The sequence below is a fragment of the Camellia sinensis genome, chromosome 4, assembly GCF_055761805.1.
Source record: "Camellia sinensis isolate YWXY chromosome 4, ASM5576180v1, whole genome shotgun sequence".
Classification (NCBI taxonomy): domain Eukaryota; kingdom Viridiplantae; phylum Streptophyta; class Magnoliopsida; order Ericales; family Theaceae; genus Camellia; species Camellia sinensis.
The window spans coordinates 2923103-3067281 of record NC_138964.1 but is presented as its reverse complement, the minus strand read 5'-3'; positions in this window follow the sequence as shown (position 1 = coordinate 3067281).

The window sequence follows — 144179 nt, the reverse complement described above, 5'->3', positions numbered from 1 at the left end:
TTACATACCATTTCTTGCGCATTACGGTTCGAACACTCGAACACCTATGCGGATTCTCCTGCACAGTGGCAGATATGTAAATACGGGGTTTCGGTACCATTTCTTGCGCATTACGGTTCGAACACTCGAACACCTATACGGATTCTCTTGCACAGTGGCAGATATGTAAATACGGGGTTTCCGTACCATTTCTTGCGCATTACGGTTCGAACACTCGAACACCTATACGGATTCTCCTGCCCAGTGGCAGATATGTAAATACGGGGTTTCCGTACCATTTCTTGCGCATTACGGTTCGAACACTCGAACACCTATACGGATTCTCCTGCACAGTGGCAGATATGTAAATACGGGGTTTACATACCATTTCTTGCGCATTACGGTTCGAACACTCGAACACCTATGCGGATTCTCCTGCAGAGTGGCAGATATGTAAATACGGGGTTTCGGTACCATTTCTTGCGCGTTACGGTTCGAACACTCGAACACCTATACGGATTCTCCTGCACAGTGGCAGATATGTAAATACGGGGTTTCCGTACCATTTCTTGCGCATTACGGTTCGAACACTCGAACACCTATACGGATTCTCCTGCACAGTGGCAGATATGTAAATACGGGGTTTACGTACCATTTCTTGCGCATTACGGTTCGAACACTCGAACACCTATGCGGATTCTCCTGCACAGTGGCAGATATGTAAATACGGGGTTTCCGTACCATTTCTTGCGCATTACGGTTCGAACACTCGAACACCTATACGGATTCTCCTGCACAGTGGCAGATATGTAAATACGGGGTTTCGGTACCATTTCTTGCGCATTACGGTTCGAACACTCGAACACCTATACGGATTCTCCTGCACAGTGGCAGATATGTAAATACGGGGTTTCGGTACCATTTCTTGCGCATTACGGTTCGAACACTCGAACACCTATACGGATTCTCCTAAACAGTGGCAGATATGTAAATACGGGGTTTCGGTACCATTTCTTGCGCATTACGGTTCGAACACTCGAACACCTATACGGATTCTCCTGCACAGTGGCAGATATGTAAATACGGGGTTTACATACCATTTCTTGCGCATTACGGTTCGAACACTCGAACACCTATGCGGATTCTCCTGCACAGTGGCAGATATGTAAATACGGGGTTTCGGTACCATTTCTTGCGCATTACGGTTCGAACACTCGAACACCTATACGGATTCTCTTGCACAGTGGCAGATATGTAAATACGGGGTTTCCGTACCATTTCTTGCGCATTACGGTTCGAACACTCGAACACCTATACGGATTCTCCTGCCCAGTGGCAGATATGTAAATACGGGATTTCCGTACCATTTCTTGCGCATTACGGTTCGAACACTCGAACACCTATACGGATTCTCCTGCACAGTGGCAGATATGTAAATACGGGGTTTACATACCATTTCTTGCGCATTACGGTTCGAACACTCGAACACCTATGCGGATTCTCCTGCAGAGTGGCAGATATGTAAATACGGGGTTTCGGTACCATTTCTTGCGCGTTACGGTTCGAACACTCGAACACCTATACGGATTCTCCTGCACAGTGGCAGATATGTAAATACGGGGTTTCCGTACCATTTCTTGCGCATTACGGTTCGAACACTCGAACACCTATACGGATTCTCCTGCACAGTGGCAGATATGTAAATACGGGGTTTACGTACCATTTCTTGCGCATTACGGTTCGAACACTCGAACACCTATGCGGATTCTCCTGCACAGTGGCAGATATGTAAATACGGGGTTTCCGTACCATTTCTTGCGCATTACGGTTCGAACACTCGAACACCTATACGGATTCTCCTGCACAGTGGCAGATATGTAAATACGGGGTTTCGGTACCATTTCTTGCGCATTACGGTTCGAACACTCGAACACCTATACGGATTCTCCTAAACAGTGGCAGATATGTAAATACGGGGTTTCGGTACCATTTCTTGCGCATTACGGTTCGAACACTCGAACACCTATACGGATTCTCCTGCACAGTGGCAGATATGTAAATACGGGGTTTCCGTACCATCTCTTGCGCATTACGGTTCGAACACTCGAACACCTATACGGATTCTCCTGCACAGTGGCAGATATGTAAATACGGGGTTTCCGTACCATTTCTTGCGCATTACGGTTCGAACACTCGAACACCTATACGGATTCTCCTGCACAGTGGCAGATATGTAAATACGGGGTTTACGTACCATTTCTTGCGCATTACGGTTCGAACACTCGAACACCTATGCGGATTCTCCTGCACAGTGGCAGATATGTAAATACGGGGTTTCCGTACCATTTCTTGCGCATTACGGTTCGAACACTCGAACACCTATACGGATTCTCCTGCACAGTGGCAGATATGTAAATACGAGGTTTACATACCATTTCTTGCGCAATACGGTTCGAACACTCAAACACCTATGCGGATTCTCCTGCACAGTGGCAGATATGTAAATACGGGGTTTTTGTACCATTTCTTGCGCATTACGGTTCGAACACTCGAACACCTATACGGATTCTCCTGCACAGTGGCAGATATGTAAATATGGGGTTTCGGTACCATTTCTTGCGCATTACGGTTCGAACACTCGAACACCTATACGGATTCTCCTAAACAGTGGCAGATATGTAAATACGGGGTTTCGGTACCATTTCTTGCGCATTACGGTTCGAACACTCGAACACCTATGCGGATTCTTCTGCACAGTGGCAGATATGTAAATACGGGGTTTAAATACCATTTCTTGCGCATTACGGTTCGAACACTCGAACACCTATGCGGATTCTCCTGCACAGTGGCAGATATGTAAATACGGGGTTTACATACCATTTCTTGCGCAATACGGTTCGAACACTCGAACACCTATGCGGATTCTCCTACACAGTGGCAGATATGTAAATACGGGGTTTACATACCATTTCTTGCGCATTACGGTTCGAACACTCGAACACCTATGCGGATTCTCCTGCACAGTGGCAGATATGTAAATACGGGGTTTCCGTACCATTTCTTGCGCATTACGGTTCGAACAGTCGAACACCTATACGGATTCTCCTGCACAGTGACAGATATGTAAATACGGGGTTTACATGCCATTTCTTGCGCAATACGGTTCGAACACTCGAACACCTATGCGGATTCTCCTGCACAGTGGCAGATATGTAAATACGGGGTTTCGGTACCATTTCTTGCGCATTACGGTTCGAACACTCGAACACCTATACGGATTCTCCTGCACAGTGGCAGATATGTAAATACGGGGTTTCGGTACCATTTCTTGCGCATTACGGTTCGAACACTCGAACACCTATACGGATTCTCCTAAACAGTGGCAGATATGTAAATACGGGGTTTCGGTACCATTTCTTGCGCATTACGGTTCGAACACTCGAACACCTATACGGATTCTCCTGCACAGTGGCAGATATGTAAATACGGGGTTTACATACCATTTCTTGCGCATTACGGTTCGAACACTCGAACACCTATGCGGATTCTCCTGCACAGTGGCAGATATGTAAATACGGGGTTTCGGTACCATTTCTTGCGCATTACGGTTCGAACACTCGAACACCTATACGGATTCTCTTGCACAGTGGCAGATGTGTAAATACGGGGTTTCCGTACCATTTCTTGCGCATTACGGTTCGAACACTCGAACACCTATACGGATTCTCCTGCACAGTGGCAGATATGTAAATACGGGGTTTCCGTACCATTTCTTGCGCATTACGGTTCGAACACTCGAACACCTATACGGATTCTCCTGCACAGTGGCAGATATGTAAATACGGGGTTTACATACCATTTCTTGCGCATTACGGTTCGAACACTCGAACACCTATGCGGATTCTCCTGCACAGTGGCAGATATGTAAATACGGGGTTTCGGTACCATTTCTTGCGCGTTACGGTTCGAACACTCGAACACCTATACGGATTCTCCTGCACAGTGGCAGATATGTAAATACGGGGTTTCCGTACCATTTCTTGCGCATTACGGTTCGAACACTCGAACACCTATACGGATTCTCCTGCACAGTGGCAGATATGTAAATACGGGGTTTACGTACCATTTCTTGCGCATTACGGTTCGAACACTCGAACACCTATGCGGATTCTCTTGCACAGTGGCAGATATGTAAATACGGGGTTTCCGTACCATTTCTTGCGCATTACGGTTCGAACACTCGAACACCTATACGGATTCTCCTGCACAGTGGCAGATATGTAAATACGGGGTTTACATACCATTTCTTGCGCAATACGGTTCGAACACTCGAACACCTATGCGGATTCTCCTGCACAGTGGCAGATATGTAAATACGGGGTTTGGGTACCATTTCTTGCGCATTACGGTTCGAACACTCGAACACCTATACGGATTCTCCTGCACAGTGGCAGATATGTAAATACGGGGTTTCGGTACCATTTCTTGCGCATTACGGTTCGAACACTCGAACACCTATACGGATTCTCCTAAACAGTGGCAGATAAGTAAGTACGGGGTTTCGGTACCATTTCTTGCGCATTACGGTTCGAACACTCGAACACCTATACGGATTCTCCTGCACAGTGGCATATATGTAAATACGGGGTTTCGGTACCATTTCTTGCGCATTACGGTTCGAACACTCGAACACCTATGCGGATTCTCCTACACAGTGGCAGATATGTAAATACGGGGTTTACATACCATTTCTTGCGCATTACGGTTCGAACACTCGAACACCTATGCGGATTCTCCTGCACAGTGGCAGATATGTAAATACGGGGTTTCCGTACCATTTCTTGCGCATTACGGTTCGAACAGTCGAACACCTATACGGATTCTCCTGCACAGTGACAGATATGTAAATACGGGGTTTACATGCCATTTCTTGCGCAATACGGTTCGAACACTCGAACACCTATGCGGATTCTCCTGCACAGTGGCAGATATGTAAATACGGGGTTTCGGTACCATTTCTTGCGCATTACGGTTCGAACACTCGAACACCTATACGGATTCTCCTGCACAGTGGCAGATATGTAAATACGGGGTTTCGGTACCATTTCTTGCGCATTACGGTTCGAACACTCGAACACCTATACGGATTCTCCTAAACAGTGGCAGATATGTAAATACGGGGTTTCGGTACCATTTCTTGCGCATTACGGTTCGAACACTCGAACACCTATACGGATTCTCCTGCACAGTGGCAGATATGTAAATACGGGGTTTACATACCATTTCTTGCGCATTACGGTTCGAACACTCGAACACCTATGCGGATTCTCCTGCACAGTGGCAGATATGTAAATACGGGGTTTCGGTACCATTTCTTGCGCATTACGGTTCGAACACTCGAACACCTATACGGATTCTCTTGCACAGTGGCAGATGTGTAAATACGGGGTTTCCGTACCATTTCTTGCGCATTACGGTTCGAACACTCGAACACCTATACGGATTCTCCTGCACAGTGGCAGATATGTAAATACGGGGTTTCCGTACCATTTCTTGCGCATTACGGTTCGAACACTCGAACACCTATACGGATTCTCCTGCACAGTGGCAGATATGTAAATACGGGGTTTACATACCATTTCTTGCGCATTACGGTTCGAACACTCGAACACCTATGCGGATTCTCCTGCACAGTGGCAGATATGTAAATACGGGGTTTCGGTACCATTTCTTGCGCGTTACGGTTCGAACACTCGAACACCTATACGGATTCTCCTGCACAGTGGCAGATATGTAAATACGGGGTTTCCGTACCATTTCTTGCGCATTACGGTTCGAACACTCGAACACCTATACGGATTCTCCTGCACAGTGGCAGATATGTAAATACGGGGTTTACGTACCATTTCTTGCGCATTACGGTTCGAACACTCGAACACCTATGCGGATTCTCTTGCACAGTGGCAGATATGTAAATACGGGGTTTCCGTACCATTTCTTGCGCATTACGGTTCGAACACTCGAACACCTATACGGATTCTCCTGCACAGTGGCAGATATGTAAATACGGGGTTTACATACCATTTCTTGCGCAATACGGTTCGAACACTCGAACACCTATGCGGATTCTCCTGCACAGTGGCAGATATGTAAATACGGGGTTTGGGTACCATTTCTTGCGCATTACGGTTCGAACACTCGAACACCTATACGGATTCTCCTGCACAGTGGCAGATATGTAAATACGGGGTTTCGGTACCATTTCTTGCGCATTACGGTTCGAACACTCGAACACCTATACGGATTCTCCTAAACAGTGGCAGATAAGTAAGTACGGGGTTTCGGTACCATTTCTTGCGCATTACGGTTCGAACACTCGAACACCTATACGGATTCTCCTGCACAGTGGCATATATGTAAATACGGGGTTTCGGTACCATTTCTTGCGCATTACGGTTCGAACACTCGAACACCTATGCGGATTCTCCTACACAGTGGCAGATATGTAAATACGGGGTTTACATACCATTTCTTGCGCATTACGGTTCGAACACTCGAACACCTATGCGGATTCTCCTGCACAGTGGCAGATATGTAAATACGGGGTTTCCGTACCATTTCTTGCGCATTACGGTTCGAACAGTCGAACACCTATACGGATTCTCCTGCACAGTGACAGATATGTAAATACGGGGTTTACATGCCATTTCTTGCGCAATACGGTTCGAACACTCGAACACCTATGCGGATTCTCCTGCACAGTGGCAGATATGTAAATACGGGGTTTCGGTACCATTTCTTGCGCATTACGGTTCGAACACTCGAACACCTATACGGATTCTCCTGCACAGTGGCAGATATGTAAATACGGGGTTTCGGTACCATTTCTTGCGCATTACGGTTCGAACACTCGAACACCTATACGGATTCTCCTAAACAGTGGCAGATATGTAAATACGGGGTTTCGGTACCATTTCTTGCGCATTACGGTTCGAACACTCGAACACCTATACGGATTCTCCTGCACAGTGGCAGATATGTAAATACGGGGTTTACATACCATTTCTTGCGCATTACGGTTCGAACACTCGAACACCTATGCGGATTCTCCTGCACAGTGGCAGATATGTAAATACGGGGTTTCGGTACCATTTCTTGCGCATTACGGTTCGAACACTCGAACACCTATACGGATTCTCTTGCACAGTGGCAGATGTGTAAATACGGGGTTTCCGTACCATTTCTTGCGCATTACGGTTCGAACACTCGAACACCTATACGGATTCTCCTGCACAGTGGCAGATATGTAAATACGGGGTTTCCGTACCATTTCTTGCGCATTACGGTTCGAACACTCGAACACCTATACGGATTCTCCTGCACAGTGGCAGATATGTAAATACGGGGTTTACATACCATTTCTTGCGCATTACGGTTCGAACACTCGAACACCTATGCGGATTCTCCTGCACAGTGGCAGATATGTAAATACGGGGTTTCGGTACCATTTCTTGCGCGTTACGGTTCGAACACTCGAACACCTATACGGATTCTCCTGCACAGTGGCAGATATGTAAATACGGGGTTTCCGTACCATTTCTTGCGCATTACGGTTCGAACCCTCGAACACCTATACGGATTCTCCTGCACAGTGGCAGATATGTAAATACGGGGTTTACGTACCATTTCTTGCGCATTACGGTTCGAACACTCGAACACCTATGCGGATTCTCCTGCACAGTGGCAGATATGTAAATACGGGGTTTCCGTACCATTTCTTGCGCATTACGGTTCGAACACTCGAACACCTATACGGATTCTCCTGCACAGTGGCAGATATGTAAATACGGGGTTTACATACCATTTCTTGCGCAATACGGTTCGAACACTCGAACACCTATGCGGATTCTCCTGCACAGTGGCAGATATGTAAATACGGGGTTTGGGTACCATTTCTTGCGCATTACGGTTCGAACACTCGAACACCTATACGGATTCTCCTGCACAGTGGCAGATATGTAAATACGGGGTTTCGGTACCATTTCTTGCGCATTACGGTTCGAACACTCGAACACCTATACGGATTCTCCTAAACAGTGGCAGATATGTAAGTACGGGGTTTCGGTACCATTTCTTGCGCATTACGGTTCGAACACTCGAACACCTATACGGATTCTCCTGCACAGTGGCAGATATGTAAATACGGGGTTTCGGTACCATTTCTTGCGCATTACGGTTCGAACACTCGAACACCTATACGGATTCTCCTAAACAGTGGCAGATATGTAAATACGGGGTTTCGGTACCATTTCTTGCGCATTACGGTTCGAACACTCGAACACCTATACGGATTCTCCTGCACAGTGGCAGATATGTAAATACGGGGTTTCCGTACCATTTCTTGCGCATTACGGTTCGAACACTCGAACACCTATACGGATTCTCCTGCACAGTGGCAGATATGTAAATACGGGGTTTCCGTACCATTTCTTGCGCATTACGGTTCGAACACTCGAACACCTATACGGATTCTCCTGCACAGTGGCAGATATGTAAATACGGGGTTTACGTACCATTTCTTGCGCATTACGGTTCGAACACTCGAACACCTATGCGGATTCTCCTGCACAGTGGCAGATATGTAAATACGGGGTTTCCGTACCATTTCTTGCGCATTACGGTTCGAACACTCGAACACCTATACGGATTCTCCTGCACAGTGGCAGATATGTAAATACGGGGTTTACATACCATTTCTTGCGCAATACGGTTCGAACACTCAAACACCTATGCGGATTCTCCTGCACAGTGGCAGATATGTAAATACGGGGTTTTTGTACCATTTCTTGCGCATTACGGTTCGAACACTCGAACACCTATACGGATTCTCCTAAACAGTGGCAGATATGTAAATACGGGGTTTCGGTACCATTTCTTGCGCATTACGGTTCGAACACTCGAACACCTATGCGGATTCTACTGCACAGTGGCAGATATGTAAATACGGGGTTTAAATACCATTTCTTGCGCATTACGGTTCGAACACTCGAACACCTATGCGGATTCTCCTGCACAGTGGCAGATATGTAAATACGGGGTTTACATACCATTTCTTGCGCAATACGGTTCGAACACTCGAACACCTATGCGGATTCTCCTACACAGTGGCAGATATGTAAATACGGGGTTTACATACCATTTCTTGCGCATTACGGTTCGAACACTCGAACACCTATGCGGATTCTCCTGCACAGTGGCAGATATGTAAATACGGGGTTTCCGTACCATTTCTTGCGCATTACGGTTCGAACAGTCGAACACCTATACGGATTCTCCTGCACAGTGACAGATATGTAAATACGGGGTTTACATGCCATTTCTTGCGCAATACGGTTCGAACACTCGAACACCTATGCGGATTCTCCTGCACAGTGGCAGATATGTAAATACGGGGTTTCGGTACCATTTCTTGCGCATTACGGTTCGAACACTCGAACACCTATACGGATTCTCCTGCACAGTGGCAGATATGTAAATACGGGGTTTCGGTACCATTTCTTGCGCATTACGGTTCGAACACTCGAACACCTATACGGATTCTCCTAAACAGTGGCAGATATGTAAATACGGGGTTTCGGTACCATTTCTTGCGCATTACGGTTCGAACACTCGAACACCTATACGGATTCTCCTGCACAGTGGCAGATATGTAAATACGGGGTTTACATACCATTTCTTGCGCATTACGGTTCGAACACTCGAACACCTATGCGGATTCTCCTGCACAGTGGCAGATATGTAAATACGGGGTTTCGGTACCATTTCTTGCGCATTACGGTTCGAACACTCGAACACCTATACGGATTCTCTTGCACAGTGGCAGATGTGTAAATACGGGGTTTCCGTACCATTTCTTGCGCATTACGGTTCGAACACTCGAACACCTATACGGATTCTCCTGCACAGTGGCAGATATGTAAATACGGGGTTTCCGTACCATTTCTTGCGCATTACGGTTCGAACACTCGAACACCTATACGGATTCTCCTGCACAGTGGCAGATATGTAAATACGGGGTTTACATACCATTTCTTGCGCATTACGGTTCGAACACTCGAACACCTATGCGGATTCTCCTGCACAGTGGCAGATATGTAAATACGGGGTTTCGGTACCATTTCTTGCGCGTTACGGTTCGAACACTCGAACACCTATACGGATTCTCCTGCACAGTGGCAGATATGTAAATACGGGGTTTCCGTACCATTTCTTGCGCATTACGGTTCGAACACTCGAACACCTATACGGATTCTCCTGCACAGTGGCAGATATGTAAATACGGGGTTTACGTACCATTTCTTGCGCATTACGGTTCGAACACTCGAACACCTATGCGGATTCTCCTGCACAGTGGCAGATATGTAAATACGGGGTTTCCGTACCATTTCTTGCGCATTACGGTTCGAACACTCGAACACCTATACGGATTCTCCTGCACAGTGGCAGATATGTAAATACGGGATTTACATACCATTTCTTGCGCAATACGGTTCGAACACTCGAACACCTATGCGGATTCTCCTGCACAGTGGCAGATATGTAAATACGGGGTTTGGGTACCATTTCTTGCGCATTACGGTTCGAACACTCGAACACCTATACGGATTCTCCTGCACAGTGGCAGATATGTAAATACGGGGTTTCGGTACCATTTCTTGCGCATTACGGTTCGAACACTCGAACACCTATACGGATTCTCCTAAACAGTGGCAGATATGTAAGTACGGGGTTTCGGTACCATTTCTTGCGCATTACGGTTCGAACACTCGAACACCTATACGGATTCTCCTGCACAGTGGCAGATATGTAAATACGGGGTTTCGGTACCATTTCTTGCGCATTACGGTTCGAACACTCGAACACCTATACGGATTCTCCTAAACAGTGGCAGATATGTAAATACGGGGTTTCGGTACCATTTCTTGCGCATTACGGTTCGAACACTCGAACACCTATACGGATTCTCCTGCACAGTGGCAGATATGTAAATACGGGGTTTCCGTACCATTTCTTGCGCATTACGGTTCGAACACTCGAACACCTATACGGATTCTCCTGCACAGTGGCAGATATGTAAATACGGGGTTTCCGTACCATTTCTTGCGCATTACGGTTCGAACACTCGAACACCTATACGGATTCTCCTGCACAGTGGCAGATATGTAAATACGGGGTTTACGTACCATTTCTTGCGCATTACGGTTCGAACACTCGAACACCTATGCGGATTCTCCTGCACAGTGGCAGATATGTAAATACGGGGTTTCCGTACCATTTCTTGCGCATTACGGTTCGAACACTCGAACACCTATACGGATTCTCCTGCACAGTGGCAGATATGTAAATACGGGGTTTACATACCATTTCTTGCGCAATACGGTTCGAACACTCAAACACCTATGCGGATTCTCCTGCACAGTGGCAGATATGTAAATACGTGGTTTTTGTACCATTTCTTGCGCATTACGGTTCGAACACTCGAACACCTATACGGATTCTCCTGCACAGTGGCAGATATGTAAATATGGGGTTTCGGTACCATTTCTTGCGCATTACGGTTCGAACACTCGAACACCTATACGGATTCTCCTAAACAGTGGCAGATATGTAAATACGGGGTTTCGGTACCATTTCTTGCGCATTACGGTTCGAACACTCGAACACCTATGCGGATTCTACTGCACAGTGGCAGATATGTAAATACGGGGTTTACATACCATTTCATGCGCAATACGGTTCGAACACTCGAACACCTATGCGGATTCTCCTACACAGTGGCAGATATGTAAATACGGGGTTTACATACCATTTCTTGCGCATTACGGTTCGAACACTCGAACACCTATGCGGATTCTCCTGCACAGTGACAGATATGTAAATACGGGGTTTACATGCCATTTCTTGCGCAATACGGTTCGAACACTCGAACACCTATGCGGATTCTCCTGCACAGTGGCAGATATGTAAATACGGGGTTTCGGTACCATTTCTTGCGCATTACGGTTCGAACACTCGAACACCTATACGGATTCTCCTGCACAGTGGCAGATATGTAAATACGGGGTTTCGGTACCATTTCTTGCGCATTACGGTTCGAACACTCGAACACCTATACGGATTCTCCTAAACAGTGGCAGATATGTAAATACGGGGTTTCGGTACCATTTCTTGCGCATTACGGTTCGAACACTCGAACACCTATACGGATTCTCCTGCACAGTGGCAGATATGTAAATACGGGGTTTACATACCATTTCTTGCGCATTACGGTTCGAACACTCGAACACCTATGCGGATTCTCCTGCACAGTGGCAGATATGTAAATACGGGGTTTCGGTACCATTTCTTGCGCATTACGGTTCGAACACTCGAACACCTATACGGATTCTCTTGCACAGTGGCAGATGTGTAAATACGGGGTTTCCGTACCATTTCTTGCGCATTACGGTTCGAACACTCGAACACCTATACGGATTCTCCTGCACAGTGGCAGATATGTAAATACGGGGTTTCCGTACCATTTCTTGCGCATTACGGTTCGAACACTCGAACACCTATACGGATTCTCCTGCACAGTGGCAGATATGTAAATACGGGGTTTACATACCATTTCTTGCGCATTACGGTTCGAACACTCGAACACCTATGCGGATTCTCCTGCACAGTGGCAGATATGTAAATACGGGGTTTCGGTACCATTTCTTGCGCGTTACGGTTCGAACACTCGAACACCTATACGGATTCTCCTGCACAGTGGCAGATATGTAAATACGGGGTTTCCGTACCATTTCTTGCGCATTACGGTTCGAACACTCGAACACCTATACGGATTCTCCTGCACAGTGGCAGATATGTAAATACGGGGTTTACGTACCATTTCTTGCGCATTACGGTTCGAACACTCGAACACCTATGCGGATTCTCCTGCACAGTGGCAGATATGTAAATACGGGGTTTCCGTACCATTTCTTGCGCATTACGGTTCGAACACTCGAACACCTATACGGATTCTCCTGCACAGTGGCAGATATGTAAATTCGGGGTTTACATACCATTTCTTGCGCAATACGGTTCGAACACTCGAACACCTATGCGGATTCTCCTGCACAGTGGCAGATATGTAAATACGGGGTTTGGGTACCATTTCTTGCGCATTACGGTTCGAACACTCGAACACCTATACGGATTCTCCTGCACAGTGGCAGATATGTAAATACGGGGTTTCGGTACCATTTCTTGCGCATTACGGTTCGAACACTCGAACACCTATACGGATTCTCCTAAACAGTGGCAGATATGTAAGTACGGGGTTTCGGTACCATTTCTTGCGCATTACGGTTCGAACACTCGAACACCTATACGGATTCTCCTGCACAGTGGCAGATATGTAAATACGGGGTTTCGGTACCATTTCTTGCGCATTACGGTTCGAACACTCGAACACCTATACGGATTCTCCTAAACAGTGGCAGATATGTAAATACGGGGTTTCGGTACCATTTCTTGCGCATTACGGTTCGAACACTCGAACACCTATACGGATTCTCCTGCACAGTGGCAGATATGTAAATACGGGGTTTCCGTACCATTTCTTGCGCATTACGGTTCGAACACTCGAACACCTATACGGATTCTCCTGCACAGTGGCAGATATGTAAATACGGGGTTTCCGTACCATTTCTTGCGCATTACGGTTCGAACACTCGAACACCTATACGGATTCTCCTGCACAGTGGCAGATATGTAAATACGGGGTTTACATACCATTTCTTGCGCATTACGGTTCGAACACTCGAACACCTATGCGGATTCTCCTGCACAGTGGCAGATATGTAAATACGGGGTTTCCGTACCATTTCTTGCGCATTACGGTTCGAACACTCGAACACCTATACGGATTCTCCTGCACAGTGGCAGATATGTAAATACGGGGTTTACATACCATTTCTTGCGCAATACGGTTCGAACACTCAAACACCTATGCGGATTCTCCTGCACAGTGGCAGATATGTAAATACGGGGTTTCGGTACCATTTCTTGCGCATTACGGTTCGAACACTCGAACACCTATACGGATTCTCCTGCACAGTGGCAGATATGTAAATATGGGGTTTCGGTACCATTTCTTGTGCATTACGGTTCGAACACTCGAACACCTATACGGATTCTCCTAAACAGTGGCAGATATGTAAATACGGGGTTTCGGTACCATTTCTTGCGCATTACGGTTCGAACACTCGAACACCTATGCGGATTCTACTGCACGGTGGCAGATATATAAATACGGGGTTTACAAACCATTTCTTGCGCATTACGGTTCGAACACTCGAACACCTCTGCGGATTCTCCTGCACAGTGGCAGATATGTAAATACGGGGTTTACATACCATTTCTTGCGCAATACGGTTCGAACTCTCGAACACCTATGCGGATTCTCCTACACAGTGGCAGATATGTAAATACGGGGTTTACATACCATTTCTTGCGCATTACGGTTCGAACACTCGAACACCTATGCGGATTCTCCTGCACAGTGGCAGATATGTAAATACGGGGTTTCCGTACCATTTCTTGCGCATTACGGTTCGAACACTCGAACACCTATACGGATTCTCCTGCACAGTGGCAGATATGTAAATACGGGGTTTCGGTACCATTTCTTGCGCATTACGGTTCGAACACTCGAACACCTGTACGGATTCTACTGCACAGTGGCAGATATGTAAATACGGGGTTTAAATACCATTTCTTGCGCATTACGGTTCGAACACTCGAACACCTATGCGGATTCTCCTGCACAGTGGCAGATATGTAAATACGGGGTTTACATACCATTTCTTGCGCAATACGGTTCGAACACTCGAACACCTATGCGGATTCTCCTATACAGTGGCAGATATGTAAATACGGGGTTTACATACCATTTCTTGCGCATTACGGTTCGAACACTCGAACACCTATGCGGATTCTCCTGCACAGTGGCAGATATGTAAATACGGGGTTTCCGTACCATTTCTTGCGCATTACGGTTCGAACACTCGAACACCTATACGGATTCTCCTGCACAGTGGCAGATATGTAAATACGGGGTTTACATACCATTTCTTGCGCAATACGGTTCGAACACTCGAACACCTATGCGGATTCTCCTGCACAGTGGCAGATATGTAAATACGGGGTTTCGGTACCATTTCTTGCGCATTACGGTTCGAACACTCGAACACCTATACGGATTCTCCTGCACAGTGGCAGATATGTAAATACGGGGTTTCGGTACCATTTCTTGCGCATTACGGTTCGAACACTCGAACACCTATACGGATTCTACTCCACAGTGGCAGATATGTAAATACGGGGTTTAAATACCATTTCTTGCGCATTACGGTTCGAACACTCGAACACCTATGCGGATTCTCCTGCACAGTGGCAGATATGTAAATACGGGGTTTACATACCATTTCTTGCGCAATACGGTTCGAACACTCGAACACCTATGCGGATTCTCCTACACAGTGGCAGATATGTAAATACGGGGTTTACATACCATTTCTTGCGCATTACGGTTCGAACACTCGAACACCTATGCGGATTCTCCTGCACAGTGGCAGATATGTAAATACGGGGTTTACATACCATTTCTTGCGCAATACGGTTCGAACACTCAAACACCTATGCGGATTCTCCTGCACAGTGGCAGATATGTAAATACGGGGTTTCGGTACCATTTCTTGCGCATTACGGTTCGAACACTCGAACACCTATACGGATTCTCCTGCACAGTGGCAGATATGTAAATATGGGGTTTCGGTACCATTTCTTGCGCATTACGGTTCGAACACTCGAACACCTATACGGATTCTCCTAAACAGTGGCAGATATGTAAATACGGGGTTTCGGTACCATTTCTTGCGCATTACGGTTCGAACACTCGAACACCTATGCGGATTCTACTGCACAGTGGCAGATATGTAAATACGGGGTTTAAATACCATTTCTTGCGCATTACGGTTCGAACACTCGAACACCTATGCGGATTCTCCTGCACAGTGGCAGATATGTAAATACGGGGTTTACATACCATTTCTTGCGCAATACGGTTCGAACACTCGAACACCTATGCGGATTCTCCTACACAGTGGCAGATATGTAAATACGGGGTTTACATACCATTTCTTGCGCATTACGGTTCGAACACTCGAACACCTATGCGGATTCTCCTGCACAGTGGCAGATATGTAAATACGGGGTTTCCGTACCATTTCTTGCGCATTACGGTTCGAACACTCGAACACCTATACGGATTCTCCTGCACAGTGGCAGATATGTAAATACGGGGTTTACATACCATTTCTTGCGCAATACGGTTCGAACACTCGAACACCTATGCGGATTCTCCTGCACAGTGGCAGATATGTAAATACGGGGTTTCGGTACCATTTCTTGCGCATTACGGTTCGAACACTCGAACACCTATACGGATTCTCCTGCACAGTGGCAGATATGTAAATACGGGGTTTCGGTACCATTTCTTGCGCATTACGGTTCGAACACTCGAACACCTATACGGATTCTCCTAAACAGTGGCAGATATGTAAATACGGGGTTTCGGTACCATTTCTTGCGCATTACGGTTCGAACACTCGAACACCTATACGGATTCTCCTGCACAGTGGCAGATATGTAAATACGGGGTTTACATACCATTTCTTGCGCATTACGGTTCGAACACTCGAACACCTATGCGGATTCTCCTGCACAGTGGCAGATATGTAAATACGGGGTTTCGGTACCATTTCTTGCGCATTACGGTTCGAACACTCGAACACCTATACGGATTCTCTTGCACAGTGGCAGATATGTAAATACGGGGTTTCCGTACCATTTCTTGCGCATTACGGTTCGAACACTCGAACACCTATACGGATTCTCCTGCACAGTGGCAGATATGTAAATACGGGGTTTCCGTACCATTTCTTGCGCATTACGGTTCGAACACTCGAACACCTATACGGATTCTCCTGCACAGTGGCAGATATGTAAATACGGGGTTTACATACCATTTCTTGCGCATTACGGTTCGAACACTCGAACACCTATGCGGATTCTCCTGCACAGTGGCAGATATGTAAATACGGGGTTTCCGTACCATTTCTTGCGCATTACGGTTCGAACACTCGAACACCTATACGGATTCTCCTGCACAGTGGCAGATATGTAAATACGGGGTTTACATACCATTTCTTGCGCAATACGGTTCGAACACTCAAACACCTATGCGGATTCTCCTGCACAGTGGCAGATATGTAAATACGGGGTTTCGGTACCATTTCTTGCGCATTACGGTTCGAACAGTCGAACACCTATACGGATTCTCCTGCACAGTGGCAGATATGTAAATATGGGGTTTCGGTACCATTTCTTGCGCATTACGGTTCGAACACTCGAACACCTATACGGATTCTCCTAAACAGTGGCAGATATGTAAATACGGGGTTTCGGTACCATTTCTTGCGCATTACGGTTCGAACACTCGAACACCTATGCGGATTCTACTGCACAGTGGCAGATATGTAAATACGGGGTTTACATACCATTTCTTGCGCATTACGGTTCGAACACTCGAACACCTATGCGGATTCTCCTGCACAGTGGCAGATATGTAAATACGGGGTTTACATACCATTTCTTGCGCAATACGGTTCGAACACTCGAACACCTATGCGGATTCTCCTACACAGTGGCAGATATGTAAATACGGGGTTTACATACCATTTCTTGCGCATTACGGTTCGAACACTCGAACACCTATGCGGATTCTCCTGCACAGTGGCAGATATGTAAATACGGGGTTTCGGTACCATTTCTTGCGCATTACGGTTCGAACACTCGAACACCTATACGGATTCTCCTGCACAGTGGCAGATATGTAAATACGGGGTTTCGGTACCATTTCTTGCGCATTACGGTTCGAACACTCGAACACCTATACGGATTCTCCTAAACAGTGGCAGATATGTAAATACGGGGTTTCGGTACCATTTCTTGCGCATTACGGTTCGAACACTCGAACACCTATACGGATTCTCCTGCACAGTGGCAGATATGTAAATACGGGGTTTACATACCATTTCTTGCGCATTACGGTTCGAACACTCGAACACCTATGCGGATTCTCCTGCACAGTGGCAGATATGTAAATACGGGGTTTCGGTACCATTTCTTGCGCATTACGGTTCGAACACTCGAACACCTATACGGATTCTCGTGCACAGTGGCAGATATGTAAATACGGGGTTTCCGTACCATTTCTTGCGCATTACGGTTCGAACACTCGAACACCTATACGGATTCTCCTGCACAGTGGCAGATATGTAAATACGGGGCTTACATACCATTTCTTGCGCAATACCGTTCGAACACTCGAACACCTATGCGGATTCTCCTGCACAGTGGCAGATATGTAAATACGGGGTTTCGGTACCATTTCTTGCGCATTACGGTTCGAACACTCGAACACCTATACGGATTCTCCTGCACAGTGGCAGATATGTAAATACGGGGTTTCGGTACCATTTCTTGCGCATTACGGTTCGAACACTCGAACACCTATACGGATTCTCCTAAACAGTGGCAGATATGTAAATACGGGGTTTCGGTACCATTTCTTGCGCATTACGGTTCGAACACTCGAACACCTATACGGATTCTCCTGCACAGTGGCAGATATGTAAATACAGGGTTTACATACCATTTCTTGCGCATTACGGTTCGAACACTCGAACACCTATGCGGATTCTCCTGCACAGTGGCAGATATGTAAATACGGGGTTTCGGTACCATTTCTTGCGCATTACGGTTCGAACACTCGAACACCTATACGGATTCTCCTGCACAGTGGCAGATATGTAAATACGGGGTTTCCGTACCATTTCTTGCACATTACGGTTCGAACACTCGAACACCTATACGGATTCTCCTGCACAGTGGCAGATATGTAAATACGGGGTTTCCGTACCATTTCTTGCGCATTACGGTTCGAACACTCGAACACCTATACGGATTCTCCTGCACAGTGGCAGATATGTAAATACGGGGTTTACGTACCATTTCTTGCGCATTACGGTTCGAACACTCGAACACCTATGCGGATTCTCCTGCACAGTGGCAGATATGTAAATACGGGGTTTCCGTACCATTTCTTGCGCATTACGGTTCGAACACTCGAACACCTATACGGATTCTCCTGCACAGTGGCAGATATGTAAATACGGGGTTTACATACCATTTCTTGCGCAATACGGTTCGAACACTCAAACACCTATGCAGATTCTCCTGCACAGTGGCAGATATGTAAATACGGGGTTTCGGTACCATTTCTTGCGCATTACGGTTCGAACACTCGAACACCTACACGGATTCTCCTGCACAGTGGCAGATATGTAAATATGGGGTTTCGGTACCATTTCTTGCGCATTACGGTTCGAACACTCGAACACCTATACGGATTCTCCTAAACGGTGGCAGATATGTAAATACGGGGTTTCGGTACCATTTCTTGCGCATTACGGTTCGAACACTCGAACACCTATGCGGATTCTACTGCACAGTGGCAGATATGTAAATACGGGGTTTAAATACCATTTCTTGCGCATTACGGTTCGAACACTCGAACACCTATGCGGATTCTCCTGCACAGTGGCAGATATGTAAATACGGGGTTTACATACCATTTCTTGCGCAATACGGTTCGAACACTCGAACACCTATGCGGATTCTCCTACACAGTGGCAGATATGTAAATACGGGGTTTACATACCATTTCTTGCGCATTACGGTTCGAACACTCGAACACCTATGCGGATTCTCCTGCACAGTGGCAGATATGTAAATACGGGGTTTCCGTACCATTTCTTGCGCATTACGGTTCGAACACTCGAACACCTATACGGATTCTCCTGCACAGTGGCAGATATGTAAATACGGGGTTTCGGTACCATTTCTTGCGCATTACGGTTCGAACACTCGAACACCTATACGGATTCTACTGCACAGTGGCAGATATGTAAATACGGGGTTTAAATACCATTTCTTGCGCATTACGGTTCGAACACTCGAACACCTATGCGGATTCTCCTGCACAGTGGCAGATATGTAAATACGGGGTTTACATACCATTTCTTGCGCAATACGGTTCGAACACTCGAACACCTATGCGGATTCTCCTACACAGTGGCAGATATGTAAATACGGGGTTTATATACCATTTCTTGCGCATTACGGTTCGAACACTCGAACACCTATGCGGATTCTCCTGCACAGTGGCAGATATGTAAATACGGGGTTTCCGTACCATTTCTTGCGCATTACGGTTCGAACACTCGAACACCTATACGGATTCTCCTGCACAGTGGCAGATATGTAAATACGGGGTTTACATACCATTTCTTGCGCAATACGGTTCGAACACTCGAACACCTATGCGGATTCTCCTGCACAGTGGCAGATATGTAAATACGGGGTTTCGGTACCATTTCTTGCGCATTACGGTTCGAACACTCGAACACCTATACGGATTCTCCTGCACAGTGGCAAATATGTAAATACGGGGTTTCGGTACCATTTCTTGCGCATTACGGTTCGAACACTCGAACACCTATACGGATTCTCCTAAACAGTGGCAGATATGTAAATACGGGGTTTCGGTAGCATTTCTTGCGCATTACTGTTCGAACACTCGAACACCTATACGGATTCTCCTGCACAGTGGCAGATATGTAAATACGGGGTTTACATACCATTTCTTGCGCATTACGGTTCGAACACTCGAACACCTATGCGGATTCTCCTGCACAGTGGCAGATATGTAAATACGGGGTTTCGGTACCATTTCTTGCGCATTACGGTTCGAACACTCGAACACCTATACGGATTCTCCTGCACAGTGGCAGATATGTAAATACGGGGTTTCCGTACCATTTCTTGCGCATTACGGTTCGAACACTCGAACACCTATACGGATTCTCCTGCACAGTGGCAGATATGTAAATACGGGGTTTCCGTACCATTTCTTGCGCATTACGGTTCGAACACTCGAACACCTATACGGATTCTCCTGCACAGTGGCAGATATGTAAATACGGGGTTTACGTACCATTTCTTGCGCATTACGGTTCGAACACTCGAACACCTATGCGGATTCTCCTGCACAGTGGCAGATATGTAAATACAGGGTTTCCGTACCATTTCTTGCGCATTACGGTTCGAACACTCGAACACCTATACGGATTCTCCTGCACAGTGGCCGATATGTAAATACGGGGTTTACATACCATTTCTTGCGCAATACGGTTCGAACACTCAAACACCTATGCGGATTCTCCTGCACAGTGGCAGATATGTAAATACGGGGTTTCGGTACCATTTCTTGCGCATTACGGTTCGAACACTCGAACACCTATACGGATTCTCCTGCACAGTGGCAGATATGTAAATATGGGGTGTCGGTACCATTTCTTGCGCATTACGGTTCGAACACTCGAACACCTATACGGATTCTCCTAAACAGTGGCAGATATGTAAATACGGGGTTTCGGTACCATTTCTTGCGCATTACGGTTCGAACACTCGAACACCTATACGGATTCTACTGCACAGTGGCAGATATGTAAATACGGGGTTTAAATACCATTTCTTGCGCATTACGGTTCGAACACTCGAACACCTATGCGGATTCTCCTGCACAGTGGCAGATATGTAAATACGGGGTTTACATACCATTTCTTGCGCAATACGGTTCGAACACTCGAACACCTATGCGGATTCTCCTACACAGTGGCAGATATGTAAATACGGGGTTTATATACCATTTCTTGCGCATTACGGTTCGAACACTCGAACACCTATGCGGATTCTCCTGCACAGTGGCAGATATGTAAATACGGGGTTTCCGTACCATTTCTTGCGCATTACGGTTCGAACACTCGAACACCTATGCGGATTCTCCTACACAGTGGCAGATATGTAAATACGGGGTTTACATACCATTTCTTGCGCATTACGGTTCGAACACTCGAACACCTATGCGGATTCTCCTGCACAGTGGCAGATATGTAAATACGGGGTTTACATACCATTTCTTGCGCATTACGGTTCGAACACTCGAACACCTATGCGGATTCTCCTGCACAGTGGCAGATATGTAAATACGGGGTTTCCGTACCATTTCTTGCGCATTACGGTTCGAACACTCGAACACCTATACGGATTCTCCTGCACAGTGGCAGATATGTAAATACGGGGTTTACATACCATTTCTTGCGCAATACGGTTCGAACACTCGAACACCTATGCGGATTCTCCTGCACAGTGGCAGATATGTAAATACGGGGTTTCGGTACCATTTCTTGCGCATTACGGTTCGAACACTCGAACACCTATACGGATTCTCCTGCACAGTGACAGATATGTAAATACGGGGTTTCGGTACCATTTCTTGCGCATTACGGTTCGAACACTCGAACACCTATACGGATTCTCCTAAACAGTGGCAGATATGTAAATACGGGGTTTCGGTACCATTTCTTGCGCATTACGGTTCGAACACTCGAACACCTATACGGATTCTCCTGCACAGTGGCAGATATGTAAATACGGGGTTTACATACAATTTCTTGCGCATTACGGTTCGAACACTCGAACACCTATGCGGATTCTCCTGCACAGTGGCAAATATGTAAATACGGGGTTTCGGTACCATTTCTTGCGCATTACGGTTCGAACACTCGAACACCTATATGGATTCTCCTGCACAGTGGCAGATATGTAAATACGGGGTTTCCGTACCATTTCTTGCGCATTACGGTTCGAACACTCGAACACCTATACGGATTCTCCTGCACAGTGGCAGATATGTAAATACGGGGTTTCCGTACCATTTCTTGCGCATTACGGTTCGAACACTCGAACACCTATACGGATTCTCCTGCACAGTGGCAGATATGTAAATACGGGGTTTACGTACCATTTCTTGCGCATTACGGTTCGAACACTCGAACACCTATGCGGATTCTCCTGCACAGTGGCAGATGTGTAAATACGGGGTTTACGTACCATTTCTTGGGCATTACGGTTCGAACACTCGAACACCTATGCGGATTCTCCTGCACAGTGGCAGATATGTAAATACGGGGTTTCCGTACCATTTCTTGCGCATTACGGTTCGAACACTCGAACACCTATACGGATTCTCCGGCACAGTGGCCGATATGTAAATACGGGGTTTACATACCATTTCTTGCGCAATACGGTTCGAACACTCAAACACCTATGCGGATTCTCCTGCACAGTGGCAGATATGTAAATACGGGGTTTCGGTACCATTTCTTGCGCATTACGGTTCGAACACTCGAACACCTATACGGATTCTACTGCACAGTGGCAGATATGTAAATACGGGGTTTAAATACCATTTCTTGCGCATTACGGTTCGAACACTCGAACACCTATGCGGATTCTCCTGCACAGTGGCAGATATGTAAATACGGGGTTTACATACCATTTCTTGCGCAATACGGTTCGAACACTCGAACACCTATGCGGATTCTCCTACACAGTGGCAGATATGTAAATACGGGGTTTATATACCATTTCTTGCGCATTACGGTTCGAACACTCGAACACCTATGCGGATTCTCCTGCACAGTGGCAGATATGTAAATACGGGGTTTCCGTACCATTTCTTGCGCATTACGGTTCGAACACTCGAACACCTATGCGGATTCTCCTACACAGTGGCAGATATGTAAATACGGGGTTTACATACCATTTCTTGCGCATTACGGTTCGAACACTCGAACACCTATGCGGATTCTCCTGCACAGTGGCAGATATGTAAATACGGGGTTTACATACCATTTCTTGCGCATTACGGTTCGAACACTCGAACACCTATGCGGATTCTCCTGCACAGTGGCAGATATGTAAATACGGGGTTTCCGTACCATTTCTTGCGCATTACGGTTCGAACACTCGAACACCTATACGGATTCTCCTGCACAGTGGCAGATATGTAAATACGGGGTTTACATACCATTTCTTGCGCAATACGGTTCGAACACTCGAACACCTATGCGGATTCTCCTGCACAGTGGCAGATATGTAAATACGGGGTTTCGGTACCATTTCTTGCGCATTACGGTTCGAACACTCGAACACCTATACGGATTCTCCTGCACAGTGACAGATATGTAAATACGGGGTTTCGGTACCATTTCTTGCGCATTACGGTTCGAACACTCGAACACCTATACGGATTCTCCTAAACAGTGGCAGATATGTAAATACGGGGTTTCGGTACCATTTCTTGCGCATTACGGTTCGAACACTCGAACACCTATACGGATTCTCCTGCACAGTGGCAGATATGTAAATACGGGGTTTACATACAATTTCTTGCGCATTACGGTTCGAACACTCGAACACCTATGCGGATTCTCCTGCACAGTGGCAAATATGTAAATACGGGGTTTCGGTACCATTTCTTGCGCATTACGGTTCGAACACTCGAACACCTATATGGATTCTCCTGCACAGTGGCAGATATGTAAATACGTGGTTTCCGTACCATTTCTTGCGCATTACGGTTCGAACACTCGAACACCTATACGGATTCTCCTGCACAGTGGCAGATATGTAAATACGGGGTTTCCGTACCATTTCTTGCGCATTACGGTTCGAACACTCGAACACCTATACGGATTCTCCTGCACAGTGGCAGATATGTAAATACGGGGTTTACGTACCATTTCTTGCGCATTACGGTTCGAACACTCGAACACCTATGCGGATTCTCCTGCACAGTGGCAGATGTGTAAATACGGGGTTTACGTACCATTTCTTGGGCATTACGGTTCGAACACTCGAACACCTATGCGGATTCTCCTGCACAGTGGCAGATATGTAAATACGGGGTTTCCGTACCATTTCTTGCGCATTACGGTTCGAACACTCGAACACCTATACGGATTCTCCGGCACAGTGGCCGATATGTAAATACGGGGTTTACATACCATTTCTTGCGCAATACGGTTCGAACACTCAAACACCTATGCGGATTCTCCTGCACAGTGGCAGATATGTAAATACGGGGTTTCGGTACCATTTCTTGCGCATTACGGTTCGAACACTCGAACACCTATACGGATTCTCCTGCACAGTGGCAGATATGTAAATATGGGGTTTCGGTACCATTTCTTGCGCATTACGGTTCGAACACTCGAACACCTATACGGATTCTCCTAAACAGTGGCAGATATCTAAATACGGGGTTTCGGTACCATTTCTTGCGCATTACGGTTCGAACACTCGAACACCTATGCGGATTCTCCTGCACAGTGGCAGATATGTAAATACGGGGTTTCCGTACCATTTCTTGCGCAATACGGTTCGAACACTCGAACACCTATGCGGATTCTCCTACACAGTGGCAGATATGTAAATACGGGGTTTACATACCATTTCTTGCGCATTACGGTTCGAACACTCGAACACCTATGCGGATTCTCCTGCACAGTGGCAGATATGTAAATACGGGGTTTCCGTACCATTTCTTGCGCATTACGGTTCGAACACTCGAACACCTATATGGATTCTCCTGCACAGTGGCAGATATGTAAATACGGGGTTTCCGTACCATTTCTTGCGCATTACGGTTCGAACACTCGAACACCTATACGGATTCTCCTGCACAGTGGCAGATATGTAAATACGGGGTTTCCGTACCATTTCTTGCGCATTACGGTTCGAACACTCGAACACCTATACGGATTCTCCTGCACAGTGGCAGATATGTAAATACGGGGTTTACGTACCATTTCTTGCGCATTACGGTTCGAACACTCGAACACCTATGCGGATTCTCCTGCACAGTGGCAGATGTGTAAATACGGGGTTTACGTACCATTTCTTGGGCATTACGGTTCGAACACTCGAACACCTATGCGGATTCTCCAGCACAGTGGCAGATATGTAAATACGGGGTTTCGGTACCATTTCTTGCGCATTACGGTTCGAACACTCGAACACCTATACGGATTCTCCTGCACAGTGACAGATATGTAAATACGGGGTTTCGGTACCATTTCTTGCGCATTACGGTTCGAACACTCGAACACCTATACGGATTCTCCTAAACAGTGGCAGATATGTAAATACAGGGTTTCGGTACCATTTCTTGCGCATTACGGTTCGAACACTCGAACACCTATACGGATTCTCCTGCACAGTGGCAGATATGTAAATACGGGGTTTACATACCATTTCTTGCGCATTACGGTTCGAACACTCGAACACCTATGCGGATTCTCCTGCACAGTGGCAGATATGTAAATACGGGGTTTCGGTACCATTTCTTGCGCATTACGGTTCGAACACTCGAACACCTATACGGATTCTCCTGCACAGTGGCAGATATGTAAATACGGGGTTTCCGTACCATTTCTTGCGCATTACGGTTCGAACACTCGAACACCTATATGGATTCTCCTGCACAGTGGCAGATATGTAAATACGGGGTTTCCGTACCATTTCTTGCGCATTACGGTTCGAACACTCGAACACCTATACGGATTCTCCTGCACAGTTGCAGATATGTAAATACGGGGTTTACGTACCATTTCTTGCGCATTACGGTTCGAACACTCGAACACCTATGCGGATTCTCCTGCACAGTGGCAGATATGTAAATACGGGGTTTACGTACCATTTCTTGCGCATTACGGTTCGAACACTCGAACACCTATGCGGATTCTCCTGCACAGTGGCAGATATGTAAATACGGGGTTTCCGTACCATTTCTTGCGCATTACGGTTCGAACACTCGAACACCTATACGGATTCTCCTGCACAGTGGCCGATATGTAAATACGGGGTTTACATACCATTTCTTGCGCAATACGGTTCGAACACTCAAACACCTATGCGGATTCTCCTGCACAGTGGCAGATATGTAAATACGGGGTTTCGGTACCATTTCTTGCGCATTACGGTTCGAACACTCGAACACCTATACGGATTCTCCTGCACAGTGGCAGATATGTAAATATGGGGTTTCGGTACCATTTCTTGCGCATTACGGTTCGAACACTCGAACACCTATACGGATTCTCCTGCACAGTGGCAGATATGTAAATACGGGGTTTACATACCATTTCTTGCGCATTACGGTTCGAACACTCGAACACCTATGCGGATTCTCCTGCACAGTGGCAGATATGTAAATACGGGGTTTCGGTACCATTTCTTGCGCATTACGGTTCGAACACTCGAACACCTATACGGATTCTCCTGCACAGTGGCAGATATGTAAATACGGGGTTTCCGTACCATTTCTTGCGCATTACGGTTCGAACACTCGAACACCTATACGGATTCTCCTGCACAGTGGCAGATATGTAAATACGGGGTTTCCGTACCATTTCTTGCGCATTACGGTTCGAACACTCGAACACCTATACGGATTCTCCTGCACAGTGGCAGATATGTAAATACGGGGTTTACGTACCATTTCTTGCGCATTACGGTTCGAACACTCGAACACCTATGCGGATTCTCCTGCACAGTGGCAGATGTGTAAATACGGGGTTTACGTACCATTTCTTGCGCATTACGGTTCGAACACTCGAACACCTATGCGGATTCTCCTGCACAGTGGCAGATATGTAAATACGGGGTTTCCGTACCATTTCTTGCGCATTACGGTTCGAACACTCGAACACCTATACGGATTCTCCTGCACAGTGGCCGATATGTAAATACGGGGTTTACATACCATTTCTTGCGCAATACGGTTCGAACACTCAAACACCTATGCGGATTCTCCTGCACAGTGGCAGATATGTAAATACGGGGTTTCGGTACCATTTCTTGCGCATTACGGTTCGAACACTCGAACACCTATACGGATTCTCCTGCACAGTGGCAGATATGTAAATATGGGGTTTCGGTACCATTTCTTGCGCATTACGGTTCGAACACTCGAACACCTATACGGATTCTCCTAAACAGTGGCAGATATGTAAATACGGGGTTTCGGTACCATTTCTTGCGCATTACGGTTCGAACACTCGAACACCTATGCGGATTCTCCTGCACAGTGGCAGATATGTAAATACGGGGTTTCCGTACCATTTCTTGCGCAATACGGTTCGAACACTCGAACACCTATGCGGATTCTCCTACACAGTGGCAGATATGTAAATACGGGGTTTACATACCATTTCTTGCGCATTACGGTTCGAACACTCGAACACCTATGCGGATTCTCCTGCACAGTGGCAGATATGTAAATACGGGGTTTCCGTACCATTTCTTGCGCATTACGGTTCGAACACTCGAACACCTATACGGATTCTCCTGCACAGTGGCAGATATGTAAATACGGGGTTTACATACCATTTCTTGCGCAATACGGTTCGAACACTCGAACACCTATGCGGATTCTCCAGCACAGTGGCAGATATGTAAATACGGGGTTTCGGTACCATTTCTTGCGCATTACGGTTCGAACACTCGAACACCTATACGGATTCTCCTGCACAGTGACAGATATGTAAATACGGGGTTTCGGTACCATTTCTTGCGCATTACGGTTCGAACACTCGAACACCTATACGGATTCTCCTAAACAGTGGCAGATATGTAAATACGGGGTTTCGGTACCATTTCTTGCGCATTACGGTTCGAACACTCGAACACCTATACGGATTCTCATCCACAGTGGCAGATATGTAAATACGGGTTTACATACCATTTCTTGCGCATTACGGTTCGAACACTCGAACACCTATGCGGATTCTCCTGCACAGTGGCAGATATGTAAATACGGGGTTTCGGTACCATTTCTTGCGCATTACGGTTCGAACACTCGAACACCTATACGGATTCTCCTGCACAGTGGCAGATATGTAAATACGGGGTTTCCGTACCATTTCTTGCGCATTACGGTTCGAACACTCGAACACCTATACGGATTCTCCTGCACAGTGGCAGATATGTAAATACGGGGTTTCCGTACCATTTCTTGCGCATTACGGTTCGAACACTCGAACACCTATACGGATTCTCCTGCACAGTGGCAGATATGTAAATACGGGGTTTACGTACCATTTCTTGCGCATTACGGTTCGAACACTCGAACACCTATGCGGATTCTCCTGCACAGTGGCAGATATGTAAATACGGGGTTTACGTACCATTTCTTGCGCATTACGGTTCGAACACTCGAACACCTATGCGGATTCTCCTGCACAGTGGCAGATATGTAAATACGGGGTTTCCGTACCATTTCTTGCGCATTACGGTTCGAACACTCGAACACCTATACGGATTCTCCTGCACAGTGGCCGATATGTAAATACGGGGTTTACATACCATTTCTTGCGCAATACGGTTCGAACACTCAAACACCTATGCGGATTCTCCTGCACAGTGGCAGATATGTAAATACGGGGTTTCGGTACCATTTCTTGCGCATTACGGTTCGAACACTCGAACACCTATACGGATTCTCCTGCACAGTGGCAGATATGTAAATATGGGGTTTCGGTACCATTTCTTGCGCATTACGGTTCGAACACTCGATCACCTATACGGATTCTCCTAAACAGTGGCAGATATGTAAATACGGGGTTTCGGTACCATTTCTTGCGCATTACGGTTCGAACACTCGAACACCTATACGGATTCTACTGCACAGTGGCAGATATGTAAATACGGGGTTTCGGTACCATTTCTTGCGCATTACGGTTCGAACACTCGAACACCTATACGGATTCTACTGCACAGTGGCAGATATGTAAATACGGGGTTTAAATGCCATTTCTTGCGCATTACGGTTCGAACACTCGAACACCTATGCGGATTCTCCTGCACAGTGGCAGATATGTAAATACGGGGTTTACATACCATTTCTTGCGCAATACGGTTCGAACACTCGAACACCTATGCGGATTCTCCTACACAGTGGCAGATATGTAAATACGGGGTTTATATACCATTTCTTGCGCATTACGGTTCGAACACTCGAACACCTATGCGGATTCTCCTGCACAGTGGCAGATATGTAAATACGGGGTTTCCGTACCATTTCTTGCGCATTACGGTTCGAACACTCGAACACCTATACGGATTCTCCTGCACAGTGGCAGATATGTAAATACGGGGTTTACATACCATTTCTTGCGCAATACGGTTCGAACACTCGAACACCTATGCGGATTCTCCTGCACAGTGGCAGATATGTAAATACGGGATTTCGGTACCATTTCTTGCGCATTACGGTTCGAACACTCGAACACCTATACGGATTCTCCTGCACAGTGGCAGATATGTAAATACGGGGTTTCGGTACCATTTCTTGCGCATTACGGTTCGAACAGTCGAACACCTATACGGATTCTCCTAAACAGTGGCAGATATGTAAATACGGGGTTTCGGTACCATTTCTTGCGCATTACGGTTCGAACACTCGAACACGTATACGGATTCTCCTGCACAGTGGCAGATATGTAAATACGGGGTTTACATACCATTTCTTGCGCATTACGGTTCGAACACTCGAACACCTATACGGATTCTCCTGCACAGTGGCAGATATGTAAATACGGGGTTTCGGTACCATTTCTTGCGCATTACGGTTCGAACACTCGAACACCTATACGGATTCTCCTGCACAGTGGCAGATATGTAAATACGGGGTTTCCGTACCATTTCTTGCGCATTACGGTTCGAACACTCGAACACCTATACGGATTCTCCTGCACAGTGGCAGATATGTAAATACGGGGTTTACGTACCATTTCTTGCGCATTACGGTTCGAACACTCGAACACCTATGCGGATTCTCCTGCACAGTGGCAGATGTGTAAATACGGGGTTTACGTACCATTTCTTGCGCATTACGGTTCGAACACTCGAACACCTATGCGGATTCTCCTGCACAGTGGCAGATATGTAAATACGGGGTTTCCGTACCATTTCTTGCGCATTACGGTTCGAACACTCGAACACCTATACGGATTCTCCTGCACAGTGGCCGATATGTAAATACGGGGTTTACATACCATTTCTTGCGCAATACGGTTCGAACACTCAAACACCTATGCGGATTCTCCTGCACAGTGGCAGATATGTAAATACGGGGTTTCGGTACCATTTCTTGCGCATTACGGTTCGAACACTCGAACACCTATACGGATTCTCCTGCACAGTGGCAGATATGTAAATATGGGGTTTCGGTACCATTTCTTGCGCATTACGGTTCGAACACTCGAACACCTATACGGATTCTCCTGCACAGTGGCAGATATGTAAATACGGGGTTTACATACCATTTCTTGCGCATTACGGTTCGAACACTCGAACACCTATGCGGATTCTCCTGCACAGTGGCAGATATGTAAATACGGGGTTTCGGTACCATTTCTTGCGCATTACGGTTCGAACACTCGAACACCTATACGGATTCTCCTGCACAGTGGCAGATATGTAAATACGGGGTTTCCGTACCATTTCTTGCGCATTACGGTTCGAACACTCGAACACCTATACGGATTCTCCTGCACAGTGGCAGATATGTAAATACGGGGTTTCCGTACCATTTCTTGCGCATTACGGTTCGAACACTCGAACACCTATACGGATTCTCCTGCACAGTGGCAGATATGTAAATACGGGGTTTACGTACCATTTCTTGCGCATTACGGTTCGAACACTCGAACACCTATGCGGATTCTCCTGCACAGTGGCAGATGTGTAAATACGGGGTTTACGTACCATTTCTTGCACATTACGGTTCGAACACTCGAACACCTATGCGGATTCTCCTGCACAGTGGCAGATATGTAAATACGGGGTTTCCGTACCATTTCTTGCGCATTACGGTTCGAACACTCGAACACCTATACGGATTCTCCTGCACAGTGGCCGATATGTAAATACGGGGTTTACATACCATTTCTTGCGCAATACGGTTCGAACACTCAAACACCTATGCGGATTCTCCTGCACAGTGGCAGATATGTAAATACGGGGTTTCGGTACCATTTCTTGCGCATTACGGTTCGAACACTCGAACACCTATACGGATTCTCCTGCACAGTGGCAGATATGTAAATATGGGGTTTCGGTATCATTTCTTGCGCATTACGGTTCGAACACTCGAACACCTATACGGATTCTCCTAAACAGTGGCAGATATGTAAATACGGGGTTTCGGTACCATTTCTTGCGCATTACGGTTCGAACACTCGAACACCTATGCGGATTCTCCTGCACAGTGGCAGATATGTAAATACGGGGTTTCCGTACCATTTCTTGCGCAATACGGTTCGAACACTCGAACACCTATGCGGATTCTCCTACACAGTGGCAGATATGTAAATACGGGGTTTACATACCATTTCTTGCGCATTACGGTTCGAACACTCGAACACCTATGCGGATTCTCCTGCACAGTGGCAGATATGTAAATACGGGGTTTCCGTACCATTTCTTGCGCATTACGGTTCGAACACTCGAACACCTATACGGATTCTCCTGCACAGTGGCAGATATGTAAATACGGGGTTTACATACCATTTCTTGCGCAATACGGTTCGAACACTCGAACACCTATGCGGATTCTCCAGCACAGTGGCAGATATGTAAATACGGGGTTTCGGTACCATTTCTTGCGCATTACGGTTCGAACACTCGAACACCTATACGGATTCTCCTGCACAGTGACAGATATGTAAATACGGGGTTTCGGTACCATTTCTTGCGCATTACGGTTCGAACACTCGAACACCTATACGGATTCTCCTAAACAGTGGCAGATATGTAAATACGGGGTTTCGGTACCATTTCTTGCGCATTACGGTTCGAACACTCGAACACCTATACGGATTCTCCTCCACAGTGGCAGATATGTAAATACGGGGTTTACATACCATTTCTTGCGCATTACGGTTCGAACACTCGAACACCTATGCGGATTCTCCTGCACAGTGGCAGATATGTAAATACGGGGTTTCGGTACCATTTCTTGCGCATTACGGTTCGAACACTCGAACACCTATACGGATTCTCCTGCACAGTGGCAGATATGTAAATACGGGGTTTCCGTACCATTTCTTGCGCATTACGGTTCGAACACTCGAACACCTATACGGATTCTCCTGCACAGTGGCAGATATGTAAATACGGGGTTTCCGTACCATTTCTTGCGCATTACGGTTCGAACACTCGAACACCTATACGGATTCTCCTGCACAGTGGCAGATATGTAAATACGGGGTTTACGTACCATTTCTTGCGCATTACGGTTCGAACACTCGAACACCTATGCGGATTCTCCTGCACAGTGGCAGATATGTAAATACGGGGTTTACGTACCATTTCTTGCGCATTACGGTTCGAACACTCGAACACCTATGCGGATTCTCCTGCACAGTGGCAGATATGTAAATACGGGGTTTCCGTACCATTTCTTGCGCATTACGGTTCGAACACTCGAACACCTATACGGATTCTCCTGCACAGTGGCCGATATGTAAATACGGGGTTTACATACCATTTCTTGCGCAATACGGTTCGAACACTCAAACACCTATGCGGATTCTCCTGCACAGTGGCAGATATGTAAATACGGGGTTTCGGTACCATTTCTTGCGCATTACGGTTCGAACACTCGAACACCTATACGGATTCTCCTGCACAGTGGCAGATATGTAAATATGGGGTTTCGGTACCATTTCTTGCGCATTACGGTTCGAACACTCGAACACCTATACGGATTCTCCTAAACAGTGGCAGATATGTAAATACGGGGTTTCGGTACCATTTCTTGCGCATTACGGTTCGAACACTCGAACACCTATACGGATTCTACTGCACAGTGGCAGATATGTAAATACGGGGTTTAAATGCCATTTCTTGCGCATTACGGTTCGAACACTCGAACACCTATGCGGATTCTCCTGCACAGTGGCAGATATGTAAATACGGGGTTTACATACCATTTCTTGCGCAATACGGTTCGAACACTCGAACACCTATGCGGATTCTCCTACACAGTGGCAGATATGTAAATACGGGGTTTATATACCATTTCTTGCGCATTACGGTTCGAACACTCGAACACCTATGCGGATTCTCCTGCACAGTGGCAGATATGTAAATACGGGGTTTCCGTACCATTTCTTGCGCATTACGGTTCGAACACTCGAACACCTATACGGATTCTCCTGCACAGTGGCAGATATGTAAATACGGGGTTTACATACCATTTCTTGCGCAATACGGTTCGAACACTCGAACACCTATGCGGATTCTCCTGCACAGTGGCAGATATGTAAATACGGGATTTCGGTACCATTTCTTGCGCATTACGGTTCGAACACTCGAACACCTATACGGATTCTCCTGCACAGTGGCAGATATGTAAATACGGGGTTTCGGTACCATTTCTTGCGCATTACGGTTCGAACAGTCGAACACCTATACGGATTCTCCTAAACAGTGGCAGATATGTAAATACGGGGTTTCGGTACCATTTCTTGCGCATTACGGTTCGAACACTCGAACACGTATACGGATTCTCCTGCACAGTGGCAGATATGTAAATACGGGGTTTACATACCATTTCTTGCGCATTACGGTTCGAACACTCGAACACCTATACGGATTCTCCTGCACAGTGGCAGATATGTAAATACGGGGTTTCCGTACCATTTCTTGCGCATTACGGTTCGAACACTCGAACACCTATACGGATTCTCCTGCACAGTGGCAGATATGTAAATACGGGGTTTCCGTACCATTTCTTGCGCATTACGGTTCGAACACTCGAACACCTATACGGATTCCCCTGCACAGTGGCAGATATGTAAATACGGGGTTTACGTACCATTTCTTGCGCATTACGGTTCGAACACTCGAACACCTATGCGGATTCTCCTGCACAGTGGCAGATGTGTAAATACGGGGTTTACGTACCATTTCTTGCGCATTACGGTTCGAACACTCGAACACCTATGCGGATTCTCCTGCACAGTGGCAGATATGTAAATACGGGGTTTCCGTACCATTTCTTGCGCATTACGGTTCGAACACTCGAACACCTATACGGATTCTCCTGCACAGTGGCCGATATGTAAATACGGGGTTTACATACCATTTCTTGCGCAATACGGTTCGAACACTCAAACACCTATGCGGATTCTCCTGCACAGTGGCAGATATGTAAATACGGGGTTTCGGTACCATTTCTTGCGCATTACGGTTCGAACACTCGAACACCTATACGGATTCTCCTGCACAGTGGCAGATATGTAAATATGGGGTTTCGGTACCATTTCTTGCGCATTACGGTTCGAACACTCGAACACCTATACGGATTCTCCTAAACAGTGGCAGATATGTAAATACGGGGTTTCGGTACCATTTCTTGCGCATTACGGTTCGAACACTCGAACACCTATGCGGATTCTCCTGCACAGTGGCAGATATGTAAATACGGGGTTTCCGTACCATTTCTTGCGCAATACGGTTCGAACACTCGAACACCTATGCGGATTCTCCTACACAGTGGCAGATATGTAAATACGGGGTTTACATACCATTTCTTGCGCATTACGGTTCGAACACTCGAACACCTATGCGGATTCTCCTGCACAGTGGCAGATATGTAAATACGGGGTTTCCGTACCATTTCTTGCGCATTACGGTTCGAACACTCGAACACCTATACGGATTCTCCAGCACAGTGGCAGATATGTAAATACGGGGTTTCGGTACCATTTCTTGCGCATTACGGTTCGAACACTCGAACACCTATACGGATTCTCCTGCACAGTGACAGATATGTAAATACGGGGTTTCGGTACCATTTCTTGCGCATTACGGTTCGAACACTCGAACACCTATACGGATTCTCCTAAACAGTGGCAGATATGTAAATACGGGGTTTCGGTACCATTTCTTGCGCATTACGGTTCGAACACTCGAACACCTATACGGATTCTCCTGCACAATGGCAGATATGTAAATACGGGGTTTACATACCATTTCTTGCGCATTACGGTTCGAACACTCGAACACCTATGCGGATTCTCCTGCACAGTGGCAGATATGTAAATACGGGGTTTCGGTACCATTTCTTGCGCATTACGGTTCGAACACTCGAACACCTATACGGATTCTCCTGCACAGTGGCAGATATGTAAATACGGGGTTTCCGTACCATTTCTTGCGCATTACGGTTCGAACACTCGAACACCTATACGGATTCTCCTGCAGAGTGGCAGATATGTAAATACGGGGTTTCCGTACCATTTCTTGCGCATTACGGTTCGAACACTCGAACACCTATACGGATTCTCCTGCACAGTGGCAGATATGTAAATACGGGGTTTACGTACCATTTCTTGCGCATTACGGTTCGAACACTCGAACACCTATGCGGATTCTCCTGCACAGTGGCAGATATGTAAATACGGGGTTTACGTACCATTTCTTGCGCATTACGGTTCGAACACTCGAACACCTATGCGGATTCTCCTGCACAGTGGCAGATATGTAAATACGGGGTTTCCGTACCATTTCTTGCGCATTACGGTTCGAACACTCGAACACATATACGGATTCTCCTGCACAGTGGCAGATATGTAAATACGGGGTTTCCGTACCATTTCTTGCGCATTACGGTTCGAACACTCGAACACCTATACGGATTCTCCTGCACAGTGGCAGATATGTAAATACGGGGTTTCCGTACCATTTCTTGCGCATTACGGTTCGAACACTCGAACACCTATACGGATTCTCCTGCACAGTGGCAGATATGTAAATACGGGGTTTACGTACCATTTCTTGCGCATTACGGTTCGAACACTCGAACACCTATGCGGATTCTCCTGCACAGTGGCAGATATGTAAATACGGGGTTTACGTACCATTTCTTGCGCATTACGGTTCGAACACTCGAACACCTATACGGATTCTCCTGCACAGTGGCAGATATGTAAATACGGGGTTTCCGTACCATTTCTTGCGCATTACGGTTCGAACACTCGAACACCTATACGGATTCTCCTGCACAGTGGCAGATATGTAAATACGGGGTTTCCGTACCATTTCTTGCGCATTACGGTTCGAACACTCGAACACCTATACGGATTCTCCTGCACAGTGGCAGATATGTAAATACGGGGTTTCCGTACCATTTCTTGCGCATTACGGTTCGAACACTCGAACACCTATACGGATTCTCCTGCACAGTGGCAGATATGTAAATACGGGGTTTCGGTACCATTTCTTGCGCATTACGGTTCGAACAGTCGAACACCTATACGGATTCTCCTAAACAGTGGCAGATATGTAAATACGGGGTTTCGGTACCATTTCTTGCGCATTACGGTTCGAACACTCGAACACGTATACGGATTCTCCTGCACAGTGGCAGATATGTAAATACGGGGTTTACATACCATTTCTTGCGCATTACGGTTCGAACACTCGAACACCTATACGGATTCTCCTGCACAGTGGCAGATATGTAAATACGGGGTTTACATACCATTTCTTGCGCATTACGGTTCGAACACTCGAACACCTATGCGGATTCTCCTGCACAGTGGCAGATATGTAAATACGGGGTTTCGGTACCATTTCTTGCGCATTACGGTTCGAACACTCGAACACCTATACGGATTCTCCTGCACAGTGGCAGATATGTAAATACGGGGTTTCCGTACCATTTCTTGCGCATTACGGTTCGAACACTCGAACACCTATACGGATTCTCCTGCACAGTGGCAGATATGTAAATACGGGGTTTCCGTACCATTTCTTGCGCATTACGGTTCGAACACTCGAACACCTATACGGATTCTCCTGCACAGTGGCAGATATGTAAATACGGGGTTTACGTACCATTTCTTGCGCATTACGGTTCGAACACTCGAACACCTATGCGGATTCTCCTGCACAGTGGCAGATGTGTAAATACGGGGTTTACGTACCATTTCTTGCGCATTACGGTTCGAACACTCGAACACCTATGCGGATTCTCCTGCACAGTGGCAGATATGTAAATACGGGGTTTCCGTACCATTTCTTGCGCATTACGGTTCGAACACTCGAACACCTATACGGATTCTCCTGCACAGTGGCCGATATGTAAATACGGGGTTTACATACCATTTCTTGCGCAATACGGTTCGAACACTCAAACACCTATGCGGATTCTCCTGCACAGTGGCAGATATGTAAATACGGGGTTTCGGTACCATTTCTTGCGCATTACGGTTCGAACACTCGAACACCTATACGGATTCTCCTGCACAGTGGCAGATATGTAAATATGGGGTTTCGGTACCATTTCTTGCGCATTACGGTTCGAACACTCGAACACCTATACGGATTCTGCTAAACAGTGGCAGATATGTAAATACGGGGTTTCGGTACCATTTCTTGCGCATTACGGTTCGAACACTCGAACACCTATGCGGATTCTCCTGCACAGTGGCAGATATGTAAATACGGGGTTTCCGTACCATTTCTTGCGCAATACGGTTCGAACACTCGAACACCTATGCGGATTCTCCTACACAGTGGCAGATATGTAAATACGGGGTTTACATACCATTTCTTGCGCATTACGGTTCGAACACTCGAACACCTATGCGGATTCTCCTGCACAGTGGCAGATATGTAAATACGGGGTTTCCGTACCATTTCTTGCGCATTACGGTTCGAACACTCGAACACCTATACGGATTCTCCAGCACAGTGGCAGATATGTAAATACGGGGTTTCGGTACCATTTCTTGCGCATTACGGTTCGAACACTCGAACACCTATACGGATTCTCCTGCACAGTGACAGATATGTAAATACGGGGTTTCGGTACCATTTCTTGCGCATTACGGTTCGAACACTCGAACACCTATACGGATTCTCCTAAACAGTGGCAGATATGTAAATACGGGGTTTCGGTACCATTTCTTGCGCATTACGGTTCGAACACTCGAACACCTATACGGATTCTCCTGCACAGTGGCAGATATGTAAATACGGGGTTTACATACCATTTCTTGCGCATTACGGTTCGAACACTCGAACACCTATGCGGATTCTCCTGCACAGTGGCAGATATGTAAATACGGGGTTTCGGTACCATTTCTTGCGCATTACGGTTCGAACACTCGAACACCTATACGGATTCTCCTGCACAGTGGCAGATATGTAAATACGGGGTTTCCGTACCATTTCTTGCGCATTACGGTTCGAACACTCGAACACCTATACGGATTCTCCTGCACAGTGGCAGATATGTAAATACGGGGTTTCCGTACCATTTCTTGCGCATTACGGTTCGAACACTCGAACACCTATACGGATTCTCCTGCACAGTGGCAGATATGTAAATACGGGGTTTACGTACCATTTCTTGCGCATTACGGTTCGAACACTCGAACACCTATGCGGATTCTCCTGCACAGTGGCAGATATGTAAATACGGGGTTTACGTACCATTTCTTGCGCATTACGGTTCGAACACTCGAACACCTATGCGGATTCTCCTGCACAGTGGCAGATATGTAAATACGGGGTTTCCGTACCATTTCTTGCGCATTACGGTTCGAACACTCGAACACCTATACGGATTCTCCTGCACAGTGGCAGATATGTAAATACGGGGTTTCCGTACCATTTCTTGCGCATTACGGTTCGAACACTCGAACACCTATACGGATTCTCCTGCACAGTGGCAGATATGTAAATACGGGGTTTCCGTACCATTTCTTGCGCATTACGGTTCGAACACTCGAACACCTATACGGATTCTCCTGCACAGTGGCAGATATGTAAATACGGGGTTTACGTACCATTTCTTGCGCATTATGGTTCGAACACTCGAACACCTATGCGGATTCTCCTGCACAGTGGCAGATATGTAAATACGGGGTTTACGTACCATTTCTTGCGCATTACGGTTCGAACACTCGAACACCTATACGGATTCTCCTGCACAGTGGCAGATATGTAAATACGGGGTTTCCGTACCATTTCTTGCGCATTACGGTTCGAACACTCGAACACCTATACGGATTCTACTGCACAGTGGCAGATATGTAAATACGGGGTTTCCGTACCATTTCTTGCGCATTACGGTTCGAACACTCGAACACCTATACGGATTCTCCTGCACAGTGGCAGATATGTAAATACGGGGTTTACGTACCATTTCTTGCGCATTACGGTTCGAACACTCGAACACCTATGCGGATTCTCCTGCACAGTGGCAGATGTGTAAATACGGGGTTTACGTACCATTTCTTGCGCATTACGGTTCGAACACTCGAACACCTATGCGGATTCTCCTGCACAGTGGCAGATATGTAAATACGGGGTTTCCGTACCATTTCTTGCGCATTACGGTTCGAACACTCGAACACCTATACGGATTCTCCTGCACAGTGGCAGATATGTAAATACGGGGTTTCGGTACCATTTCTTGCGCATTACGGTTCGAACAGTCGAACACCTATACGGATTCTCCTAAACAGTGGCAGATATGTAAATACGGGGTTTCGGTACCATTTCTTGCGCATTACGGTTCGAACACTCGAACACGTATACGGATTCTCCTGCACAGTGGCAGATATGTAAATACGGGGTTTACATACCATTTCTTGCGCATTACGGTTCGAACACTCGAACACCTATACGGATTCTCCTGCACAGTGGCAGATATGTAAATACGGGGTTTACATACCATTTCTTGCGCATTACGGTTCGAACACTCGAACACCTATGCGGATTCTCCTGCACAGTGGCAGATATGTAAATACGGGGTTTCGGTACCATTTCTTGCGCATTACGGTTCGAACACTCGAACACCTATACGGATTCTCCTGCACAGTGGCAGATATGTAAATACGGGGTTTCCGTACCATTTCTTGCGCATTACGGTTCGAACACTCGAACACCTATACGGATTCTCCTGCACAGTGGCAGATATGTAAATACGGGGTTTCCGTACCATTTCTTGCGCATTACGGTTCGAACACTCGAACACCTATACGGATTCTCCTGCACAGTGGCAGATATGTAAATACGGGGTTTACGTACCATTTCTTGCGCATTACGGTTCGAACACTCGAACACCTATGCGGATTCTCCTGCACAGTGGCAGATGTGTAAATACGGGGTTTACGTACCATTTCTTGCGCATTACGGTTCGAACACTCGAACACCTATGCGGATTCTCCTGCACAGTGGCAGATATGTAAATACGGGGTTTCCGTACCATTTCTTGCGCATTACGGTTCGAACACTCGAACACCTATACGGATTCTCCTGCACAGTGGCCGATATGTAAATACGGGGTTTACATACCATTTCTTGCGCAATACGGTTCGAACACTCAAACACCTATGCGGATTCTCCTGCACAGTGGCAGATATGTAAATACGGGGTTTCGGTACCATTTCTTGCGCATTACGGTTCGAACACTCGAACACCTATACGGATTCTCCTGCACAGTGGCAGATATGTAAATATGGGGTTTCGGTACCATTTCTTGCGCATTACGGTTCGAACACTCGAACACCTATACGGATTCTGCTAAACAGTGGCAGATATGTAAATACGGGGTTTCGGTACCATTTCTTGCGCATTACGGTTCGAACACTCGAACACCTATGCGGATTCTCCTGCACAGTGGCAGATATGTAAATACGGGGTTTCCGTACCATTTCTTGCGCAATACGGTTCGAACACTCGAACACCTATGCGGATTCTCCTACACAGTGGCAGATATGTAAATACGGGGTTTACATACCATTTCTTGCGCATTACGGTTCGAACACTCGAACACCTATGCGGATTCTCCTGCACAGTGGCAGATATGTAAATACGGGGTTTCCGTACCATTTCTTGCGCATTACGGTTCGAACACTCGAACACCTATACGGATTCTCCAGCACAGTGGCAGATATGTAAATACGGGGTTTCGGTACCATTTCTTGCGCATTACGGTTCGAACACTCGAACACCTATACGGATTCTCCTGCACAGTGACAGATATGTAAATACGGGGTTTCGGTACCATTTCTTGCGCATTACGGTTCGAACACTCGAACACCTATACGGATTCTCCTAAACAGTGGCAGATATGTAAATACGGGGTTTCGGTACCATTTCTTGCGCATTACGGTTCGAACACTCGAACACCTATACGGATTCTCCTGCACAGTGGCAGATATGTAAATACGGGGTTTACATACCATTTCTTGCGCATTACGGTTCGAACACTCGAACACCTATGCGGATTCTCCTGCACAGTGGCAGATATGTAAATACGGGGTTTCGGTACCATTTCTTGCGCATTACGGTTCGAACACTCGAACACCTATACGGATTCTCCTGCACAGTGGCAGATATGTAAATACGGGGTTTCCGTACCATTTCTTGCGCATTACGGTTCGAACACTCGAACACCTATACGGATTCTCCTGCACAGTGGCAGATATGTAAATACGGGGTTTACGTACCATTTCTTGCGCATTACGGTTCGAACACTCGAACACCTATGCGGATTCTCCTGCACAGTGGCAGATATGTAAATACGGGGTTTACGTACCATTTCTTGCGCATTACGGTTCGAACACTCGAACACCTATGCGGATTCTCCTGCACAGTGGCAGATATGTAAATACGGGGTTTCCGTACCATTTCTTGCGCATTACGGTTCGAACACTCGAACACCTATACGGATTCTCCTGCACAGTGGCAGATATGTAAATACGGGGTTTCCGTACCATTTCTTGCGCATTACGGTTCGAACACTCGAACACCTATACGGATTCTCCTGCACAGTGGCAGATATGTAAATACGGGGTTTCCGTACCATTTCTTGCGCATTACGGTTCGAACACTCGAACACCTATACGGATTCTCCTGCACAGTGGCAGATATGTAAATACGGGGTTTACGTACCATTTCTTGCGCATTATGGTTCGAACACTCGAACACCTATGCGGATTCTCCTGCACAGTGGCAGATATGTAAATACGGGGTTTACGTACCATTTCTTGCGCATTACGGTTCGAACACTCGAACACCTATACGGATTCTCCTGCACAGTGGCAGATATGTAAATACGGGGTTTCCGTACCATTTCTTGCGCATTACGGTTCGAACACTCGAACACCTATACGGATTCTACTGCACAGTGGCAGATATGTAAATACGGGGTTTCCGTACCATTTCTTGCGCATTACGGTTCGAACACTCGAACACCTATACGGATTCTCCTGCACAGTGGCAGATATGTAAATACGGGGTTTACGTACCATTTCTTGCGCATTACGGTTCGAACACTCGAACACCTATGCGGATTCTCCTGCACAGTGGCAGATGTGTAAATACGGGGTTTACGTACCATTTCTTGCGCATTACGGTTCGAACACTCGAACACCTATGCGGATTCTCCTGCACAGTGGCAGATATGTAAATACGGGGTTTCCGTACCATTTCTTGCGCATTACGGTTCGAACACTCGAACACCTATACGGATTCTCCTGCACAGTGGCCGATATGTAAATACGGGGTTTACATACCATTTCTTGCGCAATACGGTTCGAACACTCAAACACCTATGCGGATTCTCCTGCACAGTGGCAGATATGTAAATACGGGGTTTCGGTACCATTTCTTGCGCATTACGGTTCGAACACTCGAACACCTATACGGATTCTCCTGCACAGTGGCAGATATGTAAATATGGGGTTTCGGTACCATTTCTTGCGCATTACGGTTCGAACACTCGAACACCTATACGGATTCTCCTAAACAGTGGCAGATATGTAAATACGGGGTTTCGGTACCATTTCTTGCGCATTACGGTTCGAACACTCGAACACCTATGCGGATTCTCCTGCACAGTGGCAGATATGTAAATACGGGGTTTCCGTACCATTTCTTGCGCAATACGGTTCGAACACTCGAACACCTATGCGGATTCTCCTACACAGTGGCAGATATGTAAATACGGGGTTTACATACCATTTCTTGCGCATTACGGTTCGAACACTCGAACACCTATGCGGATTCTCCTGCACAGTGGCAGATATGTAAATACGGGGTTTCCGTACCATTTCTTGCGCATTACGGTTCGAACACTCGAACACCTATACGGATTCTCCTGCACAGTGGCAGATATGTAAATACGGGGTTTACATACCATTTCTTGCGCAATACGGTTCGAACACTCGAACACCTATGCGGATTCTCCAGCACAGTGGCAGATATGTAAATACGGGGTTTCGGTACCATTTCTTGCGCATTACGGTTCGAACACTCGAACACCTATACGGATTCTCCTGCACAGTGACAGATATGTAAATACGGGGTTTCGGTACCATTTCTTGCGCATTACGGTTCGAACACTCGAACACCTATACGGATTCTCCTAAACAGTGGCAGATATGTAAATACGGGGTTTCGGTACCATTTCTTGCGCATTACGGTTCGAACACTCGAACACCTATACGGATTCTCCTGCACAGTGGCAGATATGTAAATACGGGGTTTACATACCATTTCTTGCGCATTACGGTTCGAACACTCGAACACCTATGCGGATTCTCCTGTACAGTGGCAGATATGTAAATACGGGGTTTCGGTACCATTTCTTGCGCATTACGGTTCGAACACTCGAACACCTATACGGATTCTCCTGCACAGTGGCAGATATGTAAATACGGGGTTTCCGTACCATTTCTTGCGCATTACGGTTCGAACACTCGAACACCTATACGGATTCTCCTGCACAGTGGCAGATATGTAAATACGGGGTTTCCGTACCATTTCTTGCGCATTACGGTTCGAACACTCGAACACCTATACGGATTCTCCTGCACAGTGGCAGATATGTAAATACGGGGTTTACGTACCATTTCTTGCGCATTACGGTTCGAACACTCGAACACCTATGCGGATTCTCCTGCACAGTGGCAGATATGTAAATACGGGGTTTACGTACCATTTCTTGCGCATTACGGTTCGAACACTCGAACACCTATGCGGATTCTCCTGCACAGTGGCAGATATGTAAATACGGGGTTTCCGTACCATTTCTTGCGCATTACGGTTCGAACACTCGAACACCTATACGGATTCTCCTGCACAGTGGCCGATATGTAAATACGGGGTTTACATACCATTTCTTGCGCAATACGGTTCGAACACTCAAACACCTATGCGGATTCTCCTGCACAGTGGCAGATATGTAAATACGGGGTTTCGGTACCATTTCTTGCGCATTACGGTTCGAACACTCGAACACCTATACGGATTCTCCTGCACAGTGGCAGATATGTAAATATGGGGTTTCGGTACCATTTCTTGCGCATTACGGTTCGAACACTCGAACACCTATACGGATTCTCCTAAACAGTGGCAGATATGTAAATACGGGGTTTCGGTACCATTTCTTGCGCATTACGGTTCGAACACTCGAACACCTATACGGATTCTACTGCACAGTGGCAGATATGTAAATACGGGGTTTAAATACCATTTCTTGCGCATTACGGTTCGAACACTCGAACACCTATGCGGATTCTCCTGTACAGTGGCAGATATGTAAATACGGGGTTTACATACCATTTCTTGCGCAATACGGTTCGAACACTCGAACACCTATGCGGATTCTCCTACACAGTGGCAGATATGTAAATACGGGGTTTATATACCATTTCTTGCGCATTACGGTTCGAACACTCGAACACCTATGCAGATTCTCCTGCACAGTGGCAGATATGTAAATACGGGGTTTCCGTACCATTTCTTGCGCATTACGGTTCGAACACTCGAACACCTATACGGATTCTCCTGCACAGTGGCAGATATGTAAATACGGGGTTTACATACCATTTCTTGCGCAATACGGTTCGAACACTCGAACACCTATGCGGATTCTACTGCACAGTGGCAGATATGTAAATACGGGATTTCGGTACCATTTCTTGCGCATTACGGTTCGAACACTCGAACACCTATACGGATTCTCCTGCACAGTGGCAGATATGTAAATACGGGGTTTCGGTACCATTTCTTGCGCATTACGGTTCGAACAGTCGAACACCTATACGGATTCTCCTAAACAGTGGCAGATATGTAAATACGGGGTTTCGGTACCATTTCTTGCGCATTACGGTTCGAACACTCGAACACGTATACGGATTCTCCTGCACAGTGGCAGATATGTAAATACGGGGTTTACATACCATTTCTTGCGCATTACGGTTCGAACACTCGAACACCTATACGGATTCTCCTGCACAGTGGCAGATATGTAAATACGGGGTTTACATACCATTTCTTGCGCATTACGGTTCGAACACTCGAACACCTATGCGGATTCTCCTGCACAGTGGCAGATATGTAAATACGGGGTTTCGGTACCATTTCTTGCGCATTACGGTTCGAACACTCGAACACCTATACGGATTCTCCTGCACAGTGGCAGATATGTAAATACGGGGTTTCCGTACCATTTCTTGCGCATTACGGTTCGAACACTCGAACACCTATACGGATTCTCCTGCACAGTGGCAGATATGTAAATACGGGGTTTCCGTACCATTTCTTGCGCATTACGGTTCGAACACTCGAACACCTATACGGATTCTCCTGCACAGTGGCAGATATGTAAATACGGGGTTTACGTACCATTTCTTGTGCATTACGGTTCGAACACTCGAACACCTATGCAGATTCTCCTGCACAGTGGCAGATATGTAAATACGGGGTTTACGTACCATTTCTTGCGCATTACGGTTCGAACACTCGAACACCTATGTGGATTCTCCTGCACAGTGGCAGATATGTAAATACGGGGTTTCCGTACCATTTCTTGCGCATTACGGTTCGAACACTCGAACACCTATACGGATTCTCCGGCACAGTGGCCGATATGTAAATACGGGGTTTACATACCATTTCTTGCGCAATACGGTTCGAACACTCAAACACCTATGCGGATTCTCCTGCACAGTGGCAGATATGTAAATACGGGGTTTCGGTACCATTTCTTGCGCATTACGGTTCGAACACTCGAACACCTATACGGATTCTCCTGCACAGTGGCAGATATGTAAATATGGGGTTTCGGTACCATTTCTTGCGCATTACGGTTCGAACACTCGAACACCTATACGGATTCTCCTAAACAGTGGCAGATATGTAAATACGGGGTTTCGGTACCATTTCTTGCGCATTACGGTTCGAACACTCGAACACCTATACGGATTCTACTGCACAGTGGCAGATATGTAAATACGGGGTTTAAATACCATTTCTTGCGCATTACGGTTCGAACACTCGAACACCTATGCGGATTCTCCTGCACAGTGGCAGATATGTAAATACGGGGTTTACATACCATTTCTTGCGCAATACGGTTCGAACACTCGAACACCTATGCGGATTCTCCTACACAGTGGCAGATATGTAAATACGGGGTTTATATACCATTTCTTGCGCATTACGGTTCGAACACTCGAACACCTATGCGGATTCTCCTGCACAGTGGCAGATATGTAAATACGGGGTTTCCGTACCATTTCTTGCGCATTACGGTTCGAACACTCGAACACCTATACGGATTCTCCTGCACAGTGGCAGATATGTAAATACGGGGTTTACATACCATTTCTTGCGCAATACGGTTCGAACACTCGAACACCAATGCGGATTCTACTGCACAGTGGCAGATATGTAAATACGGGATTTCGGTACCATTTCTTGCGCATTACGGTTCGAACACTCGAACACCTATACGGATTCTCCTGCACAGTGGCAGATATGTAAATACGGGGTTTCGGTACCATTTCTTGCGCATTACGGTTCGAACAGTCGAACACCTATACGGATTCTCCTAAACAGTGGCAGATATGTAAATACGGGGTTTCGGTACCATTTCTTGCGCATTACGGTTCGAACACTCGAACACGTATACGGATTCTCCTGCACAGTGGCAGATATGTAAATACGGGGTTTACATACCATTTCTTGCGCATTACGGTTCGAACACTCGAACACCTATACGGATTCTCCTGCACAGTGGCAGATATGTAAATACGGGGTTTCCGTACCATTTCTTGCGCATTACGGTTCGAACACTCGAACACCTATACGGATTCTCCTGCACAGTGGCAGATATGTAAATACGGGGTTTCCGTACCATTTCTTGCGCATTACGGTTCGAACACTCGAACACCTATACGGATTCTCCTGCACAGTGGCAGATATGTAAATACGGGGTTTACGTACCATTTCTTGCGCATTACGGTTCGAACACTCGAACACCTATGCAGATTCTCCTGCACAGTGGCAGATATGTAAATACGGGGTTTACGTACCATTTCTTGCGCATTACGGTTCGAACACTCGAACACCTATGCGGATTCTCCTGCACAGTGGCAGATATGTAAATACGGGGTTTCCGTACCATTTCTTGCGCATTACGGTTCGAACACTCGAACACCTATACGGATTCTCCGGCACAGTGGCCGATATGTAAATACGGGGTTTACATACCATTTCTTGCGCAATACGGTTCGAACACTCAAACACCTATGCGGATTCTCCTGCACAGTGGCAGATATGTAAATACGGGGTTTCGGTACCATTTCTTGCGCATTACGGTTCGAACACTCGAACACCTATACGGATTCTCCTGCACAGTGGCAGATATGTAAATATGGGGTTTCGGTACCATTTCTTGCGCATTACGGTTCGAACACTCGAACACCTATACGGATTCTCCTAAACAGTGGCAGATATGTAAATACGGGGTTTCGGTACCATTTCTTGCGCATTACGGTTCGAACACTCGAACACCTATACGGATTCTACTGCACAGTGGCAGATATGTAAATACGGGGTTTAAATACCATTTCTTGCGCATTACGGTTCGAACACTCGAACACCTATGCGGATTCTCCTGCACAGTGGCAGATATGTAAATACGGGGTTTACATACCATTTCTTGCGCAATACGGTTCGAACACTCGAACACCTATGCGGATTCTCCTACACAGTGGCAGATATGTAAATACGGGGTTTATATACCATTTCTTGCGCATTACGGTTCGAACACTCGAACACCTATGCGGATTCTCCTGCACAGTGGCAGATATGTAAATACGGGGTTTCCGTACCATTTCTTGCGCATTACGGTTCGAACACTCGAACACCTATACGGATTCTCCTGCACAGTGGCAGATATGTAAATACGGGGTTTACATACCATTTCTTGCGCAATACGGTTCGAACACTCGAACACCTATGCGGCTTCTCCTGCACAGTGGCAGATATGTAAATACGGGATTTCGGTACCATTTCTTGCGCATTACGGTTCGAACACTCGAACACCTATACGGATTCTCCTGCACAGTGGCAGATATGTAAATACGGGGTTTCGGTACCATTTCTTGCGCATTACGGTTCGAACAGTCGAACACCTATACGGATTCTCCTAAACAGTGGCAGATATGTAAATACGGGGTTTCGGTACCATTTCTTGCGCATTACGGTTCGAACACTCGAACACGTATACGGATTCTCCTGCACAGTGGCAGATATGTAAATACGGGGTTTACATACCATTTCTTGCGCATTACGGTTCGAACACTCGAACACCTATACGGATTCTCCTGCACAGTGGCAGATATGTAAATACGGGGTTTACATACCATTTCTTGCGCATTACGGTTCGAACACTCGAACACCTATGCGGATTCTCCTGCACAGTGGCAGATATGTAAATACGGGGTTTCGGTACCATTTCTTGCGCATTACGGTTCGAACACTCGAACACCTATACGGATTCTCCTGCACAGTGGCAGATATGTAAATACGGGGTTTCCGTACCATTTCTTGCGCATTACGGTTCGAACACTCGAACACCTATACGGATTCTCCTGCACAGTGGCAGATATGTAAATACGGGGTTTCCGTACCATTTCTTGCGCATTACGGTTCGAACACTCGAACACCTATACGGATTCTCCTGCACAGTGGCAGATATGTAAATACGGGGTTTACGTACCATTTCTTGCGCATTACGGTTCGAACACTCGAACACCTATGCGGATTCTCCTGCACAGTGGCAGATATGTAAATACGGGGTTTACGTACCATTTCTTGCGCATTACGGTTCGAACACTCGAACACCTATGCGGATTCTCCTGCACAGTGGCAGATATGTAAATACGGGGTTTCCGTACCATTTCTTGCGCATTACGGTTCGAACACTCGAACACCTATACGGATTCTCCTGCACAGTGGCCGATATGTAAATACGGGGTTTACATACCATTTCTTGCGCAATACGGTTCGAACACTCAAACACCTATGCGGATTCTCCTGCACAGTGGCAGATATGTAAATACGGGGTTTCGGTACCATTTCTTACGCATTACGGTTCGAACACTCGAACACCTATACGGATTCTCCTGCACAGTGGCAGATATGTAAATATGGGGTTTCGGTACCATTTCTTGCGCATTACGGTTCGAACACTCGAACACCTATACGGATTCTCCTAAACAGTGGCAGATATGTAAATACGGGGTTTCGGTACCATTTCTTGCGCATTACGGTTCGAACACTCGAACACCTATACGGATTCTACTGCACAGTGGCAGATATGTAAATACGGGGTTTAAATACCATTTCTTGCGCATTACGGTTCGAACACTCGAACACCTATGCGGATTCTCCTGCACAGTGGCAGATATGTAAATACGGGGTTTACATACCATTTCTTGCGCAATACGGTTCGAACACTCGAACACCTATGCGGATTCTCCTACACAGTGGCAGATATGTAAATACGGGGTTTATATACCATTTCTTGCGCATTACGGTTCGAACACTCGAACACCTAGGCGGATTCTCCTGCACAGTGGCAGATATGTAAATACGGGGTTTCCGTACCATTTCTTGCGCATTACGGTTCGAACACTCGAACACCTATACGGATTCTCCTGCACAGTGGCAGATATGTAAATACGGGGTTTACATACCATTTCTTGCGCAATACGGTTCGAACACTCGAACACCTATACGGATTCTCCTGCACAGTGGCAGATATATAAATACGGGATTTCGGTACCATTTCTTGCGCATTACGGTTCGAACACTCGAACACCTATACGGATTCTCCTGCACAGTGGCAGATATGTAAATACGGGGTTTCGGTACCATTTCTTGCGCATTACGGTTCGAACACTCGAACACCTATACGGATTCTCCTAAACTGTGGCAGATATGTAAATACGGGGTTTCGGTACCATTTCTTGCGCATTACGGTTCGAACACTCGAACACGTATACGGATTCTCCTGCACAGTGGCAGATATGTAAATACGGGGTTTACATACCATTTCTTGCGCATTACGGTTCGAACACTCGAACACCTATGCGGATTCTCCTGCACAGTGGCAGATATGTAAATACGGGGTTTCGGTACCATTTCTTGCGCATTACGGTTCGAACACTCGAACACCTATACGGATTCTCCTGCACAGTGGCAGATATGTAAATACGGGGTTTCCGTACCATTTCTTGCGCATTACGGTTCGAACACTCGAACACCTATACGGATTCTCCTGCACAGTGGCAGATATGTAAATACGGGGTTTCCGTACCATTTCTTGCGCATTACGGTTCGAACACTCGAACACCTATACGGATTCTCCTGCACAGTGGCAGATATGTAAATACGGGGTTTACGTACCATTTCTTGCGCATTACGGTTCGAACACTCGAACACCTATGCGGATTCTCCTGCACAGTGGCAGATATGTAAATACGGGGTTTCCGTACCATTTCTTGCGCATTACGGTTCGAACACTCGAACACCTATACGGATTCTCCTGCACAGTGGCAGATATGTACATACGGGGTTTACATACCATTTCTTGCGCAATACGGTTCGAACTCTCAAACACCTATGCGGATTCTCCTGCACAGTGGCAGATATGTAAATACGGGGTTTCGGTACCATTTCTTGCGCATTACGGTTCGAACACTCGAACACCTATACGGATTCTCCTGCACAGTGGCAGATATGTAAATATGGCGTTTCGGTACAATTTCTTGCGCATTACGGTTCGAACACTCGAACACCTATACGGATTCTCCTAAACAGTGGCAGATATGTAAATACGGGGTTTCGGTACCATTTCTTGCGCATTACGGTTCGAACACTCGAACACCTATACGGATTCTCCTGCACAGTGGCAGATATGTAAATACGGGGTTTCCGTACCATTTCTTGCGCATTACGGTTCGAACACTCGAACACCTATACGGATTCTCCTGCACAGTGGCAGATATGTAAATACGGGGTTTCCGTACCATTTCTTGCGCATTACGGTTCGAACACTCGAACACCTATGCGGATTCTCCTACACAGTGGCAGATATGTAAATACGGGGTTTACATACCATTTCTTGCGCATTACGGTTCGAACACTCGAACACCTATGCGGATTCTCCTGCACAGTGGCAGATATGTAAATACGGGGTTTCCGTACCATTTCTTGCGCATTACGGTTCGAACACTCGAACACCTATACGGATTCTCCTGCACAGTGGCAGATATGTAAATACGGGGTTTCCGTACCATTTCTTGCGCATTACGGTTCGAACACTCGAACACCTATACGGATTCTCCTGCACAGTGGCAGATATGTAAATACGGGGTTTCCGTACCATTTCTTGCGCATTACGGTTCGAACACTCGAACACCTATACGGATTCTCCTGCACAGTGGCAGATATGTAAATACGGGGTTTACGTACCATTTCTTGCGCATTACGGTTCGAACACTCGAACACCTATGCGGATTCTCCTGCACAGTGGCAGATATGTAAATACGGGGTTTACGTACCATTTCTTGCGCATTACGGTTCGAACACTCGAACACCTATGCGGATTCTCCTGCACAGTGGCAGATATGTAAATACGGGGTTTCCGTACCATTTCTTGCGCATTACGGTTCGAACACTCGAACACCTATACGGATTCTCCTGCACAGTGGCCGATATGTAAATACGGGGTTTACATACCATTTCTTGCGCAATACGGTTCGAACACTCAAACACCTATGCGGATTCTCCTGCACAGTGGCAGATATGTAAATACGGGGTTTCGGTACCATTTCTTGCGCATTACGGTTCGAACACTCGAACACCTATACGGATTCTCCTGCACAGTGGCAGATATGTAAATATGGGGTTTCGGTACCATTTCTTGCGCATTACGGTTCGAACACTCGAACACCTATACGGATTCTCCTAAACAGTGGCAGATATGTAAATACGGGGTTTCGGTACCATTTCTTGCGCATTACGGTTCGAACACTCGAACACCTATACGGATTCTACTGCACAGTGGCAGATATGTAAATACGGGGTTTAAATACCATTTCTTGCGCATTACGGTTCGAACACTCGAACACCTATGCGGATTCTCCTGCACAGTGGCAGATATGTAAATACGGGGTTTACATACCATTTCTTGCGCAATACGGTTCGAACACTCGAACACCTATGCGGATTCTCCTACACAGTGGCAGATATGTAAATACGGGGTTTATATACCATTTCTTGCGCATTACGGTTCGAACACTCGAACACCTATGCGGATTCTCCTGCACAGTGGCAGATATGTAAATACGGGGTTTCCGTACCATTTCTTGCGCATTACGGTTCGAACACTCGAACACCTATACGGATTCTCCTGCACAGTGGCAGATATGTAAATACGGGGTTTACATACCATTTCTTGCGCAATACGGTTCGAACACTCGAACACCTATACGGATTCTCCTGCACAGTGGCAGATATGTAAATACGGGATTTCGGTACCATTTCTTGCGCATTACGGTTCGAACACTCGAACACCTATACGGATTCTCCTGCACAGTGGCAGATATGTAAATACGGGGTTTCGGTACCATTTCTTGCGCATTACGGTTCGAACACTCGAACACGTATACGGATTCTCCTGCACAGTGGCAGATATGTAAATACGGGGTTTACATACCATTTCTTGCGCATTACGGTTCGAACACTCGAACACCTATGCGGATTCTCCTGCACAGTGGCAGATATGTAAATACGGGGTTTCGGTACCATTTCTTGCGCATTACGGTTCGAACACTCGAACACCTATACGGATTCTCCTGCACAGTGGCAGATATGTAAATACGGGGTTTCCGTACCATTTCTTGCGCATTACGGTTCGAACACTCGAACACCTATACGGATTCTCCTGCAAAGTGGCAGATATGTAAATACGGGGTTTCCGTACCATTTCTTGCGCATTACGGTTCGAACACTCGAACACCTATACGGATTCTCCTGCACAGTGGCAGATATGTAAATACGGGGTTTACGTACCATTTCTTGCGCATTACGGTTCGAACACTCGAACACCTATGCGGATTCTCCTGCACAGTGGCAGATATGTAAATACGGGGTTTCCGTACCATTTCTTGCGCATTACGGTTCGAACACTCGAACACCTATACGGATTCTCCTGCACAGTGGCAGATATGTACATACGGGGTTTACATACCATTTCTTGCACAATACGGTTCGAACACTCAAACACCTATGCGGATTCTCCTGCACAGTGGCAGATATGTAAATACGGGGTTTCGGTACCATTTCTTGCGCATTACGGTTCGAACACTCGAACACCTATACGGATTCTCCTGCACAGTGGCAGATATGTAAATATGGCGTTTCGGTACCATTTCTTGCGCATTACGGTTCGAACACTCGAACACCTATACGGATTCTCCTAAACAGTGGCAGATATGTAAATACGGGGTTTCGGTACCATTTCTTGCGCATTACGGTTCGAACACTCGAACACCTATGCGGATTCTACTGCACAGTGGCAGATATGTAAATACGGGGTTTAAATACCATTTCTTGCGCATTACGGTTCGAACACTCGAACACCTATGCGGATTCTCCTGCACAGTGGCAGATATGTAAATACGGGGTTTACATACCATTTCTTGCGCAATACGGTTCGAACACTCGAACACCTATGCGGATTCTCCTACACAGTGGCAGATATGTAAATACGGGGTTTACATACCATTTCTTGCGCATTACGGTTCGAACACTCGAACACCTATGCGGATTCTCCTGCACAGTGGCAGATATGTAAATACGGGGTTTCCGTACCATTTCTTGCGCATTACGGTTCGAACACTCGAACACCTATACGGATTCTCCTGCACAGTGGCAGATATGTAAATACGGGGTTTCCGTACCATTTCTTGCGCATTACGGTTCGAACACTCGAACACCTATACGGATTCTCCTGCACAGTGGCAGATATGTAAATACGGGGTTTCCGTACCATTTCTTGCGCATTACGGTTCGAACACTCGAACACCTATACGGATTCTCCTGCACAGTGGCAGATATGTAAATACGGGGTTTCCGTACCATTTCTTGCGCATTACGGTTCGAACACTCGAACACCTATACGGATTCTCCTGCACAGTGGCAGATATGTAAATACGGGGTTTACGTACCATTTCTTGCGCATTACGGTTCGAACACTCGAACACCTATGCGGATTCTCCTGCACAGTGGCAGATATGTAAATACGGGGTTTCCGTACCATTTCTTGCGCATTACGGTTCGAACACTCGAACACCTATACGGATTCTCCTGCACAGTGGCAGATATGTAAATACGGGGTTTACATACCATTTCTTGCGCAATACGGTTCGAACACTCAAACACCTATGCGGATTCTCCTGCACAGTGGCAGATATGTAAATACGGGGTTTCGGTACCATTTCTTGCGCATTACGGTTCGAACACTCGAACACCTATACGGATTCTCCTGCACAGTGGCAGATATGTAAATACGGGGTTTCCGTACCATTTCTTGCGCATTACGGTTCGAACACTCGAACACCTATACGGATTCTCCTAAACAGTGGCAGATATGTAAATACGGGGTTTCGGTACCATTTCTTGCGCATTACGGTTCGAACACTCGAACACCTATGCGGATTCTACTGCACAGTGGCAGATTTGTAAATACGGGGTTTCAATACCATTTCTTGCGCATTACGGTTCGAACACTCGAACACCTATGCGGATTCTCCTACACAGTGGCAGATATGTAAATACGGGGTTTACATACCATTTCTTGCGCAATACGGTTCGAACACTCGAACACCTATGCGGATTCTCCTACACAGTGGCAGATATGTAAATACGGGGTTTATATACCATTTCTTGCGCATTACGGTTCGAACACTCGAACACCTATGCGGATTCTCCTGCACAGTGGCAGATATGTAAATACGGGGTTTACATACCATTTCTTGCGCAATACGGTTCGAACACTCGAACACCTATGCGGATTCTCCTACACAGTGGCAGATATGTAAATACGGGGTTTATATACCATTTCTTGCGCATTACGGTTCGAACACTCGAACACCTATGCGGATTCTCCTGCACAGTGGCAGATATGTAAATACGGGGTTTCCGTACCATTTCTTGCGCATTACGGTTCGAACACTCGAACACCTATGCGGATTCTCCTACACAGTGGCAGATATGTAAATACGGGGTTTACATACCATTTCTTGCGCATTACGGTTCGAACACTCGAACACCTATGCGGATTCTCCTGCACAGTGGCAGATATGTAAATACGGGGTTTCCGTACCATTTCTTGCGCATTACGATTCGAACACTCGAACACCTATACGGATTCTCCTGCACAGTGGCAGATATGTAAATACGGGGTTTCGGTACCATTTCTTGCGCATTACGGTTCAAACACTCGAACACCTATACGGATTCTACTGCACAGTGGCAGATATGTAAATACGGGGTTTAAATACCATTTCTTGCGCATTACGGTTCGAACACTCGAACACCTATGCGGATTCTCCTGCACAGTGGCAGATATGTAAATACGGGGTTTCCGTACCATTTCTTGCGCAATACGGTTCGAACACTCGAACACCTATGCGGATTCTCCTACACAGTGGCAGATATGTAAATACGGGGTTTACATACCATTTCTTGCGCATTACGGTTCGAACACTCGAACACCTATGCGGATTCTCCTGCACAGTGGCAGATATGTAAATACGGGGTTTCCGTACCATTTCTTGCGCATTACGGTTCGAACACTCGAACACCTATACGGATTCTCCTGCACAGTGGCAGATATGTAAATACGGGGTTTACATACCATTTCTTGCGCAATACGGTTCGAACACTCGAACACCTATGCGGATTCTCCTGCACAGTGGCAGATATGTAAATACGGGGTTTCGGTACCATTTCTTGCGCATTACGGTTCGAACACTCGAACACCTATACGGATTCTCCTGCACAGTGACAGATATGTAAATACGGGGTTTCGGTACCATTTCTTGCGCATTACGGTTCGAACACTCGAACACCTATACGGATTCTCCTAAACAGTGGCAGATATGTAAATACGGGGTTTCGGTACCATTTCTTGCGCATTACGGTTCGAACACTCGAACACCTATACGGATTCTCCTGCACAGTGGCAGATATGTAAATACGGGGTTTACATACCATTTCTTGCGCATTACGGTTCGAACACTCGAACACCTATGCAGATTCTCCTGCACAGTGGCAGATATGTAAATACGGGGTTTCGGTACCATTTCTTGCGCATTACGGTTCGAACACTCGAACACCTATACGGATTCTCCTGCACAGTGGCAGATATGTAAATACGGGGTTTCCGTACCATTTCTTGCGCATTACGGTTCGAACACTCGAACACCTATACGGATTCTCCTGCACAGTGGCAGATATGTAAATACGGGGTTTCCGTACCATTTCTTGCGCATTACGGTTCGAACACTCGAACACCTATACGGATTCTCCTGCACAGTGGCAGATATGTAAATACGGGGTTTACGTACCATTTCTTGCGCATTACGGTTCGAACACTCGAACACCTATACGGATTCTCCTAAACAGTGGCAGATATGTAAATACGGGGTTTCGGTACCATTTCTTGCGCATTACGGTTCGAACACTCGAACACCTATGCGGATTCTACTGCACAGTGGCAGATATGTAAATACGGGGTTTAAATACCATTTCTTGCGCATTACGGTTCGAACACTCGAACACCTATGCGGATTCTCCTGCAGAGTGGCAGATATGTAAATACGGGGTTTACATACCATTTCTTGCGCAATACGGTTCGAACACTCGAACACCTATGCGGATTCTCCTACACAGTGGCAGATATGTAAATACGGGGTTTATATACCATTTCTTGCGCATTACGGTTCGAACACTCGAACACCTATGCGGATTCTCCTGCACAGTGGCAGATATGTAAATACGGGGTTTCCGTACCATTTCTTGCGCAATACGGTTCGAACACTCGAACACCTATGCGGATTCTCCTACACAGTGGCAGATATGTAAATACGGGGTTTACATACCATTTCTTGCGCATTACGATTCGAACACTCGAACACCTATGCGGATTCTCCTGCACAGTGGCAGATATGTAAATACGGGGTTTCCGTACCATTTCTTGCGCATTACGGTTCGAACACTCGAACACCTATACGGATTCTCCTGCACAGTGGCAGATATGTAAATACGGGGTTTACATACCATTTCTTGCGCAATACGGTTCGAACACTCGAACACCTATGCGGATTCTCCAGCACAGTGGCAGATATGTAAATACGGGGTTTCGGTACCATTTCTTGCGCATTACGGTTCGAACACTCGAACACCTATACGGATTCTCCTGCACAGTGACAGATATGTAAATACGGGGTTTCGGTACCATTTCTTGCGCATTACGGTTCGAACACTCGAACACCTATACGGATTCTCCTAAACAGTGGCAGATATGTAAATACGGGGTTTCGGTACCATTTCTTGCGCATTACGGTTCGAACACTCGAACACCTATACGGATTCTCCTGCACAGTGGCAGATATGTAAATACGTGGTTTACATACCATTTCTTGCGCATTACGGTTCGAACACTCGAACACCTATGCGGATTCTCCTGCACAGTGGCAGATATGTAAATACGGGGTTTCGGTACCATTTCTTGCGCATTACGGTTCGAACACTCGAACACCTATACGGATTCTCCTGCACAGTGGCAGATATGTAAATACGGGGTTTCCGTACCATTTCTTGCGCATTACGGTTCGAACACTCGAACACCTATACGGATTCTCCTGCACAGTGGCAGATATGTAAATACGGGGTTTCCGTACCATTTCTTGCGCATTACGGTTCGAACACTCGAACACCTATACGGATTCTCCTGCACAGTGGCAGATATGTAAATACGGGGTTTACGTACCATTTCTTGCGCATTACGGTTCGAACACTCGAACACCTATGCGGATTCTCCTGCACAGTGGCAGATATGTAAATACGGGGTTTACGTACCATTTCTTGCGCATTACGGTTCGAACACTCGAACACCTATGCGGATTCTCCTGCACAGTGGCAGATATGTAAATACGGGGTTTCCGTACCATTTCTTGCGCATTACGGTTCGAACACTCGAACACCTATACGGATTCTCCTGCACAGTGGCCGATATGTAAATACGGGGTTTACATACCATTTCTTGCGCAATACGGTTCGAACACTCAAACACCTATGCGGATTCTCCTGCACAGTGGCAGATATGTAAATACGGGGTTTCGGTACCATTTCTTGCGCATTACGGTTCGAACACTCGAACACCTATACGGATTCTCCTGCACAGTGGCAGATATGTAAATATGGGGTTTCGGTACCATTTCTTGCGCATTACGGTTCGAACACTCGAACACCTATACGGATTCTCCTAAACAGTGGCAGATATGTAAATACGGGGTTTCGGTACCATTTCTTGCGCATTACGGTTCGAACACTCGAACACCTATACGGATTCTACTGCACAGTGGCAGATATGTAAATACGGGGTTTAAATACCATTTCTTGCGCATTACGGTTCGAACACTCGAACACCTATGCGGATTCTCCTGCACAGTGGCAGATATGTAAATACGGGGTTTACATACCATTTCTTGCGCAATACGGTTCGAACACTCGAACACCTATGCGGATTCTCCTACACAGTGGCAGATATGTAAATACGGGGTTTATATACCATTTCTTGCGCATTACGGTTCGAACACTCGAACACCTATGCGGATTCTCCTGCACAGTGGCAGATATGTAAATACGGGGTTTCCGTACCATTTCTTGCGCATTACGGTTCGAACACTCGAACACCTATACGGATTCTCCTGCACAGTGGCAGATATGTAAATACGGGGTTTACATACCATTTCTTGCGCAATACGGTTCGAACACTCGAACACCTATGCGGATTCTCCTGCACAGTGGCAGATATGTAAATACGGGATTTCGGTACCATTTCTTGCGCATTACGGTTCGAACACTCGAACACCTATACGGATTCTCCTGCACAGTGGCAGATATGTAAATACGGGGTTTCGGTACCATTTCTTGCGCATTACGGTTCGAACAGTCGAACACCTATACGGATTCTCCTAAACAGTGGCAGATATGTAAATACGGGGTTTCGGTACCATTTCTTGCGCATTACGGTTCGAACACTCGAACACCTATGCGGATTCTCCTGCACAGTGGCAGATATGTAAATACGGGGTTTCGGTACCATTTCTTGCGCATTACGGTTCGAACACTCGAACACCTATACGGATTCTCCTGCACAGTGGCAGATATGTAAATACGGGGTTTCCGTACCATTTCTTGCGCATTACGGTTCGAACACTCGAACACCTATACGGATTCTCCTGCACAGTGGCAGATATGTAAATACGGGGTTTCCGTACCATTTCTTGCGCATTACGGTTCGAACACTTGAACACCTATACGGATTCTCCTGCACAGTGGCAGATATGTAAATACGGGGTTTACGTACCATTTCTTGCGCATTACGGTTCGAACACTCGAACACCTATGCGGATTCTCCTGCACAGTGGCAGATGTGTAAATACGGGGTTTACGTACCATTTCTTGCGCATTACGGTTCGAACACTCGAACACCTATGCGGATTCTCCTGCACAGTGGCAGATATGTGAATACGGGGTTTCCGTACCATTTCTTGCGCATTACGGTTCGAACACTCGAACACCTATACGGATTCTCCTGCACAGTGGCCGATATGTAAATACGGGGTTTACATACCATTTGTTGCGCAATACGGTTCGAACACTCAAACACCTATGCGGATTCTCCTGCACAGTGGCAGATATGTAAATACGGGGTTTCGGTACCATTTCTTGCGCATTACGGTTCGAACACTCGAACACCTATACGGATTCTCCTGCACAGTGGCAGATATGTAAATATGGGGTTTCGGTACCATTTCTTGCGCATTACGGTTCGAACACTCGAACACCTATACGGATTCTCCTAAACAGTGGCAGATATGTAAATACGGGGTTTCGGTACCATTTCTTGCGCATTACGGTTCGAACACTCGAACACCTATGCGGATTCTCCTGCACAGTGGCAGATATGTAAATACGGGGTTTCCGTACCATTTCTTGCGCAATACGGTTCGAACACTCGAACACCTATGCGGATTCTCCTACACAGTGGCAGATATGTAAATACGGGGTTTACATACCATTTCTTGCGCATCACGATTCGAACACTCGAACACCTATGCGGATTCTCCAGCACAGTGGCAGATATGTAAATACGGGGTTTCCGTACCATTTCTTGCGCATTACGGTTCGAACACTCGAACACCTATACGGATTCTCCTGCACAGTGGCAGATATGTAAATACGGGGTTTACATACCATTTCTTGCGCAATACGGTTCGAACACTCGAACACCTATGCGGATTCTCCAGCACAGTGGCAGATATGTAAATACGGGGTTTCGGTACCATTTCTTGCGCATTACGGTTCGAACACTCGAACACCTATACGGATTCTCCTGCACAGTGACAGATATGTAAATACGGGGTTTCGGTACCATTTCTTGCGCATTACGGTTCGAACACTCGAACACCTATACGGATTCTCCTAAACAGTGGCAGATATGTAAATACGGGGTTTCGGTACCATTTCTTGCGCATTACGGTTCGAACACTCGAACACCTATACGGATTCTCCTGCACAGTGGCAGATATGTAAATACGTGGTTTACATACCATTTCTTGCGCATTACGGTTCGAACACTCGAACACCTATGCGGATTCTCCTGCACAGTGGCAGATATGTAAATACGGGGTTTCGGTACCATTTCTTGCGCATTACGGTTCGAACACTCGAACACCTATACGGATTCTCCTGCACAGTGGCAGATATGTAAATACGGGGTTTCCGTACCATTTCTTGCGCATTACGGTTCGAACACTCGAACACCTATACGGATTCTCCTGCACAGTGGCAGATATGTAAATACGGGGTTTCCGTACCATTTCTTGCGCATTACGGTTCGAACACTCGAACACCTATACGGATTCTCCTGCACAGTGGCAGATATGTAAATACGGGGTTTACGTACCATTTCTTGCGCATTACGGTTCGAACACTCGAACACCTATGCGGATTCTCCTGCACAGTGGCAGATATGTAAATACGGGGTTTACGTACCATTTCTTGCGCATTACGGTTCGAACACTCGAACACCTATACGGATTCTCCTGCACAGTGGCAGATATGTAAATACGGGGTTTACATACCATTTCTTGCGCAATACGGTTCGAACACTCGAACACCTATGCGGATTCTCCTACACAGTGGCAGATATGTAAATACGGGGTTTATATACCATTTCTTGCGCATTACGGTTCGAACACTCGAACACCTATGCGGATTCTCCTGCACAGTGGCAGATATGTAAATACGGGGTTTCCGTACCATTTCTTGCGCATTACGGTTCGAACACTCGAACACCTATACGGATTCTCCTGCACAGTGGCAGATATGTAAATACGGGGTTTACATACCATTTCTTGCGCAATACGGTTCGAACACTCGAACACCTATGCGGATTCTCCTGCACAGTGGCAGATATGTAAATACGGGATTTCGGTACCATTTCTTGCGCATTACGGTTCGAACACTCGAACACCTATACGGATTCTCCTGCACAGTGGCAGATATGTAAATACGGGGTTTCGGTACCATTTCTTGCGCATTACGGTTCGAACAGTCGAACACCTATACGGATTCTCCTAAACAGTGGCAGATATGTAAATACGGGGTTTCGGTACCATTTCTTGCGCATTACGGTTCGAACACTCGAACACGTATACGGATTCTCCTGCACAGTGGCAGATATGTAAATACGGGGTTTACATACCATTTCTTGCGCATTACGGTTCGAACAGTCGAACACCTATACGGATTCTCCTGCACAGTGGCAGATATGTAAATACGGGGTTTCCGTACCATTTCTTGCGCATTACGGTTCGAACACTCGAACACCTATACGGATTCTCCTGCACAGTGGCAGATATGTAAATACGGGGTTTCCGTACCATTTCTTGCGCATTACGGTTCGAACACTCGAACACCTATACGGATTCTCCTGCACAGTGGCAGATATGTAAATACGGGGTTTCGGTACCATTTCTTGCGCATTACGGTTCGAACAGTCGAACACCTATACGGATTCTCCTAAACAGTGGCAGATATGTAAATACGGGGTTTCGGTACCATTTCTTGCGCATTACGGTTCGAACACTCGAACACGTATACGGATTCTCCTGCACAGTGGCAGATATGTAAATACGGGGTTTACATACCATTTCTTGCGCATTACGGTTCGAACACTCGAACACCTATACGGATTCTCCTGCACAGTGGCAGATATGTAAATACGGGGTTTCGGTACCATTTCTTGCGCATTACGGTTCGAACACTCGAACACCTATACGGATTCTCCTGCACAGTGGCAGATATGTAAATACGTGGTTTACATACCATTTCTTGCGCATTACGGTTCGAACACTCGAACACCTATGCGGATTCTCCTGCACAGTGGCAGATATGTAAATACGGGGTTTCGGTACCATTTCTTGCGCATTACGGTTCGAACACTCGAACACCTATACGGATTCTCCTAAACAGTGGCAGATATGTAAATACGGGGTTTCGGTACCATTTCTTGCGCATTACGGTTCGAACACTCGAACACCTATACGGATTCTACTGCACAGTGGCAGATACGTAAATACGGGGTTTAAATACCATTTCTTGCGCATTACGGTTCGAACACTCGAACACCTATGCGGATTCTCCTGCACAGTGGCAGATATGTAAATACGGGGTTTGCATACCATTTCTTGCGCAATACGGTTCGAACACTCGAACACCTATGCGGATTCTCCTACACAGTGGCAGATATGTAAATACGGGGTTTATATACCATTTCTTGCGCATTACGGTTCGAACACTCGAACACCTATGCGGATTCTCCTGCACAGTGGCAGATATGTAAATACGGTGTTTCCGTACCATTTCTTGCGCATTACGGTTCGAACACTCGAACACCTATACGGATTCTCCTGCACAGTGGCAGATATGTAAATACGGGGTTTACATACCATTTCTTGCGCAATACGGTTCGAACACTCGAACACCTATGCGGATTCTCCTGCACAGTGGCAGATATGTAAATACGGGATTTCGGTACCATTTCTTGCGCATTACGGTTCGAACACTCGAACACCTATACGGATTCTCCTGCACAGTGGCAGATATGTAAATACGGGGTTTCGGTACCATTTCTTGCGCATTACGGTTCGAACAGTCGAACACCTATACGGATTCTCCTAAACAGTGGCAGATATGTAAATACGGGGTTTCGGTACCATTTCTTGCGCATTACGGTTCGAACACTCGAACACGTATACGGATTCTCCTGCACAGTGGCAGATATGTAAATACGGGGTTTACATACCATTTCTTGCGCATTACGGTTCGAACAGTCGAACACCTATACGGATTCTCCTGCACAGTGGCAGATATGTAAATACGGGGTTTCCGTACCATTTCTTGCGCATTACGGTTCGAACACTCGAACACCTATACGGATTCTCCTGCACAGTGGCAGATATGTAAATACGGGGTTTCCGTACCATTTCTTGCGCATTACGGTTCGAACACTCGAACACCTATACGGATTCTACTGCACAGTGGCAGATATGTAAATACGGGGTTTAAATACCATTTCTTGCGCATTACGGTTCGAACACTCGAACACCTATGCGGATTCTCCTGCACAGTGGCAGATATGTAAATACGGGGTTTACATACCATTTCTTGCGCAATACGGTTCGAACACTCGAACACCTATGCGGATTCTCCTACACAGTGGCAGATATGTAAATACGGGGTTTATATACCATTTCTTGCGCATTACGGTTCGAACAGTCGAACACCTATACGGATTCTCCTAAACAGTGGCAGATATGTAAATACGGGGTTTCGGTACCATTTCTTGCGCATTACGGTTCGAACACTCGAACACGTATACGGATTCTCCTGCACAGTGGCAGATATGTAAATACGGGGTTTACATACCATTTCTTGCGCATTACGGTTCGAACAGTCGAACACCTATACGGATTCTCCTGCACAGTGGCAGATATGTAAATACGGGGTTTCCGTACCATTTCTTGCGCATTACGGTTCGAACACTCGAACACCTATACGGATTCTCCTGCACAGTGGCAGATATGTAAATACGGGGTTTCGGTACCATTTCTTGCGCATTACGGTTCGAACAGTCGAACACCTATACGGATTCTCCTAAACAGTGGCAGATATGTAAATACGGGGTTTCGGTACCATTTCTTGCGCATTACGGTTCGAACACTCGAACACGTATACGGATTCTCCTGCACAGTGGCAGATATGTAAATACGGGGTTTACATACCATTTCTTGCGCATTACGGTTCGAACAGTCGAACACCTATACGGATTCTCCTGCACAGTGGCAGATATGTAAATACGGGGTTTCCGTACCATTTCTTGCGCATTACGGTTCGAACACTCGAACACCTATACGGATTCTCCTGCACAGTGGCAGATATGTAAATACGGGGTTTCCGTACCATTTCTTGCGCATTACGGTTCGAACACTCGAACACCTATACGGATTCTACTGCACAGTGGCAGATATGTAAATACGGGGTTTAAATACCATTTCTTGCGCATTACGGTTCGAACACTCGAACACCTATGCGGATTCTCCTGCACAGTGGCAGATATGTAAATACGGGGTTTACATACCATTTCTTGCGCAATACGGTTCGAACACTCGAACACCTATGCGGATTCTCCTACACAGTGGCAGATATGTAAATACGGGGTTTATATACCATTTCTTGCGCATTACGGTTCGAACACTCGAACACCTATGCGGATTCTCCTGCACAGTGGCAGATATGTAAATACGGGGTTTCCGTACCATTTCTTGCGCATTACGGTTCGAACACTCGAACACCTATACGGATTCTCCTGCACAGTGGCAGATATGTAAATACGGGGTTTACATACCATTTCTTGCGCAATACGGTTCGAACACTCGAACACCTATGCGGATTCTCCTGCACAGTGGCAGATATGTAAATACGGGATTTCGGTACCATTTCTTGCGCATTACGGTTCGAACACTCGAACACCTATACGGATTCTCCTGCACAGTGGCAGATATGTAAATACGGGGTTTCGGTACCATTTCTTGCGCATTACGGTTCGAACAGTCGAACACCTATACGGATTCTCCTAAACAGTGGCAGATATGTAAATACGGGGTTTCGGTACCATTTCTTGCGCATTACGGTTCGAACACTCGAACACGTATACGGATTCTCCTGCACAGTGGCAGATATGTAAATACGGGGTTTACATACCATTTCTTGCGCATTACGGTTCGAACAGTCGAACACCTATACGGATTCTCCTGCACAGTGGCAGATATGTAAATACGGGGTTTCCGTACCATTTCTTGCGCATTACGGTTCGAACACTCGAACACCTATACGGATTCTCCTGCACAGTGGCAGATATGTAAATACGGGGTTTACATACCATTTCTTGCGCAATACGGTTCGAACACTCGAACACCTATGCGGATTCTCCTGCACAGTGGCAGATATGTAAATACGGGGTTTCGGTACCATTTCTTGCGCATTACGGTTCGAACACTCGAACACCTATACGGATTCTCCTGCACAGTGACAGATATGTAAATACGGGGTTTCGGTACCATTTCTTGCGCATTACGGTTCGAACACTCGAACACCTATACGGATTCTCCTAAACAGTGGCAGATATGTAAATACGGGGTTTCGGTACCATTTCTTGCGCATTACGGTTCGAACACTCGAACACCTATACGGATTCTCCTGCACAGTGGCAGATATGTAAATACGGGGTTTACATACCATTTCTTGCGCATTACGGTTCGAACACTCGAACACCTATGCGGATTCTCCTGCACAGTGGCAGATATGTAAATACGGGGTTTCGGTACCATTTCTTGCGCATTACGGTTCGAACACTCGAACACCTATACGGATTCTCCTGCACAGTGGCAGATATGTAAATACGGGGTTTCCGTACCATTTCTTGCGCATTACGGTTCGAACACTCGAACACCTGTACGGATTCTCCTGCACAGTGGCAGATATGTAAATACGGGGTTTCCGTACCATTTCTTGCGCATTACGGTTCGAACACTCGAACACCTATACGGATTCTCCTGCACAGTGGCAGATATGTAAATACGGGGTTTACGTACCATTTCTTGCGCATTACGGTTCGAACACTCGAACACCTATGCGGCTTCTCCTGCACAGTGGCAGATGTGTAAATACGGGGTTTACGTACCATTTCTTGCGCATTACGGTTCGAACACTCGAACACCTATGCGGATTCTCCTGCACAGTGGCAGATATGTAAATACGGGGTTTCCGTACCATTTCTTGCGCATTACGGTTCGAACACTCGAACACCTATACGGATTCTCCTGCACAGTGGCCGATATGTAAATACGGGGTTTACATACCATTTCTTGCGCAATACGGTTCGAACACTCAAACACCTATGCGGATTCTCCTGCACAGTGGCAGATATGTAAATACGGGGTTTCGGTACCATTTCTTGCGCATTACGGTTCGAACACTCGAACACCTATACGGATTCTCCTGCACAGTGGCAGATATGTAAATATGGGGTTTCGGTACCATTTCTTGCGCATTACGGTTCGAACACTCGAACACCTATACGGATTCTCCTAAACAGTGGCAGATATGTAAATACGGGGTTTCGGTACCATTTCTTGCGCATTACGGTTCGAACACTCGAACACCTATGCGGATTCTCCTGCACAGTGGCAGATATGTAAATACGGGGTTTCCGTACCATTTCTTGCGCAATACGGTTCGAACACTCGAACACCTATGCGGATTCTCCTACACAGTGGCAGATATGTAAATACGGGGTTTACATACCATTTCTTGCGCATTACGGTTCGAACACTCGAACACCTATGCGGATTCTCCTGCACAGTGGCAGATATGTAAATACGGGGTTTCCGTACCATTTCTTGCGCATTACGGTTCGAACACTCGAACACCTATACGGATTCTCCTGCACAGTGGCAGATATGTAAATACGGGGTTTACATACCATTTCTTGCGCAATACGGTTCGAACACTCGAACACCTATGCGGATTCTCCAGCACAGTGGCAGATATGTAAATACGGGGTTTCGGTACCATTTCTTGCGCATTACGGTTCGAACACTCGAACACCTATACGGATTCTCCTGCACAGTGACAGATATGTAAATACGGGGTTTCGGTACCATTTCTTGCGCATTACGGTTCGAACACTCGAACACCTATACGGATTCTCCTAAACAGTGGCAGATATGTAAATACGGGGTTTCGGTACCATTTCTTGCGCATTACGGTTCGAACACTCGAACACCTATACGGATTCTCCTGCACAGTGGCAGATATGTAAATACGGGGTTTACATACCATTTCTTGCGCATTACGGTTCGAACACTCGAACACCTATGCGGATTCTCCTGCACAGTGGCAGATATGTAAATACGGGGTTTCGGTACCATTTCTTGCGCATTACGGTTCGAACACTCGAACACCTATACGGATTCTCCTGCACAGTGGCAGATATGTAAATACGGGGTTTCCGTACCATTTCTTGCGCATTACGGTTCGAACACTCGAACACCTATACGGATTCTCCTGCACAGTGGCAGATATGTAAATACGGGGTTTCCGTACCATTTCTTGCGCATTACGGTTCGAACACTCGAACACCTATACGGATTCTCCTGCACAGTGGCAGATATGTAAATACGGGGTTTACGTACCATTTCTTGCGCATTACGGTTCGAACACTCGAACACCTATGCGGATTCTCCTGCACAGTGGCAGATATGTAAATACGGGGTTTACGTACCATTTCTTGCGCATTACGGTTCGAACACTCGAACACCTATGCGGATTCTCCTGCACAGTGGCAGATATGTAAATACGGGGTTTCCGTACCATTTCTTGCGCATTACGGTTCGAACACTCGAACACCTATACGGATTCTCCTGCACAGTGGCCGATATGTAAATACGGGGTTTACATACCATTTCTTGCGCAATACGGTTCGAACACTCAAACACCTATGCGGATTCTCCTGCACAGTGGCAGATATGTAAATACGGGGTTTCGGTACCATTTCTTGCGCATTACGGTTCGAACACTCGAACACCTATACGGATTCTCCTGCACAGTGGCAGATATGTAAATATGGGGTTTCGGTACCATTTCTTGCGCATTACGGTTCGAACACTCGAACACCTATACGGATTCTCCTAAACAGTGGCAGATATGTAAATACGGGGTTTCGGTACCATTTCTTGCGCATTACGGTTCGAACACTCGAACACCTATACGGATTCTACTGCACAGTGGCAGATATGTAAATACGGGGTTTAAATACCATTTCTTGCGCATTACGGTTCGAACACTCGAACACCTATGCGGATTCTCCTGCACAGTGGCAGATATGTAAATACGGGGTTTACATACCATTTCTTGCGCAATACGGTTCGAACACTCGAACACCTATGCGGATTCTCCTACACAGTGGCAGATATGTAAATACGGGGTTTATATACCATTTCTTGCGCATTACGGTTCGAACACTCGAACACCTATGCGGATTCTCCTGCACAGTGGCAGATATGTAAATACGGGGTTTCCGTACCATTTCTTGCGCATTACGGTTCGAACACTCGAACACCTATACGGATTCTCCTGCACAGTGGCAGATATGTAAATACGGGGTTTACATACCATTTCTTGCGCAATACGGTTCGAACACTCGAACACCTATGCGGATTCTCCTGCACAGTGGCAGATATGTAAATACGGGATTTCGGTACCATTTCTTGCGCATTACGGTTCGAACACTCGAACACCTATACGGATTCTCCTGCACAGTGGCAGATATGTAAATACGGGGTTTCGGTACCATTTCTTGCGCATTACGGTTCGAACAGTCGAACACCTATACGGATTCTCCTAAACAGTGGCAGATATGTAAATACGGGGTTTCGGTACCATTTCTTGCGCATTACGGTTCGAACACTCGAACACCTATGCGGATTCTCCTGCACAGTGGCAGATATGTAAATACGGGGTTTACATACCATTTCTTGCGCAATACGGTTCGAACACTCGAACACCTATGCGGATTCTCCTACACAGTGGCAGATATGTAAATACGGGGTTTATATACCATTTCTTGCGCATTACGGTTCGAACACTCGAACACCTATACGGATTCTCCTGCACAGTGGCAGATATGTAAATACGGGGTTTCCGTACCATTTCTTGCGCATTACGGTTCGAACACTCGAACACCTATACGGATTCTCCTGCACAGTGGCAGATATGTAAATACGGGGTTTACGTACCATTTCTTGCGCATTACGGTTCGAACACTCGAACACCTATGCGGATTCTCCTGCACAGTGGCAGATATGTAAATACGGGGTTTACGTACCATTTCTTGCGCATTACGGTTCGAACACTCGAACACCTATGCGGATTCTCCTGCACAGTGGCAGATATGTAAATACGGGGTTTCCGTACCATTTCTTGCGCATTACGGTTCGAACACTCGAACACCTATACGGATTCCCCTGCACAGTGGCCGATATGTAAATACGGGGTTTACATACCATTTCTTGCGCAATACGGTTCGAACACTCAAACACCTATGCGGATTCTCCTGCACAGTGGCAGATATGTAAATACGGGGTTTCGGTACCATTTCTTGCGCATTACGGTTCGAACACTCGAACACCTATACGGATTCTCCTGCACAGTGGCAGATATGTAAATATGGGGTTTCGGTACCATTTCTTGCGCATTACGGTTCGAACACTCGAACACCTATACGGATTCTCCTAAACAGTGGCAGATATGTAAATACGGGGTTTCGGTACCATTTCTTGCGCATTACGGTTCGAACACTCGAACACCTATACGGATTCTACTGCACAGTGGCAGATATGTAAATACGGGGTTTAAATACCATTTCTTGCGCATTACGGTTCGAACACTCGAACACCTATGCGGATTCTCCTGCACAGTGGCAGATATGTAAATACGGGGTTTACATACCATTTCTTGCGCAATACGGTTCGAACACTCGAACACCTATGCGGATTCTCCTACACAGTGGCAGATATGTAAATACGGGGTTTATATACCATTTCTTGCGCATTACGGTTCGAACACTCGAACACCTATGCGGATTCTCCTGCACAGTGGCAGATATGTAAATACGGGGTTTCCGTACCATTTCTTGCGCATTACGGTTCGAACACTCGAACACCTATACGGATTCTCCTGCACAGTGGCAGATATGTAAATACGGGGTTTACATACCATTTCTTGCGCAATACGGTTCGAACACTCGAACACCTATGCGGATTCTCCTGCACAGTGGCAGATATGTAAATACGGGATTTCGGTACCATTTCTTGCGCATTACGGTTCGAACACTCGAACACCTATACGGATTCTCCTGCACAGTGGCAGATATGTAAATACGGGGTTTCGGTACCATTTCTTGCGCATTACGGTTCGAACAGTCGAACACCTATACGGATTCTCCTAAACAGTGGCAGATATGTAAATACGGGGTTTCGGTACCATTTCTTGCGCATTACGGTTCGAACACTCGAACACCTATGCGGATTCTCCTGCACAGTGGCAGATATGTAAATACGGGGTTTACATACCATTTCTTGCGCAATACGGTTCGAACACTCGAACACCTATGCGGATTCTCCTACACAGTGGCAGATATGTAAATACGGGGTTTATATACCATTTCTTGCGCATTACGGTTCGAACACTCGAACACCTATGCGGATTCTCCTGCACAGTGGCAGATATGTAAATACGGGGTTTCCGTACCATTTCTTGCGCATTACGGTTCGAACACTCGAACACCTATACGGATTCTCCTGCACAGTGGCAGATATGTAAATACGGGGTTTACATACCATTTCTTGCGCAATACGGTTCGAACACTCGAACACCTATGCGGATTCTCCTGCACAGTGGCAGATATGTAAATACGGGATTTCGGTACCATTTCTTGCGCATTACGGTTCGAACACTCGAACACCTATACGGATTCTCCTGCACAGTGGCAGATATGTAAATACGGGGTTTCGGTACCATTTCTTGCGCATTACGGTTCGAACAGTCGAACACCTATACGGATTCTCCTAAACAGTGGCAGATATGTAAATACGGGGTTTCGGTACCATTTCTTGCGCATTACGGTTCGAACACTCGAACACCTATGCGGATTCTCCTGCACAGTGGCAGATATGTAAATACGGGGTTTACATACCATTTCTTGCGCAATACGGTTCGAACACTCGAACACCTATGCGGATTCTCCTACACAGTGGCAGATATGTAAATACGGGGTTTATATACCATTTCTTGCGCATTACGGTTCGAACACTCGAACACCTATGCGGATTCTCCTGCACAGTGGCAGATATGTAAATACGGGGTTTCCGTACCATTTCTTGCGCATTACGGTTCGAACACTCGAACACCTATACGGATTCTCCTGCACAGTGGCAGATATGTAAATACGGGGTTTACATACCATTTCTTGCGCAATACGGTTCGAACACTCGAACACCTATGCGGATTCTCCTGCACAGTGGCAGATATGTAAATACGGGATTTCGGTACCATTTCTTGCGCATTACGGTTCGAACACTCGAACACCTATACGGATTCTCCTGCACAGTGGCAGATATGTAAATACGGGGTTTCGGTACCATTTCTTGCGCATTACGGTTCGAACAGTCGAACACCTATACGGATTCTCCTAAACAGTGGCAGATATGTAAATACGGGGTTTCGGTACCATTTCTTGCGCATTACGGTTCGAACACTCGAACACGTATACGGATTCTCCTGCACAGTGGCAGATATGTAAATACGGGGTTTACATACCATTTCTTGCGCATTACGGTTCGAACAGTCGAACACCTATACGGATTCTCCTGCACAGTGGCAGATATGTAAATACGGGGTTTCCGTACCATTTCTTGCGCATTACGGTTCGAACACTCGAACACCTATACGGATTCTCCTGCACAGTGGCAGATATGTAAATACGGGGTTTCCGTACCATTTCTTGCGCATTACGGTTCGAACACTCGAACACCTATACGGATTCTCCTGCACAGTGGCAGATATGTAAATACGGGGTTTCGGTACCATTTCTTGCGCATTACGGTTCGAACAGTCGAACACCTATACGGATTCTCCTAAACAGTGGCAGATATGTAAATACGGGGTTTCGGTACCATTTCTTGCGCATTACGGTTCGAACACTCGAACACGTATACGGATTCTCCTGCACAGTGGCAGATATGTAAATACGGGGTTTACATACCATTTCTTGCGCATTACGGTTCGAACACTCGAACACCTATACGGATTCTCCTGCACAGTGGCAGATATGTAAATACGGGGTTTCGGTACCATTTCTTGCGCATTACGGTTCGAACACTCGAACACCTATACGGATTCTCCTGCACAGTGGCAGATATGTAAATACGTGGTTTACATACCATTTCTTGCGCATTACGGTTCGAACACTCGAACACCTATGCGGATTCTCCTGCACAGTGGCAGATATGTAAATACGGGGTTTCGGTACCATTTCTTGCGCATTACGGTTCGAACACTCGAACACCTATACGGATTCTCCTAAACAGTGGCAGATATGTAAATACGGGGTTTCGGTACCATTTCTTGCGCATTACGGTTCGAACACTCGAACACCTATACGGATTCTACTGCACAGTGGCAGATATGTAAATACGGGGTTTAAATACCATTTCTTGCGCATTACGGTTCGAACACTCGAACACCTATGCGGATTCTCCTGCACAGTGGCAGATATGTAAATACGGGGTTTACATACCATTTCTTGCGCAATACGGTTCGAACACTCGAACACCTATGCGGATTCTCCTACACAGTGGCAGATATGTAAATACGGGGTTTATATACCATTTCTTGCGCATTACGGTTCGAACACTCGAACACCTATGCGGATTCTCCTGCACAGTGGCAGATATGTAAATACGGTGTTTCCGTACCATTTCTTGCGCATTACGGTTCGAACACTCGAACACCTATACGGATTCTCCTGCACAGTGGCAGATATGTAAATACGGGGTTTACATATCATTTCTTGCGCAATACGGTTCGAACACTCGAACACCTATGCGGATTCTCCTGCACAGTGGCAGATATGTAAATACGGGATTTCGGTACCATTTCTTGCGCATTACGGTTCGAACACTCGAACACCTATACGGATTCTCCTGCACAGTGGCAGATATGTAAATACGGGGTTTCGGTACCATTTCTTGCGCATTACGGTTCGAACAGTCGAACACCTATACGGATTCTCCTAAACAGTGGCAGATATGTAAATACGGGGTTTCGGTACCATTTCTTGCGCATTACGGTTCGAACACTCGAACACGTATACGGATTCTCCTGCACAGTGGCAGATATGTAAATACGGGGTTTACATACCATTTCTTGCGCATTACGGTTCGAACAGTCGAACACCTATACGGATTCTCCTGCACAGTGGCAGATATGTAAATACGGGGTTTCCGTACCATTTCTTGCGCATTACGGTTCGAACACTCGAACACCTATACGGATTCTCCTGCACAGTGGCAGATATGTAAATACGGGGTTTCCGTACCATTTCTTGCGCATTACGGTTCGAACACTCGAACACCTATACGGATTCTACTGCACAGTGGCAGATATGTAAATACGGGGTTTAAATACCATTTCTTGCGCATTACGGTTCGAACACTCGAACACCTATGCGGATTCTCCTGCACAGTGGCAGATATGTAAATACGGGGTTTACATACCATTTCTTGCGCAATACGGTTCGAACACTCGAACACCTATGCGGATTCTCCTACACAGTGGCAGATATGTAAATACGGGGTTTATATACCATTTCTTGCGCATTACGGTTCGAACACTCGAACACCTATGCGGATTCTCCTGCACAGTGGCAGATATGTAAATACGGGGTTTCCGTACCATTTCTTGCGCATTACGGTTCGAACACTCGAACACCTATACGGATTCTCCTGCACAGTGGCAGATATGTAAATACGGGGTTTACATACCATTTCTTGCGCAATACGGTTCGAACACTCGAACACCTATGCGGATTCTCCTGCACAGTGGCAGATATGTAAATACGGGATTTCGGTACCATTTCTTGCGCATTACGGTTCGAACACTCGAACACCTATACGGATTCTCCTGCACAGTGGCAGATATGTAAATACGGGGTTTCGGTACCATTTCTTGCGCATTACGGTTCGAACAGTCGAACACCTATACGGATTCTCCTAAACAGTGGCAGATATGTAAATACGGGGTTTCGGTACCATTTCTTGCGCATTACGGTTCGAACACTCGAACACGTATACGGATTCTCCTGCACAGTGGCAGATATGTAAATACGGGGTTTACATACCATTTCTTGCGCATTACGGTTCGAACAGTCGAACACCTATACGGATTCTCCTGCACAGTGGCAGATATGTAAATACGGGGTTTCCGTACCATTTCTTGCGCATTACGGTTCGAACACTCGAACACCTATACGGATTCTCCTGCACAGTGGCAGATATGTAAATACGGGGTTTACATACCATTTCTTGCGCAATACGGTTCGAACACTCGAACACCTATGCGGATTCTCCTGCACAGTGGCAGATATGTAAATACGGGGTTTCGGTACCATTTCTTGCGCATTACGGTTCGAACACTCGAACACCTATACGGATTCTCCTGCACAGTGACAGATATGTAAATACGGGGTTTCGGTACCATTTCTTGCGCATTACGGTTCGAACACTCGAACACCTATACGGATTCTCCTAAACAGTGGCAGATATGTAAATACGGGGTTTCGGTACCATTTCTTGCGCATTACGGTTCGAACACTCGAACACCTATACGGATTCTCCTGCACAGTGGCAGATATGTAAATACGGGGTTTACATACCATTTCTTGCGCATTACGGTTCGAACACTCGAACACCTATGCGGATTCTCCTGCACAGTGGCAGATATGTAAATACGGGGTTTCGGTACCATTTCTTGCGCATTACGGTTCGAACACTCGAACACCTATACGGATTCTCCTGCACAGTGGCAGATATGTAAATACGGGGTTTCCGTACCATTTCTTGCGCATTACGGTTCGAACACTCGAACACCTGTACGGATTCTCCTGCACAGTGGCAGATATGTAAATACGGGGTTTCCGTACCATTTCTTGCGCATTACGGTTCGAACACTCGAACACCTATACGGATTCTCCTGCACAGTGGCAGATATGTAAATACGGGGTTTACGTACCATTTCTTGCGCATTACGGTTCGAACACTCGAACACCTATGCGGCTTCTCCTGCACAGTGGCAGATGTGTAAATACGGGGTTTACGTACCATTTCTTGCGCATTACGGTTCGAACACTCGAACACCTATGCGGATTCTCCTGCACAGTGGCAGATATGTAAATACGGGGTTTCCGTACCATTTCTTGCGCATTACGGTTCGAACACTCGAACACCTATACGGATTCTCCTGCACAGTGGCCGATATGTAAATACGGGGTTTACATACCATTTCTTGCGCAATACGGTTCGAACACTCAAACACCTATGCGGATTCTCCTGCACAGTGGCAGATATGTAAATACGGGGTTTCGGTACCATTTCTTGCGCATTACGGTTCGAACAGTCGAACACCTATACGGATTCTCCTAAACAGTGGCAGATATGTAAATACGGGGTTTCGGTACCATTTCTTGCGCATTACGGTTCGAACACTCGAACACGTATACGGATTCTCCTGCACAGTGGCAGATATGTAAATACGGGGTTTACATACCATTTCTTGCGCATTACGGTTCGAACAGTCGAACACCTATACGGATTCTCCTGCACAGTGGCAGATATGTAAATACGGGGTTTCCGTACCATTTCTTGCGCATTACGGTTCGAACACTCGAACACCTATACGGATTCTCCTGCACAGTGGCAGATATGTAAATACGGGGTTTCCGTACCATTTCTTGCGCATTACGGTTCGAACACTCGAACACCTATACGGATTCTACTGCACAGTGGCAGATATGTAAATACGGGGTTTAAATACCATTTCTTGCGCATTACGGTTCGAACACTCGAACACCTATGCGGATTCTCCTGCACAGTGGCAGATATGTAAATACGGGGTTTACATACCATTTCTTGCGCAATACGGTTCGAACACTCGAACACCTATGCGGATTCTCCTACACAGTGGCAGATATGTAAATACGGGGTTTATATACCATTTCTTGCGCATTACGGTTCGAACACTCGAACACCTATGCGGATTCTCCTGCACAGTGGCAGATATGTAAATACGGGGTTTCCGTACCATTTCTTGCGCATTACGGTTCGAACACTCGAACACCTATACGGATTCTCCTGCACAGTGGCAGATATGTAAATACGGGGTTTACATACCATTTCTTGCGCAATACGGTTCGAACACTCGAACACCTATGCGGATTCTCCTGCACAGTGGCAGATATGTAAATACGGGATTTCGGTACCATTTCTTGCGCATTACGGTTCGAACACTCGAACACCTATACGGATTCTCCTGCACAGTGGCAGATATGTAAATACGGGGTTTCGGTACCATTTCTTGCGCATTACGGTTCGAACAGTCGAACACCTATACGGATTCTCCTAAACAGTGGCAGATATGTAAATACGGGGTTTCGGTACCATTTCTTGCGCATTACGGTTCGAACACTCGAACACGTATACGGATTCTCCTGCACAGTGGCAGATATGTAAATACGGGGTTTACATACCATTTCTTGCGCATTACGGTTCGAACAGTCGAACACCTATACGGATTCTCCTGCACAGTGGCAGATATGTAAATACGGGGTTTCCGTACCATTTCTTGCGCATTACGGTTCGAACACTCGAACACCTATACGGATTCTCCTGCACAGTGGCAGATATGTAAATACGGGGTTTACATACCATTTCTTGCGCAATACGGTTCGAACACTCGAACACCTATGCGGATTCTCCTGCACAGTGGCAGATATGTAAATACGGGGTTTCGGTACCATTTCTTGCGCATTACGGTTCGAACACTCGAACACCTATACGGATTCTCCTGCACAGTGACAGATATGTAAATACGGGGTTTCGGTACCATTTCTTGCGCATTACGGTTCGAACACTCGAACACCTATACGGATTCTCCTAAACAGTGGCAGATATGTAAATACGGGGTTTCGGTACCATTTCTTGCGCATTACGGTTCGAACACTCGAACACCTATACGGATTCTCCTGCACAGTGGCAGATATGTAAATACGGGGTTTACATACCATTTCTTGCGCATTACGGTTCGAACACTCGAACACCTATGCGGATTCTCCTGCACAGTGGCAGATATGTAAATACGGGGTTTCGGTACCATTTCTTGCGCATTACGGTTCGAACACTCGAACACCTATACGGATTCTCCTGCACAGTGGCAGATATGTAAATACGGGGTTTCCGTACCATTTCTTGCGCATTACGGTTCGAACACTCGAACACCTGTACGGATTCTCCTGCACAGTGGCAGATATGTAAATACGGGGTTTCCGTACCATTTCTTGCGCATTACGGTTCGAACACTCGAACACCTATACGGATTCTCCTGCACAGTGGCAGATATGTAAATACGGGGTTTACGTACCATTTCTTGCGCATTACGGTTCGAACACTCGAACACCTATGCGGCTTCTCCTGCACAGTGGCAGATGTGTAAATACGGGGTTTACGTACCATTTCTTGCGCATTACGGTTCGAACACTCGAACACCTATGCGGATTCTCCTGCACAGTGGCAGATATGTAAATACGGGGTTTCCGTACCATTTCTTGCGCATTACGGTTCGAACACTCGAACACCTATACGGATTCTCCTGCACAGTGGCCGATATGTAAATACGGGGTTTACATACCATTTCTTGCGCAATACGGTTCGAACACTCAAACACCTATGCGGATTCTCCTGCACAGTGGCAGATATGTAAATACGGGGTTTCGGTACCATTTCTTGCGCATTACGGTTCGAACACTCGAACAACTATACGGATTCTCCTGCACAGTGGCAGATATGTAAATATGGGGTTTCGGTACCATTTCTTGCGCATTACGGTTCGAACACTCGAACACCTATACGGATTCTCCTAAACAGTGGCAGATATGTAAATACGGGGTTTCGGTACCATTTCTTGCGCATTACGGTTCGAACACTCGAACACCTATGCGGATTCTCCTGCACAGTGGCAGATATGTAAATACGGGGTTTCCGTACCATTTCTTGCGCAATACGGTTCGAACACTCGAACACCTATGCGGATTCTCCTACACAGTGGCAGATATGTAAATACGGGGTTTACATACCATTTCTTGCGCATTACGGTTCGAACACTCGAACACCTATGCGGATTCTCCTGCACAGTGGCAGATATGTAAATACGGGGTTTCCGTACCATTTCTTGCGCATTACGGTTCGAACACTCGAACACCTATACGGATTCTCCTGCACAGTGGCAGATATGTAAATACGGGGTTTACATACCATTTCTTGCGCAATACGGTTCGAACACTCGAACACCTATGCGGATTCTCCAGCACAGTGGCAGATATGTAAATACGGGGTTTCGGTACCATTTCTTGCGCATTACGGTTCGAACACTCGAACACCTATACGGATTCTCCTGCACAGTGACAGATATGTAAATACGGGGTTTCGGTACCATTTCTTGCGCATTACGGTTCGAACACTCGAACACCTATACGGATTCTCCTAAACAGTGGCAGATATGTAAATACGGGGTTTCGGTACCATTTCTTGCGCATTACGGTTCGAACACTCGAACACCTATACGGATTCTCCTGCACAGTGGCAGATATGTAAATACGGGGTTTACATACCATTTCTTGCGCATTACGGTTCGAACACTCGAACACCTATGCGGATTCTCCTGCACAGTGGCAGATATGTAAATACGGGGTTTCGGTACCATTTCTTGCGCATTACGGTTCGAACACTCGAACACCTATACGGATTCTCCTGCACAGTGGCAGATATGTAAATACGGGGTTTCCGTACCATTTCTTGCGCATTACGGTTCGAACACTCGAACACCTATACGGATTCTCCTGCACAGTGGCAGATATGTAAATACGGGGTTTCCGTACCATTTCTTGCGCATTACGGTTCGAACACTCGAACACCTATACGGATTCTCCTGCACAGTGGCAGATATGTAAATACGGGGTTTACGTACCATTTCTTGCGCATTACGGTTCGAACACTCGAACACCTATGCGGATTCTCCTGCACAGTGGCAGATATGTAAATACGGGGTTTACGTACCATTTCTTGCGCATTACGGTTCGAACACTCGAACACCTATGCGGATTCTCCTGCACAGTGGCAGATATGTAAATACGGGGTTTCCGTACCATTTCTTGCGCATTACGGTTCGAACACTCGAACACCTATACGGATTCTCCTGCACAGTGGCCGATATGTAAATACGGGGTTTACATACCATTTCTTGCGCAATACGGTTCGAACACTCAAACACCTATGCGGATTCTCCTGCACAGTGGCAGATATGTAAATACGGGGTTTCGGTACCATTTCTTGCGCATTACGGTTCGAACACTCGAACACCTATACGGATTCTCCTACACAGTGGCAGATATGTAAATATGGGGTTTCGGTACCATTTCTTGCGCATTACGGTTCGAACACTCGAACACCTATACGGATTCTCCTAAACAGTGGCAGATATGTAAATACGGGGTTTCGGTACCATTTCTTGCGCATTACGGTTCGAACACTCGAACACCTATACGGATTCTACTGCACAGTGGCAGATATGTAAATACGGGGTTTAAATACCATTTCTTGCGCATTACGGTTCGAACACTCGAACACCTATGCGGATTCTCCTGCACAGTGGCAGATATGTAAATACGGGGTTTACATACCATTTCTTGCGCAATACGGTTCGAACACTCGAACACCTATGCGGATTCTCCTACACAGTGGCAGATATGTAAATACGGGGTTTATATACCATTTCTTGCGCATTACGGTTCGAACACTCGAACACCTATGCGGATTCTCCTGCACAGTGGCAGATATGTAAATACGGGGTTTCCGTACCATTTCTTGCGCATTACGGTTCGAACACTCGAACACCTATACGGATTCTCCTGCACAGTGGCAGATATGTAAATACGGGGTTTACATACCATTTCTTGCGCAATACGGTTCGAACACTCGAACACCTATGCGGATTCTCCTGCACAGTGGCAGATATGTAAATACGGGATTTCGGTACCATTTCTTGCGCATTACGGTTCGAACACTCGAACACCTATACGGATTCTCCTGCACAGTGGCAGATATGTAAATACGGGGTTTCGGTACCATTTCTTGCGCATTACGGTTCGAACAGTCGAACACCTATACGGATTCTCCTAAACAGTGGCAGATATGTAAATACGGGGTTTCGGTACCATTTCTTGCGCATTACGGTTCGAACACTCGAACACGTATACGGATTCTCCTGCGCAGTGGCAGATATGTAGATACGGGGTTTACATACCATTTCTTGCGCATTACGGTTCGAACACTCGAACACCTATACGGATTCTCCTGCACAGTGGCAGATATGTAAATACGGGGTTTCCGTACCATTTCTTGCGCATTACGGTTCGAACACTCGAACACCTATACGGATTCTCCTGCACAGTGGCAGATATGTAAATACGGGGTTTCCGTACCATTTCTTGCGCATTACGGTTCGAACACTCGAACACCTATACGGATTCTCCTGCACAGTGGCAGATATGTAAATACGGGGTTTACGTACCATTTCTTGCGCATTACGGTTCGAACACTCGAACACCTATGCGGATTCTCCTGCACAGTGGCAGATGTGTAAATACGGGGTTTACGTACCATTTCTTGCGCATTACGGTTCGAACACTCGAACACCTATGCGGATTCTCCTGCACAGTGGCAGATATGTAAATACGGGGTTTCCGTACCATTTCTTGCGCATTACGGTTCGAACACTCGAACACCTATACGGATTCTCCTGCACAGTGGCCGATATGTAAATACGGGGTTTACACACAATTTCTTGCGCAATACGGTTCGAACACTCAAACACCTATGCGGATTCTCCTGCACAGTGGCAGATATGTAAATACGGGGTTTCGGTACCATTTCTTGCGCATTACGGTTCGAACACTCGAACACCTATACGGATTCTCCTGCACAGTGGCAGATATGTAAATATGGGGTTTCGGTACCATTTCTTGCGCATTACGGTTCGAACACTCGAACACCTATACGGATTCTCCTAAACAGTGGCAGATATGTAAATACGGGGTTTCGGTACCATTTCTTGCGCATTACGGTTCGAACACTCGAACACCTATGCGGATTCTCCTGCACAGTGGCAGATATGTAAATACGGGGTTTCCGTACCATTTCTTGCGCAATACGGTTCGAACACTCGAACACCTATGCGGATTCTACTACACAGTGGCAGATATGTAAATACGGGGTTTACATACCATTTCTTGCGCATTACGGTTCGAACACTCGAACACCTATGCGGATTCTCCTGCACAGTGGCAGATATGTAAATACGGGGTTTCCGTACCATTTCTTGCGCATTACGGTTCGAACACTCGAACACCTATACGGATTCTCCTGCACAGTGGCAGATATGTAAATACGGGGTTTACATACCATTTCTTGCGCAATACGGTTCGAACACTCGAACACCTATGCGGATTCTCCAGCACAGTGGCAGATATGTAAATACGGGGTTTCGGTACCATTTCTTGCGCATTACGGTTCGAACACTCGAACACCTATACGGATTCTCCTGCACAGTGACAGATATGTAAATACGGGGTTTCGGTACCATTTCTTGCGCATTACGGTTCGAACACTCGAACACCTATACGGATTCTCCTAAACAGTGGCAGATATGTAAATACGGGGTTTCGGTACCATTTCTTGCGCATTACGGTTCGAACACTCGAACACCTATACGGATTCTCCTGCACAGTGGCAGATATGTAAATACGGGGTTTACATACCATTTCTTGCGCATTACGGTTCGAACACTCGAACACCTATGCGGATTCTCCTGCACAGTGGCAGATATGTAAATACGGGGTTTCGGTACCATTTCTTGCGCATTACGGTTCGAACACTCGAACACCTATACGGATTCTCCTGCACAGTGGCAGATATGTAAATACGGGGTTTCCGTACCATTTCTTTCGCATTACGGTTCGAACACTCGAACACCTATACGGATTCTCCTGCACAGTGGCAGATATGTAAATACGGGGTTTCCGTACCATTTCTTGCGCATTACGGTTCGAACACTCGAACACCTATACGGATTCTCCTGCACAGTGGCAGATATGTAAATACGGGGTTTACGTACCATTTCTTGCGCATTACGGTTCGAACACTCGAACACCTATGCGGATTCTCCTGCACAGTGGCAGATATGTAAATACGGGGTTTACGTACCATTTCTTGCGCATTACGGTTCGAACACTCGAACACCTATGCGGATTCTCCTGCACAGTGGCAGATATGTAAATACGGGGTTTCCGTACCATTTCTTGCGCATTACGGTTCGAACACTCGAACACCTATACGGATTCTCCTGCACAGTGGCCGATATGTAAATACGGGGTTTACATACCATTTCTTGCGCAATACGGTTCGAACACTCAAACACCTATGCGGATTCTCCTGCACAGTGGCAGATATGTAAATACGGGGTTTCGGTACCATTTCTTGCGCATTACGGTTCGAACACTCGAACACCTATACGGATTCTCCTGCACAGTGGCAGATATGTAAATACGGGGTTTCCGTACCATTTCTTGCGCATTACGGTTCGAACACTCGAACACCTATACGGATTCTCCTGCACAGTGGCAGATATGTAAATACGGGGTTTCCGTACCATTTCTTGCGCATTGCGGTTCGAACACTCGAACACCTATACGGATTCTCCTGCACAGTTGCAGATATGTAAATACGGGGTTTACGTACCATTTCTTGCGCATTACGGTTCGAACACTCGAACACCTATGCGGATTCTCCTGCAAAGTGGCAGATATGTAAATACGGGGTTTCCGTACCATTTCTTGCGCATTACGGTTCGAACACTCGAACACCTATACGGATTCTCCTGCACAGTGGCAGATATGTACATACGGGGTTTACATACCATTTCTTGCGCAATACGGTTCGAACACTCAAACACCTATGCGGATTCTCCTGCACAGTGGCAGATATGTAAATACGGGGTTTCGGTACCATTTCTTGCGCATTACGGTTCGAACACTCGAACACCTATACGGATTCTCCTGCACAGTGGCAGATATGTAAATATGGCGTTTCGGTACCATTTCTTGCGCATTACGGTTCGAACACTCGAACACCTATACGGATTCTCCTAAACAGTGGCAGATATGTAAATACGGGGTTTCGGTACCATTTCTTCCGCATTACGGTTCGAACACTCGAACACCTATGCGGATTCTACTGCACAGTGGCAGATATGTAAATACGGGGTTTAAATACCATTTCTTGCGCATTACGGTTCGAACATTCGAACACCTATGCGGATTCTCCTGCACAGTGGCAGATATGTAAATACGGGGTTTACATACCATTTCTTGCGCAATACGGTTCGAACACTCGAACACCTATGCGGATTCTCCTACACAGTGGCAGATATGTAAATACGGGGTTTACATACCATTTCTTGCGCATTACGGTTCGAACACTCGAACACCTATGCGGATTCTCCTACACAGTGGCAGATATGTAAATACGGGGTTTCCGTACCATTTCTTGCGCATTACGGTTCGAACACTCGAACACCTATACGGATTCTCCTGCACAGTGGCAGATATGTAAATACGGGGTTTCCGTACCATTTCTTGCGCATTACGGTTCGAACACTCGAACACCTATACGGATTCTCCTGCACAGTGGCAGATATGTAAATACGGGGTTTCCGTACCATTTCTTGCGCATTACGGTTCGAACACTCGAACACCTATACGGATTCTCCTGCACAGTGGCAGATATGTAAATACGGGGTTTCCGTACCATTTCTTGCGCATTACGGTTCGAACACTCGAACACCTATACGGATTCTCCTGCACAGTGGCAGATATGTAAATACGGGGTTTACGTACCATTTCTTGCGCATTACGGTTCGAACACTCGAACACCTATGCGGATTCTCCTGCACAGTGGCAGATATGTAAATACGGGGTTTCCGTACCATTTCTTGCGCATTACGGTTCGAACACTCGAACACCTATACGGATTCTCCTGCACAGTGGCAGATATGTAAATACGGGGTTTACATACCATTTCTTGCGCAATACGGTTCGAACACTCAAACACCTATGCGGATTCTCCTGCACAGTGGCAGATATGTAAATACGGGGTTTCGGTACCATTTCTTGCGCATTACGGTTCGAACACTCGAACACCTATACGGATTCTCCTACACAGTGGCAGATATGTAAATATGGGGTTTCCGTACCATTTCTTGCGCATTACGGTTCGAACACTCGAACACCTATACGGATTCTCCTAAACAGTGGCAGATATGTAAATACGGGGTTTCGGTACCATTTCTTGCGCATTACGGTTCGAACACTCGAACACCTATGCGGATTCTACTGCACAGTGGCAGATATGTAAATACGGGGTTTAAATACCATTTCTTGCGCATTACGGTTCGAACACTCGAACACCTATGCGGATTCTCCTGCACAGTGGCAGATATGTAAATACGGGGTTTACATACCATTTCTTGCGCAATACGGTTCGAACACTCGAACACCTATGCGGATTCTCCTACACAGTGGCAGATATGTAAATACGGGGTTTACATACCATTTCTTGCGCATTACGGTTCGAACACTCGAACACCTATGCGGATTCTCCTACACAGTGGCAGATATGTAAATACGGGGTTTCCGTACCATTTCTTGCGCATTACGGTTCGAACACTCGAACACCTATACGGATTCTCCTGCACAGTGGCAGATATGTAAATACGGGGTTTCGGTACCATTTCTTGCGCATTACGGTTCGAACACTCGAACACCTATACGGATTCTACTGCACAGTGGCAGATATGTAAATACGGGGTTTAAATACCATTTCTTGCGCATTACGGTTCGAACACTCGAACACCTATGCGGATTCTCCTGCACAGTGGCAGATATGTAAATACGGGGTTTCCGTACCATTTCTTGCGCAATACGGTTCGAACACTCGAACACCTATGCGGATTCTCCTACACAGTGGCAGATATGTAAATACGGGGTTTACATACCATTTCTTGCGCATTACGGTTCGAACACTCGAACACCTATGCGGATTCTCCTGCACAGTGGCAGATATGTAAATACGGGGTTTCCGTACCATTTCTTGCGCATTACGGTTCGAACACTCGAACACCTATACGGATTCTCCTGCACAGTGGCAGATATGTAAATACGGGGTTTACATACCATTTCTTGCGCAATACGGTTCGAACACTCGAACACCTATACGGATTCTCCTGCACAGTGGCAGATATGTAAATACGGGATTTCGGTACCATTTCTTGCGCATTACGGTTCGAACACTCGAACACCTATACGGATTCTCCTGCACAGTGGCAGATATGTAAATACGGGGTTTCGGTACCATTTCTTGCGCATTACGGTTCGAACACTCGAACACGTATACGGATTCTCCTGCACAGTGGCAGATATGTAAATACGGGGTTTACATACCATTTCTTGCGCATTACGGTTCGAACACTCGAACACCTATGCGGATTCTCCTGCACAGTGGCAGATATGTAAATACGGGGTTTCGGTACCATTTCTTGCGCATTACGGTTCGAACACTCGAACACCTATACGGATTCTACCGCACAGTGGCAGATATGTAAATACGGGGTTTAAATACCATTTCTTGCTCATTACGGTTCGAACACTCGAACACCTATGCGGATTCTCCTGCACAGTGGCAGATATGTAAATACGGGGTTTACATACCATTTCTTGCGCAATACGGTTCGAACACTCGAACACCTATGCGGATTCTCCTACACAGTGGCAGATATGTAAATACGGGGTTTATATACCATTTCTTGCGCATTACGGTTCGAACACTCGAACACCTATGCGGATTCTCCTGCACAGTGGCAGATATGTAAATACGGGGTTTCCGTACCATTTCTTGCGCATTACGGTTCGAACACTCGAACACCTATACGGATTCTCCTGCACAGTGGCAGATATGTAAATACGGGGTTTACATACCATTTCTTGCGCAATACGTGCGAACACTCGAACACCTATGCGGATTCTCCTGCACAGTGGCAGATATGTAAATACGGGATTTCGGTACCATTTCTTGCGCATTACGGTTCGAACACTCGAACACCTATACGGATTCTCCTGCACAGTGGCAGATATGTAAATACGGGGTTTCGGTACCATTTCTTGCGCATTACGGTTCGAACACTCGAACACCTATACGGATTCTCCTAAACTGTGGCAGATATGTAAATACGGGGTTTCGGTACCATTTCTTGCGCATTACGGTTCGAACACTCGAACACGTATACGGATTCTCCTGCACAGTGGCAGATATGTAAATACGGGGTTTACATACCATTTCTTGCGCATTACGGTTCGAACACTCGAACACCTATGCGGATTCTCCTGCACAGTGGCAGATATGTAAATACGGGGTTTCGGTACCATTTCTTGCGCATTACGGTTCGAACACTCGAACACCTATACGGATTCTCCTGCACAGTGGCAGATATGTAAATACGGGGTTTCCGTACCATTTCTTGCGCATTACGGTTCGAACACTCGAACACCTATACGGATTCTCCTGCACAGTGGCAGATATGTAAATACGGGGTTTCCGTACCATTTCTTGCGCATTGCGGTTCGAACACTCGAACACCTATACGGATTCTCCTGCACAGTGGCAGATATGTAAATACGGGGTTTACGTACCATTTGTTGCGCATTACGGTTCGAACACTCGAAAACCTATGCGGATTCTCCTGCACAGTGGCAGATATGTAAATACGGGGTTTCCGTACCATTTCTTGCGCATTACGGTTCGAACACTCGAACACCTATACGGATTCTCCTGCACAGTGGCAGATATGTAAATACGGGGTTTACATACCATTTCTTGCGCAATACGGTTCGAACACTCAAACACCTATGCGGATTCTCCTGCACAGTGGCAGATATGTAAATACGGGGTTTCGGTACCATTTCTTGCGCATTACGGTTCGAACACTCGAACACCTATACGGATTCTCCTGCACAGTGGCAGATATGTAAATATGGCGTTTCGGTACCATTTCTTGCGCATTACGGTTCGAACACTCGAACACCTATACGGATTCTCCTAAACAGTGGCAGATATGTAAATACGGGGTTTCGGTACCATTTCTTGCGCATTACGGTTCGAACACTCGAACACCTATGCGGATTCTACTGCACAGTGGCAGATATGTAAATACGGGGTTTAAATACCATTTCTTGCGCATTACGGTTCGAACACTCGAACACCTATGCGGATTCTCCTGCACAGTGGCAGATATGTAAATACGGGGTTTACATACCATTTCTTGCGCAATACGGTTCGAACACTCGAACACCTATGCGGATTCTCCTACACAGTGGCAGATATGTAAATACGGGGTTTATATACCATTTCTTGCGCATTACGGTTCGAACACTCGAACACCTATGCGGATTCTCCTGCACAGTGGCAGATATGTAAATACGGGGTTTCCGTACCATTTCTTGCGCATTACGGTTCGAACACTCGAACACCTATACGGATTCTCCTGCACAGTGGCAGATATGTAAATACGGGGTTTACATACCATTTCTTGCGCAATACGTGCGAACACTCGAACACCTATACGGATTCTCCTGCACAGTGGCAGATATGTAAATACGGGATTTCGGTACCATTTCTTGCGCATTACGGTTCGAACACTCGAACACCTATACGGATTCTCCTGCACAGTGGCAGATATGTAAATACGGGGTTTCGGTACCATTTCTTGCGCATTACGGTTCGAACACTCGAACACCTATACGGATTCTCCTAAACTGTGGCAGATATGTAAATACGGGGTTTCGGTACCATTTCTTGCGCATTACGGTTCGAACACTCGAACACGTATACGGATTCTCCTGCACAGTGGCAGATATGTAAATACGGGGTTTACATACCATTTCTTGCGCATTACGGTTCGAACACTCGAACACCTATGCGGATTCTCCTGCACAGTGGCAGATATGTAAATACGGGGTTTCGGTACCATTTCTTGCGCATTACGGTTCGAACACTCGAACACCTATACGGATTCTCCTGCACAGTGGCAGATATGTAAATACGGGGTTTCCGTACCATTTCTTGCGCATTACGGTTCGAACACTCGAACACCTATACGGATTCTCCTGCACAGTGGCAGATATGTAAATACGGGGTTTCCGTACCATTTCTTGCGCATTACGGTTCGAACACTCGAACACCTATACGGATTCTCCTGCACAGTGGCAGATATGTAAATACGGGGTTTACGTACCATTTCTTGCGCATTACGGTTCGAACACTCGAAAACCTATGCGGATTCTCCTGCACAGTGGCAGATATGTAAATACGGGGTTTCCGTACCATTTCTTGGGCATTACGGTTCGAACACTCGAACACCTATACGGATTCTCCTGCACAGTGGCAGATATGTAAATACGGGGTTTACATACCATTTCTTGCGCAATACGGTTCGAACACTCAAACACCTATGCGGATTCTCCTGCACAGTGGCAGATATGTAAATACGGGGTTTCGGTACCATTTCTTGCGCATTACGGTTCGAACACTCGAACACCTATACGGATTCTCCTGCACAGTGGCAGATATGTAAATACGGGGTTTACATACCATTTCTTGCGCATTACGGTTCGAACACTCGAACACCTATGCGGATTCTCCTGCACAGTGGCAGATATGTAAATACGGGGTTTCGGTACCATTTCTTGCGCATTACGGTTCGAACACTCGAACACCTATGCGGATTCTACTGCACAGTGGCAGATATGTAAATACGGGGTTTAAATACCATTTCTTGCGCATTACGGTTCGAACACTCGAACACCTATGCGGATTCTCCTGCACAGTGGCAGATATGTAAATACGGGGTTTACATACCATTTCTTGCGCAATACGGTTCGAACACTCGAACACCTATGCGGATTCTCCTACACAGTGGCAGATATGTAAATACGGGGTTTACATACCATTTCTTGCGCATTACGGTTCGAACACTCGAACACCTATGCGGATTCTCCTGCACAGTGGCAGATATGTAAATACGGGGTTTCGGTACCATTTCTTGCGCATTACGGTTCGAACACTCGAACACCTATACGGATTCTCCTGCACAGTGGCAGATATGTAAATACGGGGTTTCCGTACCATTTCTTGCGCATTACGGTTCGAACACTCGAACACCTATACGGATTCTCCTGCACAGTGGCAGATATGTAAATACGGGGTTTCCGTACCATTTCTTGCGCATTGCGGTTCGAACACTCGAACACCTATACGGATTCTCCTGCACAGTGGCAGATATGTAAATACGGGGTTTACGTACCATTTCTTGCGCATTACGGTTCGAACACTCGAAAACCTATGCGGATTCTCCTGCACAGTGGCAGATATGTAAATACGGGGTTTCCGTACCATTTCTTGCGCATTACGGTTCGAACACTCGAACACCTATACGGATTCTCCTGCACAGTGGCAGATATGTAAATACGGGGTTTACATACCATTTCTTGCGCAATACGGTTCGAACACTCAAACACCTATGCGGATTCTCCTGCACAGTGGCAGATATGTAAATACGGGGTTTCGGTACCATTTCTTGCGCATTACGGTTCGAACACTCGAACACCTATACGGATTCTCCTGCACAGTGGCAGATATGTAAATATGGCGTTTCGGTACCATTTCTTGCGCATTACGGTTCGAACACTCGAACACCTATACGGATTCTCCTAAACAGTGGCAGATATGTAAATACGGGGTTTCGGTACCATTTCTTGCGCATTACGGTTCGAACACTCGAACACCTATGCGGATTCTACTGCACAGTGGCAGATATGTAAATACGGGGTTTAAATACCATTTCTTGCGCATTACGGTTCGAACACTCGAACACCTATGCGGATTCTCCTGCACAGTGGCAGATATGTAAATACGGGGTTTACATACCATTTCTTGCGCAATACGGTTCGAACACTCGAACACCTATGCGGATTCTCCTACACAGTGGCAGATATGTAAATACGGGGTTTATATACCATTTCTTGCGCATTACGGTTCGAACACTCGAACACCTATGCGGATTCTCCTGCACAGTGGCAGATATGTAAATACGGGGTTTCCGTACCATTTCTTGCGCATTACGGTTCGAACACTCGAACACCTATACGGATTCTCCTGCACAGTGGCAGATATGTAAATACGGGGTTTACATACCATTTCTTGCGCAATACGTGCGAACACTCGAACACCTATACGGATTCTCCTGCACAGTGGCAGATATGTAAATACGGGATTTCGGTACCATTTCTTGCGCATTACGGTTCGAACACTCGAACACCTATACGGATTCTCCTGCACAGTGGCAGATATGTAAATACGGGGTTTCGGTACCATTTCTTGCGCATTACGGTTCGAACACTCGAACACCTATACGGATTCTCCTAAACTGTGGCAGATATGTAAATACGGGGTTTCGGTACCATTTCTTGCGCATTACGGTTCGAACACTCGAACACGTATACGGATTCTCCTGCACAGTGGCAGATATGTAAATACGGGGTTTACATACCATTTCTTGCGCATTACGGTTCGAACACTCGAACACCTATGCGGATTCTCCTGCACAGTGGCAGATATGTAAATACGGGGTTTCGGTACCATTTCTTGCGCATTACGGTTCGAACACTCGAACACCTATACGGATTCTCCTGCACAGTGGCAGATATGTAAATACGGGGTTTCCGTACCATTTCTTGCGCATTACGGTTCGAACACTCGAACACCTATACGGATTCTCCTGCACAGTGGCAGATATGTAAATACGGGGTTTCCGTACCATTTCTTGCGCATTACGGTTCGAACACTCGAACACCTATACGGATTCTCCTGCACAGTGGCAGATATGTAAATACGGGGTTTACGTACCATTTCTTGCGCATTACGGTTCGAACACTCGAAAACCTATGCGGATTCTCCTGCACAGTGGCAGATATGTAAATACGGGGTTTCCGTACCATTTCTTGGGCATTACGGTTCGAACACTCGAACACCTATACGGATTCTCCTGCACAGTGGCAGATATGTAAATACGGGGTTTACATACCATTTCTTGCGCAATACGGTTCGAACACTCAAACACCTATGCGGATTCTCCTGCACAGTGGCAGATATGTAAATACGGGGTTTCGGTACCATTTCTTGCGCATTACGGTTCGAACACTCGAACACCTATACGGATTCTCCTGCACAGTGGCAGATATGTAAATACGGGGTTTACATACCATTTCTTGCGCATTACGGTTCGAACACTCGAACACCTATGCGGATTCTCCTGCACAGTGGCAGATATGTAAATACGGGGTTTCGGTACCATTTCTTGCGCATTACGGTTCGAACACTCGAACACCTATGCGGATTCTACTGCACAGTGGCAGATATGTAAATACGGGGTTTAAATACCATTTCTTGCGCATTACGGTTCGAACACTCGAACACCTATGCGGATTCTCCTGCACAGTGGCAGATATGTAAATACGGGGTTTACATACCATTTCTTGCGCAATACGGTTCGAACACTCGAACACCTATGCGGATTCTCCTACACAGTGGCAGATATGTAAATACGGGGTTTACATACCATTTCTTGCGCATTACGGTTCGAACACTCGAACACCTATGCGGATTCTCCTGCACAGTGGCAGATATGTAAATACGGGGTTTCGGTACCATTTCTTGCGCATTACGGTTCGAACACTCGAACACCTATACGGATTCTCCTGCACAGTGGCAGATATGTAAATACGGGGTTTCCGTACCATTTCTTGCGCATTACGGTTCGAACACTCGAACACCTATACGGATTCTCCTGCACAGTGGCAGATATGTAAATACGGGGTTTCCGTACCATTTCTTGCGCATTGCGGTTCGAACACTCGAACACCTATACGGATTCTCCTGCACAGTGGCAGATATGTAAATACGGGGTTTACGTACCATTTCTTGCGCATTACGGTTCGAACACTCGAAAACCTATGCGGATTCTCCTGCACAGTGGCAGATATGTAAATACGGGGTTTCCGTACCATTTCTTGCGCATTACGGTTCGAACACTCGAACACCTATACGGATTCTCCTGCACAGTGGCAGATATGTAAATACGGGGTTTACATACCATTTCTTGCGCAATACGGTTCGAACACTCAAACACCTATGCGGATTCTCCTGCACAGTGGCAGATATGTAAATACGGGGTTTCGGTACCATTTCTTGCGCATTACGGTTCGAACACTCGAACACCTATACGGATTCTCCTGCACAGTGGCAGATATGTAAATATGGCGTTTCGGTACCATTTCTTGCGCATTACGGTTCGAACACTCGAACACCTATACGGATTCTCCTAAACAGTGGCAGATATGTAAATACGGGGTTTCGGTACCATTTCTTGCGCATTACGGTTCGAACACTCGAACACCTATGCGGATTCTACTGCACAGTGGCAGATATGTAAATACGGGGTTTAAATACCATTTCTTGCGCATTACGGTTCGAACACTCGAACACCTATGCGGATTCTCCTGCACAGTGGCAGATATGTAAATACGGGGTTTACATACCATTTCTTGCGCAATACGGTTCGAACACTCGAACACCTATGCGGATTCTCCTACACAGTGGCAGATATGTAAATACGGGGTTTATATACCATTTCTTGCGCATTACGGTTCGAACACTCGAACACCTATGCGGATTCTCCTGCACAGTGGCAGATATGTAAATACGGGGTTTCCGTACCATTTCTTGCGCATTACGGTTCGAACACTCGAACACCTATACGGATTCTCCTGCACAGTGGCAGATATGTAAATACGGGGTTTACTTACCATTTCTTGCGCAATACGTGCGAACACTCGAACACCTATACGGATTCTCCTGCACAGTGGCAGATATGTAAATACGGGATTTCGGTACCATTTCTTGCGCATTACGGTTCGAACACTCGAACACCTATACGGATTCTCCTGCACAGTGGCAGATATGTAAATACGGGGTTTCGGTACCATTTCTTGCGCATTACGGTTCGAACACTCGAACACCTATACGGATTCTCCTAAACTGTGGCAGATATGTAAATACGGGGTTTCGGTACCATTTCTTGCGCATTACGGTTCGAACACTCGAACACGTATACGGATTCTCCTGCACAGTGGCAGATATGTAAATACGGGGTTTACATACCATTTCTTGCGCATTACGGTTCGAACACTCGAACACCTATGCGGATTCTCCTGCACAGTGGCAGATATGTAAATACGGGGTTTCGGTACCATTTCTTGCGCATTACGGTTCGAACACTCGAACACCTATACGGATTCTCCTGCACAGTGGCAGATATGTAAATACGGGGTTTCCGTACCATTTCTTGCGCATTACGGTTCGAACACTCGAACACCTATACGGATTCTCCTGCACAGTGGCAGATATGTAAATACGGGGTTTCCGTACCATTTCTTGCGCATTACGGTTCGAACACTCGAACACCTATACGGATTCTCCTGCACAGTGGCAGATATGTAAATACGGGGTTTACGTACCATTTCTTGCGCATTACGGTTCGAACACTCGAAAACCTATGCGGATTCTCCTGCACAGTGGCAGATATGTAAATACGGGGTTTCCGTACCATTTCTTGGGCATTACGGTTCGAACACTCGAACACCTATACGGATTCTCCTGCACAGTGGCAGATATGTAAATACGGGGTTTACATACCATTTCTTGCGCAATACGGTTCGAACACTCAAACACCTATGCGGATTCTCCTGCACAGTGGCAGATATGTAAATACGGGGTTTCGGTACCATTTCTTGCGCATTACGGTTCGAACACTCGAACACCTATACGGATTCTCCTGCACAGTGGCAGATATGTAAATACGGGGTTTACATACCATTTCTTGCGCATTACGGTTCGAACACTCGAACACCTATGCGGATTCTCCTGCACAGTGGCAGATATGTAAATACGGGGTTTCGGTACCATTTCTTGCGCATTACGGTTCGAACACTCGAACACCTATGCGGATTCTACTGCACAGTGGCAGATATGTAAATACGGGGTTTAAATACCATTTCTTGCGCATTACGGTTCGAACACTCGAACACCTATGCGGATTCTCCTGCACAGTGGCAGATATGTAAATACGGGGTTTACATACCATTTCTTGCGCAATACGGTTCGAACACTCGAACACCTATGCGGATTCTCCTACACAGTGGCAGATATGTAAATACGGGGTTTACATACCATTTCTTGCGCATTACGGTTCGAACACTCGAACACCTATGCGGATTCTCCTGCACAGTGGCAGATATGTAAATACGGGGTTTCCGTACCATTTCTTGCGCATTACGGTTCGAACACTCGAACACCTATACGGATTCTCCTGCACAGTGGCAGATATGTAAATACGGGGTTTCCGTACCATTTCTTGCGCATTACGGTTCGAACACTCGAACACCTATACGGATTCTCCTGCACAGTGGCAGATATGTAAATACGGGGTTTCCGTACCATTTCTTGCGCATTACGGTTCGAACACTCGAACACCTATACGGATTCTCCTGCACAGTGGCAGATATGTAAATACGGGGTTTCCGTACCATTTCTTGCGCATTACGGTTCGAACACTCGAACACCTATACGGATTCTCCTGCACAGTGGCAGATATGTAAATACGGGGTTTACGTACCATTTCTTGCGCATTACGGTTCGAACACTCGAACACCTATGCGGATTCTCCTGCACAGTGGCAGATATGTAAATACGGGGTTTCCGTACCATTTCTTGCGCATTACGGTTCGAACACTCGAACACCTATACGGATTCTACTGCACAGTGGCAGATATGTAAATACGGGGTTTAAATACCATTTCTTGCGCATTACGGTTCGAACACTCGAACACCTATGCGGATTCTCCTGCACAGTGACAGATATGTAAATACGGGGTTTCCGTACCATTTCTTGCGCAATACGGTTCGAACACTCGAACACCTATGCGGATTCTCCTACACAGTGGCAGATATGTAAATACGGGGTTTACATACCATTTCTTGCGCATTACGGTTCGAACACTCGAACACCTATGCGGATTCTCCTGCACAGTGGCAGATATGTAAATACGGGGTTTCCGTACCATTTCGTGCGCATTACGGTTCGAACACTCGAACACCTATACGGATTCTCCTGCACAGTGGCAGATATGTAAATACGGGGTTTACATACCATTTCTTGCGCAATACGGTTCGAACACTCGAACACCTATGCGGATTCTCCTGCACAGTGGCAGATATGTAAATACGGGGTTTCGGTACCATTTCTTGCGCATTACGGTTCGAACACTCGAACACCTATACGGATTCTCCTGCACAGTGACAGATATGTAAATACGGGGTTTCGGTACCATTTCTTGCGCATTACGGTTCGAACACTCGAACACCTATACGGATTCTCCTAAACAGTGGCAGATATGTAAATACGGGGTTTCGGTACCATTTCTTGCGCATTACGGTTCGAACACTCGAACACCTATACGGATTCTCCTGCACAGTGGCAGATATGTAAATACGGGGTTTACATACCATTTCTTGCGCATTACGGTTCGAACACTCGAACACCTATGCGGATTCTCCTGCACAGTGGCAGATATGTAAATACGGGGTTTCGGTACCATTTCTTGCGCATTACGGTTCGAACACTCGAACACCTATACGGATTCTCCTGCACAGTGGCAGATATGTAAATACGGGGTTTCCGTACCATTTCTTGCGCATTACGGTTCGAACACTCGAACACCTATACGGATTCTCCTGCACAGTGGCAGATATGTAAATACGGGGTTTCCGTGCCATTTCTTGCGCATTACGGTTCGAACACTCGAACACCTATACGGATTCTCCTGCACAGTGGCAGATATGTAAATACGGGGTTTACGTACCATTTCTTGCGCATTACGGTTCGAACCCTCGAACACCTATGCGGATTCTCCTGCACAGTGGCAGATATGTAAATACGGGGTTTCCGTACCATTTCTTGCGCATTACGGTTCGAACACTCGAGCACCTATACGGATTCTCCTGCACAGTGGCAGATATGTAAATACGGGGTTTCCGTACCATTTCTTGCGCATTACGGTTCGAACACTCGAACACCTATACGGATTCTCCTGCACAGTGGCAGATATGTAAATACGGGGTTTCCGTACCATTTCTTGCGCATTACGGTTCGAACACTCGAACACCTATACGGATTCTCCTGCACAGTGGCAGATATGTAAATACGGGGTTTCCGTACCATTTCTTGCGCATTACGGTTCGAACACTCAAACACCTATGCGGATTCTCCTGCACAGTGGCAGATATGTAAATACGGGGTTTCGGTACCATTTCTTGCGCATTACGGTTCGAACACTCGAACACCTATGCGGATTCTACTGCACAGTGGCAGATATGTAAATACGGGGTTTAAATACCATTTCTTGCGCATTACGGTTCGAACACTCGAACACCTATGCGGATTCTCCTGCACAGTGGCAGATATGTAAATACGGGGTTTACATACCATTTCTTGCGCAATACGGTTCGAACACTCGAACACCTATGCGGATTCTCCTACACAGTGGCAGATATGTAAATACGGGGTTTACATACCATTTCTTGCGCATTACGGTTCGAACACTCGAACACCTATGCGGATTCTCCTGCACAGTGGCAGATATGTAAATACGGGGTTTCCGTACCATTTCTTGCGCATTACGGTTCGAACACTCGAACACCTATACGGATTCTCCTGCACAGTGGCAGATATGTAAATACGGGGTTTCCGTACCATTTCTTGCGCATTACGGTTCGAACACTCGAACACCTATACGGATTCTCCTGCACAGTGGCAGATATGTAAATACGGGGTTTCCGTACCATTTCTTGCGCATTACGGTTCGAACACTCGAACACCTATACGGATTCTCCTGCACAGTGGCAGATATGTAAATACGGGGTTTCCGTACCATTTCTTGCGCATTACGGTTCGAACACTCGAACACCTATACGGATTCTCCTGCACAGTGGCAGATATGTAAATACGGGGTTTACGTACCATTTCTTGCGCATTACGGTTCGAACACTCGAACACCTATGCGGATTCTCCTGCACAGTGGCAGATATGTAAATACGGGGTTTCCGTACCATTTCTTGCGCATTACGGTTCGAACACTCGAACACCTATACGGATTCTACTGCACAGTGGCAGATATGTAAATACGGGGTTTAAATACCATTTCTTGCGCATTACGGTTCGAACACTCGAACACCTATGCGGATTCTCCTGCACAGTGGCAGATATGTAAATACGGGGTTTCCGTACCATTTCTTGCGCAATACGGTTCGAACACTCGAACACCTATGCGGATTCTCCTACACAGTGGCAGATATGTAAATACGGGGTTTACATACCATTTCTTGCGCATTACGGTTCGAACACTCGAACACCTATGCGGATTCTCCTGCACAGTGGCAGATATGTAAATACGGGGTTTCCGTACCATTTCGTGCGCATTACGGTTCGAACACTCGAACACCTATACGGATTCTCCTGCACAGTGGCAGATATGTAAATACGGGGTTTACTTACCATTTCTTGCGCAATACGGTTCGAACACTCGAACACCTATGCGGATTCTCCTGCACAGTGGCAGATATGTAAATACGGGGTTTCGGTACCATTTCTTGCGCATTACGGTTCGAACACTCGAACACCTATACGGATTCTCCTGCACAGTGACAGATATGTAAATACGGGGTTTCGGTACAATTTCTTGCGCATTACGGTTCGAACACTCGAACACCTATACGGATTCTCCTAAACAGTGGCAGATATGTAAATACGGGGTTTCGGTACCATTTCTTGCGCATTACGGTTCGAACACTCGAACACCTATACGGATTCTCCTGCACAGTGGCAGATATGTAAATACGGGGTTTACATACCATTTCTTGCGCATTACGGTTCGAACACTCGAACACCTATGCGGATTCTCCTGCACAGTGGCAGATATGTAAATACGGGGTTTCCGTACCATTTCTTGCGCAATACGGTTCGAACACTCGAACACCTATGCGGATTCTCCTACACAGTGGCAGATATGTAAATACGGGGTTTACATACCATTTCTTGCGCATTACGGTTCGAACACTCGAACACCTATGCGGATTCTCCTGCACAGTGGCAGATATGTAAATACGGGGTTTCCGTACCATTTCGTGCGCATTACGGTTCGAACACTCGAACACCTATACGGATTCTCCTGCACAGTGGCAGATATGTAAATACGGGGTTTACATACCATTTCTTGCGCAATACGGTTCGAACACTCGAACACCTATGCGGATTCTCCTGCACAGTGGCAGATATGTAAATACGGGGTTTCGGTACCATTTCTTGCGCATTACGGTTCGAACACTCGAACACCTATACGGATTCTCCTGCACAGTGACAGATATGTAAATACGGGGTTTCGGTACCATTTCTTGCGCATTACGGTTCGAACACTCGAACACCTATACGGATTCTCCTAAACAGTGGCAGATATGTAAATACGGGGTTTCGGTACCATTTCTTGCGCATTACGGTTCGAACACTCGAACACCTATACGGATTCTCCTGCACAGTGGCAGATATGTAAATACGGGGTTTACATACCATTTCTTGCGCATTACGGTTCGAACACTCGAACACCTATGCGGATTCTCCTGCACAGTGGCAGATATGTAAATACGGGGTTTCGGTACCATTTCTTGCGCATTACGGTTCGAACACTCGAACACCTATACGGATTCTCCTGCACAGTGGCAGATATGTAAATACGGGGTTTCCGTACCATTTCTTGCGCATTACGGTTCGAACACTCGAACACCTATACGGATTCTCCTGCACAGTGACAGATATGTAAATACGGGGTTTCGGTACCATTTCTTGCGCATTACGGTTCGAACACTCGAACACCTATACGGATTCTCCTAAACAGTGGCAGATATGTAAATACGGGGTTTCGGTACCATTTCTTGCGCATTACGGTTCGAACACTCGAACAACTATACGGATTCTCCTGCACAGTGGCAGATATGTAAATACGGGGTTTACATACCATTTCTTGCGCATTACGGTTCGAACACTCGAACACCTATGCGGATTCTCCTGCACAGTGGCAGATATGTAAATACGGGGTTTCCGTACCATTTCTTGCGCAATACGGTTCGAACACTCGAACACCTATGCGGATTCTCCTACACAGTGGCAGATATGTAAATACGGGGTTTACATACCATTTCTTGCGCATTACGGTTCGAACACTCGAACACCTATGCGGATTCTCCTGCACAGTGGCAGATATGTAAATACGGGGTTTCCGTACCATTTCGTGCGCATTACGGTTCGAACACTCGAACACCTATACGGATTCTCCTGCACAGTGGCAGATATGTAAATACGGGGTTTACATACCATTTCTTGCGCAATACGGTTCGAACACTCGAACACCTATGCGGATTCTCCTGCACAGTGGCAGATATGTAAATACGGGGTTTCGGTACCATTTCTTGCGCATTACGGTTCGAACACTCGAACACCTATACGGATTCTCCTGCACAGTGACAGATATGTAAATACGGGGTTTCGGTACCATTTCTTGCGCATTACGGTTCGAACACTCGAACACCTATACGGATTCTCCTAAACAGTGGCAGATATGTAAATACGGGGTTTCGGTACCATTTCTTGCGCATTACGGTTCGAACACTCGAACACCTATACGGATTCTCCTGCACAGTGGCAGATATGTAAATACGGGGTTTACATACCATTTCTTGCGCATTACGGTTCGAACACTCGAACACCTATGCGGATTCTCCTGCACAGTGGCAGATATGTAAATACGGGGTTTCGGTACCATTTCTTGCGCATTACGGTTCGAACACTCGAACACCTATACGGATTCTCCTGCACAGTGGCAGATATGTAAATACGGGGTTTCCGTACCATTTCTTGCGCATTACGGTTCGAACACTCGAACACCTATACGGATTCTCCTGCACAGTGGCAGATATGTAAATACGGGGTTTCCGTGCCATTTCTTGCGCATTACGGTTCGAACACTCGAACACCTATACGGATTCTCCTGCACAGTGGCAGATATGTAAATACGGGGTTTACGTACCATTTCTTGCGCATTACGGTTCGAACCCTCGAACACCTATGCGGATTCTCCTGCACAGTGGCAGATATGTAAATACGGGGTTTCCGTACCATTTCTTGCGCATTACGGTTCGAACACTCGAGCACCTATACGGATTCTCCTGCACAGTGGCAGATATGTAAATACGGGGTTTCCGTACCATTTCTTGCGCATTACGGTTCGAACACTCGAACACCTATACGGATTCTCCTGCACAGTGGCAGATATGTAAATACGGGGTTTCGGTACCATTTCTTGCGCATTACGGTTCGAACACTCAAACACCTATGCGGATTCTCCTGCACAGTGGCAGATATGTAAATACGGGGTTTCGGTACCATTTCTTGCGCATTACGGTTCGAACACTCGAACACCTATACGGATTCTCCTGCACAGTGGCAGATATGTAAATATGGGGTTTCGGTACCATTTCTTGCGCATTACGGTTCGAACACTCGAACACCTATACGGATTCTCCTAAACATTGGCAGATATGTAAATACGGGGTTTCGGTACCATTTCTTGCGCATTACGGTTCGAACACTCGAACACCTATGCGGATTCTACTGCACAGTGGCAGATATGTAAATACGGGGTTTAAATACCATTTCTTGCGCATTACGGTTCGAACACTCGAACACCTATGCGGATTCTCCTGCACAGTGGCAGATATGTAAATACGGGGTTTACATACCATTTCTTGCGCAATACGGTTCGAACACTCGAACACCTATGCGGATTCTCCTACACAGTGGCAGATATGTAAATACGGGGTTTACATACCATTTCTTGCGCATTACGGTTCGAACAATCGAACACCTATGCGGATTCTCCTGCACAGTGGCAGATATGTAAATACGGGGTTTCCGTACCATTTCTTGCGCATTACGGTTCGAACACTCGAACACCTATACGGATTCTCCTGCACAGTGGCAGATATGTAAATACGGGGTTTCCGTACCATTTCTTGCGTATTACGGTTCGAACACTCGAACACCTATGCGGATTCTCCTGCACAGTGGCAGATATGTAAATACGGGGTTTCCGTACGATTTCTTGCGCATTACGGTTCGAACACTCGAACACCTATACGGATTCTCCTGCACAGTGGCAGATATGTAAATACGGGGTTTCGGTACCATTTCTTGCGCATTACGGTTCGAACACTCGAACACCTATACGGATTCTACTGCACAGTGGCAGATATGTAAATACGGGGTTTAAATACCATTTCTTGCGCATTACGGTTCGAACACTCGAACACCTATGCGGATTCTCCTGCACAGTGGCAGATATGTAAATACGGGGTTTCCGTACCATTTCTTGCGCAATACGGTTCGAACACTCGAACACCTATGCGGATTCTCCTACACAGTGGCAGATATGTAAATACGGGGTTTACATACCATTTCTTGCGCATTACGGTTCGAACACTCGAACACCTATGCGGATTCTCCTGCACAGTGGCAGATATGTAAATACGGGGTTTCCGTACCATTTCTTGCGCATTACGGTTCGAACACTCGAACACCTATACGGATTCTCCTACACAGTGGCAGATATGTAAATACGGGGTTTACATACCATTTCTTGCGCAATACGGTTCGAACACTCGAACACCTATGCGGATTCTCCTGCACAGTGGCAGATATGTAAATACGGGGTTTCGGTACCATTTCTTGCGCATTACGGTTCGAACACTCGAACACCTATACGGATTCTCCTGCACAGTGACAGATATGTAAATACGGGGTTTCGGTACCATTTCTTGCGCATTACGGTTCGAACACTCGAACACCTATACGGATTCTCCTAAACAGTGGCAGATATGTAAATACGGGGTTTCGGTACCATTTCTTGCGCATTACGGTTCGAACACTCGAACACCTATACGGATTCTCCTGCACAGTGGCAGATATGTAAATACGGGGTTTACATACCATTTCTTGCGCATTACGGTTCGAACACTCGAACACCTATGCGGATTCTCCTGCACAGTGGCAGATATGTAAATACGGGGTTTCGGTACCATTTCTTGCGCATTACGGTTCGAACACTCGAACACCTATACGGATTCTCCTGCACAGTGGCAGATATGTAAATACGGGGTTTCCGTACCATTTCTTGCGCATTACGGTTCGAACACTCGAACACCTACACGGATTCTCCTGCACAGTGGCAGATATGTAAATACGGGGTTTCCGTACCATTTCTTGCGCATTACGGTTCGAACACTCGAACACCTATACGGATTCTCCTGCACAGTGGCAGATATGTAAATACGGGGTTTACGTACCATTTCTTGCGCATTACGGTTCGAACACTCGAACACCTACGCGGATTCTCCTGCACAGTGGCAGATATGTAAATACGGGGTTTCCGTACCATTTCTTGCGCATTACGGTTCGAACACTCGAACACCTATACGGATTCTCCTGCACAGTGGCAGATATGTAAATACGGGGTTTACATACCATTTCTTGCGCAATACGGTTCGAACACTCAAACACCTATGCGGATTCTCCTGCACAGTGGCAGATATGTAAATACGGGGTTTCGGTACCATTTCTTGCGCATTACGGTTCGAACACTCGAACACCTATACGGATTCTCCTGCACAGTGGCAGATATGTAAATATGGGGTTTCGGTACCATTTCTTGCGCATTACGGTTCGAACACTCGAACACCTATACGGATTCTCCTAAACAGTGGCAGATATGTAAATACGGGGTTTCGGTACCATTTCTTGCGCATTACGGTTCGAACACTCGAACACCTATGCGGATTCTACTGCACAGTGGCAGATATGTAAATACGGGGTTTAAATACCATTTCTTGCGCATTACGGTTCGAACACTCGAACACCTATGCGGATTCTCCTGCACAGGGGCAGATATGTAAATACGGGGTTTACATACCATTTCTTGCGCAATACGGTTTGAACACTCGAACACCTATGCGGATTCTCCTACACAGTGGCAGATATGTAAATACGGGGTTTACATACCATTTCTTGCGCATTACGGTTCGAACACTCGAACACCTATGCGGATTCTCCTGCACAGTGGTAGATATGTAAATACGGGGTTTCCGTACCATTTCTTGCGCATTACGGTTCGAACACTCGAACACCTATACGGATTCTCCTGCACAGTGGCAGATATGTAAATACGGGGTTTACATACCATTTCTTGCGCAATACGGTTCGTACACTCGAACACCTATGCGGATTCTCCTGCACAGTGGCAGATATGTAAATACGGGGTTTCGGTACCATTTCTTGCGCATTACGGTTCGAACACTCGAACACCTATACGGATTCTCCTGCACAGTGGCAGATATGTAAATACGGGGTTTCGGTACCATTTCTTGCGCATTACGGTTCGAACACTCAAACACCTATACGGATTCTCCTAAACAGTGGCAGATATGTAAATACGGGGTTTCGATACCATTTCTTGCGCATTACGGTTCGAACACTCGAACACCTATACGGATTCTCCTGCACAGTGGCAGATATGTAAATACGGGGTTTACATACCATTTCTTGCGCATTACGGTTCGAACACTCGAACACCTATACGGATTCTCCTGCACAGTGGCAGATATGTAAATACGGGGTTTCCGTACCATTTCTTGCGCATTACGGTTCGAACACTCGAACACCTATGCGGATTCTCCTGCACAGTGGCAGATATGTAAATACGGGGTTTCCGTACCATTTCTTGCGCATTACGGTTCGAACACTCGAACACCTATACGGATTCTCCTGCACAGTGGCAGATATGTAAATACGGGGTTTACATACCATTTCTTGCGCAATACGGTTCGAACACTCAAACACCTATGCGGATTCTCCTGCACAGTGGCAGATATGTAAATACGGGGTTTCGGTACCATTTCTTGCGCATTACGGTTCGAACACTCGAACACCTATACGGATTCTCCTGCACAGTGGCAGATATGTAAATATGGGGTTTCGGTACCATTTCTTGCGCATTACGGTTCGAACACTCGAACACCTATACGGATTCTCCTAAACAGTGGCAGATATGTAAATACGGGGTTTCGGTACCATTTCTTGCGCATTACGGTTCGAACACTCGAACACCTATGCGGATTCTACTGCACAGTGGCAGATATGTAAATACGGGGTTTAAATACCATTTCTTGCGCATTACGGTTCGAACACTCGAACACCTATGCGGATTCTCCTGCACAGTGGCAGATATGTAAATACGGGGTTTACATACCATTTCTTGCGCAATACGGTTCGAACACTCGAACACCTATGCGGATTCTCCTACACAGTGGCAGATATGTAAATACGGGGTTTACATACCATTTCTTGCGCATTACGGTTCGAACACTCGAACACCTATGCGGATTCTCCTGCACAGTGGCAGATATGTAAATACGGGGTTTCCGTACCATTTCTTGCGCATTACGGTTCGAACACTCGAACACCTATACGGATTCTGCTGCACAGTGGCAGATATGTAAATACGGGGTTTACATACCATTTCTTGCGCAATACGGTTCGAACACTCGAACACCTATGCGGATTCTCCTGCACAGTGGCAGATATGTAAATACGGGGTTTCCGTACCATTTCTTGCGCATTACGGTTCGAACACTCGAACACCTATACGGATTCTCCTGCACAGTGGCAGATATGTAAATACGGGGTTTCGGTACCATTTCTTGCGCATTACGGTTCGAACACTCGAACACCTATACGGATTCTCCTAAACAGTGGCAGATATATAAATACGGGGTTTCGGTACCATTTCTTGCGCATTACGGTTCGAACACTCGAACACCTATACGGATTCTCCTGCACAGTGGCAGATATGTAAATACGGGGTTTACATACCATTTCTTGCGCATTACGGTTCGAACACTCGAACACCTATGCGGATTCTCCTGCACAGTGGCAGATATGTAAATACGGGGTTTCGGTACCATTTCTTGCGCATTACGGTTCGAACACTCGAACACCTATACGGATTCTCCTGCACAGTGGCAGATATGTAAATACGGGGTTTCCGTACCATTTCTTGCGCATTACGGTTCGAACACTCGAACACTTATACGGATTCTCCTGCACAGTGGCAGATATGTAAATACGGGGTTTCCGTACCATTTCTTGCGCATTACGGTTCGAACACTCGAACACCTATACGGATTCTCCTGCACAGTGGCAGATATGTAAATACGGGGTTTACATACCATTTCTTGCGCATTACGGTTCGAACACTCGAACACCTATGCGGATTCTCCTGCACAGTGGCAGATATGTAAATACGGGGTTTCCGTACCATTTCTTGCGCATTACGGTTCGAACACTTCTAACCTATACGGATTCTCCTGCACAGTGGCAGATATGTAAATACGGGGTTTACATACCATTTCTTGCGCAATACGGTTCGAACACTCAAACACCTACGCGGATTCTCCTGCACAGTGGCAGATATGTAAATACGGGGTTTCGGTACCATTTCTTGCGCATTACGGTTCGAACACTCGAACACCGATACGGATTCTCCTGCACAGTGGCAGATATGTAAATATGGGGTTTCGGTACCATTTCTTGCGCATTACGGTTCGAACACTCGAACACCTATACGGATTCACCTGCACAGTGGCAGATATGTAAATACGGGGTTTCCGTACCATTTCTTGCGCATTACGGTTCGAACACTCGAACACCTATGTGGATTCTGCTGCACAGTGGCAGATATGTAAATACGGGGTTTCCGTACCATTTCTTGCGCATTACGGTTCGAACACTCGAACACCTATACGGATTCTGCTGCACAGTGGCAGATATGTAAATACGGGGTTTACATACCATTTCTTGCGCAATACGGTTCGAACACTCAAACACCTATGCGGATTCTCCTGCACAGTGGCAGATATGTAAATACGGGGTTTCGGTACCATTTCTTGCGCATTACGGTTCGAACACTCGAACACCTATACGGATTCTCCTGCACAGTGGCAGATATGTAAATATGGGGTTTCGGTACCATTTCTTGCGCATTACGGTTCGAACACTCGAACACCTATACGGATTCTCCTAAACAGTGGCAGATATGTAAATACGGGGTTTCGGTACCATTTCTTGCGCATTACGGTTCGAACACTCGAACACCTATGCGGATTCTACTGCACAGTGGCAGATATGTAAATACGGGGTTTAAATACCATTTCTTGCGCATTACGGTTCGAACACTCGAACACCTATGCGGATTCTCCTGCACAGTGGCAGATATGTAAATACGGGGTTTACATACCATTTCTTGCGCAATACGGTTCGAACACTCGAACACCTATGCGGATTCTCCTAAACAGTGGCAGATATGTAAATACGGGGTTTCGGTACCATTTCTTGCGCATTACGGTTCGAACACTCGAACACCTATGCGGATTCTACTGCACAGTGGCAGATATGTAAATACGGGGTTTAAATACCATTTCTTGCGCATTACGGTTCGAACACTCGAACACCTATGCGGATTCTCCTGCACAGTGGCAGATATGTAAATACGGGGTTTACATACCATTTCTTGTGCAATACGGTTCGAACACTCGAACACCTATGCGGATTCTCCTACACAGTGGCAGATATGTAAATACGGGGTTTACATACCATTTCTTGCGCATTACGGTTCGAACACTCGAACACCTATGCGGATTCTCCTGCACAGTGGCAGATATGTAAATACGGGGTTTCCGTACCATTTCTTGCGCATTACGGTTCGAACACTCGAACACCTATACGGATTCTCCTGCACAGTGGCAGATATGTAAATACGGGGTTTACATACCATTTCTTGCGCAATACGGTTCGAACACTCGAACACCTATGCAGATTCTCCTGCATAGTGGCAGATATGTAAATACGGGGTTTCGGTACCATTTCTTGCGCATTACGGTTCGAACACTCGAACACCTATACGGATTCTCCTGCACAGTGGCAGATATGTAAATACGGGGTTTCGGTACCATTTCTTGCGCATTACGGTTCGAACACTCGAACACCTATACGGATTCTCCTAAACAGTGGCAGATATGTAAATACGGGGTTTCGGTACCATTTCTTGCGCATTACGGTTCGAACACTCGAACACCTATACGGATTCTCCTGCACAGTGGCAGATATGTAAATACGGGGTTTACATACCATTTCTTGCGCATTACGGTTCGAACACTCGAACACCTATGCGGATTCTCCTGCACAGTGGCAGATATGTAAATACGGGGTTTCGGTACCATTTCTTGCGCATTACGGTTCGAACACTCGAACACCTATACAGATTCTCCTGCACAGTGGCAGATATGTAAATACGGGGTTTCCGTACCATTTCTTGCGCATTACGGTTCGAACACTCGAACACCTATACGGATTCTCCTGCACAGTGGCAGATATGTAAATACGGGGTTTCCGTACCATTTCTTGCGCATTACGGTTCGAACACTCGAACACCTATACGGATTCTCCTGCACAGTGGCAGATATGTAAATACGGGGTTTACATACCATTTCTTGCGCATTACGGTTCGAACACTCGAACACCTATGCGGATTCTCCTGCACAGTGGCAGATATGTAAATACGGGGTTTCCGTACCATTTCTTGCGCATTACGGTTCGAACACTCGAACACCTATGCGGATTCTCCTGCACAGTCGCAGATATGTAAATACGGGGTTTCCGTACCATTTCTTGCGCATTACGGTTCGAACACTCGAACACCTATACGGATTCTCCTGCACAGTGGCAGATATGTAAATACGGGGTTTCGGTACCATTTCTTGCGCATTACGGTTCGAACACTCGAACACCTATACGGATTCTCCTGCACAGTGACAGATATGTAAATACGGGGTTTCGGTACCATTTCTTGCGCATTACGGTTCGAACACTCGAACACCTATACGGATTCTCCTAAACAGTGGCAGATATGTAAATACGGGGTTTCGGTACCATTTCTTGCGCATTACGGTTCGAACACTCGAACACCTATACGGATTCTCCTGCACAGTGGCAGATATGTAAATACGGGGTTTACATACCATTTCTTGCGCATTACGGTTCGAACACTCGAACACCTATGCGGATTCTCCTGCACAGTGGCAGATATGTAAATACGGGGTTTCGGTACCATTTCTTGCGCATTACGGTTCGAACACTCGAACACCTATACGGATTCTCCTGCACAGTGGCAGATATGTAAATACGGGGTTTCCGTACCATTTCTTGCGCATTACGGTTCGAACACTCGAACACCTACACGGATTCTCCTGCACAGTGGCAGATATGTAAATACGGGGTTTCCGTACCATTTCTTGCGCATTACGGTTCGAACACTCGAACACCTATACGGATTCTCCTGCACAGTGGCAGATATGTAAATACGGGGTTTACGTACCATTTCTTGCGCATTACGGTTCGAACACTCGAACACCTACGCGGATTCTCCTGCACAGTGGCAGATATGTAAATACGGGGTTTCCGTACCATTTCTTGCGCATTACGGTTCGAACACTCGAACACCTATACGGATTCTCCTGCACAGTGGCAGATATGTAAATACGGGGTTTACATACCATTTCTTGCGCAATACGGTTCGAACACTCAAACACCTATGCGGATTCTCCTGCACAGTGGCAGATATGTAAATACGGGGTTTCGGTACCATTTCTTGCGCATTACGGTTCGAACACTCGAACACCTATACGGATTCTCCTGCACAGTGGCAGATATGTAAATATGGGGTTTCGGTACCATTTCTTGCGCATTACGGTTCGAACACTCGAACACCTATACGGATTCTCCTAAACAGTGGCAGATATGTAAATACGGGGTTTCGGTACCATTTCTTGCGCATTACGGTTCGAACACTCGAACACCTATGCGGATTCTACTGCACAGTGGCAGATATGTAAATACGGGGTTTAAATACCATTTCTTGCGCATTACGGTTCGAACACTCGAACACCTATGCGGATTCTCCTGCACAGGGGCAGATATGTAAATACGGGGTTTACATACCATTTCTTGCGCAATACGGTTTGAACACTCGAACACCTATGCGGATTCTCCTACACAGTGGCAGATATGTAAATACGGGGTTTACATACCATTTCTTGCGCATTACGGTTCGAACACTCGAACACCTATGCGGATTCTCCTGCACAGTGGTAGATATGTAAATACGGGGTTTCCGTACCATTTCTTGCGCATTACGGTTCGAACACTCGAACACCTATACGGATTCTCCTGCACAGTGGCAGATATGTAAATACGGGGTTTACATACCATTTCTTGCGCAATACGGTTCGTACACTCGAACACCTATGCGGATTCTCCTGCACAGTGGCAGATATGTAAATACGGGGTTTCGGTACCATTTCTTGCGCATTACGGTTCGAACACTCGAACACCTATACGGATTCTCCTGCACAGTGGCAGATATGTAAATACGGGGTTTCGGTACCATTTCTTGCGCATTACGGTTCGAACACTCAAACACCTATACGGATTCTCCTAAACAGTGGCAGATATGTAAATACGGGGTTTCGATACCATTTCTTGCGCATTACGGTTCGAACACTCGAACACCTATACGGATTCTCCTGCACAGTGGCAGATATGTAAATACGGGGTTTACATACCATTTCTTGCGCATTACGGTTCGAACACTCGAACACCTATACGGATTCTCCTGCACAGTGGCAGATATGTAAATACGGGGTTTCCGTACCATTTCTTGCGCATTACGGTTCGAACACTCGAACACCTATGCGGATTCTCCTGCACAGTGGCAGATATGTAAATACGGGGTTTCCGTACCATTTCTTGCGCATTACGGTTCGAACACTCGAACACCTATACGGATTCTCCTGCACAGTGGCAGATATGTAAATACGGGGTTTACATACCATTTCTTGCGCAATACGGTTCGAACACTCAAACACCTATGCGGATTCTCCTGCACAGTGGCAGATATGTAAATACGGGGTTTCGGTACCATTTCTTGCGCATTACGGTTCGAACACTCGAACACCTATACGGATTCTCCTGCACAGTGGCAGATATGTAAATATGGGGTTTCGGTACCATTTCTTGCGCATTACGGTTCGAACACTCGAACACCTATACGGATTCTCCTAAACAGTGGCAGATATGTAAATACGGGGTTTCGGTACCATTTCTTGCGCATTACGGTTCGAACACTCGAACACCTATGCGGATTCTACTGCACAGTGGCAGATATGTAAATACGGGGTTTAAATACCATTTCTTGCGCATTACGGTTCGAACACTCGAACACCTATGCGGATTCTCCTGCACAGTGGCAGATATGTAAATACGGGGTTTACATACCATTTCTTGCGCAATACGGTTCGAACACTCGAACACCTATGCGGATTCTCCTACACAGTGGCAGATATGTAAATACGGGGTTTACATACCATTTCTTGCGCATTACGGTTCGAACACTCGAACACCTATGCGGATTCTCCTGCACAGTGGCAGATATGTAAATACGGGGTTTCCGTACCATTTCTTGCGCATTACGGTTCGAACACTCGAACACCTATACGGATTCTCCTGCACAGTGGCAGATATGTAAATACGGGGTTTACATACCATTTCTTGCGCAATACGGTTCGAACACTCGAACACCTATGCGGATTCTCCTGCACAGTGGCAGATATGTAAATACGGGGTTTCCGTACCATTTCTTGCGCATTACGGTTCGAACACTCGAACACCTATACGGATTCTCCTGCACAGTGGCAGATATGTAAATACGGGGTTTCGGTACCATTTCTTGCGCATTACGGTTCGAACACTCGAACACCTATACGGATTCTCCTAAACAGTGGCAGATATATAAATACGGGGTTTCGGTACCATTTCTTGCGCATTACGGTTCGAACACTCGAACACCTATACGGATTCTCCTGCACAGTGGCAGATATGTAAATACGGGGTTTACATACCATTTCTTGCGCATTACGGTTCGAACACTCGAACACCTATGCGGATTCTCCTGCACAGTGGCAGATATGTAAATACGGGGTTTCGGTACCATTTCTTGCGCATTACGGTTCGAACACTCGAACACCTATACGGATTCTCCTGCACAGTGGCAGATATGTAAATACGGGGTTTCCGTACCATTTCTTGCGCATTACGGTTCGAACACTCGAACACTTATACGGATTCTCCTGCACAGTGGCAGATATGTAAATACGGGGTTTCCGTACCATTTCTTGCGCATTACGGTTCGAACACTCGAACACCTATACGGATTCTCCTGCACAGTGGCAGATATGTAAATACGGGGTTTACATACCATTTCTTGCGCATTACGGTTCGAACACTCGAACACCTATGCGGATTCTCCTGCACAGTGGCAGATATGTAAATACGGGGTTTCCGTACCATTTCTTGCGCATTACGGTTCGAACACTCGAACACCTATACGGATTCTCCTGCACAGTGGCAGATATGTAAATACGGGGTTTACATACCATTTCTTGCGCAATACGGTTCGAACACTCAAACACCTACGCGGATTCTCCTGCACAGTGGCAGATATGTAAATACGGGGTTTCGGTACCATTTCTTGCGCATTACGGTTCGAACACTCGAACACCGATACGGATTCTCCTGCACAGTGGCAGATATGTAAATATGGGGTTTCGGTACCATTTCTTGCGCATTACGGTTCGAACACTCGAACACCTATACGGATTCACCTGCACAGTGGCAGATATGTAAATACAGGGTTTCCGTACCATTTCTTGCGCATTACGGTTCGAACACTCGAACACCTATGCGGATTCTGCTGCACAGTGGCAGATATGTAAATACGGGGTTTCCGTACCATTTCTTGCGCATTACGGTTCGAACACTCGAACACCTATACGGATTCTGCTGCACAGTGGCAGATATGTAAATACGGGGTTTACATACCATTTCTTGCGCAATACGGTTCGAACACTCAAACACCTATGCGGATTCTCCTGCACAGTGGCAGATATGTAAATACGGGGTTTCGGTACCATTTCTTGCGCATTACGGTTCGAACACTCGAACACCTATACGGATTCTCCTGCACAGTGGCAGATATGTAAATATGGGGTTTCGGTACCATTTCTTGCGCATTACGGTTCGAACACTCGAACACCTATACGGATTCTCCTAAACAGTGGCAGATATGTAAATACGGGGTTTCGGTACCATTTCTTGCGCATTACGGTTCGAACACTCGAACACCTATGCGGATTCTACTGCACAGTGGCAGATATGTAAATACGGGGTTTAAATACCATTTCTTGCGCATTACGGTTCGAACACTCGAACACCTATGCGGATTCTCCTGCACAGTGGCAGATATGTAAATACGGGGTTTACATACCATTTCTTGCGCAATACGGTTCGAACACTCGAACACCTATGCGGATTCTCCTAAACAGTGGCAGATATGTAAATACGGGGTTTCGGTACCATTTCTTGCGCATTACGGTTCGAACACTCGACCACCTATGCGGATTCTACTGCACAGTGGCAGATATGTAAATACGGGGTTTAAATACCATTTCTTGCGCATTACGGTTCGAACACTCGAACACCTATGCGGATTCTCCTGCACAGTGGCAGATATGTAAATACGGGGTTTACATACCATTTCTTGTGCAATACGGTTCGAACACTCGAACACCTATGCGGATTCTCCTACACAGTGGCAGATATGTAAATACGGGGTTTACATACCATTTCTTGCGCATTACGGTTCGAACACTCGAACACCTATGCGGATTCTCCTGCACAGTGGCAGATATGTAAATACGGGGTTTCCGTACCATTTCTTGCGCATTACGGTTCGAACACTCGAACACCTATACGGATTCTCCTGCACAGTGGCAGATATGTAAATACGGGGTTTACATACCATTTCTTGCGCAATACGGTTCGAACACTCGAACACCTATGCAGATTCTCCTGCATAGTGGCAGATATGTAAATACGGGGTTTCGGTACCATTTCTTGCGCATTACGGTTCGAACACTCGAACACCTATACGGATTCTCCTGCACAGTGGCAGATATGTAAATACGGGGTTTCGGTACCATTTCTTGCGCATTACGGTTCGAACACTCGAACACCTATACGGATTCTCCTAAACAGTGGCAGATATGTAAATACGGGGTTTCGGTACCATTTCTTGCGCATTACGGTTCGAACACTCGAACACCTATACGGATTCTCCTGCACAGTGGCAGATATGTAAATACGGGGTTTACATACCATTTCTTGCGCATTACGGTTCGAACACTCGAACACCTATGCGGATTCTCCTGCACAGTGGCAGATATGTAAATACGGGGTTTCGGTACCATTTCTTGCGCATTACGGTTCGAACACTCGAACACCTATACAGATTCTCCTGCACAGTGGCAGATATGTAAATACGGGGTTTCCGTACCATTTCTTGCGCATTACGGTTCGAACACTCGAACACCTATACGGATTCTCCTGCACAGTGGCAGATATGTAAATACGGGGTTTCCGTACCATTTCTTGCGCATTACGGTTCGAACACTCGAACACCTATACGGATTCTCCTGCACAGTGGCAGATATGTAAATACGGGGTTTACATACCATTTCTTGCGCATTACGGTTCGAACACTCGAACACCTATGCGGATTCTCCTGCACAGTGGCAGATATGTAAATACGGGGTTTCCGTACCATTTCTTGCGCATTACGGTTCGAACACTCGAACACCTATGCGGATTCTCCTGCACAGTGGCAGATATGTAAATACGGGGTTTCCGTACCATTTCTTGCGCATTACGGTTCGAACACTCGAACACCTATACGGATTCTCCTGCACAGTGGCAGATATGTAAATACGGGGTTTACATACCATTTCTTGCGCAATACGGTTCGAACACTCGAACACCTATGCGGATTCTCCTGCACAGTGGCAGATATGTAAATACGGGGTTTCGGTACCATTTCTTGCGCATTACGGTTCGAACACTCGAACACCTATGCGGATTCTACTGCACAGTGGCAGATATGTAAATACGGGGTTTAAATACCATTTCTTGCGCATTACGGTTCGAACACTCGAACACCTATGCGGATTCTCCTGCACAGTGGCAGATATGTAAATACGGGGTTTACATACCATTTCTTGCGCAATACGGTTCGAACACTCGAACACCTATGCGGATTCTCCTAAACAGTGGCAGATATGTAAATACGGGGTTTCGGTACCATTTCTTGCGCATTACGGTTCGAACACTCGAACACCTATGCGGATTCTACTGCACAGTGGCAGATATGTAAATACGGGGTTTAAATACCATTTCTTGCGCATTACGGTTCGAACACTCGAACACCTATGCGGATTCTCCTGCACAGTGGCAGATATGTAAATACGGGGTTTACATACCATTTCTTGCGCAATACGGTTCGAACACTCGAACACCTATGCGGATTCTCCTACACAGTGGCAGATATGTAAATACGGGGTTTACATACCATTTCTTGCGCATTACGGTTCGAACACTCGAACACCTATGCGGATTCTCCTGCACAGTGGCAGATATGTAAATACGGGGTTTCCGTACCATTTCTTGCGCATTACGGTTCGAACACTCGAACACCTATACGGATTCTCCTGCACAGTGGCAGATATGTAAATACGGGGTTTACATACCATTTCTTGCGCAATACGGTTCGAACACTCGAACACCTATGCGGATTCTCCTGCACAGTGGCAGATATGTAAATACGGGATTTCCGTACCATTTCTTGCGCATTACGGTTCGAACACTCGAACACCTATACGGATTCTGCTGCACAGTGGCAGATATGTAAATACGGGGTTTACATACCATTTCTTGCGCAATACGGTTCGAACACTCAAACACCTATGCGGATTCTCCTGCACAGTGGCAGATATGTAAATACGGGGTTTCGGTACCATTTCTTGCGCATTACGGTTCGAACACTCGAACACCTATACGGATTCTCCTGCACAGTGGCAGATATGTAAATATGGGGTTTCGGTACCATTTCTTGCGCATTACGGTTCGAACACTCGAACACCTATACGGATTCTCCTAAACAGTGGCAGATATGTAAATACGGGGTTTCGGTACCATTTCTTGCGCATTACGGTTCGAACACTCGAACACCTATGCGGATTCTACTGCACAGTGGCAGATATGTAAATACGGGGTTTAAATACCATTTCTTGCGCATTACGGTTCGAACACTCGAACACCTATGCGGATTCTCCTGCACAGTGGCAGATATGTAAATACGGGGTTTACATACCATTTCTTGCGCAATACGGTTCGAACACTCGAACACCTATGCGGATTCTCCTACACAGTGGCAGATATGTAAATACGGGGTTTACATACCATTTCTTGCGCATTACGGTTCGAACACTCGAACACCTATGCGGATTCTCCTGCACAGTGGCAGATATGTAAATACGGGGTTTCCGTACCATTTCTTGCGCATTACGGTTCGAACACTCGAACACCTATACGGATTCTCCTGCACAGTGGCAGATATGTAAATACGGGGTTTACATACCATTTCTTGCGCAATACGGTTCGAACACTCGAACACCTATGCGGATTCTCCTGCACAGTGGCAGATATGTAAATACGGGGTTTCGGTACCATTTCTTGCGCATTACGGTTCGAACACTCGAACACTTATGCGGATTCTACTGCACAGTGGCAGATATGTAAATACGGGGTTTAAATACCATTTCTTGCGCATTACGGTTCGAACACTCGAACACCTATCCGGATTCTCCTGCACAGTGGCAGATATGTAAATACGGGGTTTACATACCATTTCTTGCGCAATACGGTTCGAACACTCGAACACCTATGCGGATTCTCCTAAACAGTGGCAGATATGTAAATACGGGGTTTCGGTACCATTTCTTGCGCATTACGGTTCGAACACTCGAACACCTATGCGGATTCTACTGCACAGTGGCAGATATGTAAATACGGGGTTTAAATACCATTTCTTGCGCATTACGGTTCGAACACTCGAACACCTATGCGGATTCTCCTGCACAGTGGCAGATATGTAAATACGGGGTTTACATACCATTTCTTGCGCAATACGGTTCGAACACTCGAACACCTATGCGGATTCTCCTACACAGTGGCAGATATGTAAATACGGGGTTTACATACCATTTCTTGCGCATTACGGTTCGAACACTCGAACACCTATGCGGATTCTCCTGCACAGTGGCAGATATGTAAATACGGGGTTTCCGTACCATTTCTTGCGCATTACGGTTCGAACACTCGAACACCTATACGGATTCTCCTGCACAGTGGCAGATATGTAAATACGGGGTTTACATACCATTTCTTGCGCAATACGGTTCGAACACTCGAACACCTATGCGGATTCTCCTACACAGTGGCAGATATGTAAATACGGGGTTTCCGTACCATTTCTTGCGCATTACGGTTCGAACACTCGAACACCTATACGGATTCTGCTGCACAGTGGCAGATATGTAAATACGGGGTTTACATACCATTTCTTGCGCAATACGGTTCGAACACTCAAACACCTATGCGGATTCTCCTGCACAGTGGCAGATATGTAAATACGGGGTTTCGGTACCATTTCTTGCGCATTACGGTTCGAACACTCGAACACCTATACGGATTCTCCTGCACAGTGGCAGATATGTAAATATGGGGTTTCGGTACCATTTCTTGCGCATTACGGTTCGAACACTCGAACACCTATACGGATTCTCCTAAACAGTGGCAGATATGTAAATACGGGGTTTCGGTACCATTTCTTGCGCATTACGGTTCGAACACTCGAACACCTATGCGGATTCTACTGCACAGTGGCAGATATGTAAATACGGGGTTTAAATACCATTTCTTGCGCATTACGGTTCGAACACTCGAACACCTATGCGGATTCTCCTGCACAGTGGCAGATATGTAAATACGGGGTTTACGTACCATTTCTTGCGCAATACGGTTCGAACACTCGAACACCTATGCGGATTCTCCTACACAGTGGCAGATATGTAAATACGGGGTTTACATACCATTTCTTGCGCATTACGGTTCGAACACTCGAACACCTATGCGGATTCTCCTGCACAGTGGCAGATATGTAAATACGGGGTTTCCGTACCATTTCTTGCGCATTACGGTTAAAACACTCGAACACCTATACGGATTCTCCTGCACAGTGGCAGATATGTAAATACGGGGTTTACATACCATTTCTTGCGCAATACGGTTCGAACACTCGAACACCTATGCGGATTCTCCTGCACAGTGGCAGATATGTAAATACGGGGTTTCGGTACCATTTCTTGCGCATTACGGTTCGAACACTCGAACACCTATGCGGATTCTACTGCACAGTGGCAGATATGTAAATACGGGGTTTAAATACCATTTCTTGCGCATTACGGTTCGAACACTCGAACACCTATGCGGATTCTCCTGCACAGTGGCAGATATGTAAATACGGGGTTTACATACCATTTCTTGCGCAATACGGTTCGAACACTCGAACACCTATGCGGATTCTCCTAAACAGTGGCAGATATGTAAATACGGGGTTTCGGTACCATTTCTTGCGCATTACGGTTCGAACACTCGAACACCTATGCGGATTCTACTGCACAGTGGCAGATATGTAAATACGGGGTTTAAATACCATTTCTTGCGCATTACGGTTCGAACACTCGAACACCTATGCGGATTCTCCTGCACAGTGGCAGATATGTAAATACGGGGTTTACATACCATTTCTTGCGCAATACGGTTCGAACACTCGAACACCTATGCAGATTCTCCTACACAGTGGCAGATATGTAAATACGGGGTTTACATACCATTTCTTGCGCATTACGGTTCGAACACTCGAGCACCTATGCGGATTCTCCTGCACAGTGGCAGATATGTAAATACGGGGTTTCCGTACCATTTCTTGCGCATTACGGTTCGAACACTCGAACACCTATACGGATTCTCCTGCACAGTGGCAGATATGTAAATACGGGGTTTACATACCATTTCTTGCGCAATACGGTTCGAACACTCGAACACCTATGCGGATTCTCCTGCACAGTGGCAGATATGTAAATACGGGGTTTCGGTACCATTTCTTGCGCATTACGGTTCGAACACTCGAACACCTATACGGATTCTGCTGCACAGTGGCAGATATGTAAATACGGGGTTTACATACCATTTCTTGCGCAATACGGTTCGAACACTCAAACACCTATGCGGATTCTCCTGCACAGTGGCAGATATGTAAATACGGGGTTTCGGTACCATTTCTTGCGCATTACGGTTCGAACACTCGAACACCTATACGGATTCTCCTGCACAGTGGCAGATATGTAAATATGGGGTTTCGGTACCATTTCTTGCGCATTACGGTTCGAACACTCGAACACCTATACGGATTCTCCTAAACAGTGGCAGATATGTAAATACGGGGTTTCGGTACCATTTCTTGCGCATTACGGTTCGAACACTCGAACACCTATGCGGATTCTACTGCACAGTGGCAGATATGTAAATACGGGGTTTAAATACCATTTCTTGCGCATTACGGTTCGAACACTCGAACACCTATGCGGATTCTCCTGCACAGTGGCAGATATGTAAATACGGGGTTTACATACCATTTCTTGCGCAATACGGTTCGAACACTCGAACACCTATGCGGATTCTCCTACACAGTGGCAGATATGTAAATACGGGGTTTACATACCATTTCTTGCGCATTACGGTTCGAACACTCGAACACCTATGCGGATTCTCCTGCACAGTGGCAGATATGTAAATACGGGGTTTCCGTACCATTTCTTGCGCATTACGGTTCGAACACTCGAACACCTATACGGATTCTCCTGCACAGTGGCAGATATGTAAATACGGGGTTTACATACCATTTCTTGCGCAATACGGTTCGAACACTCGAACACCTATGCGGATTCTCCTGCACAGTGGCAGATATGTAAATACGGGGTTTCGGTACCATTTCTTGCGCATTACGGTTCGAACACTCGAACACCTATGCGGATTCTACTGCACAGTGGCAGATATGTAAATACGGGGTTTAAATACCATTTCTTGCGCATTACGGTTCGAACACTCGAACACCTATGCGGATTCTCCTGCACAGTGGCAGATATGTAAATACGGGGTTTACATACCATTTCTTGCGCAATACGGTTCGAACACTCGAACACCTATGCGGATTCTCCTAAACAGTGGCAGATATGTAAATACGGGGTTTCGGTACCATTTCTTGCGCATTACGGTTCGAACACTCGAACACCTATGCGGATTCTACTGCACAGTGGCAGATATGTAAATACGGGGTTTAAATACCATTTCTTGCGCATTACGGTTCGAACACTCGAACACCTATGCGGATTCTCCTGCACAGTGGCAGATATGTAAATACGGGGTTTACATACCATTTCTTGCGCAATACGGTTCGAACACTCGAACACCTATGCGGATTCTCCTACACAGTGGCAGATATGTAAATACGGGGTTTACATACCATTTCTTGCGCATTACGGTTCGAACACTCGAACACCTATGCGGATTCTCCTGCACAGTGGCAGATATGTAAATACGGGGTTTCCGTACCATTTCTTGCGCATTACGGTTCGAACACTCGAACACCTATACGGATTCTCCTGCACAGTGGCAGATATGTAAATACGGGGTTTACATACCATTTCTTGCGCAATACGGTTCGAACACTCGAACACCTATGCGGATTCTCCTGCACAGTGGCAGATATGTAAATACGGGGTTTCGGTACCATTTCTTGCGCATTACGGTTCGAACACTCGAACACCTATACGGATTCTCCTGCACAGTGGCAGATATGTAAATACGGGGTTTCGGTACCATTTCTTGCGCATTACGGTTCGAACACTCGAACACCTATACGGATTCTCCTAAACAGTGGCAGATATGTAAATACGGGGTTTCGGTACCATTTCTTGCGCATTACGGTTCGAACACTCGAACACCTATACGGATTCTCCTGCACAGTGGCAGATATGTAAATACGGGGTTTACATACCATTTCTTGCGCATTACGGTTCGAACACTCGAACACCTATGCGGATTCTCCTGCACAGTGGCAGATATGTAAATACGGGGTTTCGGTACCATTTCTTGCGCATTACGGTTCGAACACTCGAACACCTATACGGATTCTCCTGCACAGTGGCAGATATGTAAATACGGGGTTTCGGTACCATTTCTTGCGCATTACGGTTCGAACACTCGAACACCTATACGGATTCTCCTAAACAGTGGCAGATATGTAAATACGGGGTTTCGGTACCATTTCTTGCGCATTACGGTTCGAACACTCGAACACCTATGCGGATTCTCCTGCACAGTGGCAGATATGTAAATACGGGGTTTCCGTACCATTTCTTGCGCATTACGGTTCGAACACTCGAACACCTATACGGATTCTCCTGCACAGTGGCAGATATGTAAATACGGGGTTTACATACCATTTCTTGCGCAATACGGTTCGAACACTCAAACACCTATGCGGATTCTCCTGCACAGTGGCAGATATGTAAATACGGGGTTTCGGTACCATTTCTTGCGCATTACGGTTCGAACACTCGAACACCGATACGGATTCTCCTGCACAGTGGCAGATATGTAAATATGGGGTTTCGGTACCATTTCTTGCGCATTACGGTTCGAACACTCGAACACCTATACGGATTCTCCTGCACAGTGGCAGATATGTAAATACGGGGTTTCCGTACCATTTCTTGCGCATTACGGTTCGAACACTCGAACACCTATGCGGATTCTCCTGCACAGTGGCAGATATGTAAATACGGGGTTTCCGTACCATTTCTTGCGCATTACGGTTCGAACACTCGAACACCTATACGGATTCTGCTGCACAGTGGCAGATATGTAAATACGGGGTTTACATACCATTTCTTGCGCAATACGGTTCGAACACTCAAACACCTATGCGGATTCTCCTGCACAGTGGCAGATATGTAAATACGGGGTTTCGGTACCATTTCTTGCGCATTACGGTTCGAACACTCGAACACCTATACGGATTCTCCTGCACAGTGGCAGATATGTAAATATGGGGTTTCGGTACCATTTCTTGCGCATTACGGTTCGAACACTCGAACACCTATACGGATTCTCCTAAACAGTGGCAGATATGTAAATACGGGGTTTCGGTACCATTTCTTGCGCATTACGGTTCGAACACTCGAACACCTATGCGGATTCTACTGCACAGTGGCAGATATGTAAATACGGGGTTTAAATACCATTTCTTGCGCATTACGGTTCGAACACTCGAACACCTATGCGGATTCTCCTGCACAGTGGCAGATATGTAAATACGGGGTTTACATACCATTTCTTGCGCAATACGGTTCGAACACTCGAACACCTATGCGGATTCTCCTACACAGTGGCAGATATGTAAATACGGGGTTTACATACCATTTCTTGCGCATTACGGTTCGAACACTCGAACACCTATGCGGATTCTCCTGCACAGTGGCAGATATGTAAATACGGGGTTTCCGTACCATTTCTTGCGCATTACGGTTCGAACACTCGAACACCTATACGGATTCTCCTGCACAGTGGCAGATATGTAAATACGGGGTTTACATACCATTTCTTGCGCAATACGGTTCGAACACTCGAACACCTATGCGGATTCTCCTGCACAGTGGCAGATATGTAAATACGGGGTTTCGGTACCATTTCTTGCGCATTACGGTTCGAACACTCGAACACCTATACGGATTCTCCTGCACAGTGGCAGATATGTAAATACGGGGTTTCGGTACCATTTCTTGCGCATTACGGTTCGAACACTCGAACACCTATACGGATTCTCCTAAACAGTGGCAGATATGTAAATACGGGGTTTCGGTACCATTTCTTGCGCATTACGGTTCGAACACTCGAACACCTATACGGATTCTCCTGCACAGTGGCAGATATGTAAATACGGGGTTTACATACCATTTCTTGCGCATTACGGTTCGAACACTCGAACACCTATGCGGATTCTCCTGCACAGTGGCAGATATGTAAATACGGGGTTTCGGTACCATTTCTTGCGCATTACGGTTCGAACACTCGAACACCTATACGGATTCTCCTGCACAGTGGCAGATATGTAAATACGGGGTTTCCGTACCATTTCTTGCGCATTACGGTTCGAACACTCGAACACCTATACGGATTCTCCTGCACAGTGGCAGATATGTAAATACGGGGTTTCCGTACCATTTCTTGCGCATTACGGTTCGAACACTCGAACACCTATACGGATTCTCCTGCACAGTGGCAGATATGTAAATACGGGGTTTACATACCATTTCTTGCGCATTACGGTTCGAACACTCGAACACCTATGCGGATTCTCCTGCACAGTGGCAGATATGTAAATACGGGGTTTCCGTACCATTTCTTGCGCATTACGGTTCGAACACTCGAACACCTATACGGATTCTCCTGCACAGTGGCAGATATGTAAATACGGGGTTTACATACCATTTCTTGCGCAATACGGTTCGAACACTCAAACACCTATGCGGATTCTCCTGCACAGTGGCAGATATGTAAATACGGGGTTTCGGTACCATTTCTTGCGCATTACGGTTCGAACACTCGAACACCGATACGGATTCTCCTGCACAGTGGCAGATATGTAAATATGGGGTTTCGGTACCATTTCTTGCGCATTACGGTTCGAACACTCGAACACCTATACGGATTCTCCTAAACAGTGGCAGATATGTAAATACGGGGTTTCGGTACCATTTCTTGCGCATTACGGTTCGAACACTCGAACACCTATACGGATTCTCCTGCACAGTGGCAGATATGTAAATATGGGGTTTCGGTACCATTTCTTGCGCATTACGGTTCGAACACTCGAACACCTATACGGATTCTCCTAAACAGTGGCAGATATGTAAATACGGGGTTTCGGTACCATTTCTTGCGCATTACGGTTCGAACACTCGAACACCTATGCGGATTCTACTGCACAGTGGCAGATATGTAAATACGGGGTTTAAATACCATTTCTTGCGCATTACGGTTCGAACACTCGAACACCTATGTGGATTCTCCTGCACAGTGGCAGATATGTAAATACGGGGTTTACATACCATTTCTTGCGCAATACGGTTCGAACACTCGAACACCTATGCGGATTCTCCTACACAGTGGCAGATATGTAAATACGGGGTTTACATACCATTTCTTGCGCATTACGGTTCGAACACTCGAACACCTATGCGGATTCTCCTGCACAGTGGCAGATATGTAAATACGGGGTTTCCGTACCATTTCTTGCGCATTACGGTTCGAACACTCGAACACCTATACGGATTCTCCTGCACAGTGGCAGATATGTAAATACGGGGTTTCCATACCATTTCTTGCGCAATACGGTTCGAACACTCGAACACCTATGCGGATTCTCCTGCACAGTGGCAGATATGTAAATACGGGGTTTCGGTACCATTTCTTGCGCATTACGGTTCGAACACTCGAACACCTATACGGATTCTCCTGCACAGTGGCAGATATGTAAATACGGGGTTTCGGTACCATTTCTTGCGCATTACGGTTCGAACACTCGAACACCTATACGGATTCTCCTAAACAGTGGCAGATATGTAAATACGGGGTTTCGGTACCATTTCTTGCGCATTACGGTTCGAACACTCGAACACCTATACGGATTCTCCTGCACAGTGGCAGATATGTAAATACGGGGTTTACATACCATTTCTTGCGCAATACGGTTCGAACACTCGAACACCTATGCGGATTCTCCTGCACAGTGGCAGATATGTAAATACGGGGTTTCGGTACCATTTCTTGCGCATTACGGTTCGAACACTCGAACACCTATACGGATTCTCCTGCACAGTGGCAGATATGTAAATACGGGGTTTCCGTACCATTTCTTGCGCATTACGGTTCGAACACTCGAACACCTATACGGATTCTCCTAAACAGTGGCAGATATGTAAATACGGGGTTTCGGTACCATTTCTTGCGCATTACGGTTCGAACACTCGAACACCTATACGGATTCTCCTGCACAGTGGCAGATATGTAAATATGGGGTTTCGGTACCATTTCTTGCGCATTACGGTTCGAACACTCGAACACCTATACGGATTCTCCTAAACAGTGGCAGATATGTAAATACGGGGTTTCGGTACCATTTCTTGCGCATTACGGTTCGAACACTCGAACACCTATGCGGATTCTACTGCACAGTGGCAGATATGTAAATACGGGGTTTAAATACCATTTCTTGCGCATTACGGTTCGAACACTCGAACACCTATGTGGATTCTCCTGCACAGTGGCAGATATGTAAATACGGGGTTTACATACCATTTCTTGCGCAATACGGTTCGAACACTCGAACACCTATGCGGATTCTCCTACACAGTGGCAGATATGTAAATACGGGGTTTACATACCATTTCTTGCGCATTACGGTTCGAACACTCGAACACCTATGCGGATTCTCCTGCACAGTGGCAGATATGTAAATACGGGGTTTCCGTACCATTTCTTGCGCATTACGGTTCGAACACTCGAACACCTATACGGATTCTCCTGCACAGTGGCAGATATGTAAATACGGGGTTTACATACCATTTCTTGCGCAATACGGTTCGAACACTCGAACACCTATGCGGATTCTCCTGCACAGTGGCAGATATGTAAATACGGGGTTTCGGTACCATTTCTTGCGCATTACGGTTCGAACACTCGAACACCTATACGGATTCTCCTGCACAGTGGCAGATATGTAAATACGGGGTTTCGGTACCATTTCTTGCGCATTACGGTTCGAACACTCGAACACCTATACGGATTCTCCTAAACAGTGGCAGATATGTAAATACGGGGTTTCGGTACCATTTCTTGCGCATTACGGTTCGAACACTCGAACACCTATACGGATTCTCCTGCACAGTGGCAGATATGTAAATACGGGGTTTACATACCATTTCTTGCGCAATACGGTTCGAACACTCGAACACCTATGCGGATTCTCCTGCACAGTGGCAGATATGTAAATACGGGGTTTCGGTACCATTTCTTGCGCATTACGGTTCGAACACTCGAACACCGATACGGATTCTCCTGCACAGTGGCAGATATGTAAATATGGGGTTTCGGTACCATTTCTTGCGCATTACGGTTCGAACACTCGAACACCTATACGGATTCTCCTAAACAGTGGCAGATATGTAAATACGGGGTTTCGGTACCATTTCTTGCGCATTACGGTTCGAACACTCGAACACCTATACGGATTCTCCTGCACAGTGGCAGATATGTAAATATGGGGTTTCGGTACCATTTCTTGCGCATTACGGTTCGAACACTCGAACACCTATACGGATTCTCCTAAACAGTGGCAGATATGTAAATACGGGGTTTCGGTACCATTTCTTGCGCATTACGGTTCGAACACTCGAACACCTATGCGGATTCTACTGCACAGTGGCAGATATGTAAATACGGGGTTTAAATACCATTTCTTGCGCATTACGGTTCGAACACTCGAACACCTATGTGGATTCTCCTGCACAGTGGCAGATATGTAAATACGGGGTTTACATACCATTTCTTGCGCAATACGGTTCGAACACTCGAACACCTATGCGGATTCTCCTACACAGTGGCAGATATGTAAATACGGGGTTTACATACCATTTCTTGCGCATTACGGTTCGAACACTCGAACACCTATGCGGATTCTCCTGCACAGTGGCAGATATGTAAATACGGGGTTTCCGTACCATTTCTTGCGCATTACGGTTCGAACACTCGAACACCTATACGGATTCTCCTGCACAGTGGCAGATATGTAAATACGGGGTTTACATACCATTTCTTGCGCAATACGGTTCGAACACTCGAACACCTATGCGGATTCTCCTGCACAGTGGCAGATATGTAAATACGGGGTTTCGGTACCATTTCTTGCGCATTACGGTTCGAACACTCGAACACCTATACGGATTCTCCTGCACAGTGGCAGATATGTAAATACGGGGTTTCGGTACCATTTCTTGCGCATTACGGTTCGAACACTCGAACACCTATACGGATTCTCCTAAACAGTGGCAGATATGTAAATACGGGGTTTCGGTACCATTTCTTGCGCATTACGGTTCGAACACTCGAACACCTATACGGATTCTCCTGCACAGTGGCAGATATGTAAATACGGGGTTTACATACCATTTCTTGCGCAATACGGTTCGAACACTCGAACACCTATGCGGATTCTCCTGCACAGTGGCAGATATGTAAATACGGGGTTTCGGTACCATTTCTTGCGCATTACGGTTCGAACACTCGAACACCTATACGGATTCTCCTGCACAGTGGCAGATATGTAAATACGGGGTTTCCGTACCATTTCTTGCGCATTACGGTTCGAACACTCGAACACCTATACGGATTCTCCTAAACAGTGGCAGATATGTAAATACGGGGTTTCGGTATCATTTCTTGCGCATTACGGTTCGAACACTCGAACACCTATACGGATTCTCCTGCACAGTGGCAGATATGTAAATACGGGGTTTACATACCATTTCTTGCGCATTACGGTTCGAACACTCGAACACCTATGCGGATTCTCCTGCACAGTGGCAGATATGTAAATACGGGGTTTCGGTACCATTTCTTGCGCATTACGGTTCGAACACTCGAACACCTATACGGATTCTCCTGCACAGTGGCAGATATGTAAATACGGGGTTTCCGTACCATTTCTTGCGCATTACGGTTCGAACACTCGAACACCTATACGGATTCTCCTGCACAGTGGCAGATATGTAAATACGGGGTTTCCGTACCATTTCTTGCGCATTACGGTTCGAACACTCGAACACCTATACGGATTCTCCTGCACAGTGGCAGATATGTAAATACGGGGTTTACATACCATTTCTTGCGCATTACGGTTCGAACACTCGAACACCTATGCGGATTCTCCTGCACAGTGGCAGATATGTAAATACGGGGTTTCCGTACCATTTCTTGCGCATTACGGTTCGAACACTCGAACACCTATACGGATTCTCCTGCACAGTGGCAGATATGTAAATACGGGGTTTACATACCATTTCTTGCGCAATACGGTTCGAACACTCAAACACCTATGCGGATTCTCCTGCACAGTGGCAGATATGTAAATACGGGGTTTCGGTACCATTTCTTGCGCATTACGGTTCGAACACTCGAACACCGATACGGATTCTCCTGCACAGTGGCAGATATGTAAATATGGGGTTTCGGTACCATTTCTTGCGCATTACGGTTCGAACACTCGAACACCTATACGGATTCTCCTGCACAGTGGCAGATATGTAAATACTGGGTTTCCGTACCATTTCTTGCGCATTACGGTTCGAACACTCGAACACCTATGCGGATTCTCCTGCACAGTGGCAGATATGTAAATACGGGGTTTCCGTACCATTTCTTGCGCATTACGGTTCGAACACTCGAACACCTATACGGATTCTGCTGCACAGTGGCAGATATGTAAATACGGGGTTTACATACCATTTCTTGCGCAATACGGTTCGAACACTCAAACACCTATGCGGATTCTCCTGCACAGTGGCAGATATGTAAATACGGGGTTTCGGTACCATTTCTTGCGCATTACGGTTCGAACACTCGAACACCTATACGGATTCTCCTGCACAGTGGCAGATATGTAAATATCGGGTTTCGGTACCATTTCTTGCGCATTACGGTTCGAACACTCGAACACCTATACGGATTCTCCTAAAAGTGGCAGATATGTAAATACGGGGTTTCGGTACCATTTCTTGCGCATTACGGTTCGAACACTCGAACACCTATGCGGATTCTACTGCACAGTGGCAGATATGTAAATACGGGGTTTAAATACCATTTCTTGCGCATTACGGTTCGAACACTCGAACACCTATGCGGATTCTCCTGCACAGTGGCAGATATGTAAATACGGGGTTTACATACCATTTCTTGCGCAATACGGTTCGAACACTCGAACACCTATGCGGATTCTCCTACACAGTGGCAGATATGTAAATACGGGGTTTACATACCATTTCTTGCGCATTACGGTTCGAACACTCGAACACCTATGCGGATTCTCCTGCACAGTGGCAGATATGTAAATACGGGGTTTCCGTACCATTTCTTGCGCATTACGGTTCGAACACTCGAACACCTATACGGATTCTCCTGCACAGTGGCAGATATGTAAATACGGGGTTTACATACCATTTCTTGCGCAATACGGTTCGAACACTCGAACACCTATGCGGATTCTCCTGCACAGTGGCAGATATGTAAATACGGGGTTTCGGTACCATTTCTTGCGCATTACGGTTCGAACACTCGAACACCTATACGGATTCTCCTGCACAGTGGCAGATATGTAAATACGGGGTTTCGGTACCATTTCTTGCGCATTACGGTTCGAACACTCGAACACCTATACGGATTCTCCTAAACAGTGGCAGATATGTAAATACGGGGTTTCGGTACCATTTCTTGCGCATTACGGTTCGAACACTCGAACACCTATACGGATTCTCCTGCACAGTGGCAGATATGTAAATACGGGGTTTACATACCATTTCTTGCGCATTACGGTTCGAACACTCGAACACCTATGCGGATTCTTCTGCACAGTGGCAGATATGTAAATACGGGGTTTCGGTACCATTTCTTGCGCATTACGGTTCGAACACTCGAACACCTATACGGATTCTCCTGCACAGTGGCAGATATGTAAATACGGGGTTTCCGTACCATTTCTTGCGCATTACGGTTCGAACACTCGAACACCTATACGGATTCTCCTGCACAGTGGCAGATATGTAAATACGGGGTTTCCGTACCATTTCTTGCGCATTACGGTTCGAACACTCGAACACCTATACGGATTCTCCTGCACAGTGGCAGATATGTAAATACGGGGTTTACATACCATTTCTTGCGCATTACGGTTCGAACACTCGAACACCTATGCGGATTCTCCTGCACAGTGGCAGATATGTAAATACGGGGTTTCCGTACCATTTCTTGCGCATTACGGTTCGAACACTCGAACACCTATACGGATTCTCCTGCACTGTGGCAGATATGTAAATACGGGGTTTACATACCATTTCTTGCGCAATACGGTTCGAACACTCAAACACCTATGCGGATTCTCCTGCACAGTGGCAGATATGTAAATACGGGGTTTCGGTACCATTTCTTGCGCATTACGGTTCGAACACTCGAACACCGATACGGATTCTCCTGCACAGTGGCAGATATGTAAATATGGGGTTTCGGTACCATTTCTTGCGCATTACGGTTCGAACACTCGAACACCTATACGGATTCTCCTAAACAGTGGCAGATATGTAAATACGGGGTTTCGGTACCATTTCTTGCGCATTACGGTTCGAACACTCGAACACCTATGCGGATTCTACTGCACAGTGGCAGATATGTAAATACGGGGTTTACATACCATTTCTTGCGCATTACGGTTCGAACACTCGAACACCTATGCGGATTCTCCTGCACAGTGGCAGATATGTAAATACGGGGTTTACATACCATTTCTTGCGCAATACGGTTCGAACACTCGAACACCTATGCGGATTCTCCTACACAGTGGCAGATATGTAAATACGGGGTTTACATACCATTTCTTGCGCATTACGGTTCGAACACTCGAACACCTATGCGGATTCTCCTGCACAGTGGCAGATATGTAAATACGGGGTTTCCGTACCATTTCTTGCGCATTACGGTTCGAACACTCGAACACCTATACGGATTCTCCTGCACAGTGGCAGATATGTAAATACGGGGTTTACATACCATTTCTTGCGCAATACGGTTCGAACACTCGAACACCTATGCGGATTCTCCTGCACAGTGGCAGATATGTAAATACGGGGTTTCGGTACCAATTCTTGCGCATTACGGTTCGAACACTCGAACACCTATACGGATTCTCCTGCACAGTGGCAGATATGTAAATACGGGGTTTCGGTACCATTTCTTGCGCATTACGGTTCGAACACTCGAACACCTATACGGATTCTCCTAAACAGTGGCAGATATGTAAATACGGGGTTTCGGTACCATTTCTTGCGCTTTACGGTTCGAACACTCGAACACCTATACGGATTCTCCTGCACAGTGGCAGATATGTAAATACGGGGTTTACATACCATTTCTTGCGCATTACGGTTCGAAAACTCGAACACCTATGCGGATTCTCCTGCACAGTGGCAGATATGTAAATACGGGGTTTTGGTACCATTTCTTGCGCATTACGGTTCGAACACTCGAACACCTATACGGATTCTCCTGCACAGTGGCAGATATGTAAATACGGGGTTTCCGTACCATTTCTTCCGCATTACGGTTCGAACACTCGAACACCTATACGGATTCTCCTGCACAGTGGAAGATATGTAAATACGGGGTTTCCGTACCATTTCTTGCGCATTACGGTTCGAACACTCGAACACCTATACGGATTCTCCTCCACAGTGGCAGATATGTAAATACGGGGTTTACATACCATTTCTTGCGCATTACGGTTCGAACACTCGAACACCTATGCGGATTCTCCTGCACAGTGGCAGATATGTAAATACGGGGTTTCCGTACCATTTCCTGCGCATTACGGTTCGAACACTCGAACACCTATACGGATTCTCCTGCACAGTGGCAGATATGTAAATACGGGGTTTACATACCAATTCTTGCGCAATACGGTTCGAACACTCAAACACCTATGCGGATTCTCCTGCACAGTGGCAGATATGTAAATACGGGGTTTCGGTACCATTTCTTGCGCATTACGGTTCGAACACTCGAACACCTATACGGATTCTCCTGCACAGTGGCAGATATGTAAATATGGGGTTTCGGTACCATTTCTTGCGCATTACGGTTCGAACACTCGAACACCTATACGGATTCTCCTAAACAGTGGCAGATATGTAAATACGGGGTTTCGGTACCATTTCTTGCGCATTACGGTTCGAACACTCGAACACCTATGCGGATTCTACTGCACAGTGGCAGATATGTAAATACGGGGTTTAAATACCATTTCTTGCGCATTACGGTTCGAACACTCGAACACCTATGCGGATTCTCCTGCACAGTGGCAGATATGTAAATACGGGGTTTACATACCATTTCTTGCGCAATACGGTTCGAACACTCGAACACCTATACGGATTCTCCTACACAGTGGCAGATATGTAAATACGGGGTTTACATACCATTTCTTGCGCATTACGGTTCGAACACTCGAACACCTATGCGGATTCTCCTGCACAGTGGCAGATATGTAAATACGGGGTTTCCGTACCATTTCTTGCGCATTACGGTTCGAACACTCGAACACCTATACGGATTCTCCTGCACAGTGGCAGATATGTAAATACGGGGTTTACATACCATTTCTTGCGCAATACGGTTCGAACACTCGAACACCTATGCGGATTCTCCTGCACAGTGGCAGATATGTAAATACGGGGTTTCGGTACCATTTCTTGCGCATTACGGTTCGAACACTCGAACACCTATACGGATTCTCCTGCACAGTGGCAGATATGTAAATACGGGGTTTCGGTACCATTTCTTGCGCATTACGGTTCGAACACTCGAACACCTATAAGGATTCTCCTAAACAGTGGCAGATATGTAAATACGGGGTTTCGGTACCATTTCTTGCGCATTACGGTTCGAACACTCGAACACCTATACGGATTCTCCTGCACAGTGGCAGATATGTAAATACGGGGTTTACATACCATTTCTTGCGCATTACGGTTCGAACACTCGAACACCTATGCGGATTCTCCTGCACAGTGGCAGATATGTAAATACGGGGTTTCGGTACCATTTCTTGCGCATTACGGTTCGAACACTCGAACACCTATACGGATTCTCCTGCACAGTGGCAGATATGTAAATACGGGGTTTCCGTACCATTTCTTGCGCATTACGGTTCGAACCCTCGAACACCTATACGGATTCTCCTGCACAGTGGTAGATATGTAAATACGGGGTTTCCGTACCATTTCTTGCGCATTACGGTTCGAACACTCGAACACCTATACGGATTCTCCTGCACAGTGGCAGATATGTAAATACGGGGTTTACATACCATTTCTTGCGCATTACGGTTCGAACACTCGAACACCTATGCGGATTCTCCTGCACAGTGGCAGATATGTAAATACGGGGTTTCCGTACCATTTCTTGCGCATTACGGTTCGAACACTCGAACACCTATACGGATTCTCCTGCACAGTGGCAGATATGTAAATACGGGGTTTCCGTACCATTTCTTGCGCATTACGGTTCGAACACTCGAACACCTATACGGATTCTCCTGCACAGTGGCAGATATGTAAATACGGGGTTTCCGTACCATTTCTTCCGCATTACGGTTCGAACACTCGAACACCTATACGGATTCTCCTGCACAGTGGAAGATATGTAAATACGGGGTTTCCGTACCATTTCTTGCGCGTTACGGTTCGAACACTCGAACACCTATACGGATTCTCCTGCACAGTGGCAGATATGTAAATATGGGGTTTACATACCATTTCTTGCGCATTACGGTTCGAACACTCGAACACCTATGCGGATTCTCCTGCACAGTGGCAGATATGTAAATACGGGGTTTCCGTACCATTTCTTGCGCATTACGGTTCGAACACTCGAACACCTATACGGATTCTCCTGCACAGTGGCAGATATGTAAATACGGGGTTTACATACCATTTCTTGCGCAATACGGTTCGAACACTCAAACACCTATGCGGATTCTCCTGCACAGTGGCAGATATGTAAATACGGGGTTTCGGTACCATTTCTTGCGCATTACGGTTCGAACACTCGAACACCTATACGGATTCTCCTGCACAGTGGCAGATATGTAAATACGGGGTTTACATACCATTTCTTGCGCAATACGGTTCGAACACTCGAACACCTATGCGGATTCTCCTGCACAGTGGCAGATATGTAAATACGGGGTTTCGGTACCATTTCTTGCGCATTACGGTTCGAACACTCGAACACCTATACGGATTCTCCTGCACAGTGGCAGATATGTAAATACGGGGTTTCGGTACCATTTCTTGCGCATTACGGTTCGAACACTCGAACACCTATAAGGATTCTCCTAAACAGTGGCAGATATGTAAATACGGGGTTTCGGTACCATTTCTTGCGCATTACGGTTCGAACACTCGAACACCTATACGGATTCTCCTGCACAGTGGCAGATATGTAAATACGGGGTTTACATACCATTTCTTGCGCATTACGGTTCGAACACTCGAACACCTATGCGGATTCTCCTGCACAGTGGCAGATATGTAAATACGGGGTTTCGGTACCATTTCTTGCGCATTACGGTTCGAACACTCGAACACCTATACGGATTCTCCTGCACAGTGGCAGATATGTAAATACGGGGTTTCCGTACCATTTCTTGCGCATTACGGTTCGAACCCTCGAACACCTATACGGATTCTCCTGCACAGTGGCAGATATGTAAATACGGGGTTTCCGTACCATTTCTTGCGCATTACGGTTCGAACACTCGAACACCTATACGGATTCTCCTGCACAGTGGCAGATATGTAAATACGGGGTTTACTTACCATTTCTTGCGCATTACGGTTCGAACACTCGAACACCTATGCGGATTCTCCTGCAGAGTGGCAGATATGTAAATACGGGGTTTCCGTACCATTTCTTGCGCATTACGGTTCGAACACTCGAACACCTATACGGATTCTCCTGCACAGTGGCAGATATGTAAATACGGGGTTTCCGTACCATTTCTTGCGCATTACGGTTCGAACACTCGAACACCTATACGGATTCTCCTGCACAGTGGCAGATATGTAAATACGGGGTTTCCGTACCATTTCTTCCGCATTACGGTTCGAACACTCGAACACCTATACGGATTCTCCTGCACAGTGGAAGATATGTAAATACGGGGTTTCCGTACCATTTCTTGCGCGTTACGGTTCGAACACTCGAACACCTATACGGATTCTCCTGCACAGTGGCAGATATGTAAATACGGGGTTTACATACCATTTCTTGCGCATTACGGTTCGAACACTCGAACACCTATGCGGATTCTCCTGCACAGTGGCAGATATGTAAATACGGGGTTTCCGTACCATTTCTTGCGCATTACGGTTCGAACACTCGAACACCTATACGGATTCTCCTGCACAGTGGCAGATATGTAAATACGGGGTTTACATACCATTTCTTGCGCAATACGGTTCGAACACTCAAACACCTATGCGGATTCTCCTGCACAGTGGCAGATATGTAAATACGGGGTTTCGGTACCATTTCTTGCGCATTACGGTTCGAACACTCGAACACCTATACGGATTCTCCTGCACAGTGGCAGATATGTAAATACGGGGTTTACATACCATTTCTTGCGCATTACGGTTCGAACACTCGAACACCTATGCGGATTCTCCTGCACAGTGGCAGATATGTAAATACGGGGTTTCCGTACCATTTCTTGCGCATTACGGTTCGAACACTCGAACACCTATACGGATTCTCCTGCACAGTGGCAGATATGTAAATACGGGGTTTACATACCATTTCTTGCGCAATACGGTTCGAACACTCGAACACCTATGCGGATTCTCCTGCACAGTGGCAGATATGTAAATACGGGGTTTCGGTACCATTTCTTGCGCATTACGGTTCGAACACTCGAATACCTATACGGATTCTCCGGCACAGTGGCAGATATGTAAATACGGGGTTTCGGTACCATTTCTTGCGCATTACGGTTCGAACACTCGAACACCTATAAGGATTCTCCTAAACAGTGGCAGATATGTAAATACGGGGTTTCGGTACCATTTCTTGCGCATTACGGTTCGAACACTCGAACACCTATACGGATTCTCCTGCACAGTGGCAGATATGTAAATACGGGGTTTACATACCATTTCTTGCGCATTACGGTTCGAACACTCGAACACCTATGCGGATTCTCCTGCACAGTGGCAGATATGTAAATACGGGGTTTCGGTACCATTTCTTGCGCATTACGGTTCGAACACTCGAACACCTATACGGATTCTCCTGCACAGTGGCAGATATGTAAATACGGGGTTTCCGTACCATTTCTTGCGCATTACGGTTCGAACCCTCGAACACCTATACGAATTCTCCTGCACAGTGGCAGATATGTAAATACGGGGTTTCCGTACCATTTCTTGCGCATTACGGTTCGAACACTCGAACACCTATACGGATTCTCCTGCACAGTGGCAGATATGTAAATACGGGGTTTACATACCATTTCTTGCGCATTACGGTTCGAACACTCGAACACCTATGCGGATTCTCCTGCACAGTGGCAGATATGTAAATACGGGGTTTCCGTACCATTTCTTGCGCATTACGGTTCGAACACTCGAACACCTATACGGATTCTCCTGCACAGTGGCAGATATGTAAATACGGGGTTTCCGTACCATTTCTTGCGCATTACGGTTCGAACACTCGAACACCTATACGGATTCTCCTGCACAGTGGCAGATATGTAAATACGGGGTTTCCGTACCATTTCTTCCGCATTACGGTTCGAACACTCGAACACCTATACGGATTCTCCTGCACAGTGGAAGATATGTAAATACGGGGTTTCCGTACCATTTCTTGCGCGTTACGATTCGAACACTCGAACACCTATACGGATTCTCCTGCACAGTGGCAGATATGTAAAAACGGGGTTTACATACCATTTCTTGCGCATTACGGTTCGAACACTCGAACACCTATGCGGATTCTCCTGCACAGTGGCAGATATGTAAATACGGGGTTTCCGTACCATTTCTTGCGTATTACGGTTCGAACACTCGAACACCTATACGGATTCTCCTGCACAGTGGCAGATATGTAAATACGGGGTTTACATACCATTTCTTGCGCAATACGGTTCGAACACTCAAACACCTATGCGGATTCTCCTGCACAGTGGCAGATATGTAAATACGGGGTTTCCGTACCATTTCTTGCGCATTACGGTTCGAACACTCGAACACCTATACGGATTCTCCTGCACAGTGGCAGATATGTAAATACGGGGTTTACATACCATTTCTTGCGCATTACGGTTCGAACACTCGAACACCTATGCGGATTCTCCTGCACAGTGGCAGATATGTAAATACGGGGTTTCCGTACCATTTCTTGCGCATTACGGTTCGAACACTCGAACACCTATGCGGATTCTACTGCACAGTGGCAGATATGTAAATACGGGGTTTAAATACCATTTCTTGCGCAATACGGTTCGAACACTCGAACACCTATGCGGATTCTCCTGCACAGTGGCAGATATGTAAATACGGGGTTTACATACCATTTCTTGCGCATTACGGTTCGAACATTCGAACACCTATGCGGATTCTCCTACACAGTGGCAGATATGTAAATACGGGGTTTACATACCATTTCTTGCGCATTACGGTTCGAACACTCGAACACCTATGCGGATTCTCCTGCACAGTGGCAGATATGTAAATACGGGGTTTCCGTACCATTTCTTGCGCATTACGGTTCGAACACTCGAACACCTATACGGATTCTCCTGCACAGTGGCAGATATGTAAATACGGGGTTTACATACCATTTCTTGCGCAATACGGTTCGAACACTCGAACACCTATGCGGATTCTCCTGCACAGGGGCAGATATGTAAATACGGGGTTTCGGTACCATTTCTTGCGCATTACGGTTCGAACACTCGAACACCTATACGGATTCTCCTGCACAGTGGCAGATATGTAAATACGGGGTTTCCGTACCATTTCTTGCGCATTACGGTTCGAACACTCGAACACCTATACGGATTCTCCTAAACAGTGGCAGATATGTAAATACGGGGTTTCGGTACCATTTCTTGCGCATTACGGTTCGAACACTCGAACACCTATACGGATTCTCCTGCACAGTGGCAGATATGTAAATACGGGGTTTACATACCATTTCTTGCGCATTACGGTTCGAACACTCGAACACCTATGCGGATTCTCCTGCACAGTGGCAGATATGTAAATACGGGGTTTCGGTACCATTTCTTGCGCATTACGGTTCGAACACTCGAACACCTATACGGATTCTCCTGCACAGTGGCAGATATGTAAATACGGGGTTTCCGTACCATTTCTTGCGCATTACGGTTCGAACACTCGAACACCTATACGGATTCTCCTGCACAGTGGCAGATATGTAAATACGGGGTTTACATACCATTTCTTGCGCATTACGGTTCGAACACTCGAACACCTATGCGGATTCTCCTGCACAGTGGCAGATATGTAAATACGGGGTTTCCGTACCATTTCTTGCGCATTACGGTTCGAACACTCGAACACCTATGCGGATTCTACTGCACAGTGGCAGATATGTAAATACGGGGTTTAAATACCATTTCTTGCGCAATACGGTTCGAACACTCGAACACCTATGCGGATTCTCCTGCACAGTGGCAGATATGTAAATACGGGGTTTACATACCATTTCTTGCGCATTACGGTTCGAACATTCGAACACCTATGCGGATTCTCCTACACAGTGGCAGATATGTAAATACGGGGTTTACATACCATTTCTTGCGCATTACGGTTCGAACACTCGAACACCTATGCGGATTCTCCTGCACAGTGGCAGATATGTAAATACGGGGTTTCCGTACCATTTCTTGCGCATTACGGTTCGAACACTCGAACACCTATACGGATTCTCCTGCACAGTGGCAGATATGTAAATACGGGGTTTACATACCATTTCTTGCGCAATACGGTTCGAACACTCGAACACCTATGCGGATTCTCCTGCACAGGGGCAGATATGTAAATACGGGGTTTCGGTACCATTTCTTGCGCATTACGGTTCGAACACTCGAACACCTATACGGATTCTCCTGCACAGTGGCAGATATGTAAATACGGGGTTTCCGTACCATTTCTTGCGCATTACGGTTCGAACACTCGAACACCTATACGGATTCTCCTAAACAGTGGCAGATATGTAAATACGGGGTTTCGGTACCATTTCTTGCGCATTACGGTTCGAACACTCGAACACCTATACGGATTCTCCTGCACAGTGGCAGATATGTAAATACGGGGTTTACATACCATTTCTTGCGCATTACGGTTCGAACACTCGAACACCTATGCGGATTCTCCTGCACAGTGGCAGATATGTAAATACGGGGTTTCGGTACCATTTCTTGCGCATTACGGTTCGAACACTCGAACACCTATACGGATTCTCCTGCACAGTGGCAGATATGTAAATACGGGGTTTCCGTACCATTTCTTGCGCATTACGGTTCGAACACTCGAACACCTATACGGATTCTCCTGCACAGTGGCAGATATGTAAATAGGGGGTTTCCGTACCATTTCTTGCGCATTACGGTTCGAACACTCGAACACCTATACGGATTCTCCTGCACAGTGGCAGATATGTAAATACGGGGTTTACATACCATTTCTTGCGCATTACGGTTGGAACACTCGAACACCTATGCGGATTCTCCTGCACAGTGGCAGATATGTAAATACGGGGTTTCCGTACCATTTCTTCCGCATTACGGTTCGAACACTCGAACACCTATACGGATTCTCCTGCACAGTGGCAGATATGTAAATACGGGGTTTACATACCATTTCTTGCGCAATACGGTTCGAACACTGAAACACCTATGCGGATTCTCCTGCACAGTGGCAGATATGTAAATACGGGGTTTCGGTACCATTTCTTGCGCATTACGGTTCGAACACTCGAACACCTATGCGGATTCTCCTACACAGTGGCAGATATGTAAATATGGGGTTTACATACCATTTCTTGCGCATTACGGTTCGAACACTCGAACACCTATGCGGATTCTCCTGCACAGTGGCAGATATGTAAATACGGGGTTTCCGTACCATTTCTTGCGCATTACGGTTCGAACACTCGAACACCTATACGGATTCTCCTGCACAGTGGCAGATATGTAAATACGGGGTTTACATACCATTTCTTGCGCAATACGGTTCGAACACTCGAACACCTATGCGGATTCTCCTGCACAGTGGCTGATATGTAAATACGGGGTTTCGGTACCATTTCTTGCGCATTACGGTTCGAACACTCGAACACCTATACGGATTCTCCTGCACAGTGGCAGATATGTAAATACGGGGTTTCCGTACCATTTCTTGCGCATTACGGTTCGAACACTCGAACACCTATGCGGATTCTCCTACACAGTGGCAGATATGTAAATACGGGGTTTACATACCATTTCTTGCGCATTACGGTTCGAACACTCGAACACCTATGCGGATTCTCCTGCACAGTGGCAGATATGTAAATACGGGGTTTCCGTACCATTTCTTGCGCATTACGGTTCGAACACTCGAACACCTATACGGATTCTCCTGCACAGTGGCAGATATGTAAATACGGGGTTTACATACCATTTCTTGCGCAATACGGTTCGAACACTCGAACACCTATGCGGATTCTCCTGCACAGTGGCAGATATGTAAATACGGGGTTTCGGTACCATTTCTTGCGCATTACGGTTCGAACACTCGAATACCTATACGGATTCTCCGGCACAGTGGCAGATATGTAAATACGGGGTTTCGGTACCATTTCTTGCGCATTACGGTTCGAACACTCGAACACCTATAAGGATTCTCCTAAACAGTGGCAGATATGTAAATACGGGGTTTCGGTACCATTTCTTGCGCATTACGGTTCGAACACTCGAACACCTATACGGATTCTCCTGCACAGTGGCAGATATGTAAATACGGGGTTTACATACCATTTCTTGCGCATTACGGTTCGAACACTCGAACACCTATGCGGATTCTCCTGCACAGTGGCAGATATGTAAATACGGGGTTTCGGTACCATTTCTTGCGCATTACGGTTCGAACACTCGAACACCTATACGGATTCTCCTGCACAGTGGCAGATATGTAAATACGGGGTTTCCGTACCATTTCTTGCGCATTACGGTTCGAACCCTCGAACACCTATACGAATTCTCCTGCACAGTGGCAGATATGTAAATACGGGGTTTCCGTACCATTTCTTGCGCATTACGGTTCGAACACTCGAACACCTATACGGATTCTCCTGCACAGTGGCAGATATGTAAATACGGGGTTTACATACCATTTCTTGCGCATTACGGTTCGAACACTCGAACACCTATGCGGATTCTCCTGCACAGTGGCAGATATGTAAATACGGGGTTTCCGTACCATTTCTTGCGCATTACGGTTCGAACACTCGAACACCTATACGGATTCTCCTGCACAGTGGCAGATATGTAAATACGGGGTTTCCGTACCATTTCTTGCGCATTACGGTTCGAACACTCGAACACCTATGCGGATTCTACTGCACAGTGGCAGATATGTAAATACGGGGTTTAAATACCATTTCTTGCGCATTACGGTTCGAACACTCGAACACCTATGCGGATTCTCCTGCACAGTGGCAGATATGTAAATACGGGGTTTACATACCATTTCTTGCGCAATACGGTTCGAACATTCGAACACCTATGCGGATTCTCCTACACAGTGGCAGATATGTAAATACGGGGTTTACATACCATTTCTTGCGCATTACGGTTCGAACACTCGAACACCTATGCGGATTCTCCTGCACAGTGGCAGATATGTAAATACGGGGTTTCCGTACCATTTCTTGCGCATTACGGTTCGAACACTCGAACACCTATACGGATTCTCCTGCACAGTGGCAGATATGTAAATACGGGGTTTACATACCATTTCTTGTGCAATACGGTTCGAACACTCGAACACCTATGCGGATTCTCCTGCACAGTGGCAGATATGTAAATACGGGGTTTCGGTACCATTTCTTGCGCATTACGGTTCGAACACTCGAACACCTATACGGATTCTCCTGCACAGTGGCAGATATGTAAATACGGGGTTTCGGTACCATTTCTTGCGCATTACGGTTCGAACACTCGAACACCTATACGGATTCTCCTAAACAGTGGCAGATATGTAAATACGGGGTTTCGGTACCATTTCTTGCGCATTACGGTTCGAACACTCGAACACCTATACGGATTCTCCTGCACAGTGGCAGATATGTAAATACGGGGTTTCGGT